Source organism: Pleurodeles waltl, chromosome 4_1, assembly GCF_031143425.1.
Source record: "Pleurodeles waltl isolate 20211129_DDA chromosome 4_1, aPleWal1.hap1.20221129, whole genome shotgun sequence".
NCBI lineage: Eukaryota > Metazoa > Chordata > Amphibia > Caudata > Salamandridae > Pleurodeles > Pleurodeles waltl.
The window spans coordinates 193102079-193246257 of NC_090442.1; the positions used below are offsets into that span (position 1 = coordinate 193102079).

The 144179-nt window shown below is 44.2% G+C and overlaps 1 protein-coding gene across 1 annotated transcript; it reads right to left on the reverse strand.

Moving 5' to 3' along the window:
• Positions 1–14939: 14939 nt before the first annotated feature.
• Positions 14940–113101, reverse strand: IL17RA (interleukin 17 receptor A). The gene is made up of 12 exons (XM_069228073.1): positions 112588–113101; positions 80891–80915; positions 72621–72767; positions 71970–72091; positions 57440–57566; positions 49820–49867; positions 45245–45408; positions 36701–36778; positions 35177–35273; positions 34487–34582; positions 28099–28116; positions 14940–16933 (listed from the first exon to the last, which is right to left on the reverse strand). Exons 1-12 carry the CDS (start codon positions 112705–112707, stop codon positions 15513–15515), a joined length of 2463 nt encoding a protein of 820 aa, XP_069084174.1. The 5' UTR covers positions 112708–113101; the 3' UTR covers positions 14940–15512.
• Between the last annotated feature and the right edge of the window lie 31078 nt (positions 113102–144179).

Consider the following 144179-nt stretch of genomic DNA (forward strand, 5'->3'; position numbering starts at 1 on the left):
TAATGGCATATTTTTTGCAATGACTTTCACAACCTACCAAAATTCAGGTTGTGACCCAGTTTGGGAAATATTACTACAGTGCAGTGTCTCAGTCCTGGACTCACCTTGTGGCTTTGTGAGGGGGTGGTTACCAGAGCAAGATCTGCACCTATATATCAATCCATGCTGTATTCTGCAGGTGGCTTTTGGAATAGTGGCATCAGTCCCAGGCTAGGTAACCAGCATCTTAAAAGACTGATGTCCAAGTCCCCCAATTAACCTCCCCCCCCTCAGGTGCTGATGAGGGGTCTGCTTAACACAAATGGATTAGGATCAAAGCGGGCCTCCCATAGAAGCAGTGGGCAATTTACGCCTTGCTAGTTCTCAAACTGTGGCTCATGTTCCCAAGACAGTCTGAGCAAAGACAGCAATCCACCTACCATGATCAAAACAGTCTGCATGTGTTCACACCAGCTCAGGTGTAGATGTTCCTGGCACTTGGTAGCCCAGGGGCCGTTATCTGAGACCCCAGATTTGACCTATTAGGTCACTTCACAGACCTCTGGGAGGGTGGGACATTTTCCACCTCCGCATCTTCTGCCAGGACACTGGCAATGCTCAGGTCACAGCAGTTCACCCAGGCTGTGACACATTACGAAATGGTGCCTGCAACTTCAAACCTGTTGGCAGGCAGTGAAACACAATCTAGCAAGGGTGTATGTTGGCCACAAATGCAGAGCCTAAGACCAGGGACAACATAAGAACTGATTCCTTGTTCCACTTGGGCATTGGTGTTGCATAGCATTTGTTCGAATAGACCATCAGTCGCCAGGGTGTTAATTCCTCCGACAGGCTTCGGGCGGGAACAGTAGTAATACATACTAGGAAATATTGTGCCAACCAAATCAGATTCTCCTACATTCATCACATAGCATATGGTATTTTTTAGTCACTGAATGTTTCTTGCACAGACAGGATTTGTTCATATTATTCATAAGCAAGGATGTATAGTAGGATTGAAGCAACCATATTTGTTGATGGCTCAGACAAAGCTCCACCATTACCAAATTTGATGAACACCATCACCCTAGTCAAACCTCCACCAAAAAAGAAGGATTAATTTAAATCATTTAAGGTTTTGTGTGAATTGTATACAAAAAACATTTGAGGGTCTGTACGAAAGAGAGGTAGGTTTTAGAAAAATATTACGTTTGTGTGGTCTTGATCCCAACAAGAAAGTTTTGAATCAGTAAAGGATAAAGTTTCCTGTACTGAAGCTTTTGAAACATTCAGGAGGATCCGATCCTAAGCTTTGACCTTAGAGACAAAGGCCAGGGAACCTTCCTAAGAGAGTTACTTGCATGCATATGGGCCGTTATTAAATTCCGCTCTCTTGTGCACGGAAGATAATGCACTGATCATCACCCATTGAACCACCTCCATACAAAGGCCAGAAATGGAACCACTGCTAGATTAAGTACAAAATTGCTGGAATACTGCTTGATTGTCAAGCACATTTAAGAAGTTACAAAAAACAAAAAACAAAAAAAAAAAACAGCAGAGCAGATTTCCTATCAATTTCTTATTTCCTGGATGGTTGTGAGGATGAGGACAACGTAAGTGTTTTGTGGTGGCAAAAGAAATGAGTGAGTCAAGCGTATAAGAAGACCTTAACCATTTCTCCTACAGAATAGGTGGAGGCTTTGAATGAAGATGTATACGCAAAGGAAGTTTTGATGTATTGTATTAAAGAATGGCTTAAAGAGAAGAATACAGCTGGACATTTTAGGTCAATTTGGAAAGTTTCACAGGATCTTTCCATTTGTTATTGATGGTGGATTGTTCAAGAAAGATGAAATATTGCCTCGCACATCTTGCAGAAATATTTAGCATACTTACTAAGTGAAGGATAACAGATTGGTAATGGTGGCCTTTGTGATGAACACTGCAAAATAAATAAACCACCATCGTTACCAGTAGAAATTCTGAATATACTCTGGTGTAAGATAGCCATTAGCATTTGGCCTGTTTCAGAAATAGCTTATACACCGACTCAAGTAAGCAGAGGCATGCACATTTTCAGAGCCACACACACAAATATTTATTTATATCCGCAGAGCACCACTGTGGCAGACAAAGAATCACACAGGTACAGAGACACACTCATAGGCACACGGAGGAGCACATATTTACAAAAAGCCACTCACTGTCTCACACACACACTCAAAAGTAGGAGTCACAGCATCATAGCCAGAGGTACACTAGGGTGCAGGATTGGCCAGATACCAGAGGCTCAGACAGAGACTAACCTATGAATGGAGATACTGTGTGACATACTCGGGAGCACACATTTCTACACCACTACTCACAGAGGAAAGATTACAAACAAATACACTTAAAACACCCTACTGGAGTCAAAACCAGTAATTTCAGAGTCAGTGATGGAGAGTGACAATTCTATTAAGACGTGGCCTAGGAGGGCGGCTGATTCAGTAGCCCCGATTTGAGATATTAAGAAGGTCACTACCACTCAATCCGCATGTTGGTCTTCAGATGACCTGGCTCGGGAAAGATCCTTATGTAAAAAACTGGAAAGAGTTTGGCGGCTGCACTACCTGGAACAAGATAAGGCTAGATATAAAATGGCCCTGAAAAACTACCATAAGAACATAAAGAGAGCTTGCTGCATCTTTTATATGCAAGGTGCTGAGGAGGCAGATAATGACAGGAAGGAGATCTTCAAAATTGTCACCAACTTTATACATGCCAATCCTTTAATGCCTAGCCAGTCTCTCTGCGAACGCCTAAGCAATTTTTTTGAGGATAAAATCCTCGAAATCCAGACCAATTTAAATGGGACAAATAACCTTTCTAGGAAACCAGAGACTGGAGTTGTAGCTGTTCCAACAACACACTCTAAATTGATGTCTTTTCAGGTCCCGTCAGTGGAAAAAGTGACCGCATCCTTCGCAAAATGTAAATCAGTATCTCCTACCGATTTCATATTATCTCATATCCTGAAGTTGATTGTGGATATTGTTGGCCTGATATGTCAGGAGTTATTTTCTATCTTTCTTCATTCTTGTAGTCTGCCAGATGACTGGAAGTGCACCAATTTATTTCCCTTACTTAAAAAGGCCAACGCCGATCCAGAATCCCTGTCCAACTTTGGACCCGTCTTTCTAGTCCCAGCAGCACTGAAAGTCTTGGAAAAATTGGTAAATCAACAGCTTACCGCTTTTCTCACTGAGAACAACTTGCTCCATCCTTCCCAATCGGGGTTTAGAGCTCACTACAGCACGAGCCAGCTCTATTAGAGGTCTCTGAATCCATTAGGAGCAGCTTGGATTTGGGCCTCGGCGTGGCCCTGGAGCTGTTGGACCTGTCTGCAGCATTCAACACGGTCAATCATAACATCTTGCTGCACAGGTTAGAACATCTGAGAGTGAGGGGCTCTGTGCTTGGCTGGCTGGGCTTTTTCTTGAGAGACGTGAACAGGCGGTCTGGATGAAAACGCATGCTTCGCACGCCAAGAGGATGAAGTGGTGAGTGCCAAAAGGCTCCTCCGTAAGACCCACACTTTTCAACATTTATATGTCTCCCTTGGCATATTAGATGGAACCTTTTAACATCAGTTATCTTGTATGCGGAAAATAATCAACTCCTTCTCGCGTATGACGGGGACTCTGTAAAGGCTAAGGAGGCATTTGCTTGTTGTATGGAAGCACTGCTGGATGGGTAGGTGCATGGCCTAATAACGTGGCCCCACTGCCCCCTCCAACGGCTGTGACTAGAAATTTGTGCGTTAAGTTTGACGCCCAACTTTAATTTGGGGCACAGGTGTCAGCAGTTGTAAAGTCCTGCTTTTGGATTCTTTGCCTGCTGAGGAAATTTCTTTACCACCTTCCACACTGTGCACAGGTTACAGCAGTGAGGGCATTGATCTTCTCCAGGCTGGATTATGTCAGTGTTCTATACTTGGGTTTTTGGGATTACCGGACCCAATGGTTACAAGTTATGCAGAACATGGCAGTCTGCCTACTGTGTAAAATTCCAAGGTATCTCTCTGTGTCCCCATTTCAGGAAAGACTACATTGGCTGCCAGGGCGACAATGCACAGTGTAAAAGGCTCTGACTATGACCCATCAAGCCTTACGTAATAAGGGGCCCAAGAGTATCAAGGAGTACCATCACAGGAGATCCTTGCGGTCTAGCAATGCCAGTCTAATTATGGTTCATCGTTTTAAAAGGCAACTCAGAAGAGGCTTCTCCTTCACTGTCAAAGCAGCAGACTTGTGAAACCAATTGCCTGAACACATTAGGTCCATAACAGAGGAAGAAAAATGAAAGAAGGAACTGAAAACATTTTTGTTCAAGCTCCAGGGATGAGTGGACTTGGTTGGCTCTCGGTTTCCATCGTTCTTAGTAACGAAAAGCACTGGGACACTCTTCTTGAGTATCCGTGCGCTATAGAAGACTCTTTCATTCAAGGGAAAAAAAACAAAACTGAAACAAGCCTTCTAAAACTCATATTTAAAAACAAGCAGTCGTGAAGAGAAACAGGCATATGCAATGAATACATTGTGTATTATAAACTACTCTGATTGGCACACACTTGGACGCAAACATTACACACAATGATACATCGATACTCATATTTACATGTCCACCGCCACACACAGGCACAATGCACACACAACTAAACACTATTTAACTATCTAAAGCACAGTCATAACACACAAGAATTGATCTTTACACTGAGAACCACACACTTAGAAGAGCAAGAATACATAAAAACTTCACAATAACTATGCCTCTAACAAAACCTGTGCAGAAAAGGTAAGATACTGAAGCACAGCCTGTGACTCTAGCTAGATCTTTATATTGTATAGTACTTTGCTGTGTCACTAGACCAATACTAGGATGCATGTGCTTATAGGTCCATATACCTTTCCCAATGAGAAGGCATTTGTGTGTCTTATGTCCCATTTCTCTATGTGCCGCAATAATGAACCCGTACTTCCCCACCCCCCAAAAAAATATTAAGCAAAACTGCTGATGAAATACGCACCAAGGCAATCTGCACAGACTAAAATTGTAACCAATGATTTAAAAAAAAAGGTAAAATATGAAGTACTGAACATAAAATAATTCCATTGATAAACGAAGACCACATATAACACAACAACAAATTAAATAGGAAAAAAACAAGTAAGCATACACAGACGCTAAATAAGGGAGAAGCACATTGCTATTTCAGAATAGTATTGTCCTCCACAAGCTAACCTCACGCATTGAATTTTTTTAAAATGCTAATGTGAATATTTTATTTTTATTATTTGTCTAAATTTTGTTTTTGTGGTAAATCCGTCAACACTCCTTTAATAAAAAAAAAAATGTGAGGAAATGAGGTGTATTATGTGGTGTGGTCGTGTGAACCCTTTTAGGACCAGTATGTTGTCAAACCCTCAGCTCAAGCCTGTATAACTGTGGCACTGAGCAGCAAGGCCTACACAGAAGGGCTAGTGTAAAGCATTTAAACAGCACCAAAATAATTGAAGAATTTGACCCGACACTCAAGAAATCAGACACCAGTTAAAAACAAAAAATGCATTTTATAGGAACTTAGACAGTAATATGAAAAAAGATCTAATGGAGGGTTCCGGAGATACAGCATGTACAAGAATTAGTAAATCAAGGCAATTTACTTAACCAAGAACAAGCTCTGAAAAATTCAACAAATCTGACACTTAGAAACTTTTCATTAAAAAGTTGAACTAGGTGTGATGCTGTCCCTTGGAGTAACTGTAGGTTCACCAACTCCAGTCAGAAGCTAGCTATGGGGGACCAGTCCAGTCCTTAAGAACAGTTACTTAACAGGAGCAGCACTCCTTAGTCAGATACACTTTTATCCATTGCAAAGTTTCCAAAGAAAGTGCTGCTGATGCAAGAGATGAAGGACGCTGAAGATGCTCGAGGATGCGATGCTGTGGCAGTGGTTTTTCTGTAGACAGTCTCAGTCCACAAAGATGGTGCTGGTATCCTGTTTCAGGGTCAACGTCCCACGATGCACTGGACGACCATTTGCCCAGTGTTGCGGTCAAAGACCAACCCTTCCTGGGTCAATAGCTCATCCTCTGAGGGTCCCAGCCCTGCTGGGCTCAGAAAACCTGGGGGTAAGTGTGTCACTGGTACAGCATGGCGGTGGTGGTTGCGGCTGGAGTCTCATGGCTTTTCTGGGTTCTGGAGACAGCTTCTCCTTGAGCAGCACACGGCAGGCACAGTCCCTCTTTTTGCTAGCCACTTGATACGGCAGGTGCAGTTCTCAAAGGTCCAGCCTCTTTTTGCTGGACCCCTCAGTACAGCAGGGCAGTCCTTTGGTCCTCCATCCAGGTCAGTTGAGATCTGAGTTCGGGGTACCAAGGGTGCCCTACTTATACTCAGCAAATGGCGTCAGGTAGGATGTGATTGGTAGCCAATTGGCTACCAGGTTCCCTCCCACTTGATCACCACTTCTTGCTAAATGTGACATCTGGGCATTACAGGGTGCACCATTTTACCCACGCCCAATATGGCCCTGGAAAGCCGGGTATGCAACTGGCCCCTGTCCATTTGCCCTTTAAAGGCAGCTTTTCCTTTAACACTTGCCTTTTGGGCTCACACCCGTGTGGCTTCCTGCAGGAGGGAGAAGACACCTCCTTCCAGCGCATGCCCCTATTGTATAATTGCCTGAAGACCTTAACATGTCTCCCCCAGGAGAGCAGAAAACTATCTTAGCAACAGGCCCCCATGTTTAATCAGTATGGGCACAGGGGACTGAAGGCAACAAAGTGGCAACTTCACTAAAGTTGCACACTGCAACTTATTATATCAATTTTGGAGCACAAGATCAGGCTTAATGTAACAAGTTGTTGGATACCTTGGATGACCCACTTAGGTGTTACCGTTCCAGAGCTAGCACAGTTGAGGGGTCAGCTTACAACTCTGCACTCGCCAATTTAGCGTGCAAGCTTTTCCACAGTAAAGACGACAGTTTACCATTGTTACTACCAGAACATGTAAAATACAGTTTCTGCCCATGAGATATGTTGTACCTTGCCGTAGGTCTTACTAGGCCTGAAATAGGGGTGACTTACACATATACCAATGGAAGTCTGGCTTTGCCATTGCTTTGAATTCCAGCCAGCTTGTTACAACTAGTGCCACAATTGTTTGGGGGGGGGAACCCTCTAGCTTACATCCCCTTTGTACCATTTACTAGGGACTTAAAGGTAAGCTAGCTCAGCCAATTGGGTAGAAGCCAATTCCACATATTTGATTAAGGGTAAGGGCACAAGAACGGAGGTGTGGTTAGCAATCCTCAGTGGACTCAAAATAGTTAAAAAAGTCAAAACCATAACTCCAAAACTTGGGCAAAGTATTTGTGCAACACTTAAAACAGTAATGAAGTGAAAGTGCCCAAAAAAAGGATCACACCCAAAATTAGAAACACAGAACTTTCTTTAATAAATAAAAGAAGACCAAAACAGCAGAAACCCAACCTGTAGAATCAGAGATGAGCAATTTACATTTTTTTGTGTGAAAATGGCACCAAAAAAGCACAAAGCGCCAACTGTGGATATTTGGTCACTCCGGACAAGGACAAAGCCACAAGTTCAGGCCAACAGCAAAAGAGTGCAGACTGGCAACAGGGACCCCGTTAGACCTGCTGAAAAAGTATTTTAAATCCTAGTTTGCGGAGCATAACGAGGATTTGTGTCAAAGATGCGTTGCACAGCCGAAGCGATGAATCGGTTCCGAGGTGCGCTGAGGCTACGGTGTGGGGGCCTGCGCTGTCATCGAGGATCCAGACGACTGGGCATGCGATGTCCACCAGCGTGGAGTCGGGTGATGCACCAGTTCTAAAGAGCTGCAAGACTGCGATGCTCAGTCCAGCATTGTCAATAAGGTTGGGCCCAGCTCATCCCTCCCTTCCTGCTGTGATGGTCCTTCTAGTCACCCCTAAGCTCCCCATTGTGTGTGGCCGTCTAGGAGGAATACACAAAGCCCAAATGTCACAGACAGTCATGTGACACAGAGACCAAATGGCTAGGGCAAGAAAATGCAAACTTTCCAAAATCAGCATTTTCTGAATTGTAATTTAAAATCCGACTTTACAATAAGTTAGGATTTTAAATTGTGATTCCAGAGACACCAAACACAAAGGGGTTACCTGTTCCCATTGAAAATTACACTTAAAAATGTAATAAGGGGATTCCAATGTTACAATGTGGGAGAGGTAGACTTTGCAGTAGTGAAAAACAAGTTTAAGCGTTTTTCACTACCAGGACATGTAAAACTTGAAGTACAGGTCCAACTTTATAAAGACACTGCACTCTGTCCTTGGGGCTATCCATGGCCTACATTAGAAGTGTTTTGCATGTATTAAAAAAGAAGGTTTGGACCTGCAAAAGGTTGATTTTGCCAAGTCGAAATGGCAGTTTAAAACTGCACACACACAGGCTGCAATGCCAGGCCTGAGACTTGTTTAAAGTGCTATGTAAGTTGGTGGCACAATCAGTGCTGCAGGTCCACTAGTAATTATAATTAACAGTGATGGATGGAATGCTTGAATTAATCTCAGCCACTGTAATCACTCAGGCCACATCCCAATCAATCATTATTTTGCACACCATGCCACTCCAAGCTACACCTGTCTGAAGAGCTCAAAAAAGGCAAACCCAGTCTAGGGTTGCTTGTGCTCTGGCGTGGCAGCTCGGGCTAAACCGTTCCCATGGGGAACAGGGTCAATACTGATTTGGATATGGCTGGGTCCAAACTGCGGTGGCATGGTGGTGAAAAACGATGGATTGGGATGTGGCTTGAGCGATTGCCAGCGGCTGTGATTAATTCAAGCATTCCAACCATCATACTGTTTTTTTTTTGTTTTTTTTTGCAGGCTCACTAGTAGCATTTAATATACAGGCACTGGGCACAGGTAGTGCCACTTTACTGCGGAATTACAAGTAAATTAAATAAGCTAGTTCAGTATGCGCAAATTCAACATGTTTTAAGGAGAGAACACAAGCACATTAGCTCTGGTTAGCAGTGGTAAAGTCCTAAGGCCAGCAAAAACTAAGTTAGCAAAACAGGGTTCTGAAGGCAAACCATTAAGTGAAAACCGTGCCAAAGATGCCAGGCCTAAAATGTGTCCCCCCCCACAGGTCAAAGTGAGGAGAGCTACCCCACGCCTTGGGAGTTCTCTTCACTAAAGTGGAAGAACCTGGAGAGACCATCTGCAGTGGTGCGGTCCCATAGTCTATTCCACCGAAAAGTCCATTTCCAGTAGAGAGAGGGACCACCTCAACAGTCTGGGATTCTCATACCTCATCTGCATCAGCCATTTGAGGGGGTCTGCGGTCTGTCTGAACCTGGATGTGAGCACCAAAGAGGTATGGTTTCAACTTTTTCAGTGCCCAGACTACTGCAAAGGCTTCCCTTTCTATTGCACTCCACCTCGGTTACCAGGGAAGTAACCTACAGATGAAGGCTTTAGGCTACAGGCTGATCTAGGCCTGCTTCATTCAGCTGTGAGAGCACAGCCATGCTCGGAGGTGTCCTTCTGGACAATAAATTCTTTGGGAAAGTCAGGGGCCTTCAGGACGGGTGAGGTGCACATGGGCTACTTTAGGGTGTCAAGTTTCGTTCTGGCACACCTCTGTCCTGATCACCTGATGCGGCTGCTTCTTTGAAGTCAGCTTTGTCACAGGTGTAACAATGGTGCCATACCCATTGACAAATCTCCTGTATTAACCGGTGAGGCCTAAGAAGGCTCTCACCTGTCTGGGTCTTGGGAGGTTTAACTCTTGGCCTGGAGGGGCTGAACTTTGCCTTCTCCCACTTGGTGACCCAAGTAGATCACTGAACTCAGCCCTATCTGGCACTTACTGGCCTTGATAGTCAGACCTGCACCCTGCAGAGCCTGAAGTAATTTCTGAGGTGGCACAAATGGTCCTCCCAGCTAGAACTTAAGACCGCAATGTCATCTAGATACGTGGCACTGAAGTTCTCTGACCCAGCCTCAACCTGGTTGACCAACCTCTGAAATGTGGCTGGGGCGTTCTTCAACCCAAAGGGCATTACCTGGAACCGGAAGTGCCCTTCTGGGTCACAGAACCCAGATCTCATTTTAGCCTCCTCAGGTAAAGCAATCTGCCAGTACCCAGACTTTAGATGAAACATGCTGAGAAACTTGGAAGCTCCCACCTGGTCTATGAGCTCATCAGCTCTGGGGATGGGGTCTGCATCAGTTTTGGTGACTGCATTAAGCCCCCGGTATCCACAGAGAACCTTAGTTCAGGAATGGCACCTGGAGGGGCAGCGTTGGGGACCAGCTGGGTTGGACCAAGAGATTTTTCGGGGTAAATAACCCCCCAACTCCAGCATCTTGGAGACCTCCTTCTTAGTGCTGGCTCTCAACTTATAAGACAGCCAGTAGATATTACTTCCTACTGGTGTGCTGTCCCCAGTGTCAATATCATGGGTACACCATGTACTGAGTCCTGGGGTAAAGGAGAATAAAGAGAAAAACTGCCCCAACAACAGGCAACAGTCTCTCTGTTGTTCTACGGTCAGTGTAGAGGAGAGGCTGAGATCCTCCACTGACCCATCCTGCTCCTTGGAAGACCCCATAATTTGTGACCAGAAGTATACATAAGTAGTCACAGCTCTCAACGTGGGGTTTGAGGCAACTGAAGTGCAAAAGCCTTAAAGGGTTCCTGGGAGTTTTGAGGTCCACCAGATATTCACCCCACTATTAAGCTCTTTCACCACATAGGGCCAAGACCAACAGTCCTGTAGGACCTTCAACTCCACAGGCTCCATCACTCATACTTTCTGGCCAGGCTGAAACTCGACCACAGTGGCATTCTGGTCATACCACTGTTTTATGACCTACTGGCTGGCTCCTAGATTTGCCTTCCAGAAGAGCTTCATCTGGGTCTGGAGTGCCAGCTTGTAGCCAACCACATCCTGGGAGGCTTCCTAGGAGCTTGCTCCCTTCTCTCCTTGATCAGACTGAGAGGTCCTTGCAGCAGGTGCCCATACAGGAGCTTAAAGGGGCTGAAGCGAACTCCCTTCTGAGGCATCTCCCAGTACACAAACAAGAAGCATGGCAAAAGAAGTCCTACTTCCCCCTCAAGCCCATGATCATGTCTTTGAGAGACTTGTTCAACCTCCCAACAAGCCCACTGGCTTGAGGGAAGTAAAGAGTGGAGAACTTGTAGGTTACCCCACACTCCTTCGGCATGGCCTTCATGTATGGTGACATGAAGTTAGTTCCATGGTCTGACACCACCTCCTTGTGGGTGCCTTCCCTGATGACTTACTGTCAAGGAACCACTTCTTCATTTTCTCAGTTGGTGGAATAGCGTCCTGACCTGTAGAACTAGTTTGGGGGCATTTAGAGAAATCCTTAGGATTATCTTTGTCTCCCCGCCTTCTGCTGGGAACTCTGCCCTGGTGGTGATACCCTTCCCCCACCAATACCTTCTTGTGGTCCCAGGTGCTGACCGAGCGGTCTGCCTCGGTAGTAAACTCCCTGACCCCAGTTAGCTTGCTATCAATCAAGTTTTGGTGCAGATCTACAAAACAAAGACTGAACATATGCTCCTTTGCAATGTAGTTGTAAAGCCCCTGATAATCCTTTACTCCACTGCCCTTCACCCATCCATTCAATGCCTTGCAAAAGGAATCCACACAATCCAACCAGGTCTGTTGGGTCAGCTTCTGATTGTCCCTAAACATCTGCTTGACTTCTCTGGTGTAAGGCCATACTTTCCAACAAAGGATTCATTCATGGGGGATACCTCATTGTGTCCCTGTTCTCCAGGGCCAGTAGGGTGTCCCTCGTTTCGCTTGATATATGCTTCTACAGACTAGACTCCCAATCCTCCTCAAGGATCCTGTGCATCTGTAAAGCAATCCCATAAGCCTCGAACCACTTGTCGATGTCATCCCCCTACAACAAAGTCAGGCACCAGACTATTAGGAATATGGACCCTCTTGTCTCTGGAGGGCACTGTAGGTATGCTGCCACCATTATGCTTAGCTCGGATGTCCAGCTCTCTGAAACTTAGCTCATGAGCCAATCCTGCTTTCCTCCCTGGCTAATCTCCTCTCCTCAAAGACCCTCTCAGCTTCAGCCTTCTCCTTCACCAAGGCTCTCTCTGCCTTCTTTTGTTCTGCCTCCATAGCCAGTTTCTTTTCTTCCATCCTGAGCCTGGCCATCTCCAGCCTGAACTCTCTCTCCTCCCTCTTTTCCAACAGCTCCTCTGGGGACAGCATGCAGGAAGACACATTGGTTCCTGCCCTAGCAGGGAGCTCCACTTCAGGGGCAAAGTCATCCTCTTCAGATGAAGGCTGCATCTCAGGGAGGCAGTCTTCTTGTCCTTCCATCACATCATCCCTTTTCTGTGGCCTCCACCACGGACTGGTGATCTTCCGCCTATGTCCGCAACGCACCTTCCTGGTGTTCCTCTTTGCTGGAAGTCCCCTCTCATTGAAGAACTCCGTGATCTGGGCTACAATGTAGGAATCCATATTGGACATCTCAAATTCCATCTTTGCAGGTGTGGTTTCAGACACAACAGTCAGAGGAAGAATTTGGAAAAACAAAATGAGTCCAACCAAGGAGAATTTAAACTTGAATTGGGATGGTAGTGTACACCAAATCACTATATGGCACTGCAAGAACAAGTCCAAATCCCAGTGCTGCCACCAATGTGAGAAAATGGGTGGTTGGCCGACTTGGTGTGAGCCCTGGTCAAGCTGCAACTGCAATCCTCGTCAAAGAAAGGCACAAGCCACTAGTTGCATTTAATTTACAGGTCCTGGGCACAGGTAGTGCCACCTTCTTAGGAACTTACAAGTAAATTAAATATGCCAATTAGGTATAAGCCAATTGTCCATGTTTTAAGGAGAGAGCACAAGCACTTTGGCACTGATTGGCAGTGTTGAAGTGTATAGAGTCCTAAGGCCAGCAAAATAGAAATCAACAAAACAGGACTCTTGAAGGCAAAAAGTTAGGGAAAAACAACACCAAGGATGCCAGGTCTAACAATACACATATACAGATACACACACATATCTAAAACCAAAAGGTTAAACATATTTTCCAATATTATTACACACTGATATATAATTACTTTTGTTTAAAATTAACTTCTAAAGTAACTAGTTGAAATGGTGTGCTATTTACTATAATAACCTAATATCTATTTTATTACTTTTACCTAATATATTACATAACATATAATGCAATTAGATATAGATAAACTCACTTTTAAGGGATTTTCTTTGATGTAATTACTTTCAATGTAAAGCTGCGGGTGTAATTGCAACATACCACAAACACAAATGTAACAATAAGGTACAGTATTTTCATGATCTGTGATTTTTTGGGAGCCATATTAAAAAAAATAACAGAGAAAGTTGATATTGATAATTCCTTCCCCTTTTCCTCGTGCCTAGCTTCAATTTATTTCTTATTACTACGAGGAACATCGAATAGGTCTACTGATGTTAGTAATATTAATTTACTGGCCAGCCTATATTTTGTTGATGCCTTCCCCTTCTATGACAGTGTTAAACATAATGCTGTAGTAAACTGAGAAGGGCTTTTCATTTGGTGAGCATACAAACACTGCATAGGAGGAGCCCCCTTAATAATCAACAAGATGGATTGAAGATAATGGATCGAAACTAACAAAGGAGGTTAAATCTTTAAAGTGTGGTTTCTACCTTCGCTGACATCTACTCCAATTAAGGGAACTGAAAACCCCGCCTCTTATAAGGGCTTTCCTAGACTGGTTTTACATCAAAACAGGGTGTTTAATAAAGACATCTGATGAGAAGAACGATTCTTTTTACAAAAGTATCCTTTCAATACCAGCAGATCTGCAATTACTGAAAGTCCATTTTAGAAAGGAATCCGATATTAAAATGGTCCAAGTCTGCACTCCACCTGACTGGCTCATTTTGTTATTACCTTCATCATTTCAGACAGAGAGGCTGCATGTGTAAGACTAAAAGTCTGAGTTTGAATTCATGCTGGTCGATGGCGATTGGTGGAAAACATTGATATCAACTCAGTCTACCTGGTGTGTCTTTTATGCACAGAGTTTCAGCACAATGTGGCTAGGATGTTTTTGCCGGTTGCGCCAACACTGAATGATTCCACAGTGACAAGGAATGTTTTAGCTTTAAAAGAAACTTTAAAGACCTTAATAAAGCAGATACAATTTAAAGCTTACAAAAATGGGAAATTGATTTGCTACTAGAGTTGCCTGATTTCAGGTCTACTTTTTTGCATACACCAGAGCTAAATAACCAAAAATATTATTTAAAAACTGGTTACAGTCACTTGTAAATTTGTATCCAGCAAATGTAAAAGTATTGCCAATTTAAGGAAATTTGTTTTTTTGGGGGTACAAAGCAAAATACAGTATAAAGAACCTTCACAATTGGATCACAATGAAACTGTTTTCCTTCAGTAAACATTGTAAACCCTGTCAAAACACAAAACAGCAACATTATTGATTTAAATATATTGCCCAGTTATTCAGAATTTGCAACATGGTAAATTTCAAAAAGAAAATGCAAACAAACTGCTTTGGTCATGTAATATCAACTCATAATACTACCTGCCATCTGTTGCCTACAGCATTTATCACTGATCACTTAAATGACAATTGACTAAGCTTAAAAGAACATGCTGACAAGTTCCATACAAACTGTACCGGACACATGGATGTGATGCATGCACTTGTAAGCCCTTTACTGCCACTTCATTTGCACTTGAAACAACTTCTGCAGATTCTGTCTTTGACACTTATAGATCATATGGTCTTGCTCCTTCTGAAAAAGTAAAGGACTTTTGAGGAATTAATCAATCTATTACTACAATCAGAGAAGTGGTGACGGGCCATAAAACACTTTATTGTATACTATTGCAGATGTTGTAAAAATAGTAAGGGAAGGGACTATGAACTGGATGCCATGAGTACTATATTAAAGACACTCTTCTGGAAGAAGAAGACCCTAGGCACCATAATTTGGGTACTACTGCTAAATGTCTTCAAGATGATGACAGGACCCTACCTCCCCCTTTTGATGTCAACTAACAGATATAGGAAATCCTGCACAAAACATTTGCTTGCATGGATATCTAGAACACTAGCCAGAAACATTTTATCTGTGAATGTACAAAACCTTCTTTGATGCTCACTGAAGAGCTTTCACAATTTTGCCCTTGTGCAACAAAAACAGAAGCTGTATTTATTTAGTATTAACATCTAAAGCTATACACAAAATGATTTCAAATGAAGGATGTGTTTATTTTGGGCTCCTATTTGAATATTGGCATCTTTACATCAACCTGCTTATCCGATCTGTTTGGAAAAGATTGCTGAAATGAAGGTTAATGAGTGCTACTCCAAGATAACTGCGGACTGAAGAAATAACTGTGCATGGATTTTCTTCGCCCTCTCCAAATCCTAGGAAGAGATCCCTGGATCAGATGTCTTAAGCTCCTTAACCACAAATTGTATGCAATCTCCAGACACTTCCAGAGGTGGTGAGGACGTCCTGGAGATATAGCCCTGATCTGACTGCAGAGACTGTCTTTGATCCCCTATGTCCTTGCCTGGTGAAACTTGCACCAACTGCTGCTCTTCCTCATCCAAGGGCAGGAGGCCAGAGAAAGCGAGACACTGCTGGAACTGCTTCAGTTGTTCCAGATTCCTTTTCTCTTCCTCTGAGAGGTTATCAGTCCCTGGCAATAACCAATTTTGACTGCCAACGCTCCCACCCAAGGGCAAATGCCCAGAGTCATCATTAAGAAGCGTGCCAGTTTTTAAAGCCAAATCTACTTGATGTACTGGTACATTATCGGTCCAATTTGCCTGATATGGCTGCTGCTTCACACCAGTGTTTGCATACTCCTTGGAGAAAAGAGGTTCTTGCCTCTGCACAAAATCACCCACCCCTGCATCCGAGATGTATATTTCGGTCTGGAGGGCAGGTTGCGCGTAGTGGTCTGTGTGAGGCAGCAGAGGCTCCATTCTTGTTACTGCTGCCTCAGGCTCCTGTATGTGTAGGCCGACAGATAAACAATCATTGTCCTTTGGCATTGTAAAAACCGGCTGTAGTTTTAGGGTGGCCCGTTCTCTTAGCAAAGGATCCCAAAGGGCATCAACGCGAAAATCCACATCCAATTCCTCACTATGATGATTACGAGACTCTTCCAAGCACTCTTTCATAAACCAATCAGGATGCATTTCTTGCCACTTTCTGAATTTACATATGGCCACTTGTAGGTACTGCCCACTAGGATGCTGGGTGTAATCTTGGCCAGTGACTTCATCCACATTGAGTATTCGCCCTGGCTCATACTGCTCCCGGTCATGAATGCGAAAGAAAACATCTTCAAATTTTTCCATAAGTCTGTACTTTGATGTAGCTTTGAGTGGTTCTGGTATATCATCCTCTGTGCTTATGTTACCAACATAGGCAATGATGTATTTGCCGAAATTCGCTGGGCGCTGGAAATCGTGCATGATCAAGTTGAGAGCGGCAGTGAAGCAATCACCAAAAGGACTTTTACGGTCCTGCCTGAGTGAGACCCTGGGCTTGTCCATCATAGCCTGCCATTTGGCTTGGGTTCCAGAGGAGCACAAGATGATGATTTTCCCAGACAATTTTTCAATGTCCTGCTTTTGACTCGTGAGCCAGGCCATGATCCCCACCTTTGCAATTTCCTTTTCGTGCAGCAGGTCCAGTACTACATCTGCAGCACACTTGACCCTCAAGAAGTCTGCAAGTTTAAGGACCACATCCACATAGAGAGCATGGTCAGCAGAATATACAATCCATACCTTTGGATTCTTAGAAAAAGGTGGTGGAAGATCTTCAGACTCTGCAAAAAATAAAAAAATAAAACATAAAATACAATCAAGAACACAAATCAAGACAGAAAACACTTCTATATTTAAACTGTACTCCTTTTTATTCTGCAATATTTTTTGACACTAAAGTCTCCTGCTTGGTGTACAGACAGGTTCCCCTACCCCTGAGTGCCTGGCTGCATATTGAAAATGTCACTTACCCAGTGTACATCTGTTCGTGGCATTAGTCGCTGCAGATTCACATGTTTGGCACAGTCCGCTGCCTGGTGTTGGGCTCGGAGTATTACAAGTTGTTTTTCTTCGAAGAAGTCTTTTTGGTCACGGGACCGAAGGACTCCTCCCTCCTCGGCTCCATTGCGCATGGGCGTCGACTCCATCTTAGATTGTTTTCCCCGCAGAGGGTGAGGATGGAGTTGTTTGGTATAAATAGTGCCCATGCAATGGAGTGAATATGTATGTACGATAAGAGTTTCTAATAATTATTTACAAATGTTCAGATGTTTAAGATTTATGATCTACTTCTAAACGGCTACAGGCTTCCCGGGGAGGTGGGAGGGTACATGTGAATCTGCAGCGACTAATGCCACGAACAGATGTACACTGGGTAAGTGACATTTTCAGTTCGATGGCATATGTTGCTGCAGATACACATGTTTGGCATAGACTAGAAAGCAGTTACCTCCCCTAAAAGCGGTGGTTTAGCCTGTAGGAGTTGAAGTAGTTTGGAATAATGTTCTTAGTACAGCTTGGCCCACTGTAGCTTGTTGTGCATTTAGTACGTCTACACAGTAGTGTTTAGTAAACGTATGAGGCGTAGACCAGGTTGCAGCCTTACATATTTCGCTCATAGGAATGTTTCCTAGAAAGGCCATTGTAGCACCTTTCTTTCTGGTTGAGTGTGCCTTTGGTGTAATAGGCAATTCTCTTTTGGCTTTAAGATAGCATGTTTGAATGCATCTGACTATCCATCTAGCAATGCCTTGTTTAGAGATTGGATTTCCTATGTGTGGTTTTTGAAAAGCTATGAACAGTTGTTTTGTTTTCCTGATTAGCTTTGTTCTGTCAATGTAATACATTAGTGCTCTTTTGATGTCTAATGTATGTAGTGCCCTTTCAGCCACAGAATTTGGTTGTGGGAAGAACACTGGCAATTCTACTGTTTGATTTAAATGGAATGTTGAGATTACTTTTGGCAGAAATTTTGGATTTGTTCTTAGAACTATTTTATTGTTGTGTATTTGAATAAATGGTTCTTGTATGGTAAATGCCTGTATTTCACTTACTCTTCTGAGGGATGTGATTGCAATGAGAAATGCGACCTTCCGGGTTAGATATTGCATTTCACAGGAATGCATGGGTTCGAAAGGTGGACCCATGAGTCTTGTTAAGACGATGTTAAGATTCCATGAAGGAACTGGTGGTGTTCTTGGTGGTATAATTCTTTTTAGCCCTTCCATGAATGCTTTAATAACTGGTATTCTAAATAGAGACGATGAATGAGTAGTTTGTAGGTAAGCAGATATTGCTGCGAGGTGTATTTTTATAGATGAAAAAGCGAGATTTGCTTTTTGCAAATGTAGTAAGTATCCTACTATGTCTTTAGTAGAGGCATGTAATGGTTGTATTTGATTGGCATGGCAGTAGTAAACAAATCTTTTCCACTTAGATGCATAGCAGTGTCTAGTGGAAGGTTTTCTAGCTTGTTTTATGACCTCCATGCATTCTTGTGTGAGGTCTAAGTGTCCGAATTCTAGTATTTCAGGAGCCAAATTGCCAGATTCAATGATGCTGGGTTTGGATGCCTGATCTGTTGTTTGTGTTGTGTTAACAGATCTGGCCTGTTGGGTAGTTTGACATGCGGTACTAGTGAAAGGTCTAGTAGAGTTGTATACCAAGGTTGTCTTGCCCATGTGGGTGCTATCAGTATGAGTTTGAGTTGGTTTTGACTCAACTTGTTTACTAGATATGGAAGGAGAGGGAGAGGGGGAAAAGCGTACGCAAATATCCCTGACCAACTCATCCATAGAGCATTGCCTTGTGATTCGCGGTGTGGGTACCTGGATGCGAAGTTTTGGCATTTTGAGTTTTCTTTTGTTGCGAACAAATCTATCTGGGGTGTTCCCCAAATTTGAAAGTACTTGTTCAGAACTTGGGGGTGAATTTCCCATTCGTGGACTTGTTGGTGGTCTCGCGAAAGGTTGTCTGCTAGTTGGTTTTGTATTCCTGGAATAAATTGTGCTATTAGGCGAATGTTGTTGTGAATCGCCCACTGCCAAATTTTTTGTGTTAGGAGGCACAATTGTGTTGAGTGTGTTCCTCCTTGTTTGTTTAAATAATACATTGTTGTCATGTTGTCAGTTTTGACAAGAATGTATTTGTGTGTTATTATGGGTTGGAAGGCTTTTAACGCTAGAAATACTGCTAACAGTTCTAGGTAATTGATATGAAATTTTGTTTCGTGTATATCCCATTGTCCTTGAATGCTGTGGTGATTGAGGTGTGCTCCCCACCCTGTCATGGAAGCATCTGTTGTTATAACGTATTGAGGCACTGGGTCCTGAAATGTCCGCCCTTTGTTTAAATTTTTGCTGTTCCACCATAGAAGCGAGAGGTATGTTTGGCGGTCTACCAACACCAGATTTTGAAGTTGACCCTGTGCCTGTGACCATTGTGATGCTAGACACTGTTGTAAGGGTCGCATGTGTAGTCTTGCGTTTGGGACAATGGCTATGCATGATGACATCATGCCTAGAAGTTTTAGCACAAATTTTGCTTGTATCTTTTGGTTTGGAAACATAGCACTTATTACCTTGTGGAATGCCTGCACTCTTTGTGGACTTGGAGTGGCAATTCCTTTTGATGTGTTGATGGTTGCTCCTAGATATTGTTGTGTTTGACACGGTTCTAGGTGTGATTTTGTATAGTTGATGGAAAACCCCAGTTTGTGAAGGGTTTGTATGACAAATGTGGTGTTGTTTGCGCATTTTTTTTACTGTGTTGGTCTTGATTAGCCAATCGTCTAGGTAAGGGAACACATGTATCTGTTGTCTCCTGATGTGTGCTGCTACTACTGCTAGACATTTTGTGAACACTCTTGGTGCAGTTGTTATTCCGAATGGCAACACCTTGAATTGGTAATGTATTCCTTTGAATACGAACCGTAGGTACTTTCTGTGAGAAGGGTGTATTGGTATATGAAAGTACGCATCCTTTAGGTCTAATGTGGTCATGTAATCTTGCTGTTTGAGCAGTGGAATGATGTCTTGTAGTGTGACCATGTGAAAATGGTCCGATATGATGTAGGTATTTAGTGTCCTGAGATCTAATATTGGTCTTAATGTTTTGTCTTTTTTTGGAATTAGAAAGTACAGGGAGTAAACTCCTGTGTTTTTTTGTTGCACTGGTACTAACTCTATTGCATCCTTTTGCAGTAGTGCTTGAACTTCTAGTCCTAAAAGTTCTAAATGTTGTGGTGACATTTTGCGTGTTTTGGGGGGGATGTTTGGTGGGAAGTTGTGGAATTCTATGCAATAGCCATGTTGGATTATTGCTAATACCCAATTGTCTGTTGTAATCTGTTGCCAAGATTGGTAGAATTGGCTTAGTCTTCCCCCCACTGGTGTTGAGTGAAGGGGTTGCGTGACTTGAAAGTCACTGTTTAGGTGGAGGTGTTTTTGGAGTCTGGAATCTTCCCCTACTCCTTGGGAATTGACCCCCCCGATATCCCCTGAAACCTCCCCTTTGGAAGGAACCCTGATATGGTGTGGTTCTTGTTTGTTGGCTGGTGGTGTCTGTGGGTTGGCCACGAAACCCCCCTCTAAATGGAGTTTTTCTGAAAGAGCCTCTGCTCTGCGGGGAGTAGAGTGCGCCCATGGCCTTGGCCGTGTCTGTGTCCTTTTTAAGTTTTTCAATGGCTGTATCCACTTCAGAGCCAAACAGTTGTTTCTCGTTGAAGGGCATATTAAGGACAGCCTGCTGGATTTCAGGTTTGAAGCCTGAAGTGCGTAGCCAAGCGTGTCTCCTTATGGTGACAGCAGTGTTGAGTGTTCTTGCTGCAGTATCGGCTGCGTCTAGTGAAGAGCGGATTTGATTGTTTGAGATCGTTTGTCCCTCTTCCACTATTTGCTGCGCCCTTTTTTGGTATTCCTGGGGAAGATGGTCTACGAGAAGTTGCATCTCGTCCCAGTGTGCGCGGTCATATCTGGCCAGCAGCGCTTGTGAATTTGCGATGCGCCACTGGTTGGCTGCCTGTGATGCTACTCTTTTCCCTGCCGCATCAAATTTTCGGCTTTCTTTGTCCGGAGGTGGGGCGTCGCCAGATGTATGTGAATTTGCTCTCTTGCGAGCTGCCCCTACTACCACGGAGTCAGGTGGTAACTGCGAAGTAATAAACACTGGGTCTGTGGGTGGTGGTTTGTATTTCTTATCCACCCTTGGGGTGATGGCTCTTGATTTTACGGGCTCTTCAAAAATTTGTTTTGCGTGCCGTAACATCCCTGGTAGCATTGGGAGACATTGATATTGGCTGTGTGTAGCCGAGAGGGTGTTAAATAAAAAATCATCCTCTATAGGATCGGAATGCAGTTGGACATTGTGGAATTCTGCTGCCCTAGCCACCAGTTGCGAGTATGAGGTACTGTCCTCTGGCGGTGACGGCTTTGTGGGGTATGACTCGGGATCATTGTCCGGCACTGGGGTGTCATACAGGTCCCAAGCGTCTTGATCCTGATCGTCATGACTTATGGTAGTTTGCGCTGGTGAGTGCATTTGTGGCGGTGTTTGTGCCGGCGATGCCTGTGGTGGAGAGGGCGGAGGCGTGACTTTTTTAACCACTTTGGCTTGTGGTTGTGCGTCATCCTTTGGAAGTCCGATCCTTCTTTTCCTCATGATTGGGGGAAGGGTTAATATCTTCCCTGTGTCTTGCTGGATGTACAGTCTCTTTTGTGTGTAGTCCGATTCTACACTTTGGAGCTCTTGTCCAAATCTGTGCATTTGGCCACTTATTCCTTGTTCCTCTGAGTAGGATGAAGGTGTGGTATTTTTCGGCGCCGAGAGAGAATCTTTTTTCGGTTTCGGCACCGACAGAATTTTTGTTCCTTTCGGCATGGATTCTCGGTGCCGATGTTTTTCGGTGCCGGTATCTTGTTTTTGTCTCTCGGAGCCGCTTTCTCGGCTCCGAGGTTGCTCCATGGCGGTCCCTCGACCGGAGTCGGGTGTCTTCGCTATGGGCGTGCCCTTTTTCGGCGCCTTCGACGGGTCGCCTGCTTTATGGGTCGAGCCATGGCCTGTTGGCAGTGGCGTCCCCTGGGCTTTCGGTTTGTCGATGGATTTACTTTTCGACGTCTTACTCACAGTTTGTTGCTGTTGTTCGACGTCGGAGTCTCCGGATTCTGATTCCGGAACCGAGAATGTTTTGTCGACGTGGACGCCATTTGTTGACGCCTGGCTCTTCGGTCCCGGAGTGTTTTTCTGGACCGGAAGGCTCGACAGGCTTCACAGGTATCCTCCTTGTGCTCGGGGGACAAGCACAAGTTACAGACCAAGTGCTGATCTGTATAAGGATACTTACTGTGACATTTTGGGCAGAAACGAAACGGGGTCCGTTCCATCGGCTTCGATGTCGCACGCGGTCGGGCCGACCAGGCCCCGATGGGGGATCGAAACTACCCCAAAGTCTTCCGATGATCGGTGTCGATGTACCTAACTATCCCGATACCGAACGGAACAATACCGACGCTTTCTTCCGAGATTCTGACTAACTTTCCGAACCGAAACACGGAGCGAAAAGGAATACGTCCGAACCCGACAGCGGAAAAAAACAATCTAAGATGGAGTCGACGCCCATGCGCAATGGAGCCGAGGAGGGAGGAGTCCTTCGTCCCGTGACCAAAAAGACTTCTTCGAAGAAAAACAACTTGTAATACTCCGAGCCCAACACCAGGCAGCGGACTGTGCCAAACATGTGTATCTGCAGCAACATATGCCATCGAACATCTGGTTTCCTGGTTTATGACTTTGGCCCTATGGTCACGCTAAACTAGCATGTGTACAGAGGGATAGGCACATCCCTTCTCATGAGTAAATTCCTAGACATGTCCTGTGAACTGGAGGGGCATACTAAACGTTTGCTCAACTGTCCTTGTCATAGGTTTAAGCATGAAAAGTAATGGTAGCAGTGTGCAGTATTTTGTGAATTCACAGTTGTGACCAGACCTTCTATCCATCTCACTACAGTGAAGGACTACTGCTCCAATCACATTATGTACATCTACAGGCTTACGCAAATGCTAGTTCTACATCCGAAATGTATATTGTGTATGTTTGTGCATGTAGCTTGTGTGACACATGCATGATGAGTGTGAGTGGACCAGAGTAATGGAGGCCTGTGTGATCCATTTTGGACACCACTCGACTGGCCTTTTGCACAAGATGGAGGTGAGGTTGTTTTTCCAGACGAACAAGTTATTTACCTTCGGTAACACTCTTTTTATGGGGGATACTCAAAACTAATCTGACAGCAGACTCCTCATCTTTAGAATATTCCCCAGACTGGATCCGGATGTTTTTCTAGCAATGTTCCTGCACGCTGCTAGGTGGCTCCGTGAGGCTCCCCATTGGCCCCATACCATACCGGAAATGAAGGAGTGGCGCATCATAAAAGTCCTATCCCTGAGCGTCAACGTCACTTCCTTTCTTTCCGTGCCTTCAAATGCGGCTCCGGAGTTCTGCTCTCAGTTGACTCTTTCTACTTTATGTGCCCTCAGAGTGTAACAATTGTCAGTACCAGTGTGCTGATCTCTAAATTAGGAAAAAATTTAGATGGTAAAAAGGGGCCTCTCCGCAGAACAGGGAGTCAGAGGTCAGTGAGAAATCTGCAGTTAGGTAAAAGTAGCCTTCAGAAAGAGCATTAACAAAAATAAGAAACTTTTTCTTCTGATGGATACTTCTAAAGGCAGATTCCTCACCTTTAGAGCAGACAATAAAACAATACAACCCAAGGTGGAGGATCTGTGGCGTGGCTTCAGATCAAAATGTCCTACAGGACAGAAAGGGGAAAATGTCCTTCCTATCAAATCTGGTTGTCAAAGAATTAGTGCTTTGTGAATGGGTCCAAGGATGCATAGGTTGGCAGAAGTCAAGGGCAGGCACTCCCCCATGTTAAAGCAGTGGTAGCAGCCTTAGCCCTGCTAGGGCGGGTCCTTAGTCCCTCCAGAGATTCCTTCTTAACCAGTGTGTAGCGAATCCTAATGCAGAGGACTACCCACTTCAACAGAGACCTCTGCTCCACAGTCTTTTCCTCACAAACAGCCCACCTGAAGGTTAAATCTCTTTTGTGGTCTGACGGACGGGGGTGGGAGGGCAAAGAATGCTGATAGGATGATGGATTGCTCAGCATGGGAAGGACTCAAGACTTTTGGCAGGAAGGCTGCACCAGTTTGTCTGGACAGAAGGTGGTGTAGTGTGGTTGCCTAGAGTTTACTCAACTGATGGGCTGAAGTGATCACAATGAGGTATTTTGAGGAAGAAGAGACCACGAGCAGCCTTGCATTTGCTCAAAGGGCAAACATATAAGAAACAGCAAGACCATGCTAAGGTCCCACTGTGGCATAACAAATGGTTTGGGAGGGAACATGTAAGTCAAAACTGGTGATGGTTGGTTCAATAAAAGCCGAAAGGCCACAATGGCCGACAACTAACCTTTACTAGTGTGAAAGAACGGGGTGTAATATGAGGAAATATGGCGCTCACGGTACCAATCTACCAGAGTAAATACCGGGGACCCCCACAAGGGAAACACCCAACCCTCAGAGGTCAGATAACCTCAAACTTCAAGCAAAATGCACAATGGGGTGACCCCAGAAATACAAAGAACAAAGGTTGTACAATTCACAAACAAATGGTTGCACCAATCAGTCCATAATGCAACCAATATTTCTTAAAATTAATTAGTACAGTGAAATTGATCAGTCCAAAGTTTATTGCAAATATGTTTTCATATTGAATAATCAGCAATCCACAGAAATTTGAATTCCCGGTTTCAAGCCAATTTCCGGTTTCAAGCCAACACGTGTTTCGTCAGGATTCGGAGGCGCCGATGATTGTTTAACGGTGCTAATACATGACAATAAGCGTGTTTTTGAATTTCCATCCGGAGAAATCCCACACTGTAATATATTGGTTTTGGATTAACTGACACTACTATCTAGTGTTGGAATGATATTGGATTTGTAAGCCCTGAAGAAGTCGTGTAGGGATGTTAATTACTCCCAAAGACGAAACACGTGTTGGCTTGAAACCGGAAATTGGCTTGAAACCGGGATTCAAATTTCTGTGGATTGCTGATTATTCAATATGAAAACATATTTGCAATAAACTTTGGACTGATCAATTTCACTGTACTAATTAATTTTAAGAAATATTGGTTGCATTATGGACTGATTGGTGCAACCATTTGTTTGTGAATTGTACAACCTTTGTTCTTTGTATTTCTGGGGTCACCCCATTGTGCATTTAACCTTTACTAGTGCCCTCTGCAAGTCCCTGCTCGGCAATAGACAAACAATAAAACATCCAACAGTTTGGCTTTAAAGGGTCTGCCTCGTAGACCCCACACAAGGCCTCAAATTTGTCCTAGCGCCTGGCATTCACAAACTTCGTGGAAAAGTGCATGGCAGTCAGGGTGACAACCGCAGCTTCAGGTGGCAGATTATACAAAGTCAACCGCCACTGCTCAATCTCCACACGTGGAGGTTTATAATGCTAAGGTTCGGCTGAAGTACCACGCTCTGCCGCTGCGACAGAAAATCTTACCAAAGTGGTAGCCCCTGTACAAGACCACTCCTATGAAAGGAAGCCTCTGCGAACTTGTCAGTGTGCGACTTTGGCTCACTGACTGAAAACCCCAAATAGTGAAAGTAACAACTCACCCATATTTCTGAGTCCGGAATCCTTTTGATTGCTTCTTTGGAGAGAAAAGCTTGCACCTATTGCATTAGAATAGACCCTCTGAAACCAGCTCTCATGTGGGAGGAAGGTGTGGTGGGGCAAAAAGAAGTGGGAGAGCACAGATATGCTGAACAATCTGGAGGACCTATCTGTCAGATGTGATGGATCGCCACCTGGATGAAGGTGCATTATACTGCTTCCCACAGGGTGGTTGTGAGCCACATACTACTATTCTCACCCTATAATACATCCCACTGCCACAGCCCCACTGACCTGTCCCTCCAGAAGCTCCACCCTAAGGCACTCACCAGTTTGACCTAATTCTATCTTCTATAACACTGCCAGCTCCCCATCCCATTGGTTGGTTGGGAGTCCAAATATAAAGGCATTAAAATGTATCCCTAAACTGGAAGCACTTTTCCAGGAATGGGAGTTTTCTCTGGTGGTCTTGCAGGGATGTGATTCAGTCACAAACGGTGGTGGACCCGTCACCCTAAATCGGGTGCTCGATTTGTTTTTAATAAATGTATTTTTATTTTGAGAAATGAGAAAAGAAGAAGAAAACTAAACTTTTTCTTCTTCTACACAATAGTATAGAAACAACCATTGTTAATGCAGCTGTAACCATGAAAACAACAAATAAGGATCTCCAGTGTCTATACAGCATAACCCTGTATATCATTTGTATACAAAAGCATCTATATCTTACATCGGCTCTGGTTAGTCTGTTCCATCGAGGAGGAATAATTTATATTCAACCCATGAGACCTGCTTCTGAGGGCTACCCCTTGCCTCATAGTTCGGCCTTTCCAGCAGTCTGCATTCATCAAAAACGTGCCTCCATTTCATAATGCTGCGCGTGGCTGGATTACGCCATTATGGGCGGTCTCTCTTTTTACCACTACCAGGCCTACAGTAAGAAATAGGTTCTGGTATCTTGTGAGATGTAGATCATCCAGGATGTTCAGTAAAACTATTTGTGGGTTAGGCAAGAGCCATCTGCCCTTGACTTCACTGCACTTCCTCTCTGCCCACCCCCCGAAAGACCCTCTACTGGCTCCACGACTCCAGATGGTATGAAACAGGTTTCCTTTCTCTGATTTTGCCTCCATTTTTGGTGGCGCCACCACTGTCCAGTGGAAGTCTCAATGGCATAGACTAGAATTAGAGGGTAGAACATGTGACATAACAGGAAAGGCAGTCCCAGGTTTGTCATAATCTGGTTCTCCGGCTTTAGAGAACTAGTCCAATGATGACACCCTTAAGGCAGGGATGGATGCAGGATCAGGATGCTGCATGCAAGAGCACTGATCTGCATGACCAGACTACTGTTACCAGCTTGGGCTTTTTCAAGCACAAACGATCAACATTTTCCCCACTAATGTGAGATAAAATGGTGGTGTGCGAGTGCCAAACAGATGCACTCAAAAAGGGTCCCCTGAGTGCGTTTCTTTTCCATTTGTGTGCTTGATCCAGTAAGTGTAAGCACATGCATCCCAAAATTCATAAACAATGACTGAGCCAGTAACTTTAATGGCAGAAAAAGTGAGAGAGTGAAGCATACATCTTCATTACGGTCAAACACATGAGTTACTATCGCCCCTGCCTCACGCGCCTGCTGCAGACTGGGTCACCATTACCTGACATGGGCACGCGTCATTCTTGGTGGGAGAGCGTGTAATAGTCGATGCAGTGACATACAACTGGTCTACAGGAAACCATTTCTTGGAGAGAGCGTGCACCACCTCCACAATATTTAAAATTGGTTCACAACAAAGATGGGGAGGAGCTGCATAACTCCATACACTGCGCGTTCCTTCTCATTAACAGACTAGCACCCCAAGGCATCAAGCCCCATCCCCAGTAAACGACGACGATGGGAGACACAGTTAAAGTGTTAGCAGGGAGAGAGACTCGAACAGAGGCCCACTGTTGGTTTACGAGAAAAGGAAGAGAAAAAAGAAGAGTCTTATAGGGGTGAAGTGAGTTATATGAAGAATGGAAGAGAAGACTAGGAGAAGAAAATAAATCATGTTAAGGAGACAAAGCAGAAAGGAATGCAAGTGAAAGAGAGAGGGAAAGTAAGAGATACTAGCAACAGTACTTTCAGTAAGCACCTTGCAGAGGGTAATTAAATGCAGGGATTCAAACACTAACAGCAGATGTGTTAAGAAAGAGATGGCAGCAGAGTAAAGCTGGCTGGAAGCTGTCCAGACTCTCCCCACCTTACCTTTTTCCATGATTTGGCCTGTAACAAAAAGAAGAAAGACATCTTGTGAGTCAAAACCAATCTGAAGGCCAATTCGAAAGAAATAAATTTACCTTATCAGCTCTTTCTTAACCAACTTAGTGGAATAGTACCTTTGGTGACGAAACAAAAGGCCTCAAGAAAAGAACAACCACTGGCAAATCCAACAGGGTTTATCTTCGAATGCTGCTGTAAAGGTTTCATTTTTTTTTTATTTCAAGCAAATGCCAAAAAAAATTAAAAAAACATGCCACCTACACGTGGTGGTCACATGCTGGTAATAAAAAATATATTTTTTAAATCAATAACTATTGCATATATTTTTTAATAGAATAGTAACCTTGATGCCCAGCAGGATGTGTACTTAGAACAGGCATAGAAACACGTGTCAATTTTAATGCCCATTAATGAAAAATTATTCATTTTGGTGTAAAGAAAACGTACTGTTTTTGAATTGCTGTAACTTGGATACAACACGTATGCACACATGGATGCCTAAAACAATTAAAAAAGGATGAAGAATGTAAAGAAAACATTGGCAAAGTAAACTAGTGGCCGTTGGGAAGAGGCAACATCCATCTCCCCCTCACATCCCAAGCGGTCGCCAGTAGGTAGTTATAGTAAGGACCATGGGCCAGATGTAGGAAACTGTTTGCGACTCGCAAACGGAAAAATTTGCCGTTTGCGAGTCGCAAAACGCAGTTTCGTATGCAGAAATGCATTTTGCGAGTCGGAACCGACTCGCAAAATGCATTTCCGACTCGCAAATAGGAAGGGGTGTTCCCTTCCTATTTGCGACTCGCAGTGGGATGCAATACCATTTGCGACCGCGTCGCAGTTACCATCCACTTCAAGTGGATGGTAACCCACTCGCAAATTGGAAGGGGTCCCCATGGGACCCCTTCCAGTTTGTGACTGGACCCACAAATATTTTTTCAGGGCAGGGAGTGGTCCAAGGGACCACTCCCTGCCCTGAAAAAATACCGAAACTAAAGGTTTCGGTTTTTTTTTTAAGTGCAGCTCGTTTTCCTGTAAGGAAAACGGGCTACACTTAAAAAAAAAAAAAAAACTGCTTTATTTAAAAGCAGTCACAAACATGGAGGTCTGCTGACGACAGCAGGCCTCCATGTTTGCGAGTGCCTATACTCGCTATGGGGCCGCAATTTGCGACCCACCTCATGAATATTCATGAGGTGGGTCATTGCGACCCCATAGCGACTCGCAGACGGTGTCTGAGACACCATTCTGCATAACATTTTGCGAGTTGCAAATAGCGAGTCGCTATGACTCGCTATTTGCAAGTCGCAAAATGTTTCTTTGCTACATCTGGCCCCAAGTTTCCATAGAAAAAATATTTTTTGACTTGCCTATATCTGTGGCACCGTTTGACGTATCTTCATGAAATGTCCCAAAACAAACGTCCCGGTGATTCTCTGTGCGCATGAGAAGTTTCGTAGTGAACCGTCAAGCGAGGGCAGACAAAACGGGGCTCAAAAAACATTACGTTTCCCATTTTAATTCCCACGTGTTGACGTCTACAGCCCGAACCGCTGTACGGAATTACACCAAATTTGGCAGAAAGATAGCTGTCGGTACGCAGATTGTGCTTTTTGTTAATTGGTGTAAATCCGTTCAGTAGATTTTTTAGTAATTTAGGGAAATTCAAATTTGTGTGCCTCTGGCTGCAAAGTATTCGCAAACAAAGACAAGCTCATACAGGGAAATACACAGCTCTCATTGGCTGCCAACACTTCAAACCAGGAAGTGTTGGCAGCCATCTTGGAACTCGGTATGAGCTAAGTCCCAGAACAAAAGTAAAAATAACATAAAAGTGGCCAGGGTAGAGACACCATGACCCCTTACAACTGGTAAGGGGGTGCCCCAGAGGGACACCCCCAGGTCAAAAAAACATTTATTTTTTTTTTTTCCACGAGTTTGCGATATTTGCAAATTTGCAGCAATCTTTTGTTTTTCAATTTTAAAAAAAACAAGTGCGGGCTCCCGCACTTGTTTTTTTATAGGCCCACGGGTGGGAGAGGTCCAAGGGGCATTAAAAATGTAGTGGGGGCGGGGCCTCCTTGCCCCCCCACAGCTCCAGGGACCAGCACCTTCTCAGAGCTTTTATTTTTTATATACAGGGGGGGCCTGCAGCCCCCTGCTTCCCTGGGGACCGCCACTTCCCCAGGGCTTTCCTTTTTAAATATTCGTGGGGGAGGCACCCCGCTGCCCTGGGGAACGCCACCTTCCCGAGGCTTTCATTGTAACATAAGTGGGGGCCTGCGGCTGCCTCTCGCTGCCCTGGGGACCGGTAACTCCTCAGTGCTTTCCTTTTAAAATATGCGGGGGCCCGTGGCCCCCCTGCTGCCCTGGGGACCACCACCACCTGGGGCAAATATTAAAAAAAAAAAAAAAAAAAAAAAAAAAAAAAGAGGGTCCCAGTCCCCAAACCCCAAGGACCACCACCCCCAGGGGCTATTCTCATTAAGGGGGCCGCGCGGTCCCCTCATGGAGCCACTGATGGCCCTGGAGACCCCAGCTCCTGCTATGTCCCGGGGGTGCAAAGCTGTTTGCTATGGCTTGTCTGAAGCGCTGCAGCCAAGCCACAGCAAACACTCTGTTGTCCCGCTGTCAAACAGCAGAGCTTTCATCTCGGTCCCCTGCAACCATGCAGGGGCAGGGATGAAATGCTTCAGCAAGCGTGGAGCTGCTGTCAAAGCAGCTCAATGCTTTCTGAAGCATTGGCACTGCAGGGGAAGCCTTAAGCCGTCCCCTGCAGTGCCATGTAGCCAGTAAGGGCATTTTAGTAAAATACAAATATATTAAAAAGAAAATATATATAAATCTATTGGGACTGCAGGGGAACCCTCCCTTTCGGTCCCAGATAGCCCGTAAAGGGCTTTTTATTTAAAAAATAAATAAATATATAGGTAAGGGCTTCCCTGTGGACCCCGATACCCCATAAAGGGCAAAAAAACAAAAAAAAACAACAAAAAAAAAACACTGTAGCTCAGTGTGAAGGTCACAGACCTTCACACTGAGCTTTCGGGGTTTCAGTCTAGGTGGACTAATTTCAATTTTTTTTACTATTATTATATTTAAAAAACATGTTTTATTTTAAACTGGAAACAAATAACTCATTCGGAGTATATCAGACATCAAAGAATAAACATAAATCTCTCTCCCTCTCACTTTCTTTCGCTCTCTCAGTCTCTCTTGCAATCAATTCCCACACCCAGTCAGACACTTATGCATCCACTCACAGGCTAACTCAGAAATCCGTGCAGTCAATCACACACCCACTCAGACACTCATGCACCCACTCAAACCTTCATGCACTCATTAAGAGCCCTAGTCAGACCCTCAAGCACCCACTCAGACCCACTCACTCAGTTACGGACCTACTCACCCACCCACTCAGATCGTCACACACCCACTGACACCCTGATGCATGCACTCTGTCACCCAAACAGCCACTCAGACAGCCACTCTTACCCCTGATACAGCCTCTTACACCTATTCTCACACCCAGAGAGACCGCAGACAACTTCCGCCGTGCATGTGCAAAGGACCCTGCACAGCATCGGGTTGGGTGATTAGGGGGGTTGGCCGCAGGGACTGGCTACCGGTCAGCCCTTGCAGGCAACTCCTACTGCACCCAGAAGGCCGTGCACTGTGAAAGTTTGGGTGCTTACAGGGAATTGGCCTCAGGGCCTTGCCGCAGGCCAGGGCCTGTGACCAACCGCCGCTGCGCACGACCGAAGGTTGGATTCACGTATAGCAATGAAAATTACTATATGTTAAAAAAAAACAAAAAAAAAAAAAACAGACATTTATTGAAACAAAAACGAAGGTTACAGGGACATTATGGTTAGGCTCTGAAATTACTCCTACAAAACCATAGATATTCAGCGGTTATAGTTGGAGTTCTATCAAGTAACTAAAACCCACGCCCTAAGGTAACTATAACTTGCGCCTGCATACCTATTTCTCACATGGGGCTGCCCTCATTGTTTTTAAGCCCCTGCAAGGCCTCACAGTCGCTGTCCAATGCCTTTGCTTCTAGTTATTAAACCTTAAGCCAAAGTGGAGCTTGGAGTACTGAGTGACCACAGGAACTAAGAAAACGTTTTAGGAATTAAATTACTTGGATTACAGGTAAGTCACCATTGTATACTTCACCACCTCGCGCTCTACCACTCTAACTTAAAAAGTGGTGGACCTGTCAAAGCAAGAACTTGGTTTTTGAGTCTGATGTTGAGAAATCGCTTTTATCATTCTGAATCCCTCTGGTATTTTAAAAGTCAGTTTCATGTTCGGTTCCCATGGAAAGCCTGGTGAAGATATGTGTTTTCCACTTTGATGGTTTCTAGCATGTGTTCCAGGTGACACAATATCCTTGTTGACTCTGTTCTGTTCCTTCTTTCCTCTCTCCTCTACCATCTTGCGGTCCCCTATTCCAGCTTCCAGGTCCACATTTCAAGCAGTCCCCTGCTTCATAACACTTTCCATCTATTGTCTTGCACATAACATCGAAGTTTCAATGCACCACTCTGATATATATGAGTGTGCAAACAGCCCATTAAAAGATCCTAATGGGTGTAACACAGGCTTTTTACCAAACTTTGCCAAAGAGACCGCCACAACTCCGTTTTCACACCATAAACCAAAGCTATTTTTTGCTTACTGCTAGTGTTGGTTGTGCCTTTCCTCTCAGTGCAACCATCTATTGCTAGTTATGGTGCAAAGTGGGAGTGAGTAGTAGATTACTGTACATCCATGAGGTAAGGGTTGGGAGACTTTTGGAGATTGTGTAAATCAGTTTACAAAGTTACATTAATGTCAAGCGGACTAAAGCCCTAGAAATGTTTTATGGAGTAGAATTTTGTAAGATCACAGACCAATTATAAACAACATTGAGAGCATTTTATGGAAACACCATCTGACGGACAGAAATATACTCTATAGAAGTTTTCAGAGTGGAATTAGGCATGATAGGAATGTTATATCATGGCTATGGCCGAGTTTTGGGGATGTGAATCTCTTTGAAAAAAAGTGATTTGGATTCCTTGGAATATATTTGGTCTAATATATTAACTTAATTGAAGTGTTAATCTTTGTTTCAATTAGTTGCAATAATGCTGACAATTGCTTGAAACTAAATCTCGATCTAACAGATTTTAATATAGATACTATTTTATACAATGGTTAAAGAAATGGGTTAATATTTAAAATTATGATTCTGACTATAACCACTGTATTAAAATAAAGATGGGGTCATTACATAACTATCTCCTTGTTAAAAGTTATGCATTTGTATCCATCTTTGAGTTAACTAGGATATGTATGTTTTCTTTGTTGAATTTACATACATTTTAAGTCAGGAAGTATTCAGGTTGACGATAATTCAAGGTCCAATCCATTGGTTCATGCAAATAGAAATTTAAAACTTTGTACCCATCAGTTACAGGGTGATCACATCTTATTTGTTTGTCCAGTATTAAGTAACATTCATCAACCTTACATACAGCAAGTACTGTCTAGACTTGGTATTGTAACATGCTCAAAACCAATTTCAGTAGCTCATGCGGTCATGTAGTTGCGATTTTGATAATAAGACTGCGTGTTTTTACGGCCGCGGCAGCACCACTGAGTGTGGGTGACTGAGTCGGTCCCACACCGTCTGGAAGCTGTTGGCCAATTTCCTGGCTAGCCCACAGTGCCTCACCCAACCCAAGAAAGGAAAGGTGATTTGTGGCAACCTAAGCACTTAGTGGGATATTACAAGCCTGCAATAATACTGATTCTGGCATAAATTTCTCCTTGCACCTGAATTAGCACCCCAGTTATTATCCTAACTACATATTGTACAGATGCTTACCAGTTAAATTTCACCAGGTGAAACAGGCAGCAAATCATGTGGTCAAAGTCCATGAAATCAGAGGCTGAGCACCATGGGAAAAACACGAGCTGTTACTGGGATAACTCCATTCCAGTGCCTGAAACTCATTATGATGTACAAATGGTGTGCTCATTAAATACCACATCTTATGGTATCAGTATTTACAGAATGCACAATTTATGCATCGAATTGTGGAACCTATTCCACAATTTGAACCTATAATTCGAAATGGAACCTATAATGAGTACTAAATATTTTTAAAAACAGTTTAAATGACTCTGCAAATAGTTTTTTCAAAGTTCTTACACTTCATTGGAAATATGCAAGAAATGGTACTTGTGAATGCAGAAAACCTACCTGAATTAACTACATACAATAGGTGAGGATCTTCCATATTTGATTGAAAGTAAGCCATGCTCCAATATTATTTGTTCCCAACCCCCACACACAAACTAACATTGCGATTCTTACCTGGGGTCAGCACCAAGAAGATGATCCCAGCTGTGCTGAAGCACACCAGCAGTGCAAAAGAAGCCATGATGTACCAGCGATCTCGACTGGTGAGACCTTTGAAGCAAAGAGATGTGTAACAATCAAGTTAGCACTAGTGATAAGTGGAGTGAACCCTACCCAGTATCGCCGTGCAGTGCCTGGGGTGGGTAGGCATAGCCAAGCCTCAAAGAAAATGTATCTTCACTCTATAGGAGGACCATGATGAGACAAGGCCTTCCCAGCAGTCACTAATGTTTCAGTTGAAAAGTCCTTATCTGGCTGTATTAGAAGTAGCCCCTTTCTACTACCAGCCCAAAATAGTCAGCCTGCCTTCTTTAGACAGTGCTGAAGCAGATACAGAATGGATACTCTTTGGCAATACCAGTTCTTAAATAAATTGTACTGAATCCTGGTTACAAGGTGGTTACGGCACTGGGAAGCTATGTATGCAGTGGTTTTAATGCATTGTGTTGTACGGCCAGGCACCTAACCCAAGCCATCACCGAATACCTCTCCCACCATCAGTTTGTGCATGAAATGGAATCACTTCATCATCCTTGATTCCACACACTCAAGACGCTTAGCAGGTCACATCCGCCCCATTAAAAAGCTCGCCATTTGAGCCAACACCACTGGGAAATGCAGCTCAGCACTGAGACAACAGCTCACCTGGAGAGATTGTTGGATGAGGCGGAAATGTCGGGCAGGGAACTGTAGTCACAGTTCTTCGGCAGTCAGTCCCACAACCAGGGAAGGAACCCCAAATCTGATCGTGAAAAGGAAGCCAAATAAAAAGCAGGATCAAAGTCTGGATGGCTGCACAATGGGAAGAAGCAGGAGCAACACAAACCACATAGGTAAAAGATAACGGATCTACAGGCAGGACATCTGGGGGCCTCTGGATACCCACCAGCAGATTACCGAAAGAAGGACTGTCTAATGTAGGTTCGGGAGAGCTGGATTTATGCCAGATTTCCAGCATATCTACGTAAGACACATTTATACGCAATTAATTATTCTAAAGTGACCTCATTTACATAGTCATAAACTGCAGTAATTCTTACAAGAAATGCTACTGATATTTGTGCCATCTATGCTGTGCAAAAATTCAAAACAGCGTGGAAAAGACACCTGCTGAAACATGAAAGACAAAAATAAGTCAACCAATCGGATCTAAATGTGGATGCAAGATAACTCTCTGTACTTTCAGTTAGATCAACTGCTTTGCCGACATGTAGGGTGTAATTACGACCCAGGTTGTGGTGACGGTCGGAGACGGGGTCCAGAGTGCCCCAGGGTTGCCCCTGCACTGCCCATGTACTTGGCATGGGCAGTACAGGGGCTCCCCCTGACCAACCCTGCTGCAAAGTTCTGCTTTGCAGTCAGTGAACTTTACGACAGGTGCTGCTGCACCCTACGCACTACAGCATTGACGCCAGCTCTAGGAGTCGGAGACAATGCTGTAGGCTGGTTCCTGCTGGGCCAACGGGCGGAAGCTCTGTTTCCGCCCTCTGACCCAGCGGGAAACTTGTAATGGGGCCAGCTGGGAGGCAGCCACACTGGCAGCAACCTACCCGTCGGGACTTCGGCAGACAGGCTTTTCTGTTCGCCAAAGTTGTAATGACACCCTTAGGCTTTTGTTTGTCAGTCATATTCATACAGCTGCCAATTAAATCAAACAAACGTTTATTTCTATAACTAAGGTAAGCATCCCACTTTACTTACATACTACCATCAATGCTATGTAACGTGTCTCGTCTAAATAACGGGGAAAATAGAGGAGGTGAGTGTAGAGGATACAAGGGCAGAGAAGCACTCCAGAGACAAATATAACTAAGAACTGTAAACCCAGGGATGAGAAGTGAAAAAGGTGTGTGTCTGGCTGGGGGTGTAACTGTTCAGGGAATGAGTAAGGTTAACTAACACAAGAGAATTACTGTCTACATTCACTGACAGAAGTTGACTGGTTCTGTAGGTAGAGCAGGTACCTCCTTTTGAACATTAGGTCAACTTTAAGAGTTTATCAAATGTAATACTAAAACAATATATTAAGAAACTAAGTGACCACCAACAGGTATAATGTGGGCAAAACCACTGCAAGGAATGGTTTAGGAGCACTGGAATCAGGAAAGGTGCACTATCAAGAACTCTTCGTGCATTAATGCCCTCCCCATTTGAAACCACATAGATTACCTCGACTTTATACTGGCAACATGTTGTTCTAGTGTCGTCCATGGCAATGGAGACGTTGACACGCTGTTCAGGTCCAACCTGTTAGAAGAAGTCGACAACAGTGAAGTTAGAATAGCTGCTTTCTTCTCAGAAGCCCCACAAAATGAACCACAGCACAGCCGGCAAAGCTTACACCTGGCAGCTTTTTTGCCACTGCTGTTCCCTCAACACATTAGCAGACAATAACATTTCATACTCTTCAGCCTCAACTTGACCAGGATGTGTGTAATAGATGGACTTCAGCATAACTGAGGGAACTGGGCGTTGCGCCTTTTCCCAGTAAGATTAGCACTTGTTTCGCCACTAAAATCATTTCAGTGACATGGGAACCCTCGCTCACTCTGTGCTGTATGTAGAAACGCACATAGCGAGTCTTCTCCAGATGTAGCAAGAAGGAAAGGCCGGTTTCTGAGGGCTGAAAAGAGAAAGCTGAAGGTCTGCCTTCATGCTGCTATGCCAAGAGGAAGTAGGATCTGAAAAATGCATTCCTTGTAACATCTGGGTACAGTAAGGGCTATGTCCTTAGTTGCCCAGGCTACTGCACCCTAAAGGGTCTTCCTCTTTCTTTCTATCACCGGCATATCGAACTCCTTGACAGTTGATAACCACTGCAGCTGTTTCACTTTAACCTCTCCCACCTTCTGAGGTCATTCTACACCACAAGCTGTGCATACCAGTGATAGGGTTGTGGCTTCTGGGGAACTCGACCCCAGTCAAAGTTGCCGGTCACTGAGCAGATGACCTTCCAAACAAAGCATGTGAAGGACTAAATCCCAAGCTGTGCAGCACTAGGTCAGTGGCCCGCAGCCTCCCCGTTATGGAAGTTAGGCCAATTTAAAAATGATGTATTACTTTACCTTGGTTGTTTTTTATTGCTCCCAAGGATGCAGTCACCTTTATTGGAAATCTGCGTACACACCAACCTATTTCTATGACCAGTCACTTTATTGCTACCACATAAGTTCCATAATGGCACGCCATATATCCATCCATACATTATACAGTATGTGGATTCACCTGGGCTGCTTAGCCCTGCACAGACCCCTTAAAATATTATACTGTGGAGTTGACATGCTTGGGAAATGCAATCTTCACTATGGATAGATCCAATGCCCCATACACCATGTTGTTGGCCATGATGGGTTGACCTATCACTGGATCTGGGAGAATCTTATTTGCCCTTCTACTTGACGTCCTTGAGTTGCCTGTTGCTATTTGCAATTGCAGGCTGCATAATCACTATTCTAGGTGGATCCCATTGACACAAATACTGTGGTGGTGTTTTCCCGAGTACAAACATCACAGTCAGCAAGGAAGGGTACCAGCTACACCGTGCAATGATTGTTCACTCAGCTTCATTAATAATTACTATACAAATCACACTCTATTCTTCTCACATCCTGCTACAAATTTCAGCAGGTGTACCAGCAACACTATGCTCACTGCAACTTGAGCAGACAAAGTGTCAGGATTTCACACATCCTACTAGCACTTCCCACACATTAAGTATTATCAGCCAACTCTTCAACCAAACCGGTCCACTTGTAACCACTCCAGACACTGAGTGTTAAAAAGCCTAACAAGTGGCAAATGCACACTATACAAATGCTAGATAACATAACCTAATATATTATTCCTGGTAAGATCACAGAGGAGGGGGTAGAGGTAGCCAGGTTTCTGGTCTGTCGCAGCTCCACTTTTAGGGCACTTTTTTCATTCTCAGGCTTTGAAGTGGCACACTGAAATGGAATTGTGGAGAGGTGCCAGATGTGGGCCTCTTGTTCCAATTCACCAAAATGAGCACTGCAGAAGCAAAACCACTTAGAAATAACAACACCTTTATATGCCCAAGGGACGACAGCAATTGATCAAACATATTATGGTTAAACAACATCCATTTCCCTACAGGGTGTTTCTCATTAAACATGAGCAATTTATAAAAGATTGGAATCATCTACCCATTAATCAACCAACTTCACAATGGGAAATTAAATAAGTGCTCTTTGAAGAAGCACACAATATATGCCTGGTTTGCTCTACAGTAAATGAACTGATGTATGGACACAGTTTCCTATTGATGGAAAATAGTTGCACTTCTGCTCTTTATTAATTTACACATAATTCATTCTACATTGCAAAACATGTTTTGTTTTTTCATTATGAAACATAAAAACAAGCTGAATCCACCAAAAATGAGGGGTTGGCGGGGTTCAAGATAAGCAAATGTAACAAAATAACATTAGAGCATGACACTAGATACAAATAGCAAACAGACACAGATTGTCAATTACAGGAAAATTACAACTGGAGAGTCTATGAGGGGGGCAAGGCAAGTTACATCTCCAGAGCCTATCTACCAAGCTGAGGGCCTGAATTAGATATTGGCGGATGAGTTACTCTGTCACAATAATGACAGATATCCTGTAAACCGGAATCTAAATCCCATAGGATATAATTGGATTTAGATTTCGGAGGATGGGATACCTGTTGGACCTGGCCCTTTTTGCAGGGTGATCTCCAAACGTTTTGCCTCCTCCTATTTTTTCTGACCTTTTTTGTTGGCTTTGGGACTCTGGGCACTTAGCCACTACTAACCAGTGCTAAAGTGCATTAGCTCTTTGTCTAAAATGTACTTGTGATTGGTTTCTCCATGATTGGCATATCTGATTTACTAGAAAGTCCCTACTATAGTAGGTGTGTCCGGGCCTGTAAATCAAATGCTACTAGTGGTTCTGCACTAAACAAATACAAGAGCAACCCAGAATGCTCACGTGAACCTGGGTACAATTATCACAAGACACAGATCCACATGAAACTCATTTTCAATCAATTTAAATATTGTAGCAGAAAAATCATGCTATTGGTTAACTCATACAAATAAATCTTAAATAAAGATGAAAATCATCTGTCTAGAATCTTTTTTAAAAGCGCACTGAATCCAGTACCAACACATATGTAAAAAACGTGTTTTTAATGTTTTGGATGCTGCATCAGTATATAATGGTGAATCATTTTTATAACCATACTTTGTTTATTTTCCTAAAGAGTGATAGTTGAAAAAAGTGATCCCCAAGTGAGAAAAGAGACACCACACCATAAAGCAATAAAGAAATTGCTTATAGTTCTGTGATCTTTGGTGTATCTCGCAAAGACAGCCTCTTATTAAGTTATAAAATATGCTTGTCAATACATTGATAATTCAAAACATATTTGAAGAAGTGTTGTCTGATTAACCTGTCAACAGCACGTTGATAGGGCTTCCTGGGCAGGAAGGGTAGAGGGTCTCTCACTTACACTTCAGAGACTAGTGGCCTGACCCCACACAAAGGACTGATAACTCCCCCACCGATCTCCTGGCAGACAGGACTGGGTTGAAAGGGGAACTGGTGCAATTCAAAACCACTTTTTTTAAGTCTCCTCTACTTCAAAGGCACATTTGGGTATATATATTCTGGGTCTGTGACCTCCAAGGGCTTGTCAGCTTGCCTCCTGTTAAGAAGTCTCTTGGCCATCAAAGACTTCCCCTAAGAGAGAAAATCCACTGTGTTGGAAAATCGACGAAAACGCCTGCATAATCGACGCAGTGCCTGCCTCATTTGCTGAAAAAATGACGCAGCGGCTGAAGAGTTGACGCAGGGCCCATTTCATCATCACATTGCATTTGGATTTTCCACACATCGTCCCTGTGCGTCAAATTATCATCAAACCCTGCTCCGCAGCAAGGAATCAAGGCTGTGTGCCCGGAAATTGATGCACCACTTTGGATGCGAAGAAAGAATCAACGCATCACCTTCACTGCACAGGAAAATAAATAAATCGATGCATCGCTTTACTTTCCGACGTCTCATTTCGTCTGCGGCCTACAGCGTCTATATTTATGACGCATTGCAGATCAATCAATCAATGCATTTATAGAGCGCGCTACTCACCCGTGAGGGTCTCAAGGCGCGGGGGGGTGGGGGGGGATTTACTGCAGCTCAAAGAGCCAAGTTTTTAGGCATCTCCTGAAGGCGAGGTGGTCCTGGGTGGTTCTAAGGTGAACGGGGAGGGAGTTCCATGTCTTGGCCGCCAGGTAGGAGAAGGATTTGCCTCCAGCGGTGGTTCTGCGGATGCGAGGGACGGTGGCGAGAGCGAGGCTGGCGGAGCGGAGCTGTCGGGTGGGCGTGTAGAACGAGAGGCATCTGTTGAGGTATTCGGGGCCCTTGTTGTGGAGGGCTTTGTGTGCGAGGAGCCTGAAGGTGATCCTCTTGTTGACGGGCAGCCAGTGCAGGTGCTTCAGGTGGGCGGATATGTGGCTGTGGCGTGGTATGTCAAGGATGAGGCATGCGGAGGTGTTCTGTATTCGCTGGAGACAATTCTGTAGCTTGGTGGTGGTTCCTGCGTATAGGGTGTTTCCGTAATCCAGTCGGCTTGTGACGAGGGCGTGGGTAACAGTTTTCCTAGTGTCAGTGGGTATCCAGCGGAAGATCTTTCGGAGCATGCGGAGGGTGTAGAAGCAGGCGGACGAGACGGCGTTGACTTGCTTGGTCATTGTGAAGAGGGGGTCCAGGATGAATCTGAGGTTGCGAGCGTGGTCAGATGGGGTTGGTGCGGTGTCCAGAGCAGTGGGCCACCATGAGTTGTTCCAGGCGGACGGTGAGTGCCCGAGGATGAAGACTTCCGTCTTGTCAGAGTTCAGCTTCAGTCGGCTGAGCTTCATCCATTCTGCGACGTCTTTCATTCCATCATGGAGGTTGGCTTTAGCGGTGGCTGGGTCTTTGGTGAGGGAGAGTATCAGCTGTGTGTCGTCGGCGTAGGAGATGATGTTGTGTTTGCGAGCGATGTTCGCGAGGGGGCTCATGTAGATATTGAAGAGTGTAGGGCTGAGCGAAGAGCCTTGTGGAATGCCGCAGATGATCTCAGTGGGTTCTGAGCGGAAGGGCGGGAGGTAGACTCTTTGGGTTCGGTCAGAAAGGAACGAGATGATCCAGTTTAGGGCCTGACCTTGGATTCCAGTGGAGTAGAGGCGGGTTATTAGGGTGCGAAGGCATACGGTGTCAAATGCAGCCGAGAGGTCCAGGAGGATGAGGGCGGTAGTTTCTCCGTTGTCCATCAGGGTTCTGATGTCGTTGGTGACTGCGATGAGGGCGGTTTCCGTGCTGTGGTTGGTGCGAAAACCCGATTGGGAGGGGTCGAGCAGGTTGTTGTCTTCAAGGAAGTTGGTCAGTTGCTTGTTGACGGCCTTCTCGATGACCTTGGCCCGGAAGAGATGGGGCCGAAGTTCTTCAGGTCGTTGGGGTCAGCTGTGGGTTTTTTCAGGAGAGCGTTGACTTCGGCGTGTTTCGAGCTGTTGATGATGCTTTGGGGATAGGGGGCGATGATGGCGTCAGCTTTGTTGAAGATGTGATGGGGGCATGGGTCCGATGGGGAGCCAGAGTGGATAGTGTTCATGGTGATTCTGGTCTCTTCGGTGCTGACGGGGGTCCAGGCGTTGAGGGTAGTGGCTGGAGCTGTTGGTTCAGTGGTGGGTGGCGGAGTTTGGGGCCCGAAGCTGTCGTGTAGGTCGGTGATCTTTCGATGGAAGAAAGTGGCGAGGGAGTTGCAGAGTTCTTGTGAGGGTGTGACGGTGTTGGAGATGGCATTGGGATTGGAGAGCTCTTTGACAATGTTGAAGAGTTCCTTGCTGTTGTGGGTGTTGTTGTCCAGTCTCTCTTTGAAAGATGCCCTTTTGGTGTAGCGGATCAGCTGGTGGTGTTCGCGGGTGGCGGCCTTGAGGGCTGACATGTTTTCTGCAGTGTGTTCTTTGCGCCAGGTTTTTTCGAGGGTGCAACAGGATTTCTTGGATTTCTTGAGGGCTTCAGTGAACCACGGGGGTTTCCTGATGTTGGTCTCTCTTGGGTGGTTCCTGAGAGGGGCGAGGTCGTCGGCACAGTTGGTGATCCACTGTGTGAGGCTGAGGGCTGCGTTGTTGGCGTCGGTGGTGATGGCTGGTTGGTTGTGGTTTAGAGTTGCGAGTAGCTGTTCTGTGGAGATTTTGTTCCAGGGTCTGCGGGGGATTTGTTGAGTGCGCAGGTGGTGGGACTCACGTTTGAAGGTGAAGTGGACGCATCTGTGGTCGGTCCAGAGTAGTTCAGAGGAGTGGCTAAAGGATATGTGTTTGCTGGCGGAGAAGATGGGGTCGAGCGTGTGGCCAGCGGAGTGGGTGGGGGTGTTCACCAGTTGCTTGAGTCCGATGTTGGTGAGGTTGGCGAGCAGGGTGGCGGTGTTGGTGTCGTTGTTCTTCTCCAGGTGGAAGTTTAGGTCCCCGAGGAGGATGTAGTCTGGTGAGGCTAGGGCGTGCGGGGTGATGAAGTCGGTGATGCATTTGCTAAAAAGGGCGCGTGGGCCAGGGGGCCTGTAGACGAGAGTACCTCTGAGGGTGGTCCTGGTGTCGGTGTGGATCTGGAAGTGCATGTGTTCGGCGGCGAGGGGGGTGTCTTCGGTGGTGGTCGTGATGTTGATGGAGTTTTTGTAGATGATGGCGATTCCTCCCCCGATTTGGTTGGCGCGGTCTTTCCGGGCGATCTTGTAGCCATCGGGGATGGCAATGGCGATGTCGGGAGCTGAGGAGGTGTTCATCCAGGTTTCTGTGACGAAGGCGACGTCAGGAGCCGTAGTGTCCAGGAGGTCCCATAGCTCGATGGCGTGCCTGTGGATGGAGCGTGTGTTGAGGAGGATGCACTTGAGGTGGTTGTTGGTGCGCGGGCTGGTGGAGGGATTGCAGGCTCGGTGGAAGGGGTACTTGCAGGCTTGACAGGCAAAGGGTCCATGAGTGCGTTTGGGGCTGGCCTGGTAGCAGTTGGCGGTTTGCCCGGGGTTGAGTGCGTGGAGGGATACTTTGTGCTAATGAGACACCTCCACTGATTCTTATGGATAGGGACTTAAACCTCTAAAAAGTGATATATTGATTTGTGCATATTGGATTTTGGTCTTGTTTTATTCAGATAAATATCTATTTTTCTAAACTGGTGAGGAGTACTTTTTGTGGTGTTTTCACTGTGTTACTATATGATTTATTGCACAAATACTTTCTACATTGCCTTCTAAGTTAAGGCTGCCTGCTCTGTGCCAAGCTACCGGAGATTGAGCACAGAATAATTTAGGTTGTGTTGTGACTTACCTTGACTAGGATTGTGGTCCCTACTTGGACATGGTGCATACCTCTGCCAACTAGAGACCCACTTTCTAACATCTCTCTTATTGTAAATAAGTTCACCTCTCCCTTTAATAGCCAGCATTCGCAGATTATGGTTGGTCTTTTTGCTGCAGGCACCTTTGTCTACAAGGATACCCTGATGTCCATTTTAAATTAGATAATTTAATGAGATCAATAAGAACCCAACATATATTTTGTGTTCAAGTTTGATAAAAGCTTGATGCCAAAAAACGAAATTATTCTCTTGGGTGTGGTCTGTGTTCAATTCACCGATTAGGTTGATCAGCTGTTGAAATATAATTATGAACCTATGCCAAAATGATATATGGCATTAACGAGGACTGGTAGCGGCAAACAGTATCTCTTGTTGAGAAGTGAACTATCATTGAATCCTTTTAGATTTGTACGAGCCCCGGTGCTGTTGAAAAAAAAAAAAGGAAAATCTAGTATTGGACTCAATAATTACAATGTATGTTGGCATTTCTGTAAGAGCCCAGACATACGATGGATTGGCCAAATGAGTTACAGAGCATTATCTGCAATCTATAACTTCCCACTACATATGAACAGTGATTTAATGATGAAGACACACTAAGGCACACTTTGTCAAGTACTCTACCTACTGGCAACACTCACAAAAACACTTAGGGCCTGATTTGGCAGATGGGATTCTCCGTCACAAACTTTACAGATATCCCGTCCGCCGTATTACAAGTTCCATTATATACTATGGAACTTGAAAAATGGAAGGCAGGATATTTGTCACGTCTGTGACAGAGTATCCCATCCACCAAGTTCATTATCAGGTCTTTAGTGATCTGAGAGCAGTTTGGTTGTGAAGTTCATAACTCTCCAATAATTTCCATGGTTCATATGGTTGATCCAGCTGGCTTGATGAGTGTGCACCTCGCCCTTCCTTGTCTTGTCTGTCTTTCCCTCTTGAACTGATTTGTTTACTACCAGTGGTTCTCTTTCATTGTAATGAAGTATTGCTCATTGGAAGTTATCCTGCACTACTTGATTACATTTCTGCGACATTAGATTTATCCTTTAAAGTTTAATTTTGACAGTGACACTCTATTGTAGCTTAAACATATGATCAAACACTTGAATCGCACCGAAAAGATTGCATGTGTCCCAAGTAAGATCTGTTATAAAATAGCCCCAACTTGTAAAGTTTATCCCTTTGGTGCAAATTCAAATAAAAGTAAAGATATAAAGAGAAACCAGAAAGCATTTGATTCCCCCTACAATATAAAAGCTGACGTTCTGTACACCCAAAAGGCCTATGACAAGTGTGAGGCACTGGTGGAAGGCTTGTTTTACATTACCTGTGAGACAACCTGGGGCACACTCTTGCAAGATACTTCAGAAGGAGGGCTGTAGCTCTTCACGAGAATGTGATATGTAGAACTGATGTTTGAAGAGCTGAAGGATACAACCAGATTTGCCTGTTGCTCCACATCCACAGCAATATTTGGCTTCCATGTGCTACCTGGGGGGAGAAGAAGAGACCACAGACAGCAAGACCTTTTAATTCTGAAAAAGACCCCAGCTAAAAACAACAAAACCGGATAGTCTCCAGGTGCAGTAATGAAAAACTGATTGAGCAGTGCACAATTGCAATAAAAAAATACATAAACAAATTGGGCACAGTAAAACCGTAGAGAGCCTGAAGATGGAGATCTGTCTATGGGTATGATCTGTTGTGGATTAAAGTTAGGAAGCAGGAATAAAATACAGAGAAGTGTCCATGACGGGTGCTGCTAAAGAATATTAAGGGACATGAAATATGTTCCTGTATGGAGGCACCTAGAAGCTCCTCATTGTTGAAGGAAGATATTTGATAGTTAAGTGGAAATTGAGAAGTACCAGAGTATCTTTTCAGAATTTCGTTTGTTGATTCAGTAAACTTAGGAGCATTTATGCAACATGAAATTGTCATAATTGATAACGCGGGTGGGCAAATGGAAATGTTAGTTACCTGAGAATATAGTTCTCAAGCAAGGGATCTTTCACAGGCTCATACCGTCAGAATCATTACCCACTGGCAGGCTAAACTTCAGAAGTAGAAATAAAAAGGTTTTAGAAAAGAAAATACTTTTCCTCCAAATACTGAAAAAATACACAAACTGATAACTTAGTTAAAGAAAATGCCAGAGAAAATCACTGCAAAATATTGCACGTCTCAAACTGGGAGGCAGAGCACCGGACAGCGTGAATTATAAAACGTTTCCCGAGGCGCATCTATCCAGATTGGTACTAGCATCGGAACGAAAGCGATAGTGCACACAAAGGTATGCACAGACCTCAAAGACACAGCTCTGAAAGTCTGTTACACTTGAACATTTGGGAAAGAGCAGCCATGGTTGCTTTATGTCTAGTAAAGTGTGCCTCGTACAGCCAGGGTAGGCAAGGAACTCTGGCATGCTAAATGAATCCCAAGATCCATCTACAGATGCCTCGTACAGCCAGGGTAGGCAAGGAACTCTGGCATGCTAAATGAATCCCAAGATCCATCTACAGATGCCTCGTACAGCCAGGGTAGGCAAGGAACTCTGGCATGCTAAATGAATCCCAAGATCCATCTACAGATGGATTGTGTGGTCACTGACTTATCAACACACGGGCACAAGAGACCAGCAACATTCTGGATGACTTTTTTTTTATTTATTTTTTTATGGAAATCGGAATCCACCTAAGGTTTTCATCTTATTGTGATGAAAATAATATAAGGTTCCCTTACCAATAGAGCCTGAATTTCACCTACCAAATAGATCCTGAATTCAATCACCCTTCTGGTCAAGATTATGGAGATTAAGAAGGCAATCATGCAAGTCAGTGACTTAATTTTGCATTTACGCATAGGATCAAAGGGCAAACCCATAAGCATGGAAAGAAATACACTGCACTCCTAAACAGTAGAAGTTCTGCAAATTATTATTGGATAATGTCATTTCATGTGTTCTTGGTTAATGCAGATAACCAGCACTCCAAAGAAGAAAACGTTTCTATGTGAGCTAACAACAGACAGGTAGACTAATAGAATCATACTGCAACACTGACCTGGCCAGATGCAAGAAATATAAGATCACAGCTTTTCCCTGACTTTGCAAAGTATTAGTCTGGTGTGAAATCCACCACACGAAAAGCCTCCTCCATCTCTTACAATAAAGTGATGTGGTCCACTGTTGACAAACTTTCTTCACACTATTCATGTTGTTCTATTAAATCTAAATGTCCAGACAGGGACCTAAGCTCCAAGTGGTCAAATTGAGAGATCTCAGATTGTGATAAATCATGCTGTTGCATCTAGACAACTCGATCTGTAATGGAAGATTCAAAGGACATCCACTAAAGATCTCTGTTCCACATTGCCTCACCAGGCTGGACACTACCAATGTCATTCTAAACTACAAATTCCCTAATTTACTAAGAGAAACTGGTATCAACGGGATCGTAAAGTAGGAGTATAATGATGTCTTGAATCATTTTTTCAACAGTGTGTTCCCAGAGATCTCAGATATGGGAGCACAGACGTGTAAAAATAGCATACTGTGTTTTATATTATACCAAGGAGATCAATGACCAGGATTTGAAGAACGTAAGAGTGATGTTTAGATGAACCATCAACTCATGCTGTCCTGTGAAATGCGTGCTCAGTGTGTTTGCTGCTACCCTGGATCCATCAGGGAGATTTGGAATCATCAACCTCACATTAGAGCAACCGGATCATTGCCACAACTGTTGTAATTCTATGCACATGACTACCAAGCACGTTCCTTCCTTGCTTGCTGACATAAAACATGTTTGTCATGTTGACCGTTCGCATCAGTTACTCCTTGCTTCGCAACATCGGAAGAAAAGGTTACAGTCTTATTCTGATGGAAGAGTGCGTCAGAATGTTTATCAGGAGACAGTTTGCAAGCAGACCAGAGGCCCTGAGCTGAGATGTTCCGCAGATGAGCCCACAGACTTTCAGAGACAAATCTGTAATCAGTGTGACCTAGGAGTGCTCTGATTCCAAAAGACACTCCTCGGGATAAAATATGGATCCATTCACCACAAAATGGAATGGCGCATATGAAGAAACAGACTGTTTTTGTTTCCATAAGCTTTGATATCTAGGCCAAGGCAACTGAAAGCATTGTTGGAGGGGTGGCATGCATAGGCAGGTCTAAAGGATCACGTCATATCCATGACAATATTGGTCCCAACAAAGGTGCTACATTCATGGCCTGTGGATATGCTTCCATGGAAGGAATGAGCCTTATCTTTTCAATGTCCAATGCTGTTCCAGAAAATGGAATGGCTCCATCTTGCCAAGCTGTGCCTGTAAAAACTATGTAATAGGGAAATCCCTCTTGTGGTACAAACTTTCTTACGCAAGGCACACAACCGGTCAAGTGGCATCAGTTAACCCTGAATCTGAGGTACCACTAACCAACACTACAAGAAGAATCCATTGAGATGAAAGGGTCCAAATCAGGAGTCTTGTATTTATGGTCCTTGCGGGAGAAAATTTATTTTGCAGAGGAAGGCATCCGGAAAAACAAGTTGACCTTTTATATATTATCCTCTGGATTGTAGAAATATATAATTTCTGTTTCTGGGTAGTTACTGCTTTCCGTACCCCAAACAGAAATCACTCCCGGGGCTTTGACTGCTGTATGAGCATGTCAAACTCTCCTGTTGTACCGATTAAGTCAGTAATAGTTAAGAAATCTGGTGCTGATTATTTGGACGATAAAAGGGCTTTATGCAGAGCATCTTGGAACTGCTGCCAATCATGGGTGTCATCACCACCCCGCTCATTGCCATTATCATTTTCACAAGGGGAGGAGGTGAACCCAAATTCATACCTTGCAGCCCAAAAGAAAAGTACTGTACAGGGTGGATTGCTCGCTACAAAGCATATATGTTCTGATGCAAAAGAGGGGTATTGATCCATTGGGACAACGCTCTGCAGTCCAAATGATTCTGGATTCCGACAAAGCTACTATTGAAATTGGAGCATACCAGAGCCTGTGTAGCAAAAAAAGACCAGTAGAAGGGAGAAAACAGCAGACACACATGGAAGGCATGGCAGGCAACCTATTGGGAGAGTAGAGGCCTCATCCTCAGTGCAAGATGAAGATGCTCTTTGGCATCCTAAGTCAGACTTTGAAAGCCTAGTCAGGAGAGATGGCTTATGGATCACAAAGACATTAGAATGCCAAATCAACAAAAAGGTTAAACTGCCTCTCTCTAATGGTCCTAGCTTCATTTTAAAAACATGCCTGCAGGCAGACCTGCATGCAGAATTAACTGAGGGCTGATTCTCCTGTCCTGATGTAAGCCCCACTCGCTGTGAAAACAGTTTTAAGGGGACTTGCACTATTTTCCAATGCTTTGTTCTGGTATGTTTCTGTTTGGTTATTACGTTGAACATTTCCCAAAATATTAAAATGTGAAAAAAAAGGCATTACAGATAATTTTTGATGATATTTTTGAAGTCCAGCCGGGCAGTGGTATGATTTTCAGGTTTTGAATTTACAGGGATCCCTTGCTCCAGGACTCAGAAATAATGACAACATACAGCATTGTTTTCTTCAGAGGTGAACGGCACCTATCGGTATACAGAACTCTGGCCAACTGGAGAGAATGGCAGCCTTGCATCCAGCAAACAGAGATATGGTTAACGTTGGATTAATTCTTACAACAAATAGGACAGCACATGAAAGGACGAAGAAAAAAAATTACTTTTTAATTACCCTTTGGGTTTCTGGGCGTTCTTAGCTTGCATTTCAATCATAGGTTACCTCAATCAAAACACTTACAAAATTGAAAAACAAAACAGAAACGTATTCCAACTCCTTTCCCCTAAAAGGTTGTGCATAATGCTGTGAGAAGGAAGGCCTCCTTACCTCTCAGCTCACAAGGCATGGTCTTCTTCATGTCAACGTGATCGCAGCCTGGCCATGGAAACACAAAAGAATTAAAAGATCAAATGGAAAATGGAAAATGGTACTTAAAACAAACAACACAAGAGAAGAAATTATTTCACGTTAGTGCAACAGGTTATAAAGTGTCATGACCTGGAAAACATAGTGGAAATTACTTCAGACCTGTGTCTAGTGCAATATTAGCTCATCAGAAGTAACATGCCCGTGACTCATGATAGGACACACGCGATTGCCAGGGCTACTATTCTCTAAGACCTAAGCACCTACCCTCTCACACATCTCCATGCCTAAGCAAATACTTCCCCTTTTGAACTGATGCAGCGGAAAACCACACACTGATGAAGGTCTCACAGGACATCCATCTGAACATTCCTACTCCTGACTGACCTTTGCTCCCCAGGTCAGTGGTGCCTTCTCCATGGAGACCTCAAGAAGGTCTCTGCTTCAGGATTTGGCCAGACATTCTGATTTGCAGCAGGCCCCCCTCTCTGACAGTGTAATACTGCTCACGTATACTGGTGCCCCTTTGGTATTTTCACCAAACTGCACCAATTGTGGCTTCAATACATCTTAATCATTCTGCTCAATAAACTCCTTGGAAGACCCTCAGTGATGGACAGACAGGTCAGGGTTTCTTAAAGTTTACGTGTCACAGAGACATGACAGAGCTCCAGCAATGCAGGTTTTCTGCTAGAGAACCTGCAGCTGCTGCATTTGGTGGGAGTCAAACAATGGATCCCTGCTATGCTTCTTTTGACAGAGCATTGGCAGATTCATTTGGGTGACAGAGTTCAGTTCTCATCAGGGCTCGTTCAGAAGAGAGGCATGGGGTGTTGCATGAAGCTAGGGTGAGAGCAAATTGGTAGAGCTTGACAGACTGGTAATTAGACTTACATGTGTATGGTCAGGCAATTCATTATTCAGGAGGTGAAATCCCTTCATCACCTCTGAATAGTTCATTTCCTGACTCTACACATTTGGTATAGCACAAATAATTGATGGTGGCCACCCACAGGAAGAGATCAGAGTTAAATATAATTTGTTAATTGTGGGATATAAAGTAAAATTTTCAATGAACATTATTATTACTGGAAATAATCACTACTTGAAGATTTGTACATCTGCATAGCATTAAGGAATTGATCAAGGGTCTCTATAGCAAGATATCAGGTTTTGAAATCCACAAAGTATATACCATACTTGTGGGCACTTAAAATTAAAACATTCCGCTTTAAACATTTTAATAAAAAATTATTCTTTCTTTCACACTAGGTATAAATGATGTGACGATTGAGAAATCGTCATCGTGTTTCATATGCAAATATTTTTAACAACAAAGACATTTTTCAATAGGATAAGAAGTGATGGCCTTTCAAGCATTCAAATACTGTGCTTCAGGATATATAGCCTTAGTTCGCCATCGCAGAACCTTAACACCCTAAAAAACATGTGGCATACACAAGGTAGCAGATGTTATACAGGAACACCAAGATGGCTGTATCTCTTTTACTTGGAGAACTGACTAACATTCAAACGTCTGAGTTATGCCCAAGGAAGCTTTTCGGGACTTGTGATTGAACAACAGGAACGTTTTCTTGCCTTTTGACCCTTCCTCTACTTTCCCATTCTAATTATTGCTTTCAATTATCACAAATTAGGACTTCAGTGTGGACTGTCTCTAGAGGCCCTGTTGAAACGACACCTTAATGAATTGTCCCAAAAACACATGCTGGCATATTCAAATGTCATTCAATGTTTCAAATAATCTGTCCAAATTTCAAATATTTTTTTCGGATGCAAGTGATGGAACTATGTACATACACTCTCTTATTAATAAAATAAAGGATGAACTGTTAAAGTTCTAAATATCAGAAAAAAGTTTTTTGTAAACCTACAACTTGTCTTTTTAAATCTGGAAACTAGTGTGAGGGACAACCGCCAGCCTTGGCGCCATTATCTGTGTTGATGCTGAAAAGTTCAACAAGGCCTGATCAAGATGGAGCAGACTATCCAAACAAAGAAGATAAGTGCCAGGATCCTGGGGACCAAAAGGCGCACCAGAGATTGCCAAAGGATGCTGGAGCCTGGCTAGCAAAGCCTGGGTAAATGGTGCCACCAAAGCGGTGTCAACATTCATCCAGAAATAGGACAGAAGTGGGCTGACAGCACTGGAATAGAGTTAAGCACCGACGTCGGTCCTCTCATGCAGGAGCCAAGTCTGAAGTAGACGTCTAGGTCGGAGTCAAGGGACGACCCCAAACACCACCAACAATGATGATCAAGAATGACACCAGACAGGAGGAACATCTCTCAATTGGGTTGACATTAAAGAGGGGAGGCGACCTGGACACACATCCTCAAAATTACCGCAGCAGCTGGATCCAGACCAAGTTCAGAATTGACGGCACCCTTTAAGAGGTTCGTCATGAATATACCTTCCAACCACTACAGCCTTCAAAGATGAAGACCAGAACCAACCAGGGTCTCTAGAACAGACCAGAAATCCAAACCATTTAAGGTAAAAATACCTCAAAGAAGAAAGACCAACAAGGGACCAGAAACATATTCTACAGCACTGCAAAATTCTTCAAATAAGAATAACTTTAGAAGGGAGCCTACTGGATCCACAGTAAAGACAACAGAACAAAGTGAACTGACGCCATATCCCCTGTAGGTAGATTATATGGGTCTCTGATGTCACATATGGGTAAGTGCTGGACCCGACTTGATGACATGGAGCTAGATTTCGGCGTAGATGAGCTGTTGCAAAATTTATGGCACCTTTTGGTGCCTCGGGGCAAGCCAGGGAACCAGGTAACCTGTAGGTTGACTTGTTCTTTAGGATGAAGCAATATGGTTAGGCTTTCTGGCACAAGTATGTGCTTTGCACCAGTAGCTCTCATGTACATACTCTACTAGTGAATTATTTCAAGGCAGGTTTCTCAATGGCAGAGGCTTCCAATATCTCAGTTTCATCCTCATTTAAAGTAAGAGTGTCTCCTTTATCAACTGAGGATAAGATGAAGATATTTGGTGTGGGCTTAAAGGCTTTTAGAACCATTCTCTAGCAGTATATGGATCTGGGTAATTTCCATGCACAATGAAAAATTCAACTGGTACTGCTGAAGCAGCTGCACTAGAAGACAAAGGTATACACTAAAAAGCAGGAGCAGCAGGTAAGCGACTTGTGACACTGTGCGTGCTACTTTAAGGGAGGACGAAGACAGAGAACCCATTTTAAAAAACACTAAGGGTGTTCTGAATTTGATAAAGGATATTACTGTGGAATAGACTCATTTAATCTTAGTAAGTTTAGCAGTGGAAGACCTGAACATTAACGTCAAACCGGGAGCCACACTACGCATTGTAGAAAGAATGCTTGGTTACTCAAATTGCCAGCACAGTACTCCGTCTGGTTGGGCATGGCTCCAGCTAAGATTGACAAAGGATTTATTCCCATTTGAACATGATATCCTGCCAACAGTAGATAGGCAGGATATCTATATCTTGGCTTGCCTTTATGTTCATGATTCTGAAGTGATTTATATTTATTACACGGGTAATATGTTTCACTGCAACACTGTCCACTGGAAACAATCTATAGACAATGTACTGTTGATCTTTGAGTGTGCTGATAATATTTGCAACAATCTGCAACTTGCAATAATCAAATTGACCAAGATCTATGTTTCAGAATACACAATACCAAATATGAAACTGAGTTTGTAGATTTGCTGATAAAAGCTAACGATGGCATTATAATAAGTGAGGTATACCAAAAAGCCACCAATAAAAGTTCACTTTTACTGTTTAGTAGTCAGTGTTCAAGAGCACTTAAGGAAAACCTCATGTGAGGCCAGTTTGACCACACTTGATAAAACTGAACTGAGGTTTAAAAGATTTGCAGAAAAGGTCCAGGTACTACTAGAGAGACAAAGAACTACGCTAGGGCAATCATTAGAAGGGCAAGAAAACATGCAAGAATCAATAAGGAAGTATTGCCTGGGACCACACCTTGAGGACATTGAGAGGATCACTTATTCCCCCATAGCAAACGGGCCAAAGAAAATCATTAAGAAATGTTGGGAAATTTTGAATGTGGGTAACAGAATTTACCAACTACCAGTATTAGGAGTTAAAAGAGGGAAAAGTCTGAAAGACCACCTTATTCACACCAGTCCTAAGCTGTAAAAAAAAAAACATACAGCATCCATCCAACATTAAGGCCTTGCCTTCCAGTAAAAGGCCACTAACAATGTGGAAAGTGTATGGTAATTTTGGTCTTAATCCGTGGTAAGAAACTTCCTTTATTAACTACAGTAGTGACTTTGTGATGAATGTAATCACCTCTCCTAGTGGATTCAGACATATAGGAATGACTTCACAAAAGGTCAGGACCACGGTCACAGAACACCGCAGCATTATTACATGTGGCAAAATGACAACAAAAATATATAACCCATTCAAGGCTACTTTCCACAATGCACATATTGGAATGACCACTTAGAAGAATACGCATTACATCTGTGAAAACATTTTTTTTTTTTTATTAGTGAGGGGTTCTGTTTAGTGTGTGCCCCTTATAATGTCTTAGTATTTTTTTACAGCTATTAAGAGTGACCAAATTATTTTGCACTAATACAATCTTTTTAAACACAACAACTAGGGATAGCCTTAGTAGTCGGAGGCAGTCATGTAATTCCTGCATGAATTAACAGATAATTTCAGTCAGACTAATATATGTTTTCCAGACGTATTTACTAGGAAACAACAGTGTGTTGTGTTATTCCCCTCATGATATAGTATACTGAAAGACACACTGCAAATAAGCGCATGTGTTTATTCCATCACCACTTTCATCTTACACGCAATGATGTGGTTATACCCTGCACCCTATTCGGCACCGCACCTTTGAGAATTATTCATCTCACAGCAGTTGGGGTAATTATTAACCCATCTTGCATCAATGTTTTTGGTATGTGTAAGGAGGAACCAGACTATGAAGCATGCCACTGAAAAAGGGTGGCAGTTTTGTAGTTATAACATTTGGGATGAAGTAGCCCCACCAGATATTGCAAGTCAATGAGGCGTTCCATAACCATATAGAAGAACAAGGCAGAAGGCTGAGTTCCTCTATAAGATTATGGAACTCAGTGGCAATTGAAAAATGCAGAAAGATTCTAACTAGTCTATAACTACATAGTGATAAAAAAATAAACATGTTTCCTGAAGTATCTCTGTTCTGCTGGTCACTGTAAGCTACACAAACAGAGCAGAAGAAAGAAAGAAAAGCCAGGTTTTTAAATGTCTGCTTCAATTATGTTATGTGACCTGACCTGCCTTTCCCCATAGATACTGACTCTCACAGCAGGCAATGTGATGTTAGAACTCAACTGTAATAAATGATTGCATTTGCTCACCCCACAATGAATCATTTTATTCTACAAGAAGATTTCGTACGGGGTGAACCAGATGATCTTTGGGTTCTGCTAGTGATGCTGTCCGATTATTTTTTTTTACCGATTTTGCTGAACATTTGAGATTTTACATATTACTGATTTGGTCTAGTCTGTATTATTCAATTACAGAGAGCCTTAATTGTAATGATTTATGGATTTTAAATGAGTTGTGCTGCATCTGTACTTTACAATTTCTGCACTGTGCTTGTTTAAATTTTGTAATTAACCTTCATGGTTTTTCTAAATTCTGCTTTAGAACTCACTTAAGTCAATCCTTTCCTTTTGTAACTGTAAATGCTGTTTGTACCTTGCCTCTGGGACACATTGCCTCATGAAATTGAGGTTTAACACTGCCCCTGATCCACCCACCCGTAGGCAAGGTGATTTTTTTGCGGTCAAGGATTTTATGGGCACACTGCAATCACAAATGTTGAAGCTACAACTAAAAACCTCCATGTTCCACCACATGGACGGTATCTAACAGGATGCAAGATTCCTAGACGTCCAACAGCCGCAAAACTGTAGATGTTGAAAGAAGAGCATTCACCCAAAGCAGCGTCATAGCCCGAGTACCCTAGACTCACTGCAGGGGTATAAGAGCTGTCAGGGAGACAATGTTGAAGACCTAAATGAGGGCAGTCTCTGCATGAAATGGAAGTGAGAATCGGAGCTACTGATGGAGAACCCAAAGCCGAACAATAGCAATATTGTGCTCCGCACATGGTTGAACTACCTGTGCTGAAACCTGCCTTCAGCAGCCAGTCCTAGAGATGCAGGATTACATGTACCTGGGCTAGAAGATGGGCAGCAACCATCGACATGACCATGATAAAGACCCACCCGATGGCAGAAGACACTGTGTGGTCTCTCTCTTCACAATTCCAGCTCATCAACAGCGGAAAGCACGAAGGAAGGTCTATTCCAGAAATAGACGAGGAATGTGCAATAAGAAAGATGCCACACAGTGAACTACAGGTCAAGGAAATAAACAAAGGCAGCCTTAACTAACTACAGAGGATCCATGAACAGTGAATGAGTGTAACCATTGCACGAGGACAGATATTTAAAGGGATAGACAATCGCACAAAATTGTTTTGAACCTTTAAATATTTTTGTCATCATTTTTTCCTCTAACAATAGACGTTTTTAAAGAAAAGCTGTGCCGACACCAAGAGGAAGGATCGGCTCTCTGTGTTTATCAGTAACCCAGCACGTCAATAACTCAATTAGAATGTCCCAAAGAATGCCTTGTGGCATTGGGATGCAATCAACTTCAGATAAAACACAGCTTTGAGATGGAGTCCGATACGTCACTAATATAGTCAGATGTTTTACACCGCTACCTTGGCCTGATCCAGAGTGTGTGGTACACATATGCAATTGTTTTGGTGCCTTAGTACAGATTGAAAGTAACGTTCTGAGTGTCAAAGGGGCAAATGAAAAATATGCAATGCACAGTTACAAACATTTCAGCATCACAGGCATTTCCACTGATCAGAAACTAGAAATGACTGTGGAAGAGCATCACGTTTATTTTTCTTACACCTCCCTCCAAGGACAAGGCCCTAAAAAAGACGTTTCCTTTCGAGAACAGCAAGTTCCACTCAAAAATGACTAAGCACTCCATTGATGCTCCCATCTACACCTAGCACTGAACTGCCCCCTACTCCACGAGTGTCAGTCACAGTGCAGGAAATAGCTGCCAGCCAGGTGCCAGCGAGTCACTCTGTTCTCTGCAGAGACAATTCGGATAGGATCCACAAATTAGGAGTCTCGGTTATGCTGGAAAGACGTCCAAGTTGTGCGGAACATATTTTTTAACTGGCTACCACCAAAATGAAGAGAAGGCATCACACCACCATAAACAATCACGACTGCGTGGTACACTACACACAGATAATAAAAGCAGATACTAGCATTATCAAAGGCTTCCTTTCATGGGGGGTGCAGCCAATCTGAAACAGCCTCAGGACGTCCGGGGAAACATTAGGAAGTCCTGGAACACTAATGTTCCGCACTCTTCGGAAACAATGATGCAAGGACATCCCTCGGTCCCTCTTTGTCCTGTACAGGGACTCGTGCCCAGGACTGCTACAAAAAGCTTTAATGGGAAACTTCGTACCAGGCACTTTATACAGGAGAGACTTCTGGTTCGGATCCTGCCCGCCGTCCGACTGGGGCAGGTGCTGAACAGTCACTAGATAGGAAAGTTCTGGGTCCACGATAAAGCGGTTGTATGCAAACTGCCACTGAAATAAACAAAGGGGAGAAGTTACTCCACATCTGTGGGCAGGAATCACACAGAACAACAACGACGGACACATTCTGGCGCGTGAGCTTGCCCTGCAGTCCATGAGGATTGCACAAGGCATCACTTCACACACTTCAAGCTCGGCAACCAGAGCCGAGGAACCAACTCTCAAGTCAGTGGGGTAAGAGAAGAAGCAGAAGGCAACCACTGAGCCGTGTGCACAGGCAAAAAAACAACATGATGCAAAAAGGACGATAGCAGAAGCTGAGCCACAAATATACTGTGTGCGGTGATCATTTGTCCAGTGATATCATCCCAGCCTCTTTATTATCTATTCATGGCCTTGATGGTTGCGAGCCGCATGCCCCGCTGCAGTGCAGGTCACAATCTCCCCTGGTTTCGTGGTAGCAGTCTCTAGTTTTCTTGCAGATACAGTGCTCGAGATGGATTAATGCAGGAGCAGTGCAAGTTTCAGCCCAGGGCTTTTCTGGCAGCAGGCCTAGATGCTGAGGGCAGTTTGTTTTCTCTAGCCCATATGTGGGCATGACCGTGGTGGGCAGGAGGCGGACCACTGCAACATAGTCCTTGCACTTCCTTGCTTTTCGCACTCTTCCTACAGTGTTTTGCAATTACATTTAGTTTATCTACATATTTATGGTTTGTAAAACAAAATACAAGCAACTTGCAAAAAATATTAATTTTATTGTAATTGAAAATCGTAATACTAAAAGAATTAAGGGCCAGATATATGAAAATATTTTGCACTCGCAAACGGTAAAATCGGCCGTTTGCGAGTGCAAAATAGTGGTCTGCAATGCATGAAAGGCAAAAATTGCGATTTTTTGCGTTGCAACCTGGATTTTGCGAATCGCAATTTGCGATTCGCAAAATCCAGGTCGCAAGGCAATGCTGCAAAAAATCGCAAATTGTGATTTTTCGCAGAATGGTATTTTGCACACGCAAAATACCATGATCTGCAACCAGGTGGTAAGCTGGTGCAAAATTAAAAAATGCAGTAAAACTGCATTTTTTTAATTTAACATGTAAAGCACACATGTCCTTTTGGCATGTGTGTACATGTGTGTACCCTACATGTTAAAAAAAAAAAAAAAAAAAAAAATTGGGGTGCAGCACCCTGGCCTTTTGCATTTCCAAAATTGCGATTTCTGGTTCAGAAATCGCAATTTTGGAAATGCAACAAATTCGCAGCTAAGGGCCAATAGGCCCATAGCTGCGATGGGGGGCTGGTATCGCAATTTGCGATTCGGTAATAGCATTTGCGATTTTTAAGAAATCGCTATTACCGATTCGCAAATGTGATACATGGCCCTTTGCGAGTCGGTAATAGCGATTTCTTAAAAATCGCTATTACCGAATCGCAATGGGCCGTGATCATACATCTGGCCCTAAATAACTTAACACAATCTTCCATATTTATAAAACCAGTACTTTTATCATCACATGTATTCATACAGAGAATTTAGAACTAGTGTAAGGTTAAGGCATCTATATTAAGTAAGTACTAATCCAGTCTAGTAATCCTGCTTCAGATTCTCTGTTTTTTGCTCGCATAATTAACAGCATGTGGAACTCGCCATTAAACAAAAACAAAAACATTTCCACCTTTACCAGAGAGATTCACTGTGGCCAAAAAGGCATTGCGAAATTAGGTGCTTGGCTCACTCAAAACGTCAGGACCAAAAAAGCCCAGATATTCTGCAGAGACTACCTCGAGCAAGCAGAGCATGCTAATACGTCTATTTTATTTACAGGCTTCTTGACATTCAGTGTTTCTGGAAATAACCCTGTCATCTCTTTAAATCTCCTTTTAAACATCTGCTCAGTGTAGTCCCCATGAAATCAAAGATTCACAAAACACAAACTTTCTAGCAAGTATACGGGCAACGGTCTATAATTTATTTTAAACTTGTGAATTTGTTTCACGATTTCTTTAACTAGACAAGCTTCGGGTGACAAGGAGCTAGCTCTAACCAATTTATAGATTAATGTTGCAACATTTCCTGCATAGCTAAAAAAGCGGTCAGTTCAAACAGGGAATGTCATTATCTAATCAGTCATTACATCTGGAGTACCCTTTCCTTGCAGTACATTCCTGTACTACACAGGTAATATTATATATATATATATATATATATATATATATATATATATATATATATATATATATATATATATATATATATTTTTTTTTTTTTTTCACTGAAAAAAACAGAAAGGTTACAATGGCGTTATAGTTAGGTTCTGAATTTATTCGTACAAAACCATAGAAATTCAGCAGTTAGAGCTGTTCCAAGTAACTATAACTTGTGCCCTCAAAATCAAATCAAATCAAAATCAGGATTTATAGAGTGCAACTATGCTTCAGTTAGAGCCAGGTTTTAAGGTAGCTAATAACTCGCGCCCTTGTCATGCACAGTTTTCTAATCAATAATGCTGTTGCAAATGTTGCATTGATATCTAAGATACCATACAAGATCTCATCAATGACATAATATGTGGAGTAATTAGCTGTGCATGGCGAAGGGGCGAGTTATATTTACCTTAGGACGTGAGCTATAGTTACTTGAAAGAACTCCAACTGCTGAATTTCTATGGTTTGTACGAGTAAATTCGGGACCTAACTATAATATCCCTGTACTCTTTGTTTTTTCAGTGAATTTCTATGTTTTTTTTTTTTTTTTAAACATAAAGTAATTTTAATTACTAAATGTTATTCCAAGCCCCGCCGCGCATGTCAGGGGTTGGTCGCAAGGCCTGGCCTTGCAACAAAGCCCTTAAAAACCACCCAACTCACATGGGTGTGTGAGTGGGTGCATGAGCCTTTGAGTGCACATATGAGTGACTGAATTAGTGTATGGAATAGTCTGTGGCTTTTCTTTCAAATTTTTCCATAATAGCGCATATTTTGCAAATAAATTGTGAAAATGTGCGACTTTTCACCAATATCACGCACCATGATACAAAATTATATGAAACCTATAATTTGCCCCTAAAACACACCAATGTCATACCCCTGAAGGACCCCTGACCCCTTATGCCACTTTCAACTTCAATTTTCTTACCCCCGGCGACCGTGTCCCGTGAAATAAAATGGCGGTCGCAACTTTCTAGTCAGGTTGCAGTCAGCCAATTGCAATGCTTCTCTTCTCATGTATTTTTAGCGAAAATTTGCGAATTTCGCAATTATTTGCGGCTAAAGATCTACACATTTATTTGCCCTTAAATATCTCCTAAACTACTGAACAGATTTACACCTATAACAAAAAGCACTTCTGCGTACCAGCAGCTAGCTTTCTGCCAAATTTGGTGTAACTCCGTCCAGTGGTTCAGGCTGTAGACATGTTGACGGGTCCTACGGGAGTTAACATGGGAAATGCAACATTTTTGGAGCCCTATTTTTCTCAGCCCCCACTTGGCGGATCACCCCGAAACTTTCTGTGCGAAACAAGAATTACCAGGCCACTTTTTTGAGAATATTTTGTGATGATTTATCAAACAGTGCCAAAGATATAGGCAACTCAAAAAATGCTTTTTCTATGGAAACATGATCTTAACTAGAACTACTACTGGGGACTGCCAATAGGGGATGTATTATTTATTTATATATATATATATATATATATATATATATATATATATATATATATATATATATATATATATATATATATATTTTCACACAAAAAAATCCAAAAGGTAAAAGTGACGTTATAGTTAGGCTCACATTTGAAGAGTACAAAACCATAGAAATCCAGCAGTTATAGTTACCTTAGCTAACTATAACTTGCACCCCCTAATGCACTGCTTTTATTTTATTTAACAAAAAAGCCCTTTACGGGCTACCTGGCACTGAAGGGGAAGCCTTAATGCTTCCCCTGAGGTGTCATTGCTTCAGCAAGCACGGAGCTGCTTTGACAGCAGCTCCCCTGCGGAAGCATTTCACCCCTGTCGTCTGCACCTATGAAGGGGACAAAGATGACACTTCAGATTTTGACAGCGGGACTTGCTTTAAAAGGTCCTGCTGTGAAAACCCAAAGTGTTTGCTGTGGCTTGGCTGCAGAGCTGCAGCCCTGCAGCTAAGCCACAGCGAACAGCTCTGTCCCGGGGTCAGCACACCCAAGACATAGCAGGAGCTGGCCCAGGGGGGTTGCTGTCCCCAGGGCCATCAGAGGCTCCATGTCCCTGGGGCAGCGGGAGAGGGCCTAGGAAGCCCCCTCCTCATTTCTAAGAAAATGCCCCTGGGACATGGCCCACCCGAGGGCTTCATGATAAGGAAGCACGGGAGCCTGCGCTTTGTTTTTTTTTTTTCAAAATTTGTACGGCAGATAAGCTGCGGATCGGAGGGTGAAATCATTTTTTTAAAATTCCTTTTAGCCCTAGGGGGGTCCCTTTGGGATCCCACCATAAGAGCTAAGGGGTCAGGGTGTTTGTACCATGGCTCCTTTTGTATTTTTTAATAATTGTTTGAGTCCCAAGATGGCTGACAACATTTTTGTTGTTGAAGTGTTATCAGTCAATCAGATCTCTGCACGAGATCATTAGGGGTCGTGAATCCTTTGCGTCCCTATATATACTCATTTGGGTTTTCTTAAATTTCTCAAAAGCTACTGAATGGATTTTCACCAAGTAACAAAAAGGGCTCTTTCTGGACCAAGAGCTACCTTTATACCAAATTTGGTGTAATTACGTCCAGTGGTTTTTGCGCTATTGCTGATCAATTTTTCCTATGGATATTAACTTTGGAAAAGATCTAAATTTTACCCCGTCTCCCCTTTATCTTGACCCTCGCTTGGCAGATCACCCTAAAATTTTCCAGACAGCAGTTCATGTGACTGTCAAATTTTTTTGTAAAACTTTGTGAAGATTTGTCAAGCGACGCCAAAGACACAGGCAAGCAAAGAACAGCATTTTCTATAGAAAATAGGTCCTAACTAGAACTACCTTATGGCAACAGCCACTAGGTTATTATACACACACACTGTACTAAACATACTACATATTACAACCTGTGTAAAACAGTAATTGTAATGTAAAGGCCAGCAAGGGAAAATATACTCCAGATGTAATGACTGACTGTGTGATATATATATATATATATATATATATTGAAAATGTCACTTACCCAGTGTACATCTGTTCGTGGCATTAGTCGCTGCAGATTCACATGTTGTGCATAGTCCGCCGTCTGGTGTTGGGTCGGAGTGTTACAAGTTGTTTTTCTTCGAAGAAGTCTTTTCGAGTCATGAGACCGAGGGACTCCTCCTCCTTTGTTTCATTGCGCATGGGCGTCGACTCCATGTTAGATTGTTTTCCCCGCAGAGGGTGAGGTAGGAGTTGTGTATGTTAGTAATAGTGCCCATGCAATGGAATGAATAAGTATGTACCAAATAAGGTTTAAGTAATATATTTACAAATATACAAATGTTGAAGATAACTTCCAAACGGCTACAGGCTCCCGGGGAGGCGGGTGGGCGCATGTGAATCTGCAGCGACTAATGCCACGAACAGATGTACACTGGGTAAGTGACATTTTCCGTTCGATGGCATGTGTAGCTGCAGATACACATGTTGTGCACAGACTAGTAAGCAGTTATCTCCCCAAAAGCGGTGGCTCAGCCTGTAGGAGTGGAAGTAGTCTGAAATAAAGTTCTTAGTACGGCTTGACCTACTGTGGCTTGTTGTGCGGATAGCACGTCTACACAGTAGTGCTTAGTAAATGTGTGAGGCGTAGACCATGTGGCTGCCTTACATATCTCGTTCATTGGAATGTTTCCTAGGAAGGCCATGGTAGCGCCTTTCTTTCTGGTTGAATGTGCCCTTGGTGTAATGGGCAGTTCTCTCTTTGCTTAAAGGTAGCAGGTTTGGATGCACTTAACTATCCATCTGGCTATACCCTGTTTTGATATTGGGTTTCCTGTATGAGGTTTTTGAAATGCAATAAACAGTTGTTTTGTTTTTCTAATTTCTTTTGTTCTGTCAATGTAGTACATTAGTGCTCTTCTGATGTCTAATATATGTAGTGCCCTTTCAGCTACTGAGTCTGGCTGTGGGAAGAACACTGGTAGTTCTACCGTTTGATTCAAGTGGAACGGTGAAATAACTTTTGGTAAAAATTTTGGATTGGTTCTTAGGACCACCTTATTTTTGTGTATTTGAATAAAAGGTTCTTGTATAGTAAACGCCTGAATTTCACTTACTCTTCTTAGAGATGTGATGGCAATGAGAAATGCAACCTTCCACGTTAAGAATTGCATTTCGCAAGAGTGCATGGGTTCAAAAGGTGGGCCCATGAGTCTTGTTAAGACTATGTTGAGGTTCCATGAAGGAACAGGTGGTGTTCTTGGTGGTATAATTCTTTTCAGGCCTTCCATAAACGCTTTAATGACAGGTATCCTAAATAATGAAGTTGAATGGGTAATTTGCAGGTATGCAGATATTGCTGCGAGGTGTATCTTTATGGAAGAGAAGGCTAGATTTGATTTTTGTAAATGTAGCAAGTATCCCACTATATCCTTTGGAGATGCATGTAATGGGTGAACTTGATTATTATGGCAGTAGCAAACAAATCTTTTCCATTTGCTTGCATAGCAGTGTCTAGTGGATGGTCTTCTAGCTTGTTTTATGACTTCCATAAATTCTTGGGTGAGGTTTAAATGTCCGAATTCTAGGATCTCAGGAGCCAGATTGCTAGAATCAGCGATGCTGGGTTTGGATGCCTGATCTGTTGTTTGTGTTGTGTTAACAGATCTGGTCTGTTGGGCAACCTGACATGGGGTACTACTGACAGGTCTAGTAGTGTTGTGTACCAAGGTTGTCTTGCCCATGTTGGTGCTATTAGTATGAGTTTGAGTTTGTTTTGACTCAATTTGTTTACTAGATATGGAAGGAGAGGGAGAGGGGGAAAAGCGTACGCAAATATCCCTGACCAGTTCATCCATAGAGCATTGCCTTGAGACTGCCTGTGTGGGTACCTGGATGCGAAGTTTCGGCATTTTGCGTTCTCCTTTGTTGCAAATAGGTCTATTTGAGGTGTCCCCCAAATTTTGAAGTAAGTGTTTAGAATTTGGGGGTGAATCTCCCATTCGTGGACCTGTTGGTGATCTCGAGAGAGATTGTCTGCTAGTTGATTTTGAATCCCTGTAATAAATTGTGCTATTAGGCGAATGTGGTTGTGAATTGCCCATTGCCATATCTTTTGTGCCAGGAGGCACAGCTGTGTCGAGTGTGTTCCCCCCTGTTTGTTTAGATAATACATTGTTGTCATGTTGTCTGTTTTGACAAGAATGTATTTGTGGGTTATGATGGGTTGAAATGCTTTCAACGCTAGGAATACTGCTAACAATTCGAGGTGATTTATATGCAGCTTTGTTTGATGTACGTCCCATTGTCCTTGGATGCTGTGTTGATTGAGGTGTGCTCCCCACCATGTCATGGAAGCATCTGTTGTTATCACGTATTGTGGCACTGGGTCTTGGAAAGGCCGCCCTTTGTTTAAATTTATACTGTTCCACCATAGAAGCGAGATGTATGTTTGGCGGTCTATCAACACCAGATTTAGAAGGTGACCATGTGCATGTGACCACTGTGATGCTAGGCACTGTTGTAAGGGCCTCATGTGCAGTCTTGCGTTTGGGACAATGGCTATGCATGAGGACATCATGCCTAGGAGTTTTAATACAGTCTTTGCCTGTATCTTTTGTGTTGGATACATGGCTTGTATAACCTTGTGAAAATTTTGAACCCTTTGTGGACTTGGAGTGGCTATTCCCTTTGTTGTGTTGATTGTCGCTCCTAAGTATTGCTGTGTTTTGCACGGCAGAATGTGAGATTTTGTATAGTTGATGGAGAAACCGAGTTTGTAGAGGGTTTGTATGACATAATCTGTGTGGTGTGAACACTTTGTGAGGGAGTTGGTCTTGATTAGCCAATCGTCTAGGTACGGGAATACGTGTATATGCTGCCTTCTGATGTGTGCAGCTACTACTGCTAGGCATTTTGTAAATACTCTTGGTTGTGATACCGAACGGCAACACTTTGAATTGGTAATGTATTCCCTTGAATACGAACCTTAGGTATTTCCTGTGCGAGGGATGTATCGGTATGTGGAAATACGCGTCCTTTAGATCTAAGGTTGTCATGTAGTCTTGTTGCTTTAGCAGTGGCAACACGTCTTGTAGCGTGACCATGTGAAAGTGGTCTGATTTGATGTAGGTGTTTAGTGTTCTGAGATCTAGGATTGGTCTCAGTGTTTTGTCCTTTTTTGGTATTAGAAAGTACAGTGAGTAAACTCCCGTGTTTTTTTGTGTACATGGTACCAATTCTATTGCGTCCTTTTGCAGTAATGCTTGAACTTCTAGTTCTAGAAGGTCTAGATGTTGTTTTGACATATTCTGTGTTTTTGGTGGGACATCTGGAGAGAGTTGGAGAAATTCTATGCAATAACCATGTCGGATAATTGCTAAGACCCAAGTGTCTGTTGTTATCTCCTCCCAAGATTTGTAAAACTGACTTAGTCTTCCCCTCACTGGTGTTGTGTGAAGGGGTTGAGTGACTTGTGAGTCACTGTTTGGTTGGAGGGGTTTTTGGACTTTGAAATTTTCCCCGGTTTCTAGGGAATTGTCCTCCTCTATACTGGCCCCGAAAGCCTCCCCTTTGGTACTGTCCCTGGTAGGTAGACGGTGTAGATTGTGAGGTGCTGGCTTGTGTGGCTTGACCCCAAAACCCCCCTCTGAAGGTTGTTTTGCGGAAGGTGCCGAAAGTGCCTCTGCCCTGCGGGGAATAGAGTGCGCCCATGGCCTTGGCTGTGTCAGTGTCCTTTTTCAATTTCTCAATTGCCGTGTCGACTTCGGGTCCAAACAATTGTTGTTCATTGAACGGCATATTGAGCACCGCTTGCTGTATTTCCGGTTTAAAGCCAGATGTGCGCAACCATGCGTGCCTTCTTATGGTTACTGCGGTATTTATTGTTCTTGTAGCTGTGTCCGCTGCGTCCATAGAGGAGCGTATTTGGTTATTGGAGATGTTTTGTCCCTCCTCAACCACTTGTTTTGCCCGTTTCTGAAATTCCTTGGGTAGATGCTCGATGAGATGCTGCATCTCGTCCCAATGGGCTCTATCATATCGTGCTAGGAGCGCCTGAGAGTTGGCGATGCGCCACTGGTTTGCAGCTTGTACTGCAACCCTTTTCCCAGCCGCGTCAAACTTGCGGCTCTCCTTATCCGGAGGTGGTGCCTCGCCTGATGTGTGCGAGTTGGCTCTCTTGCGAGCTGCCCCTACCATGACTGAATCTGGTGGCAGCTGTGAGGTGATAAAAGTAGGGTCCGTGGGCGGTGCTTTATATTTTTTCTCCACCCTTGCAGTTATCGCTCTACTCTTGACAGGTTCTTTGAAGATCTGCTTTGCGTGCCTTAGCATTCCTGGAAGCATAGGCAGGCTTTGGTAGGTGCTATGGGTGGAAGAGAGGGTGTTGAAAAGGAAGTCATCCTCGACAGGTTCTGCGTGTAACGACACGTTATGGAACTCTGCTGCCCTAGCTACCACCTGTGCATACGCTGTGCTGTCCTCAGGTGGTGAGGGCTTGGTAGGGTACGACTCAGGACTATTGTCTGATACTGGGGCGTCGTATAGGTCCCAAGCGTCTTGGTCATCTTGGCTCATGGTGGTATGAGCCGGTGAATGTGACGGAGTCTGTGCCGGTGATACATGAGTTACAGGTGGAGGAGAGGGTGGCGGGGTTACCTTTTTAACCACTTTTGTTTGTGGTGTTTGTTCCTGTGTTTGGAACTCGAGTCTCCTTTTTCTCCTGATTGGGGGAAGGGTGCTGATTTTCCCTGTCCCACTTTGTATGAAGATCCTCTTTTGTGTGTGGTCCACGTCAGTGGTCTGCAACTCTTCCTCAAATCTGTGCTTGCGCATTTGAGAGGACAGTGATTGTTCCTCTGAATACGAGCTGGCAGTCGGTTCGGTTGCCGGTCGTTTTGGCACCGAAACTGTGTCTTTGCTTGTTTTCGGCTCCGAGGAGAATTTCCTCTTTTTCAGAGTCGAGCCTTCTCGGCGTCGATCCTCCTCGGTGCCGCTGTCTCTGCGTCGAGCAGCTTCGGTTCCGCTGTCTCGGCGTCGATCTTTTTCGGCAGCAATGTCTCGGTCCCGAGATTGCTGCGTGCCTGTGTCTCGACCCGAGTCGGACGATCTCGGCACCGGTTCGGCCTTTTTCGGTGCCGATGGTCGGTCACCTACTTTATGGGTTGAGCCATGGCCTGTTGGCAGTGGCATCCCCTGGGCCTTGTTTGTTTTCTTGTGTGGTGCTTGCTTCGACGTCTTACTCACGGTTTCTTCGACGTCGAATCCGTCCGAGTCCGATTCATGAATGGAGAAGGCTTCCTCTTCTTCTCCTTGTTCCTCGAACCCTCGTTGTCCTGTCGGCGTGGCCGCCATCTGTAATCTTCTGGCTCGCCGGTCACGGAGCGTTTTTCGGGACCGAAACGCACGACAGGCCTCACACGTCTCTTCCTTGTGCTCGGGCGACAGGCACAAGTTACAGACCAAATGTTGGTCTGTATATGGAAATTTATTGTGGCATTTAGGACAGAATCGGAACGGGGTCCGTTCCATCAGTGTTGATCTTACACGCGGTCGGGCCGACCAGGCCCCGACGGGGGATCGAAATTACCCCGAAGGGCTACCGGAGCTCTTCACGATTCGGTGTCGATTCTATTCTAACCCGATACCGAACGAAACAATACCGACGTAGTTTTCCGAAGTTATGACTATCTTTCCGTCCCGAAACCCGGAGCGAAAAGGAACACGTCCGAACCCGATGGCGGAAAAAAAACAATCTAACATGGAGTCGACGCCCATGCGCAATGGAACAAAGGAGGAGGAGTCCCTCGGTCTCGTGACTCGAAAAGACTTCTTCGAAGAAAAACAACTTGTAACACTCCGACCCAACACCAGACGGCGGACTATGCACAACATGTGTATCTGCAGCTACACATGCCACCGAACATATATATATATATATATGCGCATCTTCAAACAACAGTATCCCAGGTGGGAGCCCCCAACCCCACAGGGCGGCCTCAAATAAATAGGGATGCAACACCCAGTTGAAAAGACATCACAAATCAAGAAGAATGCTGAAGCCCAGTTTCAGAATACTAAGCATTTTATTCCTCAAATCAACAGTGGCAGAGCACACGTTTCAGCTCTACAATGAGCCTTGATCACAGGTGAGCGAGGTTTGCACAATCAGATACCTGCGTGTTATATATTGAGGCTGCCATATGACTAATAGTTCACAGTCATACATATCCCAGAATGCACTGAAACTAATTTACCGATCCCTTGTACTTCAGTGAAAGTTTCAAATCAAGCAGAAATTGAGACTACACACTGTAGTTGTTGTTCTCCATTCAGTTCATTAAAAATAGTTTTCTCAAACCCAGTGACAACATATAATTAGACACAGCCTCAAAACTATAGTCTTTAAAAGGTAAGTTCATGTGAGGTCGTGATCAATTTTAAACATCAAATATACAAATCACAATAAAGTTCAAAATTCTCCAAGAACTTTCAGTGTGCTGGACTCCGCATACGCAGTGCCAGTCCAAATATATCTGTGGAACGCCAGGGGTCTGAAAGTCGATAATTACGACAAAGACAACCTAATCAAAGAGGCGCAAAGACACAGGTAAAATGTTATGAGAGGAATAGCTGGTTTGTCAACTGTTCAGCTCAGGTGAAGCAGGGCCTTCCCTGGAACATTCAAAGATGAGGAATCTGTGGGAAGAACAAACCATCAGAAACGTATTTTTAGTGTATGATGTCGAGCCTGTATTTCCTTCCCCTTTATCCAGGCTGATCCGCTCCTTTGGCTTTTCAATTATTGTTTATGCTGATGAGACCCAAATTGTGGTGTCAACTTCCAGGGACGGTGAAGATTTTTCGCAACGCTTCAAGAGTTGCTTAAGCTAATATGTCTGTTGGAGGAGACATAACTCCCTCAAATTGAATTCGGATGAATCCGAGGTACTGCTTTTAATAAAATACATCTTCTTTTCGGACTCTTCTTGGTGGCCGCCACATTTGGGCCCCCTTCCTGCTCCTGTTCCAAAAGCTAGGAATTTGAGAGTGATCTTTGACACTAATCTTGCATTCTCTGATCAGATCAACAATCTCTTCCTCCTGCTTTTGCTTTTTAACAATGCCAAGGAAGATTATTACTTTTATTTCTTTTGATCTGCAGAAGTCAGTGTTCACAGCACTGGTACTCTCCAGGCTGGATTATTGCAATGCCCTCTATTTAGCCATTCATTAACGCTTTATGAACAAACAGCAAATATAACAGAATGCAGCTGCTCATCCTGTTATGAGAGTACCCAAATTTAAATCAGTTTCTCACAAGCTAGAGGAGCTAAATTAGATGCCGAATAAAAGCTAGTTGCTTTTAAGACACTCTGTATGGCCCATAAAGCTCAGCATAATACAGGCCCTTCGTCCCGCTGCATTTAAAACTGTGAGTATTTTCCAAATATAACAAATTCTTTCATGGGGAGGGAGGGTGAGGGGAGTGTCTTTCTCGCTTACCTTGCACATGCCAGCATCAAGGCACCCTTGGGCATGCGTTGCACTTTATATAACTGGCTCGCTTATGGTTTAAACAGATCAATTTAACAACAAACACAAACTCCTCTTTTTTGGGAGATTTGCCAGTGATTCACCAGTACTTTTCTGGTCTGGATTTTGACAACACAGCAGTCCAACAAACCTATTTTTTTAATCCACCTACAATGGGCTTCGGGTCCCCCTCCCTAGACTGCTGGGTGTTTTCATCCATATTCTTTCAGCCACTGGTTTCAGACTTTGTCAATTACGTCTCATGACCACCCATAGGTCTTTGTTCTTGACATGTCGAGGATTGAGCCCCAAGGTGGTCATCTCGAGCTCACTAAACTTTAGCGCCGTTTGCGATCAGGTGACCTAATATTTCAAAATTAAAAGTCAACATTACCCTATCCAACCTAATTTTTCACATCGAAACAAAATGGACACTATTGAAGGCAATGAACCCTTCAATACAGTTCTGTTTTCGTTTCTTGGATGAGTCTAGCTTTATGGGCTAATGCCGCTTTCTCAATGCATTACAGCATTAACATTAAACTAAAAGACCTACCACCTTTGCTCATACTTATTTTCTTATGCAGATTGCTCAAACGATTTTTTTCACCACTGCCCATGCAGCAAACACGGAGACTTAGATTAACCACACCCCAAGTACTAAAGTTGGCAGTACATATTAAAAAGTTAACTGGTATGTTTTCACATTACAAAGTTTTCCGGTAAACTTTAAACATTTTTAAATACATGCCTTTTGACAATTTTGAAAAATAAGTGCGCATTCCAAGTAAAAAGTGTGTTTCATGTCTCCTATTTAATAGCCTTCAACAAAACATATACGCTGATTCACTGTCCTTTGGGGAGTGCCACCCTCTTTTCAATTATATGCACCCACATAAAAAGCAACATGCCTAAGCAGATGGGTCACACTATCTTTGCAAATTTGTGTCACACTGCTAAAACGGTTGCTTCTACATCCAAAAGTTAGGGAGGGATCACCCTACTGAATATAGTACTTCACCTCAATTCACAAGCCAACAAGTTGACAGATAAGATAAAAGTTGTGTATTACCAAAAAGTTGAAATTGACTTTTTGTGATGGAAGTGGAAAGAAGCCACGACATACTAACCTTGAAGACCACACCTAGCAGGAAAAGAGCACCACTTGAAGCCCCACACTCGCCCGAGACACTCAGCAATTTTAACACTCGTATATAATGCAGTGTGCCATTATTTTCTCCCTACACTCGCTCAGCCTGTCATGACAATGCAACTTCCACCTTTCAAATGTGAGGCTTCATCCCTCATACTATTGAACTCACTGAGAGCTATCTTATAGTTACCACCATTACAGTTACCCGGGGAATACGGCCATTTTCGTGTTCACGCAGACTATGGGGACTAGTGCCATTTTAATCTTCGCACACACTTGGGGGATGTTGCCAATTTCACTCTGCAGCCATCATCTCGGCATGGACCATAAGGATCAGGGCCTTTTTTCTTGAAATAAAAAATTATGGCACAGGAAAGATTTAATGGAATTATTTGTCTTCTCTTTATCTAGAACACACCATAAAAAGAGGGAAGTGGAAACAATCCATACATGACATCACTGAACTTTTATTGCAAACCAACAAAAAATACAGACAGCGTGGATAAATTCTCGAATTATTGACTGAGATTTCAATCAGCAATGTAACACAGAAGACACTGGCTTGATATTTTCAAATACATCAAATGAGCACCATTTTCTCTCCTCGCCTACCTTCTCGCCATCCGGGCGGCGCTGATGCTCCAAATAATTTTCAAAGTTGAAATCGGCACAGACTTGCTTATTGTCCATCTGCAATACCAGGACCTGTGCTCCCTGCAGAAACAAGATGCTGGCTGGTGGTGCGATAAGAAAGAGGGTAGAGAAAATTAAAAAATATGAATAAACGAATTAGAAAAATAAGTATACTTTTAGCAAATGCAGAATTTTGTCGAAAGGCCCACATACACACAATGAAGATTGGAGTAAATGACAGAGCACATCGAAAACAAATGGACAATATGTTTTATGGTTTAGGATTGGGCCCATGGTGACATTTCCAGCTTGGTCTGTTGTACAGTAGAGTTTTCTTAAAAGATGTCCCTAAATGCTCTGGATAAAAAGTAACGAAGGAAGCCATGCCCTTATACATTCCGTGTTTGCTGTTTGAATCACGGAAACCACAGAAAGCCTACAGAGTTCCTCATTGTGACTTAGGGAATTTCCTTCTAGGTGTCACTGGTGTTAGGGAGTAGAGAAGCTCTGAGCCCTGCTTCTCAGTACAGAAACAGAAAAGGAAAGAAAGATACTTTGTAATAAGTCTAGCATTCAATAAACCAAGAATTTTTGAGAAGTCACTCTTAGCGCCCATCTTTAGAGTCTTACCGTCGGTGGCAATCATCCACTCAATCTTCAGTGCGGGAAACAGTTGACCCTTCTCATCTTGGATGAAGTCGAGGTTAACACTGAGGAAGCTTGGTGCCGAAGGAGTCAAGTTATAGGGTTGTAACCAGCTGATGTGTAAGCAGCTACCTGATGACAAACAAAGGTTCTTCATCTTAGACAATCAAATAAATGCAATGTTGCTGCACACAGGTCAGTGTCCAAGAACCAAATCGCTGAGTTAATGAGGCGCGATGTGATCAGGAGCTTTACACAAAGACAAGAAGAAGCTCACTGGGGATCCAGTGCTCAGACACAAACTGCTGTAGCAATGGATGACATACAAACATCCAAGAACGCCAACAAATCACCATACGACCAGTCTTCAAATGCCTAAGACAGACCGGAAACCCAATATGTTTGGCAGGAAAGAGAAATAAAGAAAAGCATTAAGACAGAAAAAAAGGCAGAGAGAATACCATTGGGTTTGAAGGGAGGTGAAGTTCCTGAACCAAATGCACCACTTTAGACTTGGCCTCAAACACCTTAATACAAGTGGGAGACAATAGTAAGAATGTGTGGCATCTAATATAAGTCCACAAACAACTGAAGAGGGTAGTGCCACCCTCACTAGACAGCAAGCAAGCTTTTGACATGGTAGAGGGCAGGTGGCTCATCGAAATCTTGAAGTCAAGAGGCTTTATCCCTCACTTCCTCAATTTGGAGCTAGCTAAGTATGCAGGTCCATTTGCTATGGAGAGAATTAATGGTTGTGGCTCACCCAAGATAATGATAATCGGTGAATTAGCAGGGATACCACCCTTCCCCCTCTTGCTGTTCGCAGTAGATCGTCAGCCCCTACCATAGCAGGTGAATAAGGCAGCTGATGTATCTGGTCAAAGTAGGGATAGAAGAGCTCAAACTGACCCTATTTATGATTGATATGTTGGTCTTTTTCCTCTCTGCAACCACAGCTCACAAAAACTTTAATGATTTTGCCCCATGTCAATGTTCAAGCTAACATGGCACATCTGATGCACTGAGCATCAATGTCACACTGGAAAAGATGACATGGATGGAACTGATTTGCCACTCAAGTTGACTATCTTGGCGTTTAAATCATGCCCTCAGTATCCAACCTCATCTCTGAAAACTTCAAGCCCCTGTTACAGGAAATCTATAGGGATCCCTAACAGTTGCATAACACTCACCATCATGGCTGGGGAGTACTGCTTCCATTAAGATGGTGGTACTAGAGCTGTACTTTTCTAATTTCAGGCTATCCCATTACTTCTGGATCAACAATACCTCACATGCTCACAGCACATCTGTTCCAATTACACCGCAGAGGGGAAAAGGTGAGAGTCGCTGCACAAATGGGGTATCACCTGGTCGTGGTGGAGGAGGTGGGTGGTAGGTCAGAGTTGGAATGAAATATGGGTTGAAAACTTTTCTCCTCCATTCATCCCACTGTTGGGTTATTCCAGATTCACACCAGGCCTGGAGAGAAAGGAATTTAAGAACTGGCAAGAAGCTAGGTGAACAAAGATGGGCAACTTGTTTCTGAAGGCCTCTTTTAAGTCCTTTGAACTACTCAAGACTTCATTTCAGCCATAGGGAAAAAGAGGTGTTCAGACACACATGTCAATTATAAACCGACCTTTGAGGAAGGTGGACACTTGCCATCTGAGAAGTTGCTAAAGTGAGTATCTGACAATTATTCTCTAAAATTAAAACAAGTTCTCCCTGAAAAGGAAAGCAAGGCAGAAAAGTTAATAAAACTCTGGCACTCAGTCAAGGCAAACAGCAATTTCAGTGGCATATTTGGGGCCACTGAAAGCTGTATTCATGTCAGCTGAATTCATTAATAGAAAGTTTGCCTGAGTACACACTCAAGGATGGTTATCTTCATGAGATTCCAGAAACTGACAGGACAAATGGCACACTAGACAACAGTGTGAAGTCAATAAACAGTAGTGAAGATACAACACCACATTATAGAAAGCAGGAGGAGTCCGAGACTGTGCTCTATATTCATAGAATTTAAAGACCTGACATGGAGATATTTGTCAGACCTTTTCATGCTACGTTCCATGTCTCAGGAAGAGTTCTTGATTTTTGGATAGATGAAAAGGTGAATCTAGGTGCCAGGACAATGGTAAATGGGAGGGTCCATGACAGCCTGCAGGTGCTAAAATGCCTCAGCTAAGTCACCGTAGGGTTGTACAACATTGTGCGAGGAGAACTCTGCATGTGCAACAGCTAAAAACCTGCAGAGAGTGTGCTGAGGGATAGTGGAAGAAATCCATGTGCCAGTAGAGCTGTTTAGTTTAGCCTTTGTGTGAAGCCACGGGAAGAGTGAAGCACCTAGCTGCCCAGAGTCCTAGTATGTGATGAACCAGTTATTGCTCAGCAGTAGCTCTCTTTATGGTGGATACTCTACTTAATCACAGATTCCTCACCTTTAAAATATCCCCAGGTGCAGGTCCAAATCTCAAAGATTTTTAGTATAGCCCCTACGCTCCAATAGATGATGTTATGCGGCTCCATTTTGACTCCCCTTCGCCCTGAAAGTGACAGCTACAGTTGTGTACAGGTGCATCCCAAATGCCATGATTTCAGTTCCTTTCTTGCTACCGTCTGCGCCCTCAATCGCACAGCTTAAAAAAAACAATTGTTTGTCCAAGTGTGCTGATCTTTAATTTGGGACCTTTTTAGATGGGAAGAGTCCATTCTACAGAACGGGAAGGTGTGAGGTTATTAAGGAATCTGCGATTAGATAGCGTATCTATCAGGAAGATAGTTGTTGAAGATAAGTAACTTGTTCTTCTGATGGATACTTCTATTGCCAGATTCCTCACTTTTAGAGTAGATACCAAAGAAGAACCGCCCCACAGTTGATCTATGGAATAACTCCGACCAAAAGCTACTACAGGAACAGCCATGAAGCCGTTCCCACCAGACATGGCTTTGAAAGCAATAATGCTTTGTGAAAGTGTGCATTGATGCCTGTGTAACAGCCTGACAAATATCCAGGACAAGCAGTCCACATGCTAGTGCAGTGGTAGCAGCCTTAGCACTGGTAGAGTCGGCCCTCAATCCTTCAAGAGACTACTTCTAGATCAACAGGAAGAAGATCTTGATGCATAGCACAATCCCCTTTTATAAGGTCCTCTTCTGCATTGTTCTTCCTCTCTTTAACCCAAGAGAACTCCACAAAGACTTTATCGTCCACTCTATGGTTTTCGTTATGCTTGACGTGAAAGTGGAGTGCTCTATTGTGGTCCAAGTGGTGAAGCGAGGGGTGAGGTGGGGCAAAGAACTTCAGAAGAGACGTGGTCTGCCCGACATTAGAGGGGGGTCATAACTTTCAGTAGAAAGGCCGTTCTAGTACTCAGCACCAATTTGTCTAAAAAGATGGTGGTGTTGGGTGGCTGGACTGCCAAAGTTTGAAGGTCACTCATGTGAAGAGATAAAGTGATCACAATGAGAAAGACCGTTTTCAGAGTCAGAAGACATCCTCTGGGACTGCTGGCTGTGCAATGGCTGAAAAGGGGTACACATAAGGAAATTAAGGACTCAATTAAAATACCACTGTGGCATCACGCAAGATTTAGGAGGAAGCATGTGGACTATACCTTTGGAAAAAATGCATCACAGGTGATCTGAACAAGGTCCAGTAAACAAAAAAAGGTTGAAAGGACCAATCGAACAGTGTACACCGCAAGTCCTTGCTAACCAAAGACAAAATAAACAGTTTACTTGCAATGGGTGCATATTACAGGTGCCATTCCAAGTATTGTCCCAGCATCAATACATTTTGTAGAAAATCACTTTGCCACCAGGATGAGTCACTACTTTGGAAGGTAGATTGAATGCAGTCACTATACTTGGAGAATGTGCAGGTGCAAGACCCTGCCCTACTGCTGAAACAAAAGATCCTCCCAAAAATGGCAGCCTGAATGGAGGACAGATGCTAATGCTCCAACGTTCTAGTTACCACACTCTTATGATCAATCCAGAACGAGTAGGATGCATTGGGCTCAGTCATTCCTGAGCTTCAGAACTCAGGGTAGGAGAGGCATATGAATCACATGCGCCACTCGAGCTAGGATGAGTCTCCAAGAGAAAGTCTTCTTGGGAACTCCAACTTGCAAAAGTGTTAACACTTTGTTCTCGATAGAGGCAAAAAGATCCAGACAAGGTTCTCCCCATTGCTGGAAGACGCTCCTGCAACACCTCCAGGTGTAGTTGCAATTCACATGGACCTGCTCTATGGCTCCTTTCTCCAAAAGGTTGTGAACGTCCTGCAGCAAAATGGACAAATAGTTTTCTCTGATGTGGGTGCAAGATGCTGAGGGGTGAAAAAACAGCAGGGCTTAGTTCTTGCTGTAATAGCTGCAGGACCGATCTATAGGATGTTTTGTCTTGCCATTTATGGACTGGGAGGTTTGCTACGAGACTGGGCATTGTCTGCTAGATCCCCTACCCTGACCCCAAAAGTGCTGGGGTAAGCCTGTTAGGTGCACTGCCTGTAAATAAAACTCTCAGAAATGCCTGAGATGCGGCAAAATGGTTATGGATACTGCCGTGTGGGTGTGGAGAGACCAAAGGAGACTGCAGTGACTCTGTTATCTTTGATGCGCTTGAGGACAGAGTCTACCTTGTCGCCACAAAATGTGAGACCTGTCAAAATGCATATCCATGAGCGATGCTTGTACAATGTCTGAAAAGCCTGTGGATCTCATACATGTGAGACAGTGGAGCACCACACTAGTGCTGACTGGCATGACTATATGACATACTTGGCTGCATCCCTGCCATCTCAAATAGTCTGTGTACAATTGGCGCAGAAATCCTCTGGGTCTGCTGGCAAGGTCGCAGCAACATCTTCCATAGTGTATGGAGCATCTTCCCAGTAAACAGCTGATGCTGACTGACCCAAGGGTGAGGCTGGCTGCAGAAGCCCTTCTCTTCTCAAACATCTAAATTCTTTTTGACTCTCTGTCTGGGGATCTAGCTGTTGGGGCTAACCTAGTTAGTGGCTGCCTCTCCAAGCAGGCTGTCAGGAGTAAGGTACTGTTTCAGGAAGGCTGGGTCACCTGGAATGGGTCTGTGACAACATGTTACCTGTCCATGGGTGGGCAAAAGCAAGGTTAAGCCCAAATTACCATCAGAGTGTCAGTCATGGCTTCCTTGTCTGGCAGTAGAGGTTCAGAAGAGGTCTTTGTAAGGATGTTGGTCTTCAGATGAAGTAAACCGCAAATCTAGGACTTCAGCTGCTCCTCTGATGACCACAGAGAATGAAGCGGACTCTTCCAGGGAAGGGCCAAGGTTAGAGTCCAGCCTTATTGTGAGAGATGCCACTTTTGAATGGTTAGCCCCTTACTTTTGTCTGCAAAATGATGTGATTTAGAACTGTAAGTGCCCTGGGGCCCTTCTAACCAGGTTCCAAGGGCCATATCTCTTTCCCCCCAAACTGTACTATGTTTGGCAGTTCAGCCACACTTCTAAGTCCCTAGTAAATGGTACCCCTGGTACGTAGTGCCTGGGTACTGAAGAGCTGCAGCACCAATTGTGCCACTCTGCGAGTGCAAATGCATGACCTGGAGTATTCAAAAGTTACAAACTCGAAATGGTACTCACCAAGAGTGCCCTGCCCACTAACACTGCATGCACTATAGGTAAGTCACCCTTCTGGCAGGTTTTGCAGCCCTAAGACAGGGTGCACTATAACATATGTTTTTACATGAGCAAATATGGCCCTTCTGTGTCTTTACAAAACCTTAAGGCATTGTAAGTGTACAGGGGAACCATAGCGAGTACACATGCTGGACACTGGTCATTATGAGTTACCCAGCTACATGACGGCTACTCTGAACCCTGGGTTGCCCGGAAAATCAGATTTGACGGACACAAGAAGACCAGTGACAAAGAAGACCCAAGGCTCGAGAACAGAATCCTGTTGCCAGAAGAAGCTGTCAAACCCTGCCTGTTGCACCCAGGACTCGGCAATTGTCTCTGAGGCGTCAAGTGGACATTGGACAGACTCTAAGAAACCCTGACGACTCCCAGTCTCCTAAAAATCAACAAGAACCTCCATCTGAGTGAAGTCATCACTCCCTGCACCCGGCAGGCAAGAAACCAGTGGAGTCCAGTTCACTGACCAGCCGCTGACCAACGAACCGGCCATCGTCACCCAACCAAATTCCACCCAACGGACCCAGAGGACAAACCCTGCAAGTGTGCCAAGTTTGGTGACACAGCGTCCTCCACTGTCTGAGACGTGTCATAGCCCGGGGTACTGGACCCCAATGTTGGACACCCAGAAGAAAAGTCCACTCTGGACTCTCTGAGGATCAGAAGCAAGCACCAGTCGAGGGACTTCAGGGCACCCAAAAACCACCACTCAGAGTGGCCCTGCTTACCTGCAATCCACCCTCAAAGTGACCTACACCTGGCTCCAGAGGCTCCTTGACGCACGACTTTTGGCTGTCCTAGCTGCTCTGGACCCGGCCTCCCTGGCCCTTGCATTGGAGAACCATCTGTGCCCTAGGGGTCTCTAACCCTCTGCGACCTCGACCTTCTTGAGTTATTCTTCCAAGTGTATGTCCACATTTATTTATGCTATGAGTACAACAAATGCTTAGCACATCTCCTGAATTAGCCTAACTGCTCGACCAAGCTACCATAAAAATAGAGCATTAGGGAATCAATTTTTGCCCCTGGATACCAAGGTGTGTTTGCTCGGACTCTCTGAACAGTGTACATAATTTTTGTACACTACATAGAGAGACAGCCTCCTACACCTATATCAAGGAACGTGTCCACCTAACTGGCTTCTTGAAGGTCTAGATACAAATTATCATCATATTGGTGGGGAATCCGCCACCACCTTCATCATCACCAAAAGCTGGTTGGTTCTGGTCAGAGTTTCATCCTAACAGTTGTTAGAGAAATGGAGGGCAGCTCCGAGCCAAAGGCAAAGTCTTTTCAGAGTGTATTGGAACTGGATGCTTCGGCAATGTGTTAGAATGTGGTCTTGGCAGAGATGGATTTGGTTTGGAGTCAGACAGAACAATGGGATCTATGTGCTCCTCCAGTGTTTGAGTTAGCACTGTTGGCGTTGGCACAGAGGCAGAAGGAACCAGCATAGATCGTAGTGCCGGGCTTTGACTTCCCTTGGAGCAGGCTCAGGAAACACAAACTATGCCACAGCCAGACCCTCCAGTGGTAAAACAACTGGAGGCCTCTGGGATCCATGAGGCCCAAAGGAATGCGAGAGGGGGCCAGTCGTGTGCCAAAGATGCAGAGCACGGGCTCCTTAAATTACTATCTATTGAGGCTTCGCCAATGGACCTATAAATTTGGGGTGCATCTTGATCAGTTGTGGAATTGGCTCCTCAGGAGGAGTTAAAAACTTAGGGGCACCTTGAAGTCTTCACAACTTCTCAGACGGAGAGTGAAGAGGCTGGGGTGAGGCCCACCTGGAATTCTTCAGCTTCCTTTTGCATTTGGATTTATCCTCAGACTTGGACCTCGATGATGACTTATTGTGGGAACAGCCTCGAGAGTGGGAATGGGTCAGTGATGTCTATTTCGATGAAGAGCAGGCCTTACGTAACTTCCTGCGGTGCTCACTGACGTACAACCTTTGTGGCCATTAAGACCCTCTACAAAGAATTTCACAAGGTTTAGTTCAGGTAGATCTATCAATGATGTTATGGAAAAAACCTCAACCTGGTGCACTGTGACTGATAATGAGGAACACTATTATTCAAAAGTGGTTAAGAAGCTGCCTGCTGGTAATGAGAATTGTGTTTATAATTTACCAACAAGGTGCACACTGCACCGTTGCAGAGCATGTGAACTGTGGTGTGGCAGTTTTCTCCAAGAACGGAATCCTTACTGAGAGGCTGGTACAAAGTTGGGTGGAGAACCTAGCTAATGGCAAGAGGTACAGGGCCTACATGCACAAACATAAATGCAAAGTTTTTGTATTGTAACCTAGCCATTTTGTAGTACAAGGCTGCCCAAACATACACACTCACCTGGCCACCTTCAGAAGCGGATGGACTCCTCGTGCCCCGCCTACCCTCACCCATCACCCCACAAGAAACCACAGCCAAATAGAAATCTTCAGGGTCATCATATCAACAGATACTTATCATACTGGCCTTGCCCATGTGTCATAATGTAACCCAAATGCGGCAATGTGGAGAATTTAAGATGTTGGTGAATAAGGTGTACAGTTAAAAAACATACAGACTTACTTGTCGTGACATGACATCTGAGACCCTGCAAAAAAAGAAAGAAAATAGAAAGTGTTAGTGTGTTGTTAAGATACAGATTGGTCCACTCTGCTGGTTAACGATATGTAAAGATTTATTGATATACAATGGAGCAGGAAGAACAACGTCCCAACCAAGCTGGTCGGTCCCAAACTGTTGCCACCTGAATTCTCACATCCCGACCTTCTATGTTCTTTATACCCACATTCTACCTACAAGACTCTTACCCCATATCTTCCCCCTTTACAATTTATCACAATAACATCGTAGGAAACTAATACTTACAAGCATTTACTAATATATAAAACTATGGACAATATTTCTAAAATATAGGAATTTTGTAAAAGGGTGTCACACCAAATGTCTTGATGTTCCTCTCCATCAACCACCATGGAACCAACCTAGTAGATGGTTTCCTTCCCCCTCAATAATTTAAAGGGCATTTTCCCAGTCGCAGAGTGGGGAGTTGTCCTATACCACGGAGGCATGCTTGGATTTCTTCCAAGAAAGACTTGATTTCAGTTCCAGCTGTATAGCTTCCTTTATAACCCTGTAAAACCTCTCTACCTGACCATTAGCAGATGGATTATACAAAGCCAAACGAGAATGTTTCACACCATTGGTTTTTTAGAAACCATATAATTTTCTCTGACATAGGTTGTACACCATTGCCAGATACCAATATCCCAGATATTCCTTCCCTTGCAAATGCGTCCTCTAAATGTTCCACCACAACATCAGTAGTGGTTTGGTTTACCATACGCACTGCAGGCCATTTTGAAAAATAATCAAATAAGACAATAGCATAACATTCCTTTGCCGGTAACGTAGGAAATGGTCCCATAAAATCAACAGCCAATTTTCTCTATCGTCTATCAGGCAAGTCCACAGCAACCAAAGGTGCTTTGCATGGTTTGGCACTCTTATCACTCTGTGCAAACAATATACCAAAATGCCTCAAAATCTGTCCACCATTACATCTACTCCAGGCCACCAAAAACTCTCCTTAACTTTTCTTTTGGTATTGGATATCCCTCCATAACCCATCATGACTCATTTTTGTCAACCTTTCTTGTATGCCTCTAGGAGCAACACTTTTGTAACCTCCTTGGTGTCTAGTTTTCAGACATTTTCTGGGTTTGGTAGGTTTCCCTATATGGCTGCTGAGCCAAGGACCAAACATGCAGGCCCCCTGCAAAAAACAGTTTTGTATTTGATAATTTTGATGTGTCCATAGTGTTTTGGGGTATTTCCTGTCGCGGGCGCTAGGCCTACCCACATAAGTGAGGAACCATTTTTATCGAGAGACCTGGGGGAACGCTGCGTAAAAGGAAATTTGTAGCTCCTCTCAGATTCCACAACTGTCACCGAAATGAGAGGAAAAAGTGTTTTTTTAGCCAAATTTTGAGGTTTGCAAAGGATTCTGGAACCTGGTCAGAGCCCCACAAGTCACCTCATCTTGGATTCCCCTAGGTGTCTAGTTTTAAAAAATGCACAGGTTTGCTAGGTTTCCTAGAGGCCAAAATCTACAGCTAGGCACTTTGCAAAAACATCTCAGATTTCAATGTAAAAATGTGATGTGTCCATGTTGTGAAACCGGTCGTGAGCATTAGGCCTACCCACACAAGTGAGGTACCATTTTTATCGGGAGACTTGGGGGAACACAGAATAGCAAAACAAGTGTTATTGCCCCTTGTCTTTCTCTACATTTTTTCTTTCCAAATGTAAGACAGTGAGTAAAAAAGACGTCTATTTGAGAAATGCCCTGTAATTCACATGCTAGTATGAGGACCCCGGAATTCAGAGATGTACAAATAACCATTGCTTCTCAACACCTTATCTTGTGCCCATTTTGGAAATACAAAGGTTTTCTTAATACCTATTTTTCACTTTTTATATTCCAGCAAATGAACTGCTGTATACCCGGTATAGAATGAAAACCCATTGCAAGGTGCAGCTCATTTACTGGCTCTGGGTACCTAGGGCCCTATATATCCCGGCAACCGGAAGAGTCCAGCAGACAGAACGGTATATTGCTTTCAAAAATCTGACATTGCAGGAAAAAGTTAAAGAGTAAAACGTGGGGAAAAATTGCTGTTTTTTCACCTCAATATCAATATTCTTTTATTTCAGCTGTTATTTTCTGTAGGAAACACTTGTAGGATCTACACAAATGACCCTTTGCTGAATTCAGAATTTTGTTTACTTTTCAGACATGTTTAGTTAGCTTTCTGGTATCCAGCATTGGTTTCACACCCATTTCTGTCACTGACTGGAAGGAGGCTGAAAGCACACAAATTAGTAAAAATGGGATATGTCCCAGTAAAGTGCCAAAATTGTGTTTAAAAATTGGGTTTTCCGATTCAAGTCTGCCTGTTCCTGAAAGCTGGAAAGATGGTGATTTTAGCACCGCAAACCGTTTGTTGATGCCATTTTCAGCAAAAAAAACACAAGCCTTCTTCTGCCGCCCATTTTTCCGCATTTTGTTTAAAAAAAAAAAAAAAAAAAAAATCACTGTATTTTGGCTAATTTCTTGGTCTCCTTCAGGAAAACCCACAAAGTCTGGGTACCTCTAGAATCCCTAGGATGTTGGGAAAAAAGGACGCAAATTTGGCATGGGTAGCTTATGTGGAGACAAAGTTATGAGGGCCTAAGCACGAACCACCCCAAATAGCAAAAAAAATGCTCGGCACAGGAGGGGAAAAGGCCTGGCAGCGAAGGGGTCAATGATAAAGCTACATCTGTTGTAACTGTAGATGCCAGTAATTTAGGGATTGGTGCCATGCTCACTCAGTTGTATGAAGGTCAGGAAACTATGGTGGCGTTTGCATCTCGCAGGCTGTCAGCATCTGAAAAGAATTACAGCAGGATCGAGAAGGAAGTTTTAATGGGGTGTCCATCATTTTTCGACTTATTTATGGGGTAGAGAGTTTTTGGTGGTCACTGGTCATAAACCATTAACTTATATGTGGAATGAAAAAGGGATGAGTAATGCTAGTCCCAGATTGATTCGATTGTTGTCCAAGATGCATGTTTTTAATTTCAAAATAAAACATATTCAAGGAGGGCAAATTGCAGGGCTGATTTTCTGTCTAGGTGTCCTATGGTTGAGGATTAGGATTCTGTAAGAACAGGTGAAGAGGAAAGGGAGATGGTGATTGGTATGATTGATGGTCTTGTTGCATCGGAAGGTGTAATTTCTAGGGTATGCTGGGAACCCAAAGTGGGATGTGATCAAGTCCTAAAAACTCAGAAGAATAACATTATGAGAGGATGGCCAAGAGAAGGTCAAGTTGTGGATGAGTGAAAATCATATTTTAAAGTGAAAGAGGAATTGAGTGTGGAGAAGAATTTGGTTGTGAGGGGCGCTAAGTTGATTCCGCCACTTGAATTAAGGAGTGGGTTACTCAAATTAGCTCACAAGGGACATGTAGGTATCACAGGCACTAGGAAGAAATTGTGTCTTTATTATTGGTGGCCTGGGATTGACACAAATGTAGAGGTGATGGCTGATAGTTGTGGAGTGTGTTCACAAGCTGAGAAGTCGATAGGAACACGTAACACACCATGGCTGTGGGAACAAATTGGTATGGATTTTATTGGACCGACTGGAGGGCTTTATGAAGGGAAGAGATTTGTGTTGGTGGTTGTTGACTATCACTCCAAGTGGGTGTCGTATAAACTTTTGAGAAAACCCAATAACTCATGTGTAGTACAAATTTTAAGGAAGTTGTTCTAATCAAAAGGGTTACTGCTTTTCTAGTTACAGATAATGGTGTACAGTTTATCTTGCTTAATATGAAAACATTTGTGAACAATTTGGGGATTAAACATTCGACCACTGCACTTTATAGTCCTCAAGGAAATGGCATGGTAGAGTCAATCGTATGATGAAAGAAACTATGCAATTAGCTATTGAGGTTGGAGGGTCAGTTCAAGAAGCGATTGGGGATAGGATTTGGTGTTATCAACACACTCCCCACTCTACGACTGGTGTCACTCCTTTTGCTTTATTGAGAGGGAGACACTTGTTTAATGAGTTATCGCCTAAGTGGGTAGTTGAGGAGTCTGTTCCTTACAGGAGTATGCCTAGTTTTGAATCAATGAAATGCAAGGCTAAGAGCAGATACGATGAACTTAAAAAAGTGAGAGAGGTAGATTTTAAAGTTGGTGAACGAGGAAAAATAAGGAGCCCTTATAAAATGAAAAGCTCTAAGTTCTTTCCTGAAACAAGTTACTCAGGTGACTAAACATTCTGTCAAAGTGGAAGGGGGCAAGTGGTGGAGCAAAAGAAAAGTAGCTAGATTAGATAAGTGTAGTGAAGTGCAAGTATTTCAGAACAGGAGTATGGTGTCAGAAAATGCTATAGTTGGTGTGAGAAGAGAGAACAGGAGTGTGCAAGACATTTGGTGGAGGCAGTGTTGATAGAAGTGGTGCCAGTAGAGTTGTTAATGGAGCTAAAGATGCAAGTAAGCCTGATTTTGAGGGAGGTGCGTTGGAAGTCATCGGGAACGAGAATATAGATGTTACTGAGCAAGAAGAGAAAGAGTTTACCAGTCTGGAAGAGAATCGGGATTCTGAGCAAGGAGAGTTTCCTGACAATTTACAAAAACCTAAAGGAGTTAGTCATCAATAAACCAAAACATGTAGAAGATTCTGCATTGGGTTGGATGGTGTGAAATGAGTACTAATTTCATAAGAGTTTAGGTTTTCATTTTTGTTCTGGGGTGGTATGTTCATTGCAATGTTCAGTGGTTCTTATTATGGGTTTTTTGTTCATAGCAATTTTTATTGTTATCATTAAAGGAGGAGATGTGTTATATGTAAAAGGCCTTCTTCAATGTTGTGGTAACCATGGTCTTTGCTCGCGAGTGCTTGGCAACCATGGGCTTTGCTCATGAGTGCTATGAAGAATGTTTTCTTTCATGTCCCGATGTGACATTCAAAGAAAGTCAGTTGCTGCTGGGTCTCCTTGGAAGCTGGTCACTGCGGGACACTTGATCTCCGAATTTACAATAAACCCTGAAAATATACTCATGTGTTGAGTGAATTTCGTTGGTACATCACAATAGTTTTCCACACAGGTCATCGTAGCCTTCCATCCACACTCTGCCCTATGGTGTAGCAAAACAACTGTCCCAGAACTGCACTTCCACAGCACCCACCAGGGTATGAAGCGCTATAGAAATGATACAATATAATACAACATAATACACCAGTGTCACTGTAAAAAAAAAAAGACAACTAAGACTTTTGATTAAGCATCCGCATTTCTGATATTGCATACACATATTCTCGGATGTGTGAAGTGAAAACAAAGAGGCAATGCCATCAGATTCTCCTGGAACTCAAAGGGATACACAGCGACTCCAAAAGGCTGCAAGTCTGCTCTGCAGATCCTTCTCATCTAGAGTGCTGAAATTATCAAATGTAGGACGCGGATCATTGAGGCGTGTAGTTGTGATCAGGTCCTTTATCGGTGTTCTGACTAAGGCAATGCATAGACATTGAGGCTGTTTCTGCCAAGCATGTTTGCTATGGGTAAGGCTGAGTACAAACACACTACAAAGAGGGTTTAATCCAGAAGTCGTTATTCTCTTCCAGTTTCCCTTTAGCCTACGCTAAAGATGGCTCCTCATTTTGAAAGATGGGGGTCCATTACTGCGGGTTTGCAGATTCCATATCATACCCAGGCCTGGAAAGGACCTGTCTGGAATAAATGTTTTCACCCATTTTTAAAACGTAATTTTAATTAGATACATGTGTCCAGACAAAGGAAGAACAATCTATTAAATATCATGTAACATCTTGTTTCCTAAACTTATTGCTAACAGAACTTTATGTATTTAAAAAGTCACATTATTTGTCGGTTTAAAATATATTGTTGAAACCATTATAAAAGGGCTTGAGTACCCGCTTGCTTCTTTTATCTCGGATCCCTGCTTGTCTGCACTGCTTTTTTTAATTATTTAATTTGGAATATGGCATTTCGTGTTTTTGTGGATTTACTTATATATTTTCAGACCTTCTTTTATTTATTCATATAATATTTTCTGCCAAAATAAAATAAAGACTTTAAAATACATTGCATAAATTGATTCCCCTGCATGTTATGTTATTCATATAATATTTTCTGCCAAAATAAAATAAAGACTTTAAAATACATTGCATTAATTTATTCCCCTGCCCGCCTACACATTATTCTTCCTGTTATATCTGCACCTACCATGGTGAAACAGACAAGCAAGACCATCCTTTGAAAATTAATTCACCATTTATTTTTGTTTTTACAGAGCGAGAAATTCGTTCACATTTTTTGTCGTTCATGTTATTGAAAGGGCTATAGCTAGCAATCACTAAAATAATAGCAAGTACGTTTTTGATTTATTAGCTTTCTCATTTAATTCGAAAATAAAGAAATGTGTACCGAGGAGATGTCCCCAAGCTATCTTTAAATGGTTCCTGCTTCATGGGTTTTTCAGCTATAAAATGTTCTTCCATCTTGATGATTCCTGATTGTGTTAGCGGTTGTTGGGCCTTGGGTTCTCAGGTGGCCAATACTGGGCCGTTCATCAGTAGTAGCACCAATGAGAGTACATTTTACACTCTCACTATGTGGGTCAATTTGTGTCAAGTATAAACTGCACATGCTGCTGTGTTAAACTGTGGTCATGTTCTAGGTTCTTTGAGAATGGTGGTTAGTGGAATGAGTGCTGCTATATCCTCACATATGTTAAGATGCAGGAGTGGGACCCGGCATGTTTGGCTTGGGCAGCCCAGTGATACTGCTCAAAGGTTTAGAAGCCTACTGTGCTATATTGCGAGCTCTAGTAGTATTTCCAGTTCAGCCTGAGCTACCAACCCACCCGACCAAATCTCAACAATGTGGTCCATAGATTTTTGGAAAAGGATGGGTTAAAGGAATCAGTATGTTCACAAATAGGTACAATAATTGTGGCAGGAATACAATCTTAATGATGACAATCCTCCCTGCCATGGAAAGGGGAAACAACTACCCCTGTGGCAGCATTGCCTTGTATTTTCATCACTGCTGGCTTGATATTCATTCTCTCCAATAACCCTTTCAGTAGGACTAGGTGTTTTGATGCCCAGGTATCTGATAGGTTCTGCGCTCCATATCAAGGGGAACTGCACCGCAGAAATCATAGCACTAGATGTAATGGGAATTAACAATGATTTGCTCCAATGTATGGTTAGTCCAAAGAACCATCGAAATAGTACGAACTCTGCGACTACTGGTGAGATGTTATTTTTGGGATAATTTATTATAAAGTCACCGGTTAAGGAAGATAATATTACCATACCCGACTATATTGTCATTTTAAACTTTCTTTTATTCAGTGAACTTCTAGGGTTTAGACATATTCAATCAACACCCCCTTCTGTAAACAGCCTTTGGCCATTCTCAAAAGGGGGTGGCACAGACCCACCAAGCCTTGCTGGTGGCCAACCCACCGAAGCCTGCCCAACATGGTAAGCTTGCAGCGCCTGCACCCTCTCCCGCCTGCCTTCCATTCTCCATCTGCGTGCCCCTCGTCCTCCTCCCCCTAGAAGTCAGCTTCCTGCGCCTGCCTCCCCAAACAATGCACTGTCTCCGTCCATCTTCATGTTCCGGCCCCTTCACCTGCCCTCCGTGGTCAGCCTGTTGCACCTATCCTTCTCCCCTCTTTCACTCAGTTCTCTGTGTGCATACCACTGCCCTCTGTGCTTCTTGCTGCCCACGTCAGCCTCCCCTCCATGGTCAGCTTACTACACCTGCCCCCATACCTTGCCCCCCATTCTCCATGTGCAGGTCCATGCTCTCTTTCCCCTCCATGTCCTCTGTACTGACCCTGCTCATGCCAGCCTGCTCAACATGGTTAGGTTGTTGCCCCTGCCCGCCTTCACCCTACCCTCTGTTCATCACCTTCATGCCCCTCCCCATCTCACCAGCTCTCTGTGGACAGCTCACTGCCCCTGCAAGCATTCCCTACGTGGTCAGCTTGCTGCCCCTTCTCCTGCCTCCACTACTTACTGCCCTTTTTGTTCTCTGTGTGGTGCCACAGCCCCCTCCTTCCTGCCTTCAATGGTCTGTTGTGCTGCCCCTGCAGGTTTTTCCTCTGTGGGAAGCCTGCTTCCCCACCTTTCCTCTGTTGTTAGAGTCTGTGCCCTTCCCCATCCCGCCTATCCTGTGTGGTATTTTGTCTCTTGTGTTGCCACTGCCCCTACTGCTTGCCCTTTGTGCTTAACTTGTTGCCCCATCCACCTCCTCCCAGCCCTCTATAGTCTGAGTCCATGCGCCTGCACCCTCACTCCTGCTCTGCATGGTCCAATGTGCTGCCACTGACCCTCTCTCCTGCCCTGCATCTTTATCTTGTTACACCTGTCGGGTCCACCCTGCCCTCCGTTGTCGAGTAGTGGGCCCCTGCCCCCTTATCCCTACTCTTCATGGTCATTTGTTCTGCCACTGCTCCACCAGTCAGCCATGCATCAATCATTGTGCTGCCACTGCCCCTCCCACCAGGTTGGTCAGACTGATACCTCTGCCCCATCCCCTCTGTTATCTGCATCTCTGCCACTGCCTTCTTGCAGTGTTCTAATGAAAAACTAGAGCAGCAACATTTTGTTTTTATGCCAAAAATGTGGCACACCTGAACTCATCTTGATGGAAAAAAAATGGTGTAAGCTAAAGCAAGGAAAGGCCCTGCACCCAACTCTGCAGACAGCCAAACCCCGTGGGCGGCCTATGCCCCATTGCTAGAAAAGTCCTCATGGAAATCTACCTCTTCTTTGTTTTTTTTGTTTTTTTTACCTCGCAGTAACACTGTACTCTAGAGGGACCACACAGGAGGGCGGAACAGGGTCTCACGTTAACTCACGGGTGCTTCGCTGGGTCCTGTGGAACTCGCTGCACCATTTTTTATACTTTAATTTGGCCCCAGTCAAGGTCCCTCTGGAAACACCACAAGGGCCAGTGTACTCCTTCCGTGCCACATCATAACTTGTTTATTTTATTTTTTTATTTTTTTTTAACTTCAGGACATGGATGGAGTACCCTTTTCCTTTAATGGCGGGTGCAACATTTCTGCAAGCCAGTCAGCCAAATCAGTCTGTCCAATTGTAACAAAGCAACTTCCGAGAAAAAAGCCCTCTTGATCATAATGCGTATATATATATTTTTTTTAATCACTATCTTTTGAACCTTAATTTAAAAAAATAATATTAATAATAATAATAAAAAATAAATAAAAAAACAGCCCACCATTTATACACCAAATTACAAAAGGCATACTTTCTGAGTAAAGAGCTAGCTTTCTGTCAAATTTAATATAATTCTGTTCAGCCTTTTTTTTTTTTTTTTTTTTTTAAACGCTTCTTTCAATTCAATTCAATTTCTGGGGCAAACCATGTTTTGGGACCCTCCCACCTGAACTTTTTCTTGGCCCCGCTTGACAAAAACTGTAAAATTTCCAGGAAGAAGCTGAGGTGGATCAATGTTTTTGGAAAGTTTTGTGAAGATTTGTTTAACGGTGCCAAAGTTATTAGCAAAACAAAGTATTTTATAGTATTTTTTGGTTTACTGATTACTTTGGTGCCTTTTGCCCAGTTTCCAAAAAACTTTCCAAATAAAATGTTCTTCCATCTCAGCTCCTTCCTGGATAGTTTTAGTGTAGACTGTAAAGTTAGGGTTGGGGTGGGGAGGTGGTGATGTGGGGAAGGGGGAGGATCCGTGGACTCGAAAGTTCTCAAGCAGAGATCTGACTGGCTGCCACCATATCAACAACAATGCAATGGCAGCCATCTTAGGACTCAGTCCCAAGTACTAGAAAAAAAAATGCAAACCTAAAAAGGTATAAGGGTGGTGCAGGGTAGGGATACCCTGCCACCAAGGCCCAGGGCCATTTTTTTTTTCGTATTTTGCAACGATTTCAGATGATTAAAAAACAATTAACCACTCCTGCCTCAACCCCTCACCAGGGTGGGCCAGTACAATACAGTATTTAGAAGATGGTGTGCATGGATCCCCTTCTCCGAACCGAACCTCTGGGAGGCCTCAGGGACTACACAGTAAGAGGGGATACCCACGACCACAGAAAGAGAGGAGGCCGGACACCAGTGCAATAGGAAGCAGGTAACCACAGCACAACAGAGGGAGGTGGGGCAGAGACCACTGTAAGAGAGTGAGCCAGAGACCACAACAGAACAAGCCTTGGTAGAGTGGAGTAGAAAGGAGCAGAGAGGTGTTGGTTCAGAAGCCTCAGGTGTGTACTGTGCAGTTAAAACCTTGGCATGGTTTAAACATTCACAATTATTTTGATAACATGTTTAAAAGTTAAGGTTTTATGACCTATTCTTATCTGCAGCTATACGTACTTTGTGCGCTCTCTGAACCTTAGCTCTCCCACTGTACGGAGCCCATAAAGCTATTTGGCTGCTGTTTAGTGGCAATGCCACAGGAACAAACAATTACTTAGTGGAAAAATAGCTGGATACTCAATGTAGGGCACACACAGCAACCCACCAACTGCCACAATACTGCTGGTGTACACATCTAGAGCCTAGTGAGACCCGTTTACAGTGGGAGCTCCCTGCTCTAGGATAACAAGTCCACTAGCTGGCCAGAACCAACTCGAAGTTTTCCCTGCTTAGTTTATTAGGAATAATGAGAGAGCACATATCTAGCCCCATGGGGCAGCAGATATCTGCTTATAGCAAAAGGATAAGTAGCCAAGAGAGAAGGCGGACAACACGTGCACAAAACCAGAAGAAAGTAGAAACTCAACAAGACGGAAGGGCCTCAGTTCACCTCGGTGACTGAACTGCTAAGTATCAGCTCAATGTTTGCCTCATTAATCGGCCTCAGAGTACCTGCGCCCTTCCCATCAACTACTACAAGACATTACTAGTTCATCTTCAAGAGCAAGGGGTGCTGTCCTGCTCACAGTGTGGTCTAATATCCTTGTTTGGTACAATCCACAAGGAAGGTTCATGCCGTCATGGAAAACCTAGCCGGTCTGAAAGCAATAACCCCGACTAGAATAAGCACAAGGATTTTTGCCACCTGAAGTAAAATTACATTTTACCACTTCCCTCAATTGGCAAAGAGTACATATCTTAGGAATCTAAAGGCATTCAGGCATCTAATGTTGGCAAAGTCCAATGTAATGCCAGCCTAGTGTCAGCTTTCGATAGAACAGACCTAAAGCCAGCAGTAGAATGTAAAGTCCCATGCGCAATGTCTATGCAACAAACTGCTGCACATTTTAATGGTCTGGCAGACCAGGTACGTCTTCTGGTGCCAGAGATCCATGTCATGAGTCTCCTGGCTAGTGCACTACATGATTATGTCATATTGTTCAATAACAATGAGTTAAACTCTGCTAGAGCATGGAGACCACCTAAAGGTAAACTCTTTTTAGAGTAACAAGGCTATAAACCCTTCTAATAGTTAACAACGGGGCGCCTCCCTCCCCATCAATATACGATGCCCAAGATGAGGTACCATCTTTAAGTAGCAAGCATGGAAAGTTATTGGGTGTTCAAGAGAGTTAATGATGTCATACACTGCTCTTAACTGCTCCCTCATGCTGAGCTGCTCATTTACAACCCCAATCCTTCTGGAATCCACCATATAACCAATGTCGCTCCTGGTGTTCAATGTGCACACTACGGAAGGACCGTTTGTGCTACGGCTGAAACTCAAAACCAGTTCCACCGAGACAGACCAAAGCCTTTAGCATGGTGCTTTTGGACAAACACAAAGGGCTGAGCTGATGCCTGACCACACATACTGTAATTTGTGCTGATAGCATAGACAGTCTACCCGGCATATACGAGGTACATAAAGTTTAATTCTGAAACGACTGCCATAGAAATGAGGGTACCTGAACGACAAGTGGAATTTACAAGGATTAGATCCCGCCAAGGATTTGGGGAGAACTATAAATACAGTTGGATACTTGGAAATACCAATTATCACAAAGGCTGTATGTTAGGGGGGCCCTCTTACTTGTCAACTGAGCAACTTTTGACTTGCTGAAAAGCTCTGCACACCTGTGGAGGGAAAGAAACATACCAGAGACAAAGCCAGGGCTCTGTCCAGTAATGAGTTGGGACCAAATCCCTAGGTCTGCAAAGAAAAACTATGCTGCTGAGCCATTCTGAGAAGGATTGCTGGTGTGCACAACCAGAATCCAAGATCATGCGTACATGCGTTGCTGTGAGGTGCTTAGCGTCAAGTCAGACCAAAAGTGGAGACAACGGTCTACTGCTTAGCCCGACCCAAGCTGATCAGCTGAGCCACTCTCCAAGAACTGCTGCTGTGAGGTGCTTAGAGCTGCTACGTCAGATCAAGAATGGAGACGACACTCTATGGCCCAGCCCGATCCAAGCTGATCTATTTAGTGACTCTCTCAGAGAAGATGTGCAGACACACGAGAGAAACCCCATCAGGGTACCTGTCAAAGTTGTGAGCTCCTTGAATACAGAAGGTACAAGGTGGTGCTGCAAGTGACACCATTTTGAGATCCTACATCAGCGCACATGAAAGGCCCTCTGGGATAATGCAAGTGGCAACACATATGGTGATCAGTCATTACAGAGAACTCCCCGGCGACCAACCTGATCTTTAAGAGCTGGCATCCCCAATATTACAACCACTGCATGCCCAAAATCCATCATCGAGGTAAGTGTGATCTTCAAGGACCTATCCTCTTGACACTGAATTGCTTCGCTGTCTGCCTCGAGTCAGAACGCTTGTACTGACTCAACATCCCTGGACTGCATACACTACTGAATAACATGTAGCACTAAGCTGGAACTCGAAAGGGATCTGCAGGCGGTTACGGAAGAGAGAGACAATTTGAAAGAGAGCATCTCAGACTAGAGGAAAAGCAACTGAGGAAGCTGGGTAAGCCAAGGAGCAAGAAATGATAAAGAGAAAGACAGAAGAAAAAAGGATTCTCAATGTCGTAGAACTCAAGAAAAGGAAAGTGAGTTAATGTGCCCTCGAGTGTCAGAAGCCTTAGGGGGTGACTTAAGAATTTCCCGGAATAAAATCTCTGCCACAAACCGGTGGGCCTTCCACTCTGCTGAATGTGTGGTTCCCCAACATTTTGTAGACAGTGGAGTATCCTTGCTTCTAGAAACCCTTCAGCCGAGGCCGATGGGTCACAGTGGCAATGGATCATCCTATTTAGAGAGGCCGACTGCTAATGAGTTTCCCAGCCCGGGTCCTCCATGCCAAACATCCCAGGGTCATCGATTGTTATGTGCGCACGTTTGGAGTTGGAGAAAAATAAATAAGAATAGATAATAGTGAGCCAAGAAAAAGAAATGGTACCAGCTCAGTATTCAGCGTGGCCTACAGTGCATGTACCTCACTGGCAGACAAATTCACCAGTCAAAGTCTAAGCCACTCGCTTGGTTTTCAATTACACTCGAGCTGATGCAATTTCCTGGCTGTATGGGTTTCAAGTTGAACGCGATCTTCCGCCCGAGTGGTGCGGATAAGGCAGATGCATTACTTAGAAGCAGACTACCTTTAGCGAGTAACGAACCTGTTACAGAACTGAAGTGACAGACACAAACATGTATTAATACTAGGGTCTGCATCCTTCTTTGATGCCTCCTTAATCAGATAGTAAACAATATGTGGATAACAAAGATCTTTCTGGTATTACAAGAAGCCCACCACTGGGGCAAGGATCCCACAAAAGGCCCGAGGATGGTCCTGAAGAACATAAGGGCTCTTGTCCTGTTCTAATGGTTTTTGTTTTCCACTGTGAAACGAGCAGCTGGGCTTCCCGCCCCAACCTTGGGCTGCGACAACGGGGTTTGGGAAAAAAAAAATATGGTACTAGGGTTAAAACCACGTGTAACCAGTTCTGTTTCCAAGAGTTGCTTGCACCACTTCTGTAGAATCAGTACTAGTAGCCATGGTTACAGAAAAATAAATAGTGGAAAACAAAAACCATTAGAACAGGGGCCGTGATATACCTCACTTGGTGGAAAGAGAACCCCGCCCACTCCTGGAAGCCAACATCCCATGACTGTTCTTTATGACTAAGAAATCCCTTTGTCTTCAGGGCTCAGTGAACCCCTGGTCTGCATTCAAGCCAGGCTGCTCTGGAGAGACCCCATACAGATGTTAGCCCACAGAACAGGTGTGCACTGAAGGACAGTTGCACCCCCACACATGCCTCCAGTTCTGCAAAAGGTCAAAAGCAGGACATGGTACCAGGGCTGAAGGACAAGAAGGAATGGAGAGAAGGAGGATAAAAAGATCCAAAAAGCACCGAAGAACATTGGTGCTAGGTCAGCTGAAAGGACTCTCTGAACGGACAAGAATCCGTTCCTTTTTATTCAACAGATAAAAGGGACTATCGAGGCCGCAGATACTTGAAGGGTAAGGCTATGCCACTATAATGCACACATGCGTCGGCGGTAGTGGCACATACATCTCAATTAAGTTTCTATAGAAACAGTTTCCAGACCCATCACTGGCTGCAAGGAAACACAGGCTGAGAATGGAAAAGAGCCAACCCCGCTTTCTGCGTGGCTGGGCCGAAGAACTCTCAGTAGAGCCAACTCGGAAAGTAGCCCATAACTCTCCACCCTTTTAAAAGGTGCTACCTGTATCTGAATGACCAGCCCAGCCATCTCCTCTCCAGTTTCTTACTGCGCTTCCATTGGTCTGCTCTTCCTCATTCTCCATTTATCCATCTTGCCTTCTATTTCTCATCCCTTAAATTCCATTCTCTAGCCCTTCATCCTGTCTCATCTATAGTTGTTACCCTCCACTCCTCTTCTCTCCAGTCTTATTCACCAGTCTGTTTTACCCAATAGTTCCCTATCCACCCATCCCAGCTCCACCCCGCCAAAGTATTCTCCAAGTCGGGATGTCACAGTGTGCCTAGTTCTTAGCATTTGCATACCCCTACCTCCAATCAGTGAGGCTTATTCAAATGTTCTCTTAAATCATGGATCCCACCCACCACCTAAAGCACCCTTTCAGAGCTGATCTGCTACTCAATTCCTGTATCCCTCCAGGAACACTCTAACCACCTCGGTTCTTGTAACATTCAGCTGCCCATCTGCCTGTGCGTCTCAGGTCCAGCAGCAAGTCTCCCGTTGCATCCCTCTCTACCTCACACTAACCTTCCAGCTGCACGTCTCGCCTGGTGTCAACTCAGCTATGCTTCCATTGGCTATCCTGCTGCCCCATCACTGTGCCTCCCCATCGACCCGCCTCTAATGCTGTTCCTGTATCGCCTCAGTTATCCTTCCGTCAGCTCGCTGGCCACTCAGTCCTAGTAGTACGTGCTGGAGATGTAGTAAGTGAACAATGTTGCATTCATATTCTATGTAGCACTGTAACGTAAAAGCACCTTTGTTAGAAGAGGAATGTATAGATCGTCCATTTACCAATAAGGCAGTAATGCAATCAAAAGGTAATAACGGGCACGCTAAATACGAAACATTTTTTAAGAATTTTTTTTTTCAACACAGCAACCACTTGCAATTGATTTGCAGCAGATGCGGGTACCACCAATAACAGCGCATTTAGTAAATTAAGAATGAAAGGCTGAATCGTCATTGGTGAAATTCGAAGCTATGACTTTTAAGTCACTCACAGATGCAACAATCAGTAATTAGGTCAATGAAAGACCGAGTCAGCAATGACTGAATGACTCAACAAGCATTAGCAATGCCAATAGGTCTGGCTTTACATGAATGGTGTATGGTAATGTGGAGTGTGTGAAGTAAATGTCTTGGGAAAATATATGTATTTGTATGGAACCAGAGAAATACAGAATAATATTGGTGTAAGTTACATGGTCAAATGACAGTTGCACTGTCAAACCTGACCTAAAACTCCATGTAGGTTAATGACTGCCCTCCTCCCATCTGTGCCATTTCCAGAAAGATAAATAAATTATCTAGTTATCCGAGACACGTTAATAGCATTCCAATGTCACCTGTGTTCCCCTGAAAATTAATGCTTAGACTGCTGGATAAATACAACAAAATGCAGTTGTGTGGAGGGTAAGCAGTATTTTGTGGACGTACAGGTTTGCCCAATCCAAACATGTACTGCTGGCTCCCAACATGTGGGAGGAGTCAAAGCCCCTCTCTAGTGATGCTCACATAATTGTCTGGTGGCGGCAGCAGCACTGTCAAGCCAGACCATAAAAATGACTGACTAAGCTTTGTTTTTAATTTTTGTTTTCTAAATGCTTTAAGTGGTGCTATTCCCTCACTGTCTCTGCCTACATGTTTTGCTTGTGTCAAAATCAGAAAAGACGTGGGCTATTTAGGGATGCATGCAAAGTCAGCAGAGATGGAAGCTGATGTGATCAGACTATTCCCCCACCATCAAATGAAGAGCAGGGTATCTCCCACTACAACAGAGAATACCAGCTCTGATCACAACGTAATTAAGAGAAAAGGACACCAATATGACAAACGCAAACTGAAAATGATTTTGCATTTCTATCAAAGGTAAATAAAATTAGAACATATGTATTAGTAGCAGTTTGTACTTTTGTCTTAGCATATGGTGTTACAGGAAAAATAAATTAAAAGCAAACTGAAGAAAAGTTACATTCAGTATAGGGTTAAATAATGATTGATTAATCGTTCTGTTTAACTTACATAATATGCATGTGTATGTACATTGGTATTACCTACATGGGTATATTAGTTGCTGCTTTGCTTCTGTACAGAGATGTGTCATCCCTTTGGCGACTGATAAATAACAGAAGTTAATGCAAAATTTGATCTGATAGAGACTTCTATAGCTGCAGATTTCTCACCTTTGAATTCTCCCCAGGTGTTAGACTGGATCTGGATGATTTTTAAAAAGCAGTCCCATTGCACACCGGTAGGTGGTGTCAATCAGTTCCGCATCCGTTTTCTGCATCGACCGTGCTGGAAATGACATTGCGGTTCCTATTTAGGCGCCACTCAGGTGCGCCAACGTCAATTCTTTTCTTTCCGCACCAGCCAACACTGATCGACGAGAACTACCACTAAGTCGCTTTTTGACTGGTCTTTTTTTGACTTTTTGTCAAAGTATTTTTTAAGATCACTCCTGGTGTGTCGAAGGATGTCATATACAAAGATGGGCTTCACGCCCTGCGGTTCCTGTCATCAGGCGATGTCCATGATGGATCTGCACCTTGAGTGCTTGTAGTGTCTGGAGCCCAACCATGACCCTAAGTCGTGCTCCGAGTGCCGGGCCATGCACCTGAAGATTTTGAGGGGGCGGTGCCTAAAGCTGGTGGCGGCCCAGAATGTGATTCCGCAAAGGTCATGGTCTTGGTCGAGAGAAAGGTCCTGGGACCGGTCGCAGAGTCTGAAGTCATTGTTGTTCCACTCAAAGTACTCAGGGCCATCGGGTAAGTCGAGGCACGCAAAAAAAAATTAAGAAGTCGAACCGCTCCTCAACTTCTCCTTGTTCTTGTTCTTTTGAACCTGTGCCTGGGCCAACTCTGCGCCTCCCTGAGTTTCTGGGAGCCGGAGTGGCCCCTGCCCACCTAGAAGAGTTTTATGAGGCTATGCGCCTCATTTTTGGCCAATCAGACTCTGCCCCATGGAGTCAGACTGCCCCACCTGGTTCCGAACCGATGGGCTCTCTGTTATCCAGTGCTGGATTCGGCCTGGCACCAGTCATACCACCTCGACCTTCCCCGGCGCCGGTCCTGATGCAGAGACTCCCAGAGCCCACCAGCGATGTCCTCTCCAAGCTTTTTCACCTCCCATAGCTATGGAGGAGGGAGCTTCTTATGTAATGGTGGCAAGGAGGGTGGCTGAGGTCCTGGACCTTCAGCTACCCTCAGTGGCCATCAGGACTAATCTCTCTTGACAGGGGTGCTGCAACCGGGAGATTCCACCTCAGAACCCATGCTCCTATTCAAGTGATGCCCTCACTGATATCCTGCTGGGTACTTGGTCCAAACCCAGCACAGGGGTTCATGTAAATAGGATGACTGCCTGCTGCAACGCCCACATCTGGGAATCCAAGTTTCCTGACCCGACCCCAGAGAGCTTAAGGGTCCAAGCCTCTAGTTCCCAGGGCTCATTCACTACCACTCCCCCGGATAGGGAATCAAAGAGGTTGCATTCATTTGGGAAGAAGATGTTTTCTTCACCAGCCTTGTACTGCGATCCGTGAACACTGCATGCCTTTTGGGCTATTATTCCTTCATACTGTGGGATACGGTTGCGCAAGTGTTGCCATCAGGCTGTTGCTGATGGGAGAGACGCAGCAAAGTTCACAATTCGTTGTGGACTGGACACAACCGACTTGCTAGGTAGAGAGGTTTCTACGACAGTGGAACTGAGGCACCACGCTTAGCTGAGGATGTCCAATTTTCTTTAATGAACATGGCCTTCAATGGCATCCATCTCTTGGGTGACAAGGCAGATTTGGAACTTGAGCACTCCAAGTATTCTCGTGCTGAAGCCAGGTCCTTGGGCTAAGCGGCAGCCCCTCGTCCCTCTAGTCTGCTTTTCGCTGCTATGGAATGGGCTACCAACGCGCCACCTCCTGTCCAGCCACTGTGCCGTGCAGGCTGCCCAGCCTCTGCATAGTCAAGGGCGTGGGACACAACAAGCTCACTGGTCAGGGGGCCAGCAGTCTGTTCGGTTCCCCCACCCAAGTAGCAGCCTCTAAACCCTCCTAGTCTGCCTCTTTCCCACCAAGGACACCCAGTTAGTGCCAGGCTGTGCTGTCACCAGCCCCACTGGCAGTCCATATCTTCAGACAGGTGGGTTTTGCAGATTGCACTAAGGGGCTGCTCCTCTACTTCGAGACTACCCCTCCATCCATGTCACCATCTTACAACTGGATGACTAAGGATCATATGTTCCTTCTCCGTGAGGAAGTTATGGCTCTCTTGGCCAAGGGAGCCATAGAGAGGATTCCGGTGCCAGAAGTAGGTTGTGGTTGTTATTCCAGCTACTTTCTGGTCCCAAAAAAGGACAATGTCCTTCACCCTATTGTACACCTATGAGCCCTCAATGTCTTCCTCAAGAAGTAGAAGTTCAAAATGCTCACATTAACGTTGGACCTGAAGGACACTTATATTTACATTCTGCGTTACTTGCGGTTCATGGTAAGTCACAAGCACTTTCAGTTTACCTCCCTCACCTTCAGCCTTACCAGCACCCCTCAGGTGTTCATCAAGGTGATGGCCATGATTGCAGCTCATCTGCAGAGATCAGAGTTGTTGAAGGCGAGCTTGCCCCAATTATTTGTCTCTCACCTCCGGACTACGGTGAGCCACGTGCATTTGCTGGGGTTCACTATAAACGTGCAAAAGTCACACCTGACTCCCGCTTTGATGTTCCCTTTAATCTGAAATGTTCTGTACATGGTGCAGTTTTGGGCTTATCCTCCCGAACGGCAAGTCCAGGATATTCAGGCTATGATATTGATGTTTCAGCATCTAGTCTGGATTTCAGTGAGACTGCCTGAGGCTGCTAGGCCTCATTGCCTCCTGCTGGTGGCACATGCCAGATGGTATATATATATATATATACACACACACACACATATATATATATATACACATATATACACACACACACACACACACACACACACACACATATACAGGCTTGGCAGTGGGACCTGAAGTTCCTGTGGGCACAGCATGAGGGGAATCTCTCTGACATGGCCAAGATCTCGCAGGATACTGTGAAAGACTTGCAGTGGTGGTTAACGAACCGCGATTCAGCCACAGGCACATCCTTCTACCTTTCCCCACTCAGTTCGGACATAGTGACAGATGCGTCACACCCGGGATGGGGCGGCCATCTAGGAAAGGTGGAGATCAGAAGATCAGAGGAATCCGGTCTTCTGCGGAAGCAGGACTCCACATCAACTTGCTGGAGCTTTGTGCGATCTGACTGGCATTAAAAGCCATTCTTCCCTCTGTCAAGGGAAAGATGGTACAGGCTTTCACGGACACCACCACAACCAAGATGTAACAAGCAGGACGGGCTCCCTTTGTCAAAAGGGTCTTTGCCTTTGGACGTGGCTGGAACAGCAGGGCATATCCATGGTGGTTCAACATCTGGCAGGCTCTCGGACTGCCAGAGAGAACGCAGTCAGCCGAAAATGCCAAGCGGGTCAAGAATGGCACCTCCATTTGTTGGTGGCGCAAGGACTCGTTCAGCAGTGGGGAAAACCCTTGGTTAGGTCTGTTCGCCTCCGCCAAGAATGATCAATGTCAGCAGTTTTGCGTGCTGGAGATTCCAGGGCAGCATTCGCGCAGAGACGCTTTTCATCTTGAGTGGAAGTCAGGCCTCTTGTACGCCTTTCTGCCCGTACCACTTCTGCCCAGAGTTCTCAAGAAGATCAAGAATGACCAGGTCTAAATAATTCTTGTGGCTCTGGACTGGGCAGAGAGAGTCCGGTATCCCAAGCTACTGAGAATATCCATTGGTCCTCCAATCAGACAGCTCCTTCGGGAAGATCTTCTATCACAGCAGTATGGGAGGGTTCTTCACCCAAACCTGTCCACTCACTGCCTTCTTGCGTGGAGATTGAGCGATGACAGTTGACAGCTTTTGACCTTCCTCCCAAAGTCTGTAACGTCATCATGGCAGCCAGGTGTCCCTCCACCAAGACGGTATACATGTGTAGTTGAAAGACATTTGTGGTACAGTGCAGAGACAAGTCTGTTGACCCCCTTTCTGTCCATTGTTCTGAGGCTCTACTGTCCATTCTTTCCCTTGCTCATCAGGGCTCTGCAATGGGCACTCTTAAGGGCTACTTAGCATAAATGGCAGATGTCTTGCTGTTGCCTAATCAACCTTCTTTGTTCAATTCCTGTATTGTACATAGGTTCCTGAAGGGTCTTGCCCATCTCTACCCTCCCTCTCCATTCATTATGTCCCAGTAGGATCTTAATTTGGTTTCGATGTCTGTGCGCTCCATTCGAGCCTCTTCACAACTGCACCCTCCCCTGAGGTTTCTCACATTTAAAACAGGCTTCCTGGTGGCAGTTACATCTGCCTGTAGAGTGAGTGAGCTGCAGGCTTTATCATCTAAGCTGCCCTACCTTTCTATTTATCCTGACTTTCTACTGAATGTAGTCACACCTTTTCATGTAAACCAATCTATCAACTTGACTACTTTTTACGCACCCCCACATCCTTATAATGAAGAGAAGAGACCACCGCCTGGACCCAAAAAGAGCACTGGAGTTCTACCTTCATTGTACGAAAGAGTTCAGAGTGGATGACCAACTCTTTGTAGGGTTTGTGGGTATAAAGAAAGGTCGGGCACTGCAGAAGTGGCTCACCTCCAGACGGGTTATACTCTGCATCAAATCTGCTACACACTGTCCAAAAGGCAAACCCCCAAGGGTTTGTGTGCTCATTCTACCAGAGGTAAAGCTGCAACCACTGTGTTAGCACATGGAGTTCCTGTCCTGGACATCTGTCAGTCAGCAACTTGGGTATCTCTGCACACATATGCCAAACACTACTGCCTGGACAGTCAGGTCTGTAGGGAAGGGCACTTTGCCCGTTCGGCCCTGCAGGACTTTCTTATCTGAAATTAGTTTGCAGACCCACCTCTGGGGTTTTGCATTGCTTGTGTATCTATTCAAAGGTAAGGAATCTGCTGGTAGAAGTCTCTATCAGATGGACAAGTTACTTACCTTTGGTAACGCCTTATCTGGTAGAGACTATATCGACCTGCATCCTTACCTACCCTCCCATATTCCCCACTCTGCAAACAGATGTCTACTGGCACAGACTTCTCATTAAGGGCCCTAGTTTTGACACATCAGTGGTCAGTTTTCTTCATGACTCCGTGCTTCCAGCGTGGAAAGTTGTGAAAAGAAACTGACGTCGGAGCTCCTGGGTGGCCCCTATATAGGAACTGTGATGTAATTTCCGGCACGGACGATGCTGACGACAGACGTGGAGCCAATCGATGCACCTAACAGCGCTTAAGGGTACTGCTCACGAACATCTTCCGGATCCAGTCTCATGCCTGGGGAGAATTCAAAGATAAGTAATCTTCAGCTAGATATAGGTCCTGATTACAACCTTGACGGATGGGATACTCCATCACAAAAGTGACGGATATCCTGCCCGTTGTATTACAAGTTCCATTACATCCTATGAAACTTGTAAAATGGCGGGCAGGATATACATCTCATTTGTGCTCGTAGTCTCTACCAAAGAAGGCGTTACCAAAGGTAAGTAACTTGCCCCTTAATGAAAAACAAAGGTTTCAGTGGAAGTTAAAGTGACAAAGAGCGTCAGCTACAATGACAAGCCTCTCAATTATGGAAACATCAGCAAAGGGGATTTGGGGGAAATAAACCAATAAAGCACTATACAAGTACTTTTATTGCTGCATAATGCAGGAAGCCATTTTGTGGAGTACTGGCGGTAATCCACAGTTAGTTGAGGGCTTTTCCAAAAACACATTAATAGGGAGACATATTTTCAGTGTTACAATTGCAGCAATTGTAACTTTAACTCCCTTTAAAAAAACTTTGCATTAGGGTACGTAGCCACTAAGTAGAGTTATAAAGTGCACAGTACGGAGTTATGTAGTCTGAATAGTCTTTGTATGTTTGCTACCAGAGGACATTTGCAAATACATGAATATGGCTTCCTTTCCAGTTGGCTGACTTGGTACAGGTGAAGCCGACTTCTTTAAATATTGTGTGACTACTGCACAAATGTACGCATTGCTTTTGTACATCAGCATGTATTAGTTTAAATTTATATATATAAATATATATATAGCCTTAGGGCCACATGAACCTGGTAGTTCAAATGTACATTTGTTAGAAAGAACCTAGTTAGTTCAAACTTCAACTCATCAGAGTGACGTACAATTAGGTTCAATTTCAAGTTTTTCAGGCAGTAAAATAAGTGGATGCTGTACTTCTTTATGTAGCGCTCATTTCATTATGATCTGATAATAACTAAATTTGCTGAATCTGCATATCGTTGTTGCACACAGTTTACGTTTATTTATTAATTTGCGCACACACCCTAAAGATACAAATTGAAGAAAAGTGTAGTATTTTTCTCAAATGGTTAAGGCAGTTTTTGCTATAAGTAAATGTACACTTTGGCGAAATACATAACGTGCATGGAAAGTTTGGTGAAATTTGACACAAACAGTTTGAGAAAATTGCACTTGAACACGCTCCGTGAAGAACTCCACGATAGTGTTCAAAAAATGAATTAAAAACGTGAAGTTTAAAATGTTATAGCCAAAAACATATGTGTGCCCATTTTATATAAATGTGGAGATGTGTGAGAGAGAGAGAGAGAGAGAGAGAGAGAGAGAGAAAAAAACACGTGATGGGCAACTGTGCATTACAATCCTATATGTGGGTTTCTGAAGGATGATACTTAAACATGATGAAGAGTGTTCCGTAAACGTCACAAGATCTAACCGGGAAGGTGCGATATGTCTTTTTGACAGTATGCTTTTAAAATAGGAAAATGTGTACTGAAAACCGTAATAATTAATACTGCTGCATGTAAATTATAGCCTTTTTATTTGTCAAGTGCAGAAGTAATGGGAAGGATGTAATTTCCGAAAATTCTGGAAAATAAATAATTTTATAGTTACGACATTATTCCTATGAAATATGGACTTTCAAACACCTATTGAATAGGCATTATAAAATTACAGAAGAAAATGATATTGTTTATCACACTTACATTCTTATTCTACAGATATCATCTGCTCGCCACCCAATGCACTAGTCATACATTAAAGATTTGCCTTGTACCTAGTATACCAATCCTAAAATACTCATACTTCCGATAATAGCTTGACATGACACACATAATATGCATTAGGGCTTGGCCTGCAACCATTGCAGCTTCGCCTGCATCCATGGTCTTTACTCCTTCTCCGTCGACTGGGCGCACCCCGCAGCCATGACCACCAGTTCATACAGTGCTTGACCTGCACTCATGCCCCTGCTCATCCTACACACTGGACTCAGGGCATGGCAAGTGCCCTCTGCCCATCACCCCCTCCAAGGGGCTCTGAGAGCATAAATTAAACTGAGGTGGTAACTTGTTTGCAGAGGAAGCAAAGAATCCAACAAAATCAAATTTAATCCAGTCTAATGGAGAGAAAACATGCTACAATGTAGGTTGGTGATCTCAATTTCAAATTTCAAATTGGCGCACTCATTGGTTTCCACCACTTGCACCAGCTTGAGCACTTTACTCCACCACAGTGTTTCAGGACCCTTAATTCATGGTAAGTGCCAGTTTGCTATATTTAGGGCTGCTTGCATTCCAGGACATTGCAGGACAGGCAGATGCTACAACTTGCTCGGTCCTAGGGCTCAAGGGATCGTACTCTGTGTCATGTGCTTTAACTTCTAGGTGGCACTTAGTGGTCTGTGTACGATTGGCAATGCGGGCCCTCAGGCACTGGACGATGAGCCGCTGGCTGAGGGCCAGCTATAAGCCATTACTGTTTGGGCAGTATTCCAATTTTTTTCTTCTCCCGCTCCTTCTCTAAGCCTACGGGGTCAGGCTCTAAGCAGCCTCACCGGAGGCCAGCAGCTGGTCGTCCCAGTTTCTCTTCCTCCATGTTCATGTTGGGAGCTTTTGCACGCGCCTTAAGTGCCGCCAGTTTGTTTTCCTTCGACTTCCCGGGCCTTTGGCAGACAGGTCCAGCAGAGCCCCCAGATACAGGGAGCAAGAAAGAGGTAGGCCGGAAGTGACGTTATGTGGAGGGAATGGGTAGCAGCACTGACTGATGGCGAGTTAACTTAGAGGTATATGTTCAATGAATGCATTTTGCTTGTCACCCAGCTACATCATCTAAGGCTGCAGGGCTTTTTAAGTGTAATGCTGCAGAGGTTCTTTCCTTTGTAAAACACTTCTCCACAGTATCTTGTGATGTATATTTAATGCTCAGATGTTCTGGGTTTCCGTGATCATGGACCTAGGCACAGTACAGTAAGTGGACAAAGCTGGCATAAGCAGCACTATTAATCTTAACCACAAGCTTAAAATATATGGGTTCATGGACTGCAGCGAAGGATATACATTCCTTAGGGCTCAGTAGAGTCAGTCCACTAAGTGCTCATGTCAGTGTGGCCAGTCAAACTAACATGCGCACTTAGGTTTCTCCAACCTGGCTGTGTTGCACAGCTGGGTTGAAGATCAGCACAGACCCCAGTGCACTGTCTGAGCAGCAGACCAAGCCACTCACACCAATCCTGTCACTGCTCTCATGCTAGATATAGCATGAGAACACCGCCAGGATTGCTGGGGAGCCTGTGCTGGTGTCCCAGGGAATGCAGGGACACAACGTCGAGGGAAGAGGATTGAGGCGGGTGGCAGCAGCAGAAGAAACAGGTACTTTTAAAAATTATTTTATTTACACCCCACCTTCCCATAGCCGAACCTCCCCTACAGCCACACACCCCACTGCCCCAACACCCTCCCCCACCAACAAAACCCCACCCCACTCCTTGCCTTGAGATTGGGCGCGGCCGATCCCGAGGCAGTTATGGGGCAATTTGCCCATTAGCCTAAACACTTTTTTTGGCTGAAGGAAAGGAATTTAATCTCATGTAAAGGCTCTGCACTTTGTATCTGAGAGATTTTAAAATGTACCCTTCTTGGATTGCTTATTTCAAATGAATCATAGATTTTATTGGTGTGCACATATCTCCATGTATTGGTAACAGGCTGCACTGTTAAGTTCCTAACAGGAGACCTCCTGAATAACAGGTTACCCTATTGCTTTGCACCAGACATATGTACTTATTATCCTATTTACAACACATTAGTCGACACTGCCTACTTAGAACTGAAAAGGTGCGCACTTATATTTCCGTTGTGTGCCCATCCCTCTTGGTCTTGGATGACTTCGGACAGGAGGTATCTGTTCTTTTCTTCTTTATTATGCAGAGTATACATCGCACTGCTGTGTACTTATTTGTTTTAAGTTGAATGCCTCAGCTAACAGCCAGAGCTGCAGAAAGTAAACAGCATACATCACAGCATAGTTTCCATTCTGTTCTTGGCATTGCTTTGCCACCTCTGAGGGAAGTGGTAGCAGCTGTGGCTTCTGGCGACTCCCCAAATTAAATCCATGAACGCAAGTCCTAGAGAGAGTCTCAAGCAGAGAAACTAGGTTGTAAAATAATTGGACACTGGCCTTTCTCACCAGTAGCGAACAGAGCTACTGAGGGCACACACCACTGCATGAATACACTATACTCCACCTCCAGAAGTAGATGCCACTTGCAGTCAGCAAGATAATGCCTGTTGAGTAGGTCTTCCCTGATGCTCAGAAAACTCACTGGGTGGCTAAACATCAGGGAGGTCGCATGTTGGCTTAGCCACTGCCACAACAGTACACGGCTAGAGAGGGGGTGCGGGGTCCCATTCAACCCTGCTTGGTGTAGTACCACACAGCAGTTGTGTTGTCTGTCAGGAGCTGGTTTGACCTGCCCCTGATGGAATACAGAAAGGCCTTGTGAGACAAATCAAAAGGCACGCAACCCCAGAAAGCTAAAACTGTTATGCTGTTCAACGGAGACCAGGGGCCTCTGATCTTTACTGTGTCCAGGTTACACCTGGCCCCCAACTTGAAGATGTGTCTATCCTCAGACCGTGAGCTTTGGATGGACCATGCAGAATGGTCTGTTGTATGTCACACTGGCGTCTGCTATCGACAACTGAAAGCTCTAGGCTGCCTCATCCAATTTGTGGATGTTCTATTGCAGAGCCCATATGTGCCAATGAGCATCGGGCGCCAGCTTTATGCATGAGGCCGGGAGGCCAAGAGCCATCTGAGCTGGAACCAAGATGAGCCCAAAACATCTGCAACACAAAAAGGATGATGAACAGAGCGCTGAAACTTTTCAAACACCCCCAGTCACAGATCTGAGTTTAATCCATTGTTCTTTCTCTCACCGTGACACCCCAGTTTGGACACAGCTATATGCATATCAGTCTTGACCTTGCTCCCCACTGGAAAAGTCCAGTCCAGACTGCCAGGACAGGTCCTCTGTAGACCGGAAACTGGAACTGGTTTCGGGTTTCAATCAATACATTTATAAAGCGCACTACATACCTGTGAGGGTCTCAAGGCGCTGGGGAAAAAAAGGGGAACGGGTGCTGCTACTGCTCGAAGAGCCAGGTCTTGAGGTGTCTTCTGAAGGTGAGCAGGTCCTGGATTTGTCTTAGGTCAGACGGGAGGGTATTCCAGGTCTTGGCGGCGAGGTAGGAAAAAGATTTGCTGCCAGAGGATTTGCGTCAGATGCGGGGGATGGAGGCGAGGGCGAGGTTGGAAGAGCAGAGTTGTCGGGTGGGGGTGTAGAAGCTGAGTCTGTTGTTAAAGTAGGCTGGTCCGGTGTTGTGGAGTGCTTTGTGTGCGTGAGTGAGGAGTTTGAAGGTGATCCTCTTGTCGATGGGGAGCCAGTGCAGGTCTCTCAGATGGGGGGGTGATGTGGCTGCGGCGGGGAATGTTGAGGAAGAGTGTGGCAGAGGCATTTTGGATGCGTTGGAGGCGTTGCAGGTGTTTGGACAGGATGCCTGCGTAGAGTATGTTGCCGTAGTCAAGCCTGCTGCTGACGAGGGCCTGAGTTACTGTTTTTCTTGTTCCGGTTGGGATCCATTTGTAGATTCTGCGAAGCATGCGGGGGGTGTTGTAGCAGGAGGAGGAGATGGCGTTGACCTGCTTGGACATGGAGAGGGATGAGTCGAGAATGAAGCCAAGGTTGCGTGCGTGGTCAGTTGGTGTTGGAGGGGTACCCAGCGAGGCTGGCCACCACGAGTCGTCCCAGGCGGAGGGGGTGGAACCAAGGATGAGGACCTCCGTTTTGTCAGAGTTCAGTTTCAGCCGGCTGCCTCTCATCCAGTCGACAACGGCCTTCATGCCCTCGTGGAGGTTGGTTTTGGCGGTGTGTGGGTCCTTGGTGAGGGAGCCCTCATCAGCCAGGCTAGGTTGAATCCAGTGGCACAGTGAGCAAGGGACCCACACCTGGGCATACCCTGGCCACTTAGGGCGACTTTAGCAACACAAAAAGATGAAGGGAGTGCTGAAACTTTTCAGACACTCACCTCCAGTCACAGATATGGATTTAATCCATCATTCTTTTGCTCACCATACCACCCGAGTTTGGACGCAGCCATTTGCAAATCAGTCTTGACCCTGCTCCCCATGGGAACAATCCACGTTTTCATTTCCACAGGCCTCAGAATTTTCGTGTCCTGCAAAGGAGGAAAGAAACCAGGCGTAGGTTCAAACCTTCAGTTACTTAGTCCAACACTGAGGTCCAAGAAGAAAGGAGGCGCTAAACCCTGACCAATATTTATTGTAAATAATCTGTTTTATTATACTACTAATTTACACTTGGTTGAGTTTGAACAGGGGTCAGCGCTTTCCTCTGCACAGTGCTCTGAAATCCAGCAGGTCTCTCATCTTGAAATATATTTAACTTGCAGCGTTATCCTGAGCCTGTAGCTCCCTGTTCTACTCCGGCTGTGCTACAGTGGTGCGCAGTGGGCTGGGCACTCCTACAACCCGATGCTACCTGCCCCCACCCATTCTCAGGAGAGATGCCTCAAAGTCTTTGACACCAATTAACATAAGCGACTGCGGAAACAGTAGAGCCTCGCAAAGTAACAGAAGTCAAGGTGTCTAAAGGCGGAGCTGGGCTTGTTAAATTGGGGTAATGGAACTTGATTATATTAAAATTTATAAGATGACTGACATAGTGCTATACGAATTAACATATACGTGCAGATATGACATTAATAATTCTGCCATCAGTTAGTAGAACAGCCCCTGGGGCAAGCTTTGTTTGCACCTTTCGAAACCTTCTGTTACGTATATTATCTCAGTCCGTTCAGTCTGCACTAAAACCATGAATTACAATCTCTTAAATTCTTATTGTTCAGTTGCGATGCCACCTCAGCAATTTTTGGCTGAGTCTTGGGCAGAATATGGTAAACAAGTGCTGAAGAGATGTAAATTCAATCGTGCACAAGTCTGGAGCAGGACAGGATGAGCAGATCCCAGCAACAGGCAGCACTGCCTCATATGCAAAGAACGTGATGCGACACACAGCCTAACCTACTTTCTACCATGCACCACCCCATCACTACTTCCGGGAATGCGGTACAGTCTGAAACCTACCCGACGGCGGGACAGCTAGTGAATGGTGCCCATTCTATGATCAGGCCTAAACGATGTCACTAACTAGACTATACCATTAAAGAATTAACATGTTTTATTCACACCTCCCAACTATAAGATGCTAAGGCATACCTCTTCTTGTGATTGCATCGGTTTAGAGTTTAATGGGGAATGCGGCTAATGTGACCCCACAGTTCATTGAGAATCAAAACATCCTCTGGATCATTCCAGGAGCCGCTTAAACAGACAGAACGTGGAAAATGGTGATTCTATTAATAGCTGCCATGCGCTCATTCCTCTGAAGAGTGGTTTAAGAAAACCTGTCCACCACTGGCTTGGCAAAACCGTTAGCCAAGGACAAAATGTCAATGTTGCCTTGGCAACTCATATAACAAATGTGCTCCGCCAATCCACAGGGAGAAAGGGGCGGAGAACGAATGGTGAGAGCAGGGCGATCATAGTGTGAAAAGTAGTGACTTCATATAAAACTGCGTTGCGGTGGTCCATCCCTTTAGAACCATCTTGAAGAGTGGATTGAATGTATAAACGTTTTAGACAAGTAATTACACAAGGCACACAATTCCACAATGGAGCATGCCAAAACAAACAAAATAATTCCACTCCGCACCACATACATCCCCAATTCTCAAAACCAAAACACATAAATAAAAGAAAATGTCACTTCACTGTCTCAGGAAAGCTTGTTCTCAGCGCCAAGTCACCCAAGGGCAATAGAGCGCTTTATACATTTCTTTAACATAACATTTCCAACACCAATAGCTCTAACTCTCGCAATAGCGAGACCTATTGCATTGTAAATGCTTGTTTAAACTTTTCAGTCAGTGGGTTCATACATTCCATTCATAATCTTTTTGTTCAATTGCTTCCTCATGGATTGAGTTTGAATCTATTTATGACTCCTACATGCGATATGGTTTCTGATGTTTGTTTTTAAATTACTAATACAGAAACAAGCTGACATTTAAAAAATCAGCTCTCTGTAACAGAACAAACTCATCATGTTGCTTACAAATAACACCAAATAGATGTAGAAAACACCTTATGCCACACACACCATATGCCACTCATCACTATAAGACAAGATAACTAATTGTCACTAGGTTTGGTGACCAAGAACACACTACCATGTGAGTGTTCACATACCACAAAGGAAGCAAATACAGGAGAAGTCTGAAGGAACACGGTAAGAGTGAACATTATCAAAAACCCTCACTCAAGTCACTGTTGGTGTAATCCGAAAGGTTGTCAGACCTGGTTAGGAGCTTGTGGACCCAAACAACACAAAATGCCAAGTTAGAGGTTGTATGAATGATAGCATCTGGTGCTGCTTTGGTGAGCTTATAGTGCAAAGATGAACCGGGCCTGACCCATCGAGGGCGAGGGGGGAGGGGGGCTGAGGGGCGGATACTAAGTCGAGTATAACTCATGGAGTGGGTAAAATGCTTAGAAAGAATGAAGGGCCATATGTACGAACACATTTTCCCATAGACACAGAATGGGAAAAACTGCTTGCTACATCTGGCCCGAAGAGTGGTATTCCCTAAATGAGGAAGAGGAGCATAGCCGAGAAAAGGGGATAGGACAAAGTTAATAAAAAAGCAAAGCAAGGCCAAAGGCAAGATGATCATGAAGGTAACTGAAAGAGGTAAAAGACCAAAAGGCATAAAAGGAAAGGCCCACAGACGAATAGAGAGAGATAGAGACAAAGCTACAAGAAGTGTAGGAAGAAAGATTAAACTCACTAAAAAAACAGGACTTAATCCAAGATTCCGCAGAAAAATGAGAAGTAATGCACAGACTACCCAAAACAGAGACCGAACCAAATCACGCAACAAAGCGGGCAGCAGGACAAAGTCCTCTAAATTGCTGGGAAAGACAAGTCTTTTAAAAACAACTGGAGATGCAAAGCGAACCCAATAAAAGTAAGGAGTGATGGAAGTCTACTTACTAAGACAAGGTAGAGGGCACAAGCAGCCAAAGAGGAGGGAAGAGGGGCAATATGCTCTCTGAAAGTGTAAGGAAGGAGGGCTTCAAAAGACCTTGAGTAGGGAGTGCGTAAAGCCCCACAAGAAGTGGTGTACAAAGCCTCCAGATAAGCCAGCGAGACGGCTACCATCTCCCTCCACTCCCTGAAGAGGAAGGAGGGAGCAAAGTCCCGGGAAAAAGTGACTCACCTCACACAAAAACAGGGTGGGGTAGCCAAAGTCTCCACACCGATGCCTAAGGCAAGAATCGTGCAAAGCTCCCAGAAGATTAAAGGAGACAAAAGATCACCAGAAAGTTCATCAAAGAAGCAAAACTCCCAGAAAGGCAGCGAGCAGGGGAGAAAAAAAAAAAAAGAGTTTGTTGGGAATAAGAGTCCTCGGACGTGGGCCATAAGTGTAAGAGGCCGAGGTACTGACCGAGTGACGCTGTTGCCAGGGTGACAAGTGGAGAACATACCCAAGACCAACAGACACGGCCGGGAAGCGCCGACACTCACCTCCTGAGAGCAGCTGAAGGGAGGCGACTCCAGGATCCAGAGCGCGGCAGCGCCCGGGCACAGGCTCCCCAGCAGGAGGGCAAACACCAGGGCCGCAGGGCAGGCCCTCGAGGAGGCCATCGGACGCGAAATCTACATGCGACTTCCCAGAGCCCTAACTCAAGCAGAAGTTCCAGTCCTAGCTTGCCGGATCCTGAAAGCGGTGGGAAGTGTGGAGAAACACCCAGGCAGTGCAGGAAGTAATAGAAAATAACATCTCACTGCACATAGATTCCACACACGGTTATACTAAATGGTCATTCCAAGATCAAGGTATAGAATTCAGAAACATAATTCCAGGTTCTGTAAGTAAGTACGCTTCCCGGAACCGAGCAGGCGCAGGGATACATCGCGCAGTGCAAGGGTCCGCCCAGAGCGCTCGGCGGCGGGGCAGCCCACGGCTCAGGTGTTTGTGGGTATTTCCCGGAGCGCTAAACGCACGCGGCTGCTTCCTGTATGCAAAACAGGAGGGCGAGGACCACCAATCACAGTCGTCCGCGGCTTTGGAACGTCAAACTCTGCACTTGTGTTTTTTTTCCCACGGAAGAGAAAGTCTCCAGGAAACGGAGGCGGACCTGTTCGAATTATAATAAGAGACGCTCGGCCGCTGATCTGGGGCGGTACTTTGTATTCAAAAACCGCCTCGACCCAATTGGAAGAGGCAGTGCCTGGACAGCGTCCTAAAGGTAGAACTACACACCATTCAAAATATTAGGAAGAGTGTTATCAGAGGGCGCGCATCGTTTGTCTTTGGAAGGACTGCGTACTGCGCGTTATTTCAAAAGTGTTTGTGTTTTGCTAACAGTAGGCCACTTTCGAGCATTTTACGTTTGTAAACTCCGTGAGGTTTAGCTCCCTAATTGCTGATGCATTTCCATACTCAGTGCTGAGCACATGTACTGATCTGGATTGTCACCACAGTTGTTCCCAAGCGGTAATGTGAGCGTCAGTGTAGAGGACCTTAGGCTCCGCCCACATCTTGGCATGCACGAGTATGTGTGGGCACACACTTGACATTGGAGTGGTATTAACCCCTTTGCTGCCAGGCCTTTTCCCCCTCCTGTGCCAGGCCTTTTTTTGGCTATTTGGGGCAGTTCGCGCTTAGGCTCTCATAACTTTTTGTTCACATAAGCTACCCACGCCAAATTTGCGTCCTTTTTTTCCAACATCCTAGGGATTCTAGAGGTACCCAGACTTTGTGGGTTCCCCTGAAGGAGGCCAAGAAATTAGCCAAAATACAGTGAAAATTTCGTTTTTTTCAAAAACATTGGAAAAAGTGGCTGCAGAAGAAGGCTTGTGGTTTTTCCCCTGAAAATGGCATCAACAAAGGGTTTGCGGTGCTAAACTCAGCAGCTTCCCAGCTTTCAGGAACAGGCAGACTTGAATCAGAAAACCCAATTTTTCAACACAATTTTGGCATTTTTCTGGGACATACCCCATTTTTGCAATTTTTTGTGCTTTCAGCCTCCTTCCAGTCAGTGACAGAAATGGGCATGAAACCAATGCTGGATCCCAGAAACCTAAACATTTCTGAAAATTAGACAAAATTCTGAATTCAGCAAGGGGTCATTTGTGTAGATCCTACAAGGGTTTCCTACAGAAAATAACAACTGAAAAAGAAACATATTGAAATTGAGGTGAAAAAAACATCAGTTTTTCTCTACGTTTTACTCTGTAACTTTTCCCTGCAATGTCAGGTTATCGAAAGCAATATACCGTTACGTCTGCTGGACTCCTCTGGTTGTGGGGATATATAGGGCTTGTAGGTTCATCAAGAACCCTAGGTACCCAGAGCCAATAAATGAGCTGCACCCTGCAGTGCGTTTTCATTCTATACCGGGTATACAGCAATTCATTTGCTGAAATATAAAGAGTAAAAAATAGCTATCAAGAAAACCTTTGTATTTCCAAAAAGGGCACAAGATAAGGTGTTGAGGAGCAGTGGTTATTTGCACATCTCTGAATTCCAGGGTGACCATACTAGCATGTGAATTACAGGGCATTTCTCAAATAGATGTCTTTTTTACACACTCCTATATTTGGAAGGAAAAAATATAGAGAAAGACAAGGGGCAATAACACTTGTTTTGCTAACCTATGTTCCCCCAAGTCTCCCAATAAAAATGATACCTCACTTGTGTGGGTAGGCTTAGCGCCCGCGAAAGGAAACGCCCCAAAACGCAACGTGGACACATCCTATTTTTTTGAAAGAAAACAGAGGTGTTTTTTGCAAAGTGCCTACCTGTAGATTTTGGCCTCTAGCTCAGCCGGCACCTAGGGAAACCTACCAGACCTGTGCATTTTTGAAAACTAGAGACCTAGGGGAATCTAAGATGGGGTGACTTGTGGGGCTCTGACCAGGTTCTGTTACCCAGAATCCTTTGCAAACCTCAAAATTTGGCTAAAAAAACACATGTTCCTCACATTTCTGTGGCAGAAAGTTCTGGAATCTGAGAGGAGCCACAAATTTCCTTCCACCCAGCGTTCCCCCAAGTCTCCCGATAAAAATGATACCTCACTTGTGTGGGTAGGCCTAGCGCCCGCGACAGGAAATGCCCCAAAGCGCAACGTGGACACATCCAAATTTTTGAAAGAAAACAGAGGTGTTTTTTGCAAAGTGCCTACCTGTAGATTTTGGCCTCTAGCTCAGCCTGCACCTCGGGAAACCTACCAAACCTGTGCATTTTTTAAAACTAGAGACCTAGGGGAATCCAAGATGGGGTGACTTGTGGGGCTCGGACCAGGTTCTGTTACCCAGAATCCTTTGCAAACCTCAAAATTTGGCTAAAAAAACACATGTTCCTAACATTTCTGTGGCAGAGAGGAGCCACAAATTTCCTTCCACCCAGCGTTCCCCCACGTCTCCCGATAAAAATGATACCTCACTTGTGTGGGTAGGCCTAGCGCCCGCGACAGGAAACTCCCCAAAGCGCAACGTGGACACATCAACATTTTTGAAAGAAAACAGAGGTGTTTTTTGCAAAGTGCCTACCTGTAGATTTTGGCCTCTAGCTCAGCCGGCACCTAGGGAAACCTACCAAACCTGTGCATTTCTGAAAACTAGAGACCTAGGGGAATCCAAGATAGGGTGACTTGTGGGGCTCGGACCAGGTTCTGTTACCCAGAATCCTTTGCAAACCTCAAAATTTGGCTAAAAAAACACATGTTCCTCACATTTCTGTGGCAGAAAGTTCTGGAATCTGAGAGGAGCCACAAATTTCCTTCCACCCAGCATTCTCACAAGTCTCCCGATAAAAATGATACCTCACTTGCGTGGGTAGGCCTAGCGCCCGTGACAGGAAATGCCCCAAAGCGCAACGTGGACACATCCCATTTATTTGAAAGAAAACAGAGGTGTTTTTTGCAAAGTGCCTACCTGTAGATTTTGGCCTCTAGCTCAGCCGGCACCTAGGGAAACCTACCAAAACCTGTGCATTTCTGAAAACTAGAGACATAGGGGAATCCAAGATGGGGTGACTTGTGGGGCTCGGACCAGGTTCTGTTACCCAGAATCCTTTGCAAACCTCAAAATTTGGCTAAAAAAACACATGTTCCTCACATTTCTGTGGCAGAAAGTTCTGGAATCTGAGAGGAGCCACAAATTTCCTTCCACCCAGCATTCCCACAAGTCTCCCGATAAAAATGATACCTCACTTGCGTGGGTAGGCCTAGCGCTCGTGACAGGAAATGCCCCAAAGCGCAACGTGGACACATCCCATTTATTTGAAAGAAAACAGAGGTGTTTTTTGCAAAGTGCCTACCTGTAGATTTTGGCCTCTAGCTCAGCCGGCACCTAGGGAAACCTACCAAACCTGTGCATTTCTGAAAACTAGAGACCTAGGGGAATCCAAGATGGGGTGACTTGTGGGGCTCGGACCAGGTTCTGTTACCCAGAATCCTTTGCAAACCTCAAAATTTGGCTAAAAAAACACATGTTCCTCACATTTCTGTGGCAGAAAGTTCTGGAATCTGAGAGGAGCCACAAATTTCCTTCCACCCAGCATTCCCACAAGTCTCCCGATAAAAATGATACCTCACTTGCGTGGGTAGGCCTAGCGCCCGTGACAGGAAATGCCCCAAAGCGCAACGTGGACACATCCCATTTATTTGAAAGAAAACAGAGGTGTTTTTTGCAAAGTGCCTACCTGTAGATTTTGGCCTCTAGCTCAGCCGGCACCTAGGGAAACCTACCAAACCTGTGCATTTCTGAAAACTAGAGACCTAGGGGAATCCAAGATGGGGTGACTTGTGGGGCTCGGACCAGGTTCTGTTACCCAGAATCCTTTGCAAACCTCAAAATTTGGCTAAAAAAACACATGTTCCTCACATTTCTGTGGCAGAAAGTTCTGGAATCTGAGAGGAGCCACAAATTTCCTTCCACCCAGCGTTCCCCCAAGTCTCCTGATAAAAATGATACCTCACTTGTGTGGGTAGGATTAGCGCCCATGAAAGGAAATGGCCCAAAACACAACGTGGACACATCACATTTTTTCATAGAAAACAGTGCCTACCTGTGGATTTTGGCCTGTAGCTCAGCCGGCACCTGGGGAAACCTAGCAAACCAGCGCAGTTTTGAAAACTAGAAACCCAGGGGAATCCAACATGGGGTGACTTGCGGGGCTCTGACCAGGTTATGTTACCCAGAATCCTTTGCAAACATCAAAATTTGGCCAAAAAAACACTTTTTCCTCTCATTTCGGTGACAGAAAGTTCTGGAATCTGAGAGGAGACACAAATTTCCTTCCACCCAGCGTTCCCCTACGTCTCTCGATAAAAAAAATGGTACCTCACTTCTGTGGGTAGGCCTAGCGCCCACGAAAGGAAATTGCCCAAAACACAACGTGGACACAACATATTTTTTCACAGAAAACAGAGGTGTGTTTTGCAAAGTGCCTACCTGTGGAGTTTGGCCTCTAGCTCAGCCGGCCCCAGGGGGGGGTAGAAATGCCCTAAAATAAATTTGACTCCCCCCCCGGGAGCGACCCTTGCCTACGGGGTCGCTCCCCCTGCGTGACATTGGCGCCAAAAAACAAATCCCCGGTGCCTAGTGGTTTCTGCCCCCTTGGGGGCAGATTGACCTAAAATCGACCAATCTGCCCCCAAGGGGGGCAGAAATGGTCTAAATACAATTTGCCCCCCAGGGGAGCGACCCTTGCCTGATGGGTCGCTACCCATCTCTAAAAAAACAAACAAACAAAAAAAAAAACACACAAAAAAAAATTGCCCTGGCGCCTAGAGGTTTCTGCCCCCAGGGGGGGAAGAAATGACCTAAAATAAATTTGCCCCCCCAGACCTCCCCGGGAGCGACCCTTGCCTACGGGGTCACTCCCCCTGCGTGACATTGGCGCCAAAAAACAAATCCCCGGTGCCTAGTGGTTTCTTCCCCCTTGGGGGCAGATTGACCTAAAATAGGCCAATCTGCCCCCAGGGGGGGCAGAAATGGCCTAAATACATTTTGCCTCCCAGGGGAGCGACCCTTGCCTCATGGGTCGCTCCCCATCTCTAAAAATACAAACAAAAAAAAAAAAAAAACACACAAAAAAAATTTGCCCTGGCGCCTAGAGGTTTCTGCCCCCCCTGGGGGCAGATCGGCCTAATAATAGGCCGATCTGCCCCCAGGGGTGGCAGAAATGGCCTAAAATAAATTTGCCCCCCCCAGGGAGCGACCCTTGCCTAAGGGGTCGCTCCCCACCTAAAAAAAAAAAAAAAAAACATAACAAAAAAAATAAAAAAATGATCCCTGGTGCCTAGAGGTTTCTGCCCCCCCCCCCCCGGGGGCAGAAAAGGCCTTCCTGAAAAATGCCCCCCCCCTGGGAGCGACCCTTGCCCAAGGGGTCGCTCCCTTATGTCACTTTCTAAAATAAAATAAAAAATCCCTGGTGTCTAGTGGGGTTTCAAAAGCCGGATTGCAAGCAATCCGGCTTTTGAAACCCTGGGAGAGACTTCAAAGGGAAGGAAATACATTTCCTTCCCTTTGAAGCCCCTCCGGGCCTCCCCTAGTGATTGAAAGAGAAATGCTTTGCATTTCTCTTTCAATCGCGCTGGAAACAGAGCTTCCAGCGCGATGGGGGAGGCCCCTGTGACAAATCAGCGCACGCTCGCGCGCTGACATCACAGGGGGGGTGTGGGGGGTTCGGGGGTGGAAGGTCTTCCCCTTCCATCCCCGCCTTGGGGGGGAGGGGGGTGCACGGGGGGCGCGCTAGCGCTCCCCCAAGTTCCCCTGTGCCTTTGGACGAGGTGACCTCGTCCAAGGCACAGGGGAACTGTAGCCTTGGACGAGGTCACCTCGTCCAAGGCACAGAACCGGTTAAAGTGCCTTAGATAGGTAGCTAGATAATTTACAGTGGTTTTCTCTACCATCAGCTCTGATGAGGGGAGGGCATTCAAAACCATCAGCTCTGATGAGGGGAGGGCATTCTTAACTTCTGACGCAGCTATGTTAATTAAAAATTATTGCGTGTGTATGCATTTTGAATAATAATAATAAAATGTAGAAGAAAATTAATGTAGAGAAATAATGTGCACGTCTGAAAATTGGCCCACGGAGATTGGCCATCAGAAAGCACGAGTTATACTAAAATGACAAAAAATGCATGAAATATTGAAAATGCGTAATAATGTAGTAATAAGTCATATTTAAATGTATAACGTATGTTTTGCATTATATTGTAGAGTTAACTTAGCCAAAGTTGTGGCCTAGTTTTGCCAGGCCTCATGCAGAAGTTGAATAATCGTGCAATGTAGAAAAGCTGATGCGTTGAACTGACCATGAACCACTAATGTTAATAAAATTTGCTTAACTAGAATATTCTGCTATGAACCGATGAACAGGAGATGAGGGAATCAAATTTGTATCATACCCAGTGTAAAGCAGACGAGATGTACTTTCCCAGGACTCGAACAATAGAGACACTGACTGGAGAAGAACATGCAACATTTTTGATACCTGATGAGCCAGATGATGAGGACATCGTACAGTGAACCAATCGACAACCTGAGAGCGACAAAATATTAGAACTCATAGATTTGTAAAATAAAAGACATTGGCTAGCGTCACATATGGGGACTAATTGACCAATTAGGTTTTGAGGGATAGGCTGGGTAACTTTAATATAATGTTGTGACTAAGGGAGAAAACTTCAGATCTAGAGGGAGAGCCGTTGGAGAGAATAGGTGTTCGAGGTTAGGTGTGGACATTCGCAGAGATTTGAGATTCTGTCATTTGGCTCATGCCCTTGAGAGCCTGATCGATTGATGACCTGAAGACGAAGACTGACTTTGTTGCTGTTCCATACCGTGGATAGGTAGCTATGATAATGTGACTAATGGATTTTTGTGCCTTTTCTTTCTAGGTACCAACTGCGCTGTGTTTATAGTTTTCTTCTAGTTAGATGTTTTTCCAAATTAATGTTCTAAACTGTTTTCGCATGAAGTCCCACATGCCAATGCTAATCTGGGTTAGGTAGAATTCCTATTCTGAGACGTTGACATAGTCAGTGACAGATGATTGATAGACTGATTTGCTGAACTCTGCTATTCATGTTAACACATTCTTCTTTATTGGCTTATGTTGAGGCATTAGAACTCATGTTTTCTGAAGTTCTGATTAGGTTATGTTATTGGTGGTCACTAATGATTTAATTTTGAGTGAATTGAATAAAGATTTGGATTAACTTTGTGACCTAGTATTGTAACAAATAGGGAAATAAAATTGATAAAACGTATAATTAAGTTGTGGTTATTCATGAGATGTTGAAGCTATTCACTGATGATTAATGTTTTTGCCTATTGACTACTGATTGTGTATTGATTATTGATGGTCATCGGTTACTACATAGCTAGGATACTCCATGTGAATCAAAAGGTTCATCGACCTATACGCGTCCCCTTGTAAGTTTACTTACTAAGGACCAGGCGCGCTAACATAACCTACGTGGATTTTTAGGTTTCGGTTGAAGTGCAACTGTCACCTGATCTTTTAACCTAAACTAAAATGATTTAACAGTTTTTTTACCCACAAATATATCTATTCTCTTCCTATTCACTTGTAATGCTTAACGTTATCACACAGCATTCTTTTAAAGGCAAACGTATTGGCATTGCCAATGTTTGTTTGGCTATTTGGTGTACTTTCCACACAAGGTATCAATGGCAACTTCCATTCGTTTTTCTCAGCATCATGTGGATTCTAAAGGTACTCAGGGCTTGTGGATTTCCCTAAAGGGGACTGAGAAAATAGCCAAAAATACATAAAAAATGTGTTTTTTAAGGCACAATCAGAAAAAAAGCGCTCTACATAAGATGTGTCTTGGTTTCTTTCCTAGAAATGGCATCAATGAGATGTTCTCAATCACCAACTTCCCAGCTTTCAGGAACATGTAAAGCTATATTAAAAACTCATTTTTTCTTACTATAGTTGTAGCACTTTTCTAAGAGGTAGCAATTTTTCACCCATATTTGTGCCGAAGACCAGACATATTTGGAAATTAGACACCCAGGTAATTGTATGGCGGTTTGCCTTGCTTGAATCCTATGACTTTGTCTTATCCACAATGCCCTACAAACCTCTAACTTTGCCTAAAATCCATTTTCCATGACACAAATGTCTAGAATCCGCAGGTATCCTCAAAATTCCTACAAACCAGCGATCCCCACTTGTCCTGATAGAAACTCCACCCTACTGGCTGGTAGATGGAAAATAATTTGTGTAAAATGACAATTTTGTAACATGGCAATTATCCCTGTTTGCTTTAATAATTATTTACAAATAATCTTGACAGCTCTCAAATATGTTTTGAGCGATTTCTTCATATGGTTGCTTATTGGGGCTTATATTTCAAAAGGGAAAATATTACTGGAATTCACGTCTATTCTCCTTATGTTTTTTACTTGCATGGACATAAAATACAGCCAAGGCCAATAAACCACCAGCATGGTAGCAACCTTATTGCTTTCATATCCCTTACAAAGTGCTGAAATTAGCAGGCAGGCAGCATGATGTCCCCTGCATGGTATACAGCATGTTCCTCTGCCTTCAGTGCCGTAATATATGCGTATTTGGCATCTTGAATTGTATTTTGTCCCAGACCTCTGGCCTATCTAGTGTGTGCTCAGAGACCCACACCTGTCCTTGACTAGATTAGGTCAAGGACCTTTCTTGTGACCACAGAGGATTGATAAAGCATGTGGAGATAGCAAAGCCAGGAGTGACTTGTGCTGCAGTGGGTCTCTCAGTGTCTCTCCATGGCATCTGGCAAGAACTGTGAAAGACTGCATACCTTTATGTATTTGCTCATGGCAGGCTGCATCTACCTTGCTGTGCATATTGGCCCAGGTCAGGCTGCAACGGGCGGGCATGTGCGTCAACTGAAAGGTGACCTGCGTCTGCCTTGCCATGTGTATAGCTCTGGATTGGAACTGTATCAGCCTTGCCATGTATATCTGTCCAGGTCGGGGGTGCATCTGCTTTGCCATGTGCTGTCTTGGATTGGGGCTGCTGCTGCCTGCCATGTGCGGCGGCTCCAGTTAGGGCTCAATCTACCTAACATAGATCGTCCCATGTAGGCTGCAACTGCCTGACTGTGTTCCCTGGGTTCGGCTACAGCTGCCTCGCTGTGTGACCACGTCAGACCAGAAGCAGGCTTCAACTGCTGGTGATGCCTGCAAATACCAGAGCCCACTAATCAGCATATGATAAGTTCAAGACAACCAGACTTGTTGAATATGCGAGCTGCTGCTGGGGCTGCATGTGATCACCACCGGCCCGCACCTGCAGCCGGACGGCTGCTGCTGGAGTGGATATGATCACCATGGGCCATTGCCTGCAGCCGGAAAAAGACACTGCAGTCACCCTTAGGTGAACTGATTTTGCCTTTAGCTTGTGGCAGAACATAAACTGCACACATGCCTTATTCATGCTTCTACCAAAACTTGCTGGGGGACAGTCCTTACCAGGTCACCAGGGTGGGAGAGAGCATGGAGCAGAGGGACGGGGTGCAGCCCCGTGAAGTAATCATGATCAGGGGCATCACTCTATATTTAGAACTGAATTATGTAGCTTTGGGTACTGCTGTAACTGAAGGTACTTTCGTTTTCAAAAAGGAAAGCGCTGGACTGAACATTAAAGTTATTTTGTTTGTTGGTTGATTGATGAGCTCTGACCTTGTGCTCCCACACTTCCTGTCTGAAAAGCCTGTGATTGCTCCCTATTGCTACCCTGAGAGTCAAGTGCAGAAACGGTTGTGCTTGGCACAGTTTGCAGATCCAAAGTAGGATCGACACCAGGACAACAGTGGCAAAAGACACCAACCACCATGGTTGGGTCCCATAGGCCCTGTCCTCTGACCCCTCGCCCCCCAAAAACAGGGTCCGACACGTTACACCACAGATTATGCTTGAGGTTGGTTTGTGGTATGGCCTATGTGAGCAGCGTTTTGGTGTCATGCCTGACAAGAGTGGTGGTCTTATATCTATCCTTTTTGCTGCACTTAAAGGTGCACCAGAGTCAGGAAGAGTGAGGGATAGCACTCTTGTATTTTACATGAATGTTGTTCCTGGACAGAAGAAGAGTTGGCTTAGTTGGGAGGTGTTTTTTGTAATGCTTGATGAGTCACTAGAAGATGTGCATAACTGTCTTTGGGATCCAGGAACCACGGCTTGTACTGCATCAGCTCAGGAGGCAAAGCACACAAAGGGTCTTATTACAACCTGGACGGATGGGTTTTCCTCCATCACAGATGTGGCGGATATCCCGTCCATCGTATTACGATCCCATTATATTCAATTGAGATAGTAATATGCCAGACTGGATATCCGTCACATTAGTGATGGAGGAAACCTGTCAGTCAAGGTCGTAATAAGGCCCAAACTTTGATGCTAGAAAGCAGACTGCTCAATGCCGCCACGTAGGACATGCATAACTCACTTTGGAATCCAGGACCACACCACCCACACTGCATAGTCTCGAAGGAGGCAGGGCTTCACAAACTTTGATACTATAAAGTGCGCTGCTCAACCCCACAGTGTATGACATGCCCAGGCTATGACCAAGCAAAGACCTTGCCAAGAGGGGCCCCATATGAGCCTGTCAGAGGCAGAAGAAGGCTGGGTTGGGCCACTTCTCTTGGCCTTTAGATTTCGAAGTGTCTGAGGTTTCCTTTTTGAAGATGGGCTAGATCTATCATGCTAAGAGAAAGTCAACTACTGTTTTAGGTGGCAAGGATTTCACTGCCTTTTTGTCAATTGCTAATTTTCTGACCAGTGCTATGGGGTAATTTATGATGGGATAGTGACCATAGATGAAAGAGTTTGGAGCATTCAGTGTATTTTAGTTGAAACATTTAATACACAAACTGGTCATGCTTTGACTGATATTGGCCCCAGATTAAAGTCAATTAATATTGATAAAACCACAGTGACTGTGAATAACTCATGCATATCAGATGAATGTTTGTCTGTTGATGTGTAGCATTTCTGCCCCATGACAAATATTCTATCCATAGCTCGCGGATCAACAGAAAAACAGGCTTCTGTTCCTTCATTTATCTTCACTTAACTTGTCTGCCTCATTGAATTACTGCCTGAGGCAACACCATATGTCATTATCTTAAAAGATGTTCCGCTGTTACGAGATAACCAAAGTGAACTTTGCCATGAACTGACAAATGTTTGTACATTGGGTGGCTAAACAGGTGGGAGAAAAACAATGCCTTTATGGAGATATAATATTGGTCAGAAGGGTGTCTTGAATAGTGAAAGGGTGTAAGACGTGTTCAGGTAATTGTGTGGTGGATAATTTAACTGCTGCAGACAACATGTTGCTTAGATTGAACTGTCCCCTTTTCTATTACAGTCAGATGAAAGCAGTCCCTTGAGGTTACTTCTACAGGCCATCTGACTATAAGAAACTTGATCATGCTCCCTTTACCTTGAGAGATCCATGTGAGATAGATGAGACCTATAACAGATTCAACCCCTTTGACTCACTGGAATAGACTAACTTAACTATAAGTTATGAGAGCCAGCCCATATATAAATCCATCAGAATCAAAGTTCATAGCCCGTTTACTTGTAAATTAAGTACATCGTGTACGTCATCCTTCTCCCTCCTATTGATAGGGAAACAGGAGTGAGAATCAAGGCAATTTGACTGGGGAATCAGTTGCCCGCAGCAAAATCAGTTTTGGATCATGTAATATGGAGGGCTTTAACTCATAATTTAACAATCAGGATTTGGTTGCTTTTGTTAAGAGGATAAACCTTGCTTGTTTTCAGGAGACGTGGGCTGTTCATACCCTTCTACTTGGATGGCTGTTCAACATTTCACACCCCTGCTGGTGTTGCTATATGCTTAGATGATGGTATAGCGATCAAATGCCCTTTTGACTTGATCTGCAGAGCAACTAAGGGCCAGATGTAGCAAAGGATTGCGAGTCGCAAACGGCTCGCATCGCTATTTGCAACCCCGCCAAATCCTAAATGGGATGTACACATCCCATTTCTGATCACCAAATAGCGATGCGACCCATTACCGAGTTGCAAAATTTGCGACCTGATTTTGCGACCCGCAATTAGGAACCCGCAAATTGTGAGTCGCAAACCGTATGCAAAAGCCAGTCGCAAATTGCGACTAGTCGCAAAAAGCCCGTTTTGCACACCCAGATTACCACTGATTCAGAGTAGATGGTAACCAGAAACAAAGTATAAAAGGAGACCCAGAAGGCATCTGTGCTACTCAAAATGGCTGCACTATACATGATAGCATGGAGGAGGAGAGTCGAGGCTGCCCAGCAGAGGAGGAGGAGGCAGAGACAGGAGAGGATATATCGAACCAGGCCGACACTATTTCAACAAACTAAGGAGGAGATTTATGACAAATACAGACTGGGCAGTGCTGTTATCTTAGAGATTATTGAACTGCTGAAACCTCAGCTAGAACGCCAGACCTTGCACGGCAGCGCCATCCTCACACATGTGCAAGTGCTATGCTCACTGCACCTCTTGGCCTTGGGTAGCTATCAGGGGGTGATTGTAGTGGCAGGTGGGGTATCCCAAAGTGCACTCTCACGATTCTTCAGATGTTTCCTAGATGCCATACTCGCACACATGTCCAGATATATATACCTACCCAGAAATGAGGCAGAGATGAACAGCACCAAGTTGGACTTCTACAGAATTGCCCACTTCCCCCATGTAATAGGGTGTGTGGATGGGACACATATACCAATTTGCCCACCAGCAAATCTGGAATATGTGTTCCGCAATAGGAAATTTACCCACTCACTAAACATCCAGGTGTTATGTGACGCCAATAATGTCATTACTGACAATGTGGCTAAATATCCAAGGAGTACACATGATGCATACATATTCACGCACAGTGGGATACACCAACGCCTAGAACATGGGGAGTTTGGAGAAGGATATTTATTAGGTACTGGCGAGCACACTCTAAAGCCTTACATACATGTCACTGCGTAACCCTGTGATGCCCTGCTAAATTTGCCTCTTTTGTCAAACAGGTGACAGTGCACATGCCCTGAGACCATGGATACTCACCCCATACCTAACACCTGGCAATCAGAACGAGAGGCGATACAACATTGCACATCGGCGGACCAGAACTGTAGTCGAGAGGACGTTTGGCTTGTTAAAGTCAAGATTCCGATGCCTCCACAAAAGTGGAGGAGCACTCCAGTATGCCCCAGAAAAAGCATGCAAGATAGTTGCCACCTGTACCATCCTACACAACATTTCTACCAGACAGATGGGCTACATCTCATCCCTGAAGACACAGATACGGAGGATGAGGAGCAAGAGCTACCACACCAACAGCCTGGGGATAGAAGCATCGCAATGGAGGGCAGACAGAGACGGAACCACATTGCAACCCACTACTTTGGCAGGTACATGACAACCTTGACCACACTCACTAATGTCAGACACACATAGCCCAGTTGTGTAGTCAAACAAACAAAAACCTTTTTTGCAGAACTATAATGTTGAAATCATTGTGAACTATGCAACAGTATGGTAATGAAACAGTTAAATCAGACACATTATGTTCATGTGCCTCTGTACCAGTACGTGTCAGTGGCTCACAGCCTCCTACGACTGCGGCCACCATGGCTCACTCCAGCTTGGTCCCCTGAGCCCTGCCGTGCACTGCTACTCCGCAGCACACGTGCATCAGTGGCAGACACTCTACTCACTGTTGAGCCCTCCTCACTGTCCTGCGGGGTATCCCCTATGCCCCTTGCAGCCTGTCTGGTCTCCAGCAGATCCACCACGTGGCTGATGCGGCACAGTCCACGTGCCAAATCTCCTGCAAAATGCCCCAGTTCTTCTTGCAGGCTGACAGTGAGCCTTGACAGGCAGGTCATGTTTGTTGCCAGCTGCTCTATGGATGCAGCAAGCCTGTCTAAACGGACAGCAGTGTTGCGCTCCCTGCGCTGTGCCTGTACCCTGTCAGCTACCAGTTCCCTGACCAAATTGTCAATGGAGGTCATCAGGTTACCCAGATGTGTGTTCATTGTTGTGAACTGGTTGTCCACATTTGCCAGCCCATGTGTGACAGTGGTCTGCAGTCTTGAGAGGTTCCAGTTCATTAACCTCATCTGTCTATTTTGCAGGCACTGACCCTGCAATAAAGATGCCTCAAGTCCCACAAACTCTACATCTGGAACATCCTCACGGCACACAGACTGCAATTTGCAGCGGCGTGTACGCACTGCGCCTGATGATGGCTTTGTGTGCCTTTCCATAGGCATTGGCCCTGGTGTTGCAACGGCTGCCTCCATACACAGCGCACGATCGTCCATGGTCTCCTGTGCCAATTCCATGGGTGGTGTTGTCCTGCACTCCCCTGCAGTGTCTGTGGCAGCCTCCACCTGTGGGTCTGTGCCATGTTCCTCTCCCTGCACAGTGGCGCTGATGGGGGGGCCTTGAGGGAGACCTGTGGGACATAGGGGATACACTGTCAGTGTCTCACATATGTTTGATGCCTCAAAATAAACATTTGCCTATATTTGGACTACTGTACTACATTGCCCATAATGCACTATTCTAGAGGTTGCTAGACTGTGAATGGAGCTAGTCTGGAGGTGCCTGCTGATTTGTATAGTGCATTTGTGGGTGTGAATGCATATATTTTGGTACTTACTTTTTGATGTTCCTGGTGCCGAACTGTCTACATCTCCTATGCCCAATACAGCCATGTTGTCTCCACCATGGTTTCTATTGCTGTAGGGGGTGGAACAGTGGATGGGCCTCCTCCAGTGCCATGCATCTCCCTCATGCGCTCCGCCACCCTCTCCTTGGTCCTGGAGCGAAGGTCATACCACCTTTTGCGGATTTCATCCAGGGTGCGGTGGCTTACACCAATGGAATTGATCTTGTTCTGGCTGTCCTGCCAGATCTTCTTTTTTTGGGTGTCAGGGACACTCATTGCTGCCTTGCCAAATAATTGTTTATGGTGCAGGAAGCACTCCTTAGTAAGCACCTCCAACTCCTTGTCAGAAAACTAGATTTTTCTTTTTCTGCCTCCACTGCGTGTCTCCTTCTCCTGTGTAGCCATTGTTGCTGCTGCTTCTCTCACCTGGGTGTGGCTCTGCAGTTTGGGCTGGGTGGGCTTCTCCCTCCTCCCTGTTCCATTTGGTTACTTCCTGGTTCTGATGTCATCACACAGAACCAGGAAGTGGGCATTTCAACTGTTTTGTTCCACCTGCAGGCAATTTGCGAGTCAGTCTCAATTTGCGACACCGGACCACACCCTTTGTGCAATTTGCGACCTCGCTAAAAACGAGGTCGCAAAATGTGGTGCGACTTCTCTGCGACTCACTATTTGGAATAGCGATTCTTTCTGGAATTTTGTTTTGCGAGTCGAAAATAGCGATTCGCATGGAGTCGCTATTTCCGAGTCTCAAATTTTTTCGGACCTACATCTGGCCTCTCTTCTCTGTAAATAAGATCAATGGTCCTATAAGAGCCAAGCAACAGGGTTAGTTCAATCAGGCTTGTCCCTGCAACCATAAACAACTTCAAATTGCACTGGGTAAAACATTGAGAGACTGTGTAGAATTACAAAGATGCAGGCTAGTCTATAAAAAAGTCCTGCAGACCAGGAGAGTCTCTGTTAGGGAAGAGGGATGGACATCTTTACTGGTAGCTAGTGCACCAAAGACAATGCCACTTTTAGGAAAGTTATGAATTTCCCGTACTTAAGGTAAGGTATGTACATATATGGAAGCTTTAATTTTGGCAGCAAATTGGTTGGACTATTTTAATAGGATTTATGACTCTGTGGAATGTGAAATTTTGATAGTAACTGTTAAGGCATCACAGGCTTCTCTTTTACATTTTGAAGTCTCTAAGATGCTCTTAGCAATCAATATGAGATAGCCAGGTAAAGCTCCCGGCCCAAAAGACTACTAACCGTTGGGCTCCAGTTCTAACTAATGTCTTAAGGACTGCAACAAGGGGAGATATGCCACATTCATGGCCTTAATCTGTCATTATCTTGATTTTCAAAAACGTGGTTAGAGAAAATCCTAAATGATATTGCTGCACTTTCAGATTCCATAGTAAAGGTGGTAGAAAGAGTATTATTGGCCAGATTGGAGAGCTGGTAGAGTTGGAGCAAAATTCAGTTTTATCGGATGTACAGTCTGGCTTTCTAAAATGCCTAGGAACTGTGGAACAATGCTTGATTTTTTACTTGCTAGTTAGTAAGAATACGTTGTGTCCAAGAAACAGTCTGTCCATAAGCAAAGGTTTTGTGTGGTTTGAAAAGGTAAGTCTATACACAAAACAGGACGGTCCAAAGCGTAATCACACCTCTTTCCACCGACCTCTTCCCTGCTCTACTGTCCCCAACCGCCCGCTTTCCATTCCACAATTACTTTCTAAATTCCATTCACACTCTGCTTGCTGAATGTCAACAAGCACTGCGCTATAACTGAGACCTAACACTATACATCTATTTTTCACAGTCCTTGAGAAAAAAGCAGCTATTCTGAGCAGAATTTAAATGTTTTAGTGGTCAGTGAGTGTTTTCTTACTTCCCCTTTGATACATATATATTTATAATATTTCGAAGGTCATTGACAAAGAGTGCCTCCTTGTTGACTTTTTGGGAACGTCATTGCAATAGGTTTTGATACCCTTATCAAATGAAGGTTTTGCTCTTCAAAAATCTTCAAAGATCTCATTTTCGAGATCTTCAGAGATTTAATTTTTGTGACGGGTGGCCACAGTTGAAGTGCTTAGAGTGCCACAGCGTCAATTTATCCTGCCCATCAGGCAGCTGTCTGGTGTGCCTTGTACCATGAGGCAGTCCTGTCATATGTTAGAGAATTCTGAGAGCAGAACAACCTTTTAGCAAGCGTGATACTGCAAAAAAAAAAAGATTAAAGAGAAATTCGGACCAAATAATTGACAGAATAGATCAAATACCTGTTTATGTGGAACTTTCAGCTTTTACGATCTGATACCTCAATATCATAAAACGTTTACCCTTTATTTAAACCCCTACTATGAATCCCTGAAATTTTGAAAATTAAGTTCCAGTGAAGGGGGCGGGGAAATATTCAACATTACTTCGGCTGAGGTGCTAAACACAGAATTTTTTAAAATGTTAACTAAATTTCAAAACCATTGTATAATTTAGGAGGCCACTCTGGTACAATTACTGTCCAGTTATGAGCCTCACAGCAGCCTGCTATTTTTCAGTAAAGGGACTAGTTGATGGGCAAAGAGTGCCATTCATGGTAATGAAATACAGGCTGTAGAGTTTTGTTTACTTTATGTTCCTGACAGTGTCTTAATAATCTCTGCAATGCACTATAACAGGACAGTACTATGGGTAGCAAGATATTACCTAATTGATACCTATGATTACAAGGACTTTCCCAACTCCTTTCAAGCCATAGACCATTTAGCAGATTGTTTACCTTTGAGCCATTTTACTTCTAACCTCCTAGTTTGTTTTGGATTGGCCCACTGCATGGAGACACACCTCAGCTTTTGTTCTACTAACTCCATGTTGGTGTCCAGTAGCCTCTTTTTGTTTGGAGATTTCTTTCAGGCGTATGGTGCTTTATGCTGTATGTGCCTTTCCATTGTATTGTATTATATTGCAGCATGCATCTAGCACTTAATACCCCTATGTGGGACTCTGAAGTGGTTAGCAGGCTACGTCATATAGAGTGCAAAGTTGGAAGGGTGTTGTCTTTGTATTTTGATACTATACGGGAAGTGTTTCCATATCAAAAGTGACGTCCATCGAGTTGCGGTTATCGTGTTACTGAACGATGACATAGCTTTGTGGTGGAGCGCAAAACAGTGTGGTGGATAAGGAGGCACGCTTTTACCATTTTCAGTGTGCTGGCAGCTTTGAGAAGCTCTGCAGGGCTCTTTTTGGTATTTCTTAGGGTTATAGCCTGCTTAGCTGGTTATTGCACTGGGTTGTCTACTCTGAGATTTTATGTATAGTTGTCATCATGAACTGGCATGGTTGAAGGGAGAGAGAAGTGGAGAGATCTGCCGGGATGGGCATTTTATTCTTAGCATGTATTTGAGTGTCATAGTGAGATGTAAAGAAGTGGTCAGAGTGTATAGATATTTAGGATCCACAGTGATTGACTAGATTAAAGTCTTCGTAATTGTCCAGCAGTGTGTGTCAGGTTTCTTCAGTTATTCCATTCCTGTTTATTTGGTGTAAGGTGACGACTGTGCTTGATGGTACGACTGTCTCCTTGAGCTCTGTTGCCTAGATGTGGGATGATGTAGTTATCTTGAAAACAGACATGTCTTCAACTGTCTTTTAAAGTGTATATGCCTTTGGATGCTTCTAATGGTGGCTAGTAGCTGGGTCCAGATCTTAGCAGTGTATACTCATAGCTCTGGTTGGCTGTTGCCAGCCAATCAGTATGAATGTGTCTTTCACAAAACTGAAAATGTGTTGGTATGATTGAGGGATGAGGAATGATGAATATGGATGATGGCTGAAGCCATGAGAAGTTGGAATAATGGAAGATTGATGAGAAGTATGGATGAGAAGCAGGGATGAGGGATGAGAAGCAAGGATGATGGAAGATAAGAAAGGATGATGGATGAGAAGTAGGGATGATGTATGATTGAGAAGGAAGTATGAGGGATGAGAAACAGGGATGATGGGTGAGAAGTAGGGATGAAGTATGATGGATAAAAAGTAGGGATGATGGATGAGAAGTAGGGATGACGTATGATGGATGAGAAGTAGGGATGATGGGTGAGAAGCAGGGATGGATGATGGATGAGAAGTAGGGATGACGTATGATGGATGAGAAGTAGGGATGATGGATGAGAAGCAGGGATGATAGATGAGAAGTAGGGATGATGGATGAGAAGTAGGGATGATCTATGATGGATGAGAAGTAGGGATGATGGATGAGAAGTAGGGATGATGTATGATGGATGAGGAGTAGGGATAATGAATGAGAAGTAGGGATAATGGAAGAGAAGCAGGGATGATGGACGAGATGTAGGGATGATGTATAATGGATAAGAAGTATGGATAATGGATGAGAAGTAGGGATGATGTATGATGGATGAAAAGTAGGGATGATGGAAGCGAAGTAGGGATGGAGGAGAAGTAGGGATGATGGATGAGAAGTAGGGATGATGGATTAGAAGCAACGATAAGAAGTTATTCCATTCCTGTTTATTTGGTGTAAGGTGACGACTGTGCTTGATGGTACGACTGTCTCCTTGAGCTCTGTTGCTTAGATGTGGGATGATGTAGTTATCTTGAAAACAGACATGTCTTCAACTGTCTTTTAAAGTGTATATGCCTTTGGATGCTTCTAATGGTGGCTAGTAGCTGGGTCCAGATCTTAGCAGTGTATACTCATAGCTCTGGTTGGCTGTTGCCAGCCAATCAGTATGAATGTGTCTTTCACAAAACTGAAAATGTGTTGGTATGATTGAGGGATGAGGAATGATGAATATGGATGATGGCTGAAGCCATGAGAAGTTGGAATAATGGAAGATTGATGAGAAGTATGGATGAGAAGCAGGGATGAGGGATGAGAAGCAAGGATGATGGAAGATAAGAAAGGATGATGGATGAGAAGTAGGGATGATGTATGATTGAGAAGGAAGTATGAGGGATGAGAAACAGGGATGATGGGTGAGAAGTAGGGATGAAGTATGATGGATAAAAAGTAGGGATGATGGATGAGAAGTAGGGATGACGTATGATGGATGAGAAGTAGGGATGATGGGTGAGAAGCAGGGATGGATGATGGATGAGAAGTAGGGATGACGTATGATGGATGAGAAGTAGGGATGATGGATGAGAAGCAGGGATGATAGATGAGAAGTAGGGATGATGGATGAGAAGTAGGGATGATCTATGATGGATGAGAAGTAGGGATGATGGATGAGAAGTAGGGATGATGTATGATGGATGAGGAGTAGGGATAATGAATGAGAAGTAGGGATAATGGAAGAGAAGCAGGGATGATGGACGAGATGTAGGGATGATGTATAATGGATAAGAAGTATGGATAATGGATGAGAAGTAGGGATGATGTATGATGGATGAAAAGTAGGGATGATGGAAGCGAAGTAGGGATGGAGGAGAAGTAGGGATGATGGATGAGAAGTAGGGATGATGGATTAGAAGCAACGATAAGAAGTAGGGATGAGGAGTGAGGAATGAGGATGTCCTAAAATGGATGCTGTAGGTAAGGTGGTAGGGTGATAGCTGGTGGAAGCCTGTAGCGCAGTCTTCTGTTAAGTTTATATTGCTTGAATTTAATTTGTAGATATAGCAGTCCTTTTCCTTGGGGTGGGCTCTGTGGACAATGTAGAGTGCCGAGATAATTGCCCTTCTAGCTATAGGTAGCCAGTAATGCGACTGCAGGACTAAAATCATGGGCTCTTTTAGGTGAAGCCTGGAAAGAAGCTTTGCAGCAACATTTTGCATGAGTTGTATTTTGCATATGATGAATACGGGTGGGACAAGTTTATAGGCTGTTGGCATAGTCAAGCTTGGAGCTTACAAGTGTGAGGATGACGTGCAGTTTATATTGATATGGGAAGATGCAACGTAGTATTTTTATTGTGTAGAAGACACTTGATATGACATTGTTAACACGTGGTATTACAGAATGGTCTGAATCCATGGTTACCCCTAGGGTTCTAACTTCTCTTGATGTTGTTGAAGCCTCAAGTTCCTTAGGCCATATATAATAATCCTTTCTACAATCTTCCCTCCTCTATCCCCCAACTCAGCCCAAACCTCTTTTTACTACTATGATTTCCCAAACAACCCTTCTAAATTCTTCGCTCCTCCACCACTCCTTTTACCCATCCCAAAACTCATCTTACTACTGTGATCCCCCAATTAACGCTTTCTAGATTCTTCCCTCTTTTATGCCTCCATTATTCTGTTTAATCCAACTAACAAACTCACTTGTCCACTGCTCAAATTAACTCATATTTTCTTGAACTAATCCACCACTAATCCTTTTGAGTTCCGGAGTAGAGTGCTACTCACCAAAAAGCATATTGCCTCCTTGTCAGGGGTAGTAAGCGCTATAAAAATACAATTCAATTACAATTGCATTCAACCTTAGCAGCTCGTTTGACTGTGTAAATCACTCAAAGTTGTTTGAAATTACAACATCATTGTGGGTAGAGGAACCAATGGTAAAATCTTTAAGACAGTGTAAATGGATGTCTCTGCAAAGGTTAGTTTTGGCCTGAATGGTGAGTGCTCAGACTCCTTTAGGATCTTTAGGATTGGGAGAGGACTCAGGCGGGGATGTGTGCTCCCACCATGTCTTATTACTCTCCATATAAATGGTCTAGAGCGGTCTTTACTGGCCATGACATGCTTTAGGTGGGTGCTTGTCCATTTTCCGTTCTGCTGTATGATCATGATGCTGCATTGATGGCCTTCGGAAATTGCTTGATATTTTCACCATTTTTATTGATCAGTTGAACCTCAAAACAAACTTAACTAAGACGTTAACCAGGATTTTCAGCCCCGCAGCTGCAAAGACTTGTCCACATACTGTTTATGGAGTATGGATTAGCAAAGTATGTTTTATTCATATTTGTGGATCCCATTGGCTTCTGCTTTTAATTGATTCCACCTCTATAATGTGAGGAAGCAACAGTTTATTAAGACTATGGAAGCAGTTTTTAGAGTTGCCTCAATATTAGGGATGAAACCCCTGCGAGGGATGATAACTCTACAGGAAAGTAACTATATTTCTGTAGTCAGCTGTAGTGTAGGTCTGTGGGGCTACAATGATTCACAAAATTTGCAGGGGGGGGGGTTCCTGTGCTGTTCTGCACATCTGTTTGACATACATATGGAGTTGAGCATGATTTACCTTGAGGACTTGATCAATAATCTTATGCTACGGCACTCAATTAGGACAATACCATCAATTTTTAATAGGTTGATACTTTAAGATTATTTATCACTTGAGTATGCCTTTACTATTCCATGTCCAGGTTCCATTAGGAGGGTGTGTGGGACTTTGGGCAAACCTAAGGGTCTGATTTAGAACTCGGTGGATAGGTTTTTCTGTCACAACGGTGATGGATATCCCATCCACCGAAATCTAAATCCCATTCTATCCTGTGGGATTTAGATTTTGGCAGATGGGATATCCGTCACCATTGTGACAGAGTAACCTGTCTGCCGAGCTCTGAATCAGACCCTAAGTTCTTTGATGAGCTTGATTCAATCAGCGCATCAGTAAAGATATCGAATATTTATTTCTTAAAGTCTGTAATGATAGCAGGGCTCAGGAAGAATTTTGTAAATCTAAGGTGAGGTTATAGCCCACGCTCTGTTACTAACAAAGGACGGCATGCAATTTTGTCTGGAAATGGTGACCAATTACCAACACAGATTCGTGTTGACAAGTTGCCTTTTAACATTGTCCACCCTTTGGTTTCTTTTCCAAAGACTGGTATGCAGACTTTGGATAGCCCCCGGTGCCCATGTGATGGTTGCTCTGTTCAGTCACCCTTCCCTTTATGTTTTTTGTAAATATTATAAGACTCAGCGGATACATGCAGTATTTGACACTCATGGCGATAGAGGTAAATTTTAGACATTGTAGACCTGCACTTCTGTTTCTTCAGCAGCTGCATTTTGTTACTATTTCCTCAGCTGTAGTTATTTATTTATTTTCAACTGTTAATTACATTAAGAAAAACAATTAGAGGTAAATTAGTATGATCACCAAGGCAGTACCTTTTTTGTGGTTTTTATGTGGAGTCTGCTGTTTCTGTTTAAGCTTCTGTATTTTATGTGAATAATAATATCTTTTTGATGGACTGTTTTTATATATTGATACATGTGATGTACTGTTTTGGTATCTTTTTTGGTTCTTCTAAGCCAAATAAAGACTTTATTGACAGTTACCCCACCCTTATGCCTAGAGGATTTTACAGTAGACTGAGAAATAGTGTTACACATGTCAACACTCCTGATTTAGGTGGGATACATCTGATTTTTAAATTGAAAAAATGCAGTTATTTTTTATTTCTCTCATTCAAATTACAAGTGGGCATGAGCCTCCAGTACAACTGAGCGGAAAAATTAATTTGTTTAGATTTTTCTTTTGTAAATCACCCTCCTGACTGTTGGCACGTATGCACGTGATCATAATTTTCATCCTTATTGGGGGAATAGGTTCAATTTCGTGGAAATCATCTGATGGTCCTCCCTGTGTGCCAGATTTGTTCTTCATATTGGTTGGTGTGATCCTGCATCATCTATTTAGGAAGAACCAAAGCTTTACCTCCATCTAGGATTTTTGCTGTATTTGCTGGGATAAATTTGATAATTCTGCTCTTTGTATGAAGAAGAAGATTCCTCCTGTGCATAGGAGAAAATCAGCCAAAGTGTTAGTGTAGATTGGTGGTTTTTCCTCTTAGAGTTTTTGGATCTTTTCTTGGCTGAAGGAATGACCATTGCTGTGAATGGAAAGTCATTGTGCGGTACTAAAGGCCAAGCAAGTTGTGCTTTGTTCCTAGAGAAGATATGGGAAGAAAACATGAGAGAAGGAAAGAGAAAAAAGAGAAAAAAGAAGAAACTAAGCAAAGAAGAACCAATAAAGGAGAAAAGCAAAAGTAAAAGAAAAAAACAAAGGAAGAAGTGAAGGGAGAGGAAGAAAGTATACAATAAAGTGGTAGAAAAAGGTAAGACTGAAACAAGGAAAGAACAAGTCAGAAAGAAAAAAACTTGAAGGAAAGAGGACAAGTGTGCAAGTAGAGTACAAGAGGAGAAAGAAAGGTAGAAAAATGTAGAGCAAGAAAGAATAAAAAAAGTGGAGGAAAGAGAAAATCAGGAAACAAGATTAAGGCGAGGCGGTAGGAGGGAATGAAAGAGGGGAACAAAAAAGTGACAAAAAGAAAAAGGAGCTAAAAGGGAAAGAAGTAAAAGAAAGGAGAAAAGGAAAGAAAAAGTGAAAACAAGAAATTGAAAAATACAGAAAGAATAAAGAAAGGAAACAAAAAAGAAGTTGAGAAAGAAGCAGAGGGAATTAAAAAAAAAAGAAAAGAGAAAGGTCCACAGAATGGGGAGGAGGGAGGATCGGAAAGAGCATTATCAAAGGTAAGTAACCCACTCTTCTAATGGATATCTACAACCACTGATTCCTCACCTTGTGAATAGAAACCAAAAGCAGTATACCTTCCCCAGGTGGTAATTCTGTGGAATAGCTCAAACCAAGAAATCCTGCAAGGCTGAATAGGTAAAGTGCCCTTGCCACATGACCTGGCTATCCAAGCAGTATTGCTTTCTGAACATGTGAACCGATGCCCACATCACAGCCTGGCAGATGTTCAAATAGACACTCCACACTCAAGTGCAGTTGTAGCAGTTTTGGCTCTGGTGAAATGAGCCCACAGGTCTTCCGAGGGCTGTTCTTAGCCAGACCATAGCAGAACTTTATACAAAGAACAATTTGTATGGTGATGATCTGTTTCTGCACTGCTCTTCTTCGCCCAAGCAAAACCCACACAGAACTGACCATCCACTTGGTGATCTTTTGTGCAATAAATGTAAAAACTCTTTGGGTGAAGGCTACGGGGTCTGTCTTTCTTTTTGAACAGATGAGGTGGCGCGAAGAACGGCAGTAGGGTAACCGATTGCCCAACCTTTTTTGGAAGGAACAGTGCCTTGTGCCTTAGCACCAATTTATCCACTATGAAGGTGGTGTGGTTTCTGGACAGAAAAGGCTTGCATCTTATTCATGTGATAAGCTGAAGTGATCACAATGAAAAGAGTCATCTTCAATGTGATCAATCTCAAGGAGCAGTTATGCATAGGCTCACAAGGGGTGCACATCAAGAATGTAAAAAACAGATTGAGGTCCTAATGGGGCATCACAAAGCGTTTTGGCAGAAACATATGAATCAGCCCTATCAAAAACTGCAACACAACAGGTGACTTGAACAAAGATGGGTGATCAGGCAACCGTAGGAAGGCCAATAAGGCAAAGGCAGACAGATAAACTTTAATGGTAGTCACAGTGAGGCCTTGTTAGGCTAGAGGCCATGACAAAACAAGGACATGAGATCGGACCTGTTTTGGTTGGATTGTCTGAGAAGAACACCAAACAACAAACTTCTCCCATCATCTTGCATAGATGGGCTTAGTAGAGAGATGCCTGGCTGCCAAAATCACATTTGCAACTTCGGAAGGGAGATCGAAGGCTGTCAGCTGTTGCTGCTCAATTTGCATGACCTACCCTATTATTGCAAGAGTCGGTCTTTTAGAAGAGGCAGTCGCATGGGGGGCAGATACTCATGGCCAGAATGTCTTGGTACCACACTCTCCTTGCCCAATAGGGAACCACTAGGATGACTTGAGCCTGGTTGTTCCGCATCTTCTTTAGAACTTTGGACAGGAGCGGTAAAGGCGGGATGTTGAACAGGAGTCTTGAACTCCAGTCTAATTGAAAGTCATATCCAAGCAAGAAATGCCTTAGGAACTTCAACTTGCTAAAGCTTGGATACTGCCTAATTTTGGCGGTGGCAAATAAATCAAGCCAAGGTTCCTCCCATTGTTGAAAGATTCCATGGGCCACCTCTGAATGCAGCTGTAATCTACCAGGCAAAGCCGGCTGAGCTCATCTGCCCTGGCATTTAAAGATCCTACTAGGACTTGTACGACCAAGGAGATGCCTTGACAATTCAGCCAGTCCCAGAGGCGCAGACCCACCTGGAACAGGACCCATAACTCCACTCTTCCTTTCTTGTTGCAGTACCACATGATGGTGATTTTGTCTGTAAGAACTTGCACCCGTTCTCCCTTGATGGATGGGAGGAAGGCTTTCAATGCCAAGTGAATCGCTTGCAACTCCAATAAGTTGATATGGAGGAAGGTTTCTGCCGGGGATCAGAGTCCTCTGATCTCTCTCTCCCTGATGGCTTCCTGAACCCAGCAATGATGCTTTTGTCATGATGTTAGCTCTGGGAGTGGTAGGGAGAGGGCCTACCACTGGTCCAATTGTAGTCCAGCAAATGCCACTGTGGATCCTTCACAGTCTACTCCGACACCTGGATGGAATCCTGTATGTTCCTCTGAGCCTACTGAGACCTCAGATCCCACTGCAGAGCCCTCATATGCTGCTAGGTGTGGGCCACTAGCAAGATGCAGGCAGGCAAGAAACCAAGAAGCCTCAGTGCAGCTCTCATTGAGACCCAGGTCAAGGATTGAAACATTGGGATTATAGCCTGAATATCCTCGAACTGTTAAGGCCGAGGGAAAGCTCCAAATAGCACTATGCCCAGGATGGCTCCAAAGAAAGGAAGCCTCTGCAAAGGAGTCGGGTGTGGATCCAGCACATTGAGGGAGAACCCTGTCGCTGTTAAGAGATTGGCCATTGTCTGGAGGTGGTACACAATTGTTTGAGGCAAGCCCGTTTTCAGTAGCCAGTCAATGTATGGGAAGACTGGTAATCCTAACTTCAGAAGATGGGCAAGGACCACCTCCAATTTGTGAACACCCAGGGATGCTGGTAGGGCCAAAGGGGAGCACAGAGAACTGAAAGTGCTTGTAGCCTATTCAGAACCACAGACCACTTCTGTTGTACTGGAGGATGAGGATGTAGAAATAGGCATCCTCTAGGTTCACTATCGCAATCCAGCCTTCTAGATCAAGGGGACCCAGAACATGCGACAGAGTAAACATATTGAAATTGTCCTTCTTAAAGAAGAAGTCCAGGGGGCAGAGATATAACATAGGACATAGTGCTTCTTCCTTGTTTGCCACCAAGAAGTAATAGGAGTAACATCCAGTCCCAAACCATCCACGCACAGGGCTCCAGTGCATGCCTATGCCCCGTAGGGGAAGATGGAGCAGTTGTTTGTCCCGGAGTTGGCGCAGACCCCAGAACAGGGTCAAGATCCACTGTTGGCACCAGAGATGGATCTGCTGGTGGTACCCTGACTGAAGGTCACCTTGGAATCGTGGAGCCTGAAGGAGCTCATTAGGGATACAATGGGGGTAGTGAAGATTCACAGTATCGTCTTTTTGAATGTTTGGCTTTGCTGTGGTGGTGCCGATGGACACAAAAATGTGGGCTATGACTGTGATTATTTCCTAGGTATGAGACAGAGACAATGACCTCAAGGTACTTTGACAACCATGTGACTTCACCTTGTGAGAGAAGGCTGGAAGAAGAGTAGCCATGTGTGGTCTTTTTGAAATACTTGAGGACTTGGAGTGCTAAAATAACCTCTCTCGGGAATCAGAACGCATCCACGTTCTTGCCTTCAAACGCAACCAAGCCTTTCTATGGTTCTCTGTGTCATAGATCTTGGTCTCTCAGTTCCAGGTGCCTTTCTGAGTCACGTGAGCTGGGATGCCACAACTTCAAGTCTTGCAAGGAGCTCGGACACCAGAGAGACCTTGAAAGGTTCCGTCAATGATGTGTTAGGAACCTGAGGTTGATGTGCAGATGTGGCAGTTGTATTGGGGCCCTGATGTCACTCAGGGGCAGAATGGGCTTGATGCAGAGCCACACGCCACCTGTGGCCACATCAGAGAATTGCTGAGAAATATCCCAGAAAAAGTCATGCACCTGTGGGTATTCACATGGTGAGAAATCTGTAGTTAGACGTATCCATCAGAAATGGATGTTCTAACAGAATTTTGCAGCCTGGGCCTGCAAGTTCTGAGCCCTTACGTTTGTTTAATGATGTCCTCACAAATACCCTGGTGGCTACTCAATTGAAACATTGTTCTTGCCCACCTGTGAGCAGGCAGGTGGCCAGACATCATAGACTAGTGCCTGGTGATCCAGATTTTCTCCACAAGCACCCCACTCCAGAAAGCCGTATTGTACAGTCCTCAACCAGTAAAGTGATTCCTAATTCATTTCCTTCCGCTCCTCAGGATAGAAAATCCAAACTGATTGACACCTTTGGCAAACCTATATTTTCTTCAGCCAGTCTGGTATTGTGGCCTATAAACGCAGCCTATATGTGGGGCAAGTACACCGATGCCTCTGGGCTATAGCCAGCAAAATCTTCCCAACAGTCCCAGCAAACTTTAGGACCTCTGTCCAGATGGTTCATAATGGGCAAGACACAGCAAAATATGTTATCCGCACAGGTTTAGATACCATGGACTGCCTTGGCATGGTGGTTGGTACCAGTGTGCTCCCTGTCTGAATGAGGTCCACTGGGTTCTCCAGCAATGTGCAAGATTAATTGATGGACATGGCCTCTGGTGTGTCCCGCCTCTTTGGTGAAAAGGCAGATTCCACTTTGGAACACTGCAAATAAAGTAAAGCTACAGTAAAGTACTTGGGGCTGATTGCCCTGGCCAGACTATTCCCGTATAAGTTTGGTAAATTTAAGGGCTACTGCAGAGAGTTAGGGACAGTGTCAACCTTTCCAACCAGTGATGCAACAGACAGCCCAGTCCTTTCAAAGATGCAGATCCGGCAGGCAAAGTTGGGGCCAGCAGGGGCAACAGTCCTTCTCTTCCACTGCTACAATGGTCAACAAACCTTGTTAATTGGGCATCAGTGATTCCTACCCACCCAGTGGAAGGATCCCACACTTCCTCCTAATTTGGCAAATCGTCACATCTAACAGATAGGGTTTACAAATGATTCAAAAAGGTTATATTCTACCTTGTCTCCCCTCCCCTCCCAATATCTGTCCCGCAACAGAACAGATTTCAGAAGAGCATCTGTTGATCCTGGTAGAGGAGGTGTGCCTGTTATCCGAAAGTGCCGTAGAGAGGATGGAGGGCCTCAGGTTTGTCTTGGACCTATGTTCCCTGAACACCTTCCTATGGAATGACGGATTCAGCATGCTCACTTTGGCACAGATCCTATCTGCCTTGGACCCAGGTGACTGTATGGTATTCTTGGACTACCAGGACATTTATTTCCATATACCCTTCTTCTAGTCCCACAGGCATTATTTAATGTTCAGAGTGGACCAGGAGCATTTTCAGTATACTGTGCTCCCGTTTAGCCTCACCAGTGATATTGGTGGTTGATGTCCATCATCAGAGGTTGGGAGTTGCCATCTCTTGACAACTGCTTACTAAAGTGAGGCTTGCCGCAGTCAGTCATGGACCACTTGGGACAACAGATCTTTTGGTATTGTTGGGTGTCATCATGAATAAGCTGAAGTCCCACCTGATTCCACCCCGAGCCTTCCATTGATAGGATACAGTATAGTTTGGGGCTTTCCCTTCACAGCAATGAGTCCAGGATATTTAGGCTTTAATTCTTGATGGTTCAGGCTGTCTCCTGGATCAATCAATCATAATACTTGTAAAGCACGACTAGTCACCCGCTAGGATCTCAAGGCATTGGATCCAGGTGAATGTGGTTCTGAGGCTTCATGGCCCCTTATCCTTATGCACTGTCCTTGTAAGAAAGTAAATCAGCCATTAGCATCTCTTCATACTACTGCTTTATTATTAATCTGCCAATATCTGATCGTGCCTCAACATGCACTGATTCATTTCACTCTTTAATTTCGATTTTGGATTAACCGAAAGAGTCTATTAATCCTAACATACCTGCTAAATTTCATGTATTACTGAGTTTTAGTAGCCATTTAATTTAGTGTCATGCATTTTCACATTTCCCTGCATCTTGTGTAAGCGTAGGATTGTTTTAAAATTGACACCTCAAAGCGTGAATTTTGGAAAACTGATTTTCTCAGGACTTTCTTGTAATATTTTATCTTGTCTCAGGGACTTCTCACATAGTTTCTCATGAAAAAGCTCCCACTATCTGTTTGTTAATCGGTTTCACTTAAAAGAACAGTTTCACATGGTTTTGCTTCCATTCACTTGTATTGAGAAAAAGTGTATAAAAATGAGTGTATAAAGTATAGATTTCAGCATTACATGCTGCAGTACAATTTGGGCAGAAACTTTGGCCCATTGTTGATTATGGTTTTGCTTGAATAATGGCTATTTTTGCATTTTACACGTTAGAAATTCAGGCCTCCAAAGTATTTTGGTTTATTTTACCTGTACATTGCAGCACGTGCCTTATAGTGGAACCTGAAGTCCCAGTGGGTTTGTCACCAAAGCTGCCGTTCAGACACCATCCAGATCTTGGAAGAGGCAGCCCAGGATCTGCAGTGGTGGCTGGTTGACCTGTGGTAGGTTGCTCTCTCTTCTCTACCCAGAGCTGACAGTGGTGGCAGATGCATCAGTTCTGGGTTAGTTAGGGGATCACCTGAGGAAGGTGGAGACCAGAAGACTGGTTTCTGGTGCACAGCCAGCTCCACATCAGTTGTCTGGAGCTGTGGGTCATTTGTCTGGTTCTGGACGCCTTCCTGTCATACATCAAGTGTGGGGGGGAGGAGGCCGGAGCAGGTTCTCACAGACAGCACTGCCATTATGCAGTACTGCAACAAGCAAGGCAGAGTGAGGTATTGGGTGCTGTGCCAGTAGGCTTTGCTCCTCTGCGGGTGGCTGGAGTTCCAGGCCATCTTTCTAGTTGCCAACCACTTGGCAGGGTCCCAGACCACCAGAGCAGATGAACTGAGCAAGCATCGTCTGGATTTTTGCCAGCTGTGAGAATGCACAGTGTCAAAAATCGTATGTGTTGGAGTTTATGCAAGAATACTTGTTAGGAGATGGTTTCCAGCTGGAATAGAACAAGGGACCCCTGTATGCCTTCATGTCACTGCCTCTCTTGCACCGAGTTCTGAACAAAATCAAGAACGACCAGTCCTGTTTTAGTCTGGTGACCCCAGAACTCCTGAGTATCAGACCTTCGATCAGGCTTCCAGGTCTGAAGGACCTCCTGTCCCAGCCACAGGGCAGGGCTCTAACCTGAATTCACACAATCTATGCCTCATGAGAGGAGGTTGAATGGTGGAAATTGACTGCATTCGATTTATCACCTGAAATGGTGGATGTCATCCTTGCCACTGATGCCCCTTCACAAAGCCAATTAATGCCAGGCACTGGGACAACTTGGTAACCTGGTGTTGTGCCCGAGAAAGTGACCCCTTACAGGAGTTTTGTTTTGTCTTTAGCCCAGCAATGCT

Excerpts from the sequence above, each read along its gene's own strand:
- IL17RA (XM_069228073.1), bottom strand. The coding sequence starts at position 112,707 with ATGGCCTCCTCGAGGGCCTGCCCTGCGGCCCTGGTGTTTGCCCTCCTG. Across the intron at positions 49,868-57,439 it reads TCTCCTGTATAAAGTGCCTG|GCTGCGATCACGTTGACATG; the intron begins GTACGAAGTTTC and ends TTCCATGGCCAG. Across the intron at positions 45,409-49,819 it reads CATGCCTTGTGAGCTGAGAG|GTAGCACATGGAAGCCAAAT; the intron begins GTAAGGAGGCCT and ends TTCTCCCCCCAG.